Here is a 144,179-nt window from a genome sequence, read left to right as displayed (position 1 = left end):
ACCTATTTTCGTTTAAAATCATACTAAAAAATCATCAACCGTTTCAAAATGGTGGCCATTTAAAATATTTGTTGCCAAATTTTACGAAAACCGGTAACTTTAAAAACAATTGCAAGAGACAAAATTTAGTAAATTTTATTTAATTTTCAATGGTACCTTATCTGTTAAGAATGGATAAATAATAACAGAGAAATGTGTTCTTTTCGTAATGCATGACCACTTTTCACAATGCTAATGCTAATTACTTCTTTTACATTGTCTAAATATCTTAAAACCATCTGTTATACATCAATCAGGAGTTCTAAAACATAAAAGCACCAGCTGTTCTTGAAACGCTGCACCAGCTGATCGTAGATTTTTGTTTTGCCAACTTATTTTTAAAAAAGCCCGCTGTTTTGTGTTGTTTGGTTGGAATACTGATGTGTGGCAAACAAAAACTGTGCGACAAAAAAAGTAATTGCAGCAATTAGCCTATAATCAGCCTATTTATTTAGCCTATTGATTTAGCTTATTGATTTAGCTTATTGATTTAGCCTATTCTTCTGTGCTATAATCAGTGCAAGGAAGGCCACTTTGTCAGGTGACTGAGAGAAAATATTATTGTTTTATCTTTTTTGTAGACATGGTGGAAAGTATAGCTAATTTTTATGGTAGCTGATGTAAACAGAATTCTTCGTTCTTACTACACCATGTGGCCTTGAGATGGACAAGCCCCGTAATTTTGGGAAAATAATATACATACATACATTTTTGCATAACATACAAATACATTTTTAGCAGAATTAGGGTCTACTTTAATTATTGTTGTTCAATGGTTTATTGCAGACATTTGGGACATTTGGGGCTATTGAGGAGTACTTTAATTAGTTCGAGATTTTCTCGGGAAGGGGGTGTTTTCAACTTTCAACGCTTTGCCGCTATTACGAGTGAATGGATAATGCGTATTCATGATCGCGGGGGATTATTGATAATACTGTACAAGTGCGTTGATTCTTGTTTAGACCTAAGTAAATTCTGTTCTGTAAAAATTATGACCACTGGTTAGTTGTTTAAAGCTCGGGCCAGTCCCATCAGTTAACCCGGTCGGGAGCGGGAGACAGGTTTCATCATACAGACTACAATCCAATACGAGACAAAAGAAGCCTCAATCAACTATGGAAGAACCTTATTCATCCATTATTACACAGCACCAGACTTAAGTAGGTTCATTTACTACATATATTCTAGGATTCTAGGATTTATACATGTGTCCTATACATTACGTGCTATGACGGATTCAAAACATTAAATAAAATAACACTTTAAAAGATCACACGGAAAATCCTAGATTGGACGTAACACATCGTTTTACAATCAGGGAAGATCAGAATTTTTCTGATAATGCCGAAAACGATGCTGATGTCTCGGAGATTGCGTAAGCGCCCTCTTATAATTCTCGGCAATCGTGGGAGATGTTCACGATTTTGCCAATATGGTCATGATTTAGTGCCGATGATGTCAATGATAGTTCCGCGATCACGGATAGCAATCATGATGACATGAAGTGCAATAAAGACGTTTTTACTCAAGATTTTTTTTACACAAACAAGTTCTCCTTGTGCACGGGAAGAAAAGTCCCGTCCCGCTCCGAACTAAAAATACAATCACGTCTGACCCTAAAAAGACCAATAGTTTTATTGTTTGTTTACATTAGTGATATGTCTGTACCAAGACCGCTAAAATGTTGGAAAAGCGATAGCGGTAACCGTATCTTACACGATCGCCAACATCAATCTTTGTGATCTTTGAGAATCCTTGTGATCGCGGTAAAATCTGTGATTATCCCAACGATCACAGCAACATTGTGACTATTTCTCCCGATTGCGATTCACGTAATTCGGAAAATAGTATCCAAGCCTTAACGCCTAGTCCACACATGAAGATTTGTCTCCGGAAACATTGTCGACCGATTGTCTCCGTAGTGTTACCATTTGTATCCAGTGATGTCTACAGATGGTAGCATAGATAAAAGGAAGTAGGCAGACAAATTTCCGTGTTTCTGTCTGGAGACAATAGTTATTTGTGGGACCAGTGGAGTGCAGCAAAGGTAGTTTGCACTCGCGTTACACATTATATTTTTCCTAAAGTTACTATAAAGCATATAAATAATTAGTCTTTCAAACACTGTACAACATGTTTTAGGTTAGGTGAAATCCAAATATAGAACGAAATGGGAAAGGGAAACTCTGCACCAGCTGATCGTAGTCGTAGTATTTTAGTGATCAAGTGTTGCCAATTCCTATTTCCAAGCGTACGCGGATTACGTGCATAATAAAAGCAAGCTGTTTTGAGTTGTTTGGTTGGAATACTGGTGTGCGACAAAGTCAAAACTGTGTGGCAAAGTAAGTAAATGCAATTAGCAGCTGTATGTACTATAACCAGTGCAAGGAGGCCCACTGTGTCGAGTGTGTAAGGAAATATACATTGTTTTCTGTTTCCCTTAGGCCGGGGCCACACGTGGCGGATCGTCCGCGCGGCTTATGATCGTACGATCATAAGCCGCGCGACGATGTCCCGGCCACACGGAGCGGATGAACCGCTTCCGGTTGAGGTTTCCCAGCCTACGTACTGTACTGAGATTCTACATGGTTTAATTCACTCGTTCTCGTTGTAGTCATGGAAGAAACACGTATGTTAGTTTGTGCATTAGAAGCGTGTGGTGAGCTAGAGCCTAAGGAAAACCGAAATCATTGGGTCCATCATTTCATAACCGATAAACCATTTGTGTTCCAAACCTTTTACGAGCACATGCGAAACCATAGTTCAGAGTCTTTTTTTTGTTACTATCGCATGTAGATAGCATCGTTTGACGAGCTACTTCAATTGCTTTGACCGCATATAACTAAGGAAGATATACTCATGAGAAATTTACAACATGAGAAATCCCACATTGTCTTTAACGTTCTATTGATTTGTCTGTATCGAACATTTTTCACCTATAAACCGAAACCCACAAGCACAAACTAAAAAACAACAACTACAAATGCTTGAAAATGAGCTCCAACCGCGCGGACAATCCGTATCGTGTGGCCACTCTCATAAGACTACGTGTGTCATCCCCTCCAACGCGGCTTATGATCGCGCGGACAATCCGCGACATGGCGCGGACAATCCGCCCAGGCGGCTTAGGATCGCCCCGTGTGGCCACTCTCATTTGATTCAATGTGTTGTCGGACCACGCGGATCATCCGCGTGGTCCGACAATAATAAGCTATTACCGTAGTAGGTAATAGCTTATTCTCTATATTGGAAATTCGCTAAAAACCTTTGAATTGCCTCCTAGTCCAGTAAATAGAGACAAAAATATGGGGGTTTACTTACAAACGGTCCGGTAAGTCTAATTTTTTTATATGTTTTCTAGGATGGTAAGTAGGTTTTTAAAATGAAAAATGCACAATTCTCCCCCCTCCGCGCCCCCCACCATAGTGAAAAATCGAAAAAAATCTGTACTTCCTCGAGATTTTCGCCTATATCTCCGTTATGGTGCGTTTCAGCGAATGATATGTAATGTCAATGTTGTAGACAATTAAATTTCCTATAATATAAGTGTAACAATTTGGTTATAAGACTTATGGATACGAAAATATTTAAATTATTTTACAATAAAACGTCAAATTTTTGTTATTTTCCAAATCTCTATTAGTCCAAGCAAACTAAAAAAACTGACACAGAGAACGTTAAAAAATTTCAAGAAAACGTTTTATGGTTTTATTTTGTAGTGTTGGGTCAGTGTTGGGCAGAGTGACATACTAAAAGTTGCCAAAAATCGGTCTACAGGAAACCTCCTAAAATCACGATTAAAAAAGGCGGCTTTTCCCAACATTGGACAAATAAAAAAAAATACCACATGAATATTTTATTCAAATTTTTTTTAGATATTGACTTGGGACGACCACCTATGTTTATTCGGTGGGTAGTACTTCATTTTGATAGGGAACTTATTTTTTGGTCGCCATCTTGAATCCACCATATTAGATATAAATAAAAAAGATTTAATGCATTGATAATGTTGTGACACAACATTATAAACTAGATTTAAAAAGATTAAAAAAAAGTTAAATTTAATATTGTTTTGGGGATTGTAGCTCGTCACTAACTCGTTCGATTTGAATGATCAATAGGTCAAATGAAAGCACTTACATCGTAGAATATTTAAAGGCTATACTGAACTGCAAACGTTGATAAGAACTAGAGATATAAGAAAAAAGGTTTTTAAAAACCTTCATAATTCATAACTCATAACTTCAACTCGTTTTCAAAGTACGAAACGTCCATAAGAAATGTATATGGGAATGAAATGAAATGAAATGATTTATTTGCCGTTGATCATGTACATGAAATGGGCATTGTCATATAATTAATACAGTTCATTAAAACAGATTGTCATACATCTATATAACTAAAATCTAATTTCTATACATGTATAAAGATATTCATATGTTAAGGGAGAGTTGTCGTTTGAATATATCTTCAAAACGTAACCAGATATTTAAAAACGGATTTTGGCATTGAAATCAGCGTGAAAAACTAGTTTATAATGATGTGTCACAACATTATCATTACATAAAATTTATTTTATTTATATCCAATATGGCGGATCCAAGATGGCGGCCAAAAATGAGTTTCCTGTCGAAATGAAGTACTACCCACCCAATAAGCATCGGTGGCCGTCCCAAGTCAATATCTCAAATAATTTTGAATAAAATATTCATGTGATATATTTTTTTTCAAATTTGTCCAATGTTGGGAAAAGTCGCCAATTTTTTAGAAGGTTTCCTGTAGACCGATTTTCGGCAACTTTTAGTATGTCACTCTGCAGACCCAACACTAAAAAATAAAACCATAAAACGTTTACTTGCATTTTTTTAACGTTCCCTGTGTCAGTTTTTTTAGTTTGCTTGGACTAATAGAGATTTGGAAAAATAAAAATAAATCACGTTTTATTGTAAAAAAAATAAATATTTTCGTATCTATAAGTCGTATAACCAAATTGTTATACTTATATTATAGGAAATTTAATTGTCTACAACTGTACATTAAATATCTTTCGCTAAAACGCACCAAAACGGAGATGTAGGCGAAAATCTCGAGGAAGTACAGATTTTTTCGATTTTTCAATATGGCGGCGGGCGCGGAGGGGGGAGAATTGTGCATTTTTAATTTTAAACACCTACTTACCATCCTAGACAACATATACAAAATTTAGACTTACCGGACCGTTTGTAAGTTAACACACCTCTATCAAGGCCCCACTAGAAAAAGCATTCACTGGACTATCCAGCTGATCCATTAAGATGATAAATCCATAAGGAGTTACTTTCAATCGTATGTTAAAATCCATAAGTTATTAATTAAATTAGTTCCTTCAAATAAGCTGGGTATAACATGTTATCTAGTCCCTTCGGAAATTTATAGCAAGACTATTTATGTAAATTTCAAGCGAAAGAAAGTTCGGTTTAAAGGCCTTATCACCTGGCTAGCTGATTACCGTTGACCTTGGACATTGTACGTGACCCTAAGACATGCACTGATCTTCTTCTCTCCTGTCACTGTTGTTATCTACAACTATAACTAACTTGTATTAACAAGAAAGTCTCTAAAAATGAATCTAACTAATCAAATTAAGGGGTTTGTCTGCAAATTCGATAGCTTTTTGATTGTTTTATGAGTTAGAACGGCTAGGCTCCAAGGGTTAAGTTTACTTGACCATTGAGGTGTATTCTATTGAGTCAGTTGATAATGACGAAGACTAGCAGCAGCACTTTCTCTTTATCAAATAAGCCTTGTTTCTCATTTTCTTCCTCCTTTCTTGAGATAAACCTAAAGTGGGACACCCTGTAATAGCTTCCTAATTATCGTAAACTCACACTTAATATTACTAGGAAACCCGTGCGACACAGCGTTAATTGCAGTAAGATTTTTACTGCAATTTTTACTGCATCGTGAAGGTTCACGTACATTTCTGTTCTCAGTTTCGACTGATTACTTTACTTCTAATATGAACACGGCTGCAACAAAGCTTTTACAGCATGAAGAACTGAAAACAATAGTTGCCTTACCGAATCTGTGTGAGGCAAATGTAAGTTGAGTATTTCTTTGAGCTAGCAAACTCTTAATTCGATTTGAGGCTCACCCTAAACAAACTCTTTTCTCCGCACGGGAAAAGTAAATTTTAGAATCTGCCATATTGGTGAGGAATAATCCGGACATCTTTTTCACAAACAATCTGTTCCATCAGTACAACACGAGAAGAGCTAATCAAGTACATGTACCTCAAGTTAACTCAACTTTGGCCTGCAAGAGCCCATATTTTAGTAGTGTCAAGATCTACAACTCGCTACCAAGGAACATTATTCAAGATCAAAATATAAATAAATTCAAGAAGATGATAAAGGAATATTTATGTGAAGCGGCCTATTTTAAGGTAGAAGATCTGTTCAATTAGGCCTATTATTGTGTTCTCTACCCATTTTGACGACCACGTCGCAGGAGCGATGCTAGTGGGTCATAAAAAAATGATAGGCCATCGGATATCGATATAATGGTAAACAGCTGGGTTCCATCAACCATTTCAGGAGCTCCATTTTTAGGTATACCACAGACTTTGGGTTACCAACTAGGCAGCCATGACCCATCAACTGCTTTGTATATAGCAGCAACACCATTGGAAGCTGGTCAAAAGTAAACCACAGAGAATTCTCTGTGAGTAAACGTATTTTATCTTGTTGTCGGTCAGAGTATATGCCCAGCATCCGCACTTTCTCACGTGGTTCAAGTGGATTTTCTCCCAATGTTTTGAAAGCTTGAAAGTATGGATCTATTTGTTGAATAGGTTAGATAACTCTTGCATTAGATTTGGATAACAATTTTCGTTTTCTATTATTGAACAGCGTATATTACCTGTCTCTTCTGAATCATAATAATAAACTTGACGTAGCGACTGTTAGGTGTTATTCCAATTCTGTGATGAACTTGACCGTCCTTCTCTAGTGTTTGGTCAAATATTACCACTGACACTTACCATAGCAAATGAGTCTTTGCAGCTTCTTGTTTTTGATTTGAAATGTCTTTGACTGTTGGTGAGCCCCTGTCAATAAAATGTATATAGGCCTATATTCGATTGTTTGTGAATGTGGAACTGGAACTGGCAACGTAACCTTGCCGGAATGAGAGCAAGATATATACAATCCATTTGCTTTTTTCTCAATTGATGTAGAGTGGGAAACAAAAATTACATACAGTACATTGTTCAACTGGCCTAGTGCTATAATTATCTGGGTTTTTATTATTTTGACCTATTACATTATTTTCATTATTATTAGCTGGTCTTAATCTTACAAAACCCCTCACTAAAGCCCCTCCTCTTCTATTTTCAATGTTAACATTTATTTTGGCATTGTCCAAACAGGCTAAAATCTGTTTAATATTTTATAAAAAAATACCTAAAACAATTCAAGGTTTTCTTCATCTATATGAATATATCCCCAAAAAAGTTTAAATCGCAATAAATAAACACTAACAAAATAATAATGAAATTAAAATCAATAAACAAATTACAAAATAAACACGAAAACCCCTTTACGCCACACTACATTATTTTGATGAACTTTCCACGCAAGGATTTAGTCCAGAAAACAGCTGTTTGCCGCCAGCTTATTCAAATGGGGTTTCATTGCGTAATACTGTTCTGCAATGAGTTTTACCGGACACCAATCAGCTGATTATACTGTATTTTCGTGGCAATTAGTGGTTATGAACAAAAACATAACCTCTCTCAGAGGTTATGACTAGTGTTTATTAGTCCTTTAGTTGGTGGAAATATATAAGGATTTGTACGGATTTAGTAGTATGGCGTAAACTATCGTACGTAACTCGTCCAAAATGTGTGTACCGGACTCGTATGGTAATCCCGTACTCGACTTCGTCTCGCACGGGAACGACCACACTCGTCCGGTAAACACTTATTTTCAGGACTAGTAACGTAATATACTATTACATCACTCTGTATTCGAAAATGGCCCATTTCCATACAGCTGAGATCTTAAAAAATCTTCAATTTCCATACACCAAAAATAATAGTGATCAGCTGACTTTTCCTGACATAAATATTACTTTCGCTACAACATTAATTTCGCTACACAAACAATACTTTGCCTGACATCAACAAAGTTACACGTCATATTTTTTTTAAGTTTTTTTTTTTTTAACAGAGGGCCAGGCTTACAAGTTACCATGGGATAGCATCGCAGCTAGAACAGCTTATTGTGCACCCTCGTTCACAGGTCCTCATTCTCCGTCAAATCCCAGGTCCTTGGTGAACCGTGAGAGCGTCTTGACTATGGTGACCTGTTCTTCCCTTTGATCTCCCATCAATAGGCCAAGGGATCTCATACGCAGACCTTGTAGGGCTGGGCACCTAAATATACCTTCACAGCTTTCACAAGGTCTCTGGCTGGGGCAAGCCGTAGCGAGATTTCCCTGAAAGGACTCAGCTCCTGAACTTACTTGACCAGCCAATCCTTTGTGGCTGCGTCAGCACAGCCTCCACCTTTCTTCCTGGAGGCTTCATTAGAGTCAGCTTTGGGGGTACCACCCTTGCCCTGCTTTTTCCCAGCATCCTAGTTCCCGGAGGAACTGGCTTTGCAGGCAGCAGAGTTAGGGTGCTTAGCAGCCCACACCAGCCTCCTCTTACTTCTGGATAGCACCTTTTCGCCTTTGGCTAAAGCATCCACTATCCTCCGTCTTTGCAACTCACCCCTGGAAAGTCGTTTTTGTACGAGGGATCTCATACGCAGACCTTGTAGGGCTGGGCACATAAATATACCTTCACAGCTTTCACAAGGTCTCTGGCTGGAGCAAGCCGTAGCGAGATTTCCCTGAAAGGTCTCAGCTCCTGAACTTACTTGACCAGCCAATCCTTTGTGGCTGCGTCAGCACAGCCTCCACCTTTCTTCCTGGAGGCTTCATTAGAGTCAGCTTTGGGGGTACCACCCTTGCCCTGCTTTTTCCCAGCATCCTAGTTCCCGGAGGAACTGGCTTTGCAGGCAGCAGAGTTAGGGTGCTTGGCAGCCCACACCAGCCTCCTCTCACTTCTGGATAGCACCTTTTCGCCTTTGGCTAAAGCATCCGCTATCCTCCATCTTTGCAACTCGCCCCTGGAAAGTAGTTTTTCGTTCCTTTCCGGTTTCTGCGAGCTTGTCGTCATCGTCAGATTTCAGTAGACCTTCCTCCTCCATTTGGGTCAGACTGTCTACATTGTTCTCACGAATACCGGGTATTTAAGTCCACCTCCCCAGTGTACCGATTAGGGAGGTAAGGGGTGTGTACGACTGGGTTACCCCTGGTTCCCAGAAGGCTCCGTTAAGACACTGAATATTAGGCCCCCAGTGCCACAAGACTCTTGGCACGGATCGCATTACACTTTAGTCTAGGGCCCCCCTCACTTGGTTCTGTAGGTGGACCAACACCCAGTGGCAGAAGGTAGCTCTCCGCAGCTAACAAGTGAGAGTTGGGGTTTAGGTTGTGGCCAATCTGCCGAACCAACCCCGCAAGCGAGGTTTGGCCGGAACGGCGCGAAATTTTCTCCCACTCACTAAACCCACATACCTTCCTTTTTTGAGTTTGATGATGAAGTAGTGTTTTTCATCGTGATGAAAAGTATCGTTCAATGGTTCAATACTCATCACGAAAGTCCCATTTCGCGGCACTAATAGTGATTCCCACTCGCATGTAAAACACTATCTCGCCCTGAAATGGGCCACTTTCGTGACTAGTAGTGGAATGTACTATTACTCCATTTACTATAAAGTACCTACCTGGGGACCGAGCTTTGCTCGGGGAAAATCATTAGATCACTCTGAAAGCACCTTAGTATTGGAGATACATAAATCCATTCCCAAACTCCACACGGATCACCTTTACTACGCCCTACACCATTTCCTACATCATGGACCTGTTTCCCTCCATTCCCATTGCATTTCAAGATTGCAGATACCTTAATCTAATCGTCATAAACAGTTCCCACACTCCGGACTACTCGCCTTGACTACTTCCTTCACCACTTCATACGTCGCGGACCTGTTTCCCCCCCTTCCCAAAGCATTTTAGGATTGCAAATACCTTAATACCTCCTTGACTACAATGTATCGAGTAATCTTCAGTATAATCTTTGTTAAATATTAACAAGTGATGTTTTTCCTTTTGTACTGTATTTGTAATTTGCTAGTATACTGTGGGTAGTTGGCTTATTATGAACACATGCTACAATTTCAAGACTTTTGTTTACTTTATCCTTGTTATTTAATTCATCCAACATGGTTACCTAGCAACCCATAAGACTAATGTTAAAAAAATGTGATTTTCAGTTTCATTTTCCTACGTAATTAGATTTTTGTTGGCAGTTCTAACTGCATGAAACTCGTTTTTAGGCCAGAAATGAACTATTTACAACATTTGAAGAAAATCGTCGGAGCCGTTTTCGAGATCTTTGTGCAAGCAAGCAAACATTGATCATATTAGAGTATAGGAGTACCTGGGAACCGAGCTTTGCTCGGGGAAAATCATTAGTTTACTCTGAAAGAAGTCTTAGTATTGCAGATACATAAATCCATTTCCAAACTCCACACTGCTCGCCATTACTACTTCCTTCACCACTCCGCGTCGTGGACCTGTTTCCCTTCCTTCCCATAGGACTTTAGAATTGCAGACACCTTAATCTAATCGTCATAAACATTTCCCACACTCCAGACTACTCGCCTTTACTACTTCCTTCACCACTTACTACGTCACGGACCTGTTTCCCTTCCTTCCCATAGCATTTTAGGATTGCAAATACCTAAATCTAATTGTCATAAACAGTTCCCACACTCCAGACAGCTCGGCTTGACTACTTCCTTCACCACTTCCTACGTCGCAGACCTGTTTTCCTCTCTTCCCATAGCATTTAAGGATTGCAGACACCTTAATCTAATCGTCATAAACAGTTTCCGCACTCCGGACTACTCGCCTTAACTACTTCCTTCACCACTTCCTACGTCACGGACCGGTTTCCCTCCCTTCCCATTTTATGATTGCAGATACCTTAATCTAATGTTCCTAAACAGTTTCCTAACTCCGGACTACTCGCCTTTACTACTTCCTTCACCACTTCCTACGTCGCTGACCTGTTTTCCTCCCTTCCCATAGAATTTTAGGATTCCAGATACCTTAATCTAATCGTCATAAACAGTTCCCAAACTCCGGACGGCTCAGCTTGACTACTTCCTTCACCACTTCCTACGTCGCGGAACTGCTTTCCTCCCTTCCCATAGCATTTTAGGATTGCAAATGCCCTAATCTAATCGTCTTAACAGTTCCCACACTCCAGACAGCTCGCCTTGACTACTTCCTTCATCACTTCCTACGTCACGGACCTGTTTCCCTCCCTTCCCATAGCATTTTATAATTGCAAATACCTTAATCTAATCGTCATAAACAGATCCCACACTCCGGACAGCTTGCCTTGACTATTTCTATACCACTTCCTACGTCGCGGACCTGTTTCCCTCCCTTCCTATAGCATTAAAGGATTGCAGATGATACCGTAATCTAATCGTCATAAACAGATCCTACACTCCATACTGCTACCCTTGACTACAATGTATCGAGTAATCTGCAGTATAATCTTTGCTCAATAGTAACAACTCATGTTTTTCCTTTTGTACTCTATTTTCTTTTGCTAGTATACTGTGGATAGACAACTAACTTATAAGTCTTTTGTTTACTTTTTCCTTGTTATTTAATTCAGTCAAGATGGTTACTAAGCAACCCATAAGACTAATGTTAAAAAAATGTGACTTTCAGTTTAATTTTTCTACGTAATTAGATTTTTGTTGGCAGTTCTAACTCCATGAAACTCGTTTTTAGGCCAGAAATGAACTATTTACAACATTTGAAGAAAATCGTCGGAGCCGTTTTCGAGATCTTTGTGCAAGCAAGCAAGCAAACATTGCTCGTATTAGAGTATAGGATTTTTCCTTATTTTGTACTGTATTTTGTTTTGCTAGTACAGTATACTGCGGATAGACAACTAACTTATAAGTCTTTTGTTTACTTTTTCCTGGTTATTTAATTCAGCCAAGATGGTTACTTAGCAACCCATAAGACTAATGTTAAAAAAATGTGACTTTCAGTTTCATTTTTCTACGTAATTAGATTTTTGTTGGCAGTTCTAACTCCATGAAACTCGTTTTTAGGCCAGAAATGAACTATTAGCTCGTATTAGAGTATAGGATTAAAACATGATCGTTTTCATTTCACACAGTAAAATAATTCATCAGCTGTGATTTGAGCTAAAGTAAACAAATCATTTGATCATCTGCTTTATTTAAAGCTGTCAATCAAACATAAACAAAACAGATGCAATTATTTAAATCAACTTCTTCCCCATGTTAACCTTATGGCATAAAATCCAACTTTGATGGGAGCTCCTGCCAAAACTAAAATAAATATTTCAAAAAATGAAAACCACTTTGCAAAACTACAGATCAGGGCCATTTTTTAGACACTTCAATCATCGAAATAGGTTAAAAATGAGGGAGGACTACTTTTATTTTGAAAATTTGGCTTTTTAAGCTATATACATAAATCGGTGATTCAATTATATTTTCCCTTCAACTTATAAAAAGATCTATATTTTTAAGTAAGTTTTCAGTGGACATACACACACAGGAACAACAGACAAAAAGTGTCAAAATGTCTGATTTGAGGTTAAATTTAGAAACAATCCGGCCAACTTCCAACTGATTCAAGCTATGTACAGTTTATTTTTAGGTTGTGCTCTCCCACCAAGTTCTGCTATAGTCTGTAGGACGGAACCTATCTTCCGAACATCTGTAGGTTTCATCATGGATGTGAACTAGTGAATCGAACACCAGATCTGACCAAGACAGAATTTGACCCTCAATTTACCGTACTGACTCCTTACCAGAGAGAAAAGAACTTTGACTATGACATGTCTTTGGAGCTCAAAGGGTTGTGAGAACAATTCTGTAAATTAAATGAGACATTTAGACACAACTTTGGTATATTTTCAGTTCAAACATATGACAATTTACAAACAGTAGCCTATACAAAATAGTTGTTTACTTAAAATTACTTTGTCATATATATTGTTTGCATTATCTAATTATACAAAAAATAGTAAGGCACTATTTATAATAGATTGTGCAAGTTTAATTTTCTTGTTGAGGTTGTATTCTTAATTGATTTACCAAATCTAAAATTGTTTGGAGAGTAAATTTGAAAACAGATCAAGATGTCAACAAAAGATCTTCAAATTTCAGTTTGGTAGAAAAATAAAGAAGTATTAATAAAAGATGAAACCTCAGTCCTCAGTGAATTTAATTTTATAGTAGGCCTAATGATATTCATTAAACTTAAATTAAAAAAGTTCCTGTAAATCAGACAAACGTAGTGACTTGTCATATTTAAGAACACATTTGGACCCCTCTCCTAAACACTAGACAACAAAGAGAGCATTCTTAACCTAATGTGTGACTTGTCTTTGGAGCTCAAAGGGTTATGAGAACAATGCTGTAAATTAAATGAGAAATTTAGAAAAACATTTGGTACAGTATATTTCTAGTTCAAAACATATTACAAAGATTGTGCCAGTTTAATTTTCTTGTTGAGGTTGTATTTTTGAAATTGATTTACCAACTCTAAAATTGTCTGGAGAGTAAATTTGAAAACAGATCAACATGTCAACAACAGATCTTCAAATTTAAGTTTGGTAGAAAAAGAAAGAATGACTAATGAGAGATGAAACCTCAGTGAATACATTTATATAGTGATGATATTCATATTTAAGAGCACTTTTGGATTACTCTCCTGCTCCTCCACTCACCACTAGACAACAAATAAGAGAGCATTCTTAGCCTATGTTATTAGTAAAAAATTAATCACGCTAACATCTAAAATTATTTCCACTTGAAAATCTAATAACACATTTATTATTTACATAAGAACTTACTTAGAATTTATGTAGAGTACATTATTATTCAATTAAATTCGTCAAAGTACAAAAAAATTCTACTTAAATAGAATACATTGAAAGTGAGATTCATTTTTATGGCTTGTCTGTCATCACAGCACAGGAATTTTGTCAGCATTTATCTGAAATCAACAGCAATCTGTTACTCCAAGTTTTTTTGTATGAACTTGTATGAAATTAAATGTGAAAAAACGAATACGTACCGGTAACACAAATTAACTTTCTGTGTGTATTTTGATGTTAAAGCAACTTGGTAAATATTCTTACATATAAATATTTATAATCTCTTGTACAGAGTCCTATTCAAGTGAACCTTAGCCTATAATAAAAAATGGCGTGATAACAGTAATATCTGTCTATGGATAATCGTTAAGATTGCATATTTCCCTAGCTAGTTTCAACACGTGGGCCTAATTGGTGCCTTTTAATTGTAAGCGTACGACTTGTTTGCGAGCCGGGTGCACGGGGGGAGAGGGGTACCAATCTCCCACCACGCAGCCAAAGTTTCCGTAGCATTGGTCGGACTACGCTTTCTAAAAACATTCTACCAGCACTGTTCGCGTTGTTTTCCTTTTTTGGGTACCTACATTTTTTTAGAATTTAAATTTGAATTTAATTCAAGTACCATACAATGTAATTACTAAGGGTTCTATATTATTGTTATTTGGTATTGTAGTAGAGTATTTTATTTTGATATGACTATTTTTTTTACTTATTTAAATGTACAACAAACGGTTATCATATTAGGCCTATATTCCAATTTAATTGTAAAGTTTGAATTTTTAGACGGTGTAAATTATTAACCCATTGGCGCCGACTTACGAGCGTTACTCGTACGGCCGCTGCAGGCCCGGAGGCCGACTTACGAGAGCCGCTCGTGTCACCGCTAGGCAGCGCCATTTTTTATTTAGTTATTATTATTTTTCGCCCTTTTTGTTTCTTCTTACTATTATAATGTTTATAAATATCTTGCTTCTTGATTTGCGTATTTACTCATTTATTTTAGCGAATAACAAACAATTTTGTGTTGCCATGGAAACCACATATCACCAAAAATCAGCTGCGGTAAGGTAAACAAACAATTTAAAAAAAATGTTATTACTTATAAAAGTACACAACTTTTGATTTTTCTACGTAGGGAATCGATCGACCTTTATAATAGTAGTGTTATTTGGTGTCTGGATTAATCTTGGAATTTGTATATCAAGTTTACTTTCAAAATATTGTTTTTAAAATTTTTATTTTTATAATCTTTATATATATATATATTTTTTTAGTTTAGAACTTTGACTATCCAATTAACACTTTTCTGTAGACAATTTTACTGTGAAGAAAATGGTGAAAGAATTATTAATTTATTACCTAAGGTCTTCTTTCTATAGCAGTTAGAGTAAAAGTCTACAAATTCGGTAAAATTAATTGCCGCCAGAGGGTGCTGCAGGTAGCGGATTAATTCCTTCCCCAATGGGTTAACTGTTATAGTTAGAGTTTAGAGTTGTTTAATAGGGGATTAAGGGTAGAAAACAAGTTTTTTCTAAAAATGTTTTAGACAAAAGTTATGTATTTTTTAACGTAGAATCCGATTCTGTGATCAAAATTGGTAGTTTACATTTAAAAAAGTCAACTTCCGGTCTGAAAAAGCCACTTCCGGTGTGATTTTGGATTTGAAATTATCACCATTTGGTAGACCGTGACCAATTTATCTAGTTCTGTATTATTTTTTGTTTGTAAGAAAACGTTTCCCTCGTTTTTAAAGGGGTTTTGGACACCCGGTATACTGGAAAAAATAATTACTTTTTTACTACACTAAGATGTTTTAGCCGTTTTACAAACATTAGGAGGCTGAAATCTACGTAATTGCTGTTCAGGACCGAAATGGCAGCTGTCATCGTCATTGGGGGCCAATTAGGTTTTTACGGCCCTATTAAAATTTATTATTTATTTATTGAAATTAAATATTTATTATTTGAATTTGGGTTTTAGTGAGTAGGCCAACATATTACGATAGAAAAAAAATCAAGAAAGCCTGGACAATTTGATATAATTCACCAAACAAAAATGAATTGACACAGTAGGCCTACTGTATGTCTTGAGCAATCCTTGAAAGAACTGATTTGCAAACTATGGAAAACAGAAAAGTCATAGAACGTCACCAAGTAGAAGAAGTAGGGATGATGTTTTTAAGAATTTATCATCGTTATTAGCCTATTAATGAATGAAGAACGCCTACAAGATAAAGATTTCTATAACGAGGATGTTAGCCGAAGTGCTACCATTTTTAGTAGGAAACATGAATTAACTTTGTGATAATTGTAGAAAAATCCCCCTCTAAGGCCTAATAAAACTGGTAAGGCAAGGACATTAAATACATAATTCAAAGAAGTCAAATGGTTTTAGAAGAATATGATCCAAGAAACCTTTACTAAAACTTACATTGAAGGATTCAATTACTATTCACAGTTAAGGCAAACAAAAAAACTACCTGAACAACATCAGGCCTTTTAACTATGCATTTTCTCAGGTAAATATAATTGACGTTATTACAGCAATAAAAGAATGCCAATTGAAGCAAATAAAATTGTGACAGACAGGTTATGCAGGAAATCAGGTAGTTATTAAGTAGTAGTAAGAACAAAATGTATTATTGCTACCAATGCTACCTATTTGAAAAAAATCACTGACATTTTTAAACATACTGGCGACAATAATGGTGCCATGCGTGCTACATTATCAATGACGAAAATAATCATGGACAACCTATTTGTAGAAAACTCTAAAAAACAAGATCAGCTTTTGAAAAATGATCAAATTTGTACAAGAAATGTAGTTTCTATTGAACTGGTATGGACATTGTCAGTATTTTCATTAGTTACATAATCTTTGAGTTGATATGTGTCCGTTAGCGATGATGTAGATGATTTCCCCCCTTAATTAACCCTCCTTGACACAAGCTCATGTTTGACTGAAAATACATTTGGTATGTGTGATGAACTACATTTGCCGTGTACTACACCATTAATTTAGCTAGCCTAGTTATTCACAAAAATAAAATGTCAAACTCGGCTGTAACATTTTTTAAAAAGGGAAACCGGTTTTATCAGAGTACCAGTACATACACTTGCAGTATCAAGAGAAACACAATTTACCTAAGGAGTAGGAGCCATCATGGCCATAGCCTGGAGTGTTGCGAATATAGAGCCAGCAGCGACACTTCCTACCCAGCTCTGAGCGGCCGCAGCGATTCCCCCGGCGACTGGGCCTAGAACACCAAAGCCCAGACAGGGCAAACAGGCTCCTGCAAGGCAAGGCAGGGCAATCACAACGCCTCCAATGACTGTAACAGCAGCCCATGCGAGGAAACCCATGATGTATTAGTTATCTGGAAATCAAGAAAAACGGAGACATTAAGTTATTATATGGTTTGAGGCTATGGGGCAGTGCACCAGATGTAAAATGTGTATTGCTACTGCAAAAGAAAGCAGTACGTCTGCTGGCTGATGCAACGTCCACAGATCATTGTAAGCCCATTTTTGTATCTGAGGGCTTGATGACATGTTTTAGCTTATATGTAGGCTATTTGTGTGCCTATTAAATTTAAAAAGTAAGATAGACAATGTTAATTTGAGAGAGGATTTTCATGAGCATGACACTAGATCTAAGAACCTTTTTGATGTGCCATTTGTTAGATTAAGGAAAAGTCAAGTTCAACACAGCTTATCAAGTTTAAGATTTTTTAACAGACTCCCATGTGAAGCCCGAAACCAGAATTTTTCAATATTCAAAACCAACCTCAGAAACCTTTTATTGGCCAACCCACTGTATTCCTGGAATGATTTTTTTAATATACCAGCAGCATTCGTAAGTACCTATTTTAAAGTTTTTTTTACCTATTTTTAAGTTTTGACTCTTGATATGTGATATTTATTTGACTTGCATGTGTAATTAGACCTTGCATTTTTTAGTTTTTTAGTTGTGAACATAAAGTGATTATTTATTATTATATATTTATTTATTTATTGTAGACATTTTGAGAGTTTTGTAGAAGCATGTTGATTGATATTGAATTTGCCTTGTGAATGCCTTGTGATTATTATGCCTTGTTTAACTGACGATTCCAAATGCATGTAATTTGTCAAAAGGAAAATAAATATTCTTATTCTTATTAGACAGTGAAATGAACCCACCAATATCAAAAAGTGCAACCAACATGCACTCAAATAGTTCGAACCCTCATATTCGGGTTTGTAGCATCACAGAAAACATACTAGGCCCACTATAACCCAGAATGCCAACCGCATGGTAAAAAGCATTAAGTGTTTTGAGAGAGCTTTGCCTGTCAATTCGTAGGCAGTGCCACCAGCGTTGAATTGACAGGCAAAGCTCTCTCAAAACACTTAATGCTTTTTACCATGCGGTTGGCATTCTTGGTTATAGTAGACTAGTATGTTTTCTGTGGTAGCATGGACCCTAATGTTTTAATGAGGGTTAATAATGGCAGTAATGAACAACTGTTGAGGAAAGTGTGACATTGCCAATTTCACTAGGCCTACCAGTATTGTGAGTTGCTCATAACTTAGTTTATTTAATATCGGTATCGAATTTAACAATCGAATAATCAATATTACTCCTTCTCATTCGGTTGTTTTTGCCAACAGATATGGAAGTGTACCCTATTGCAATGTACAGGTACTTAGGCCCAGTGGCGGTTCTAGGACCTTGTTAAGGGGGGGGCTACCGGGGGGCTTGGGGGGTGTGGAGCACCCACCAATTAGGCAGGGGGGTCCGGGAAATTTGGAATTTTCAAAGCCGTTTGGTGACTTTCTAAAGCCATTTTTAACACCTTAAACCGTGCCCAACTGTCCAAAAACTCCCATTTCACCTGTTGTTTCTCATGAACAAATAGACATTAAAAAAATTAAACTATGACGATTGAATTCATGAACTTCAAAACGCACTGTAGACTACGGCCATATCACAGACAATGGAATAAACCTCCATACTTTAATGGAATAAATTAAAGTATTATATTGTCTGTGGCCATATACTCCTAAAAGCCGTTGGGTGACTTTCTACAGCCAGTTTTAACGTCTAGAACTGTGTGCAAAACCTCCCATTTCCCCATTTATTTGTCATGAATATGTAGACATTTTTAAAACTAACTGACGATTGCATTCATATATCTCAAAACATATTGTGGGCTACGGCCATATCCTCCTAAAAGCTGTTTACTGATTTTCCAAAGGCATTATTTATGTCTATAATATCTGTGTCCAACTGTCCATAAATCTCCCATTTCATCTGTCATTTGTCTTTGTCATAAGTAAGTGTAGACATTTTAAAAATCTAACTAGGCCTATGACGAACTTGCATTCATGAATTTCAAAACATATGCCTACTGTAGACAACGAAGCCAAATCTCCTAAAACAGTTTGGTGACTTTATTAAGCCATTTCTAACGGCTAAAACTGTACCCAATTGTCCTAAAACCCCCCATTTCACCTGTTATATGTCATGCAAGCAAGTAGACACGTTTTTTAACCTTATGTTTTTCTCCATTTCATAGATCTGTCACAATATTATCGAATTCAGTAATAGTATTGACTATTTCAACTTTAACACTAGTGTTTACATATAGGCTAGTCAATGTTAATTAATAGGCTACTGGTGCTACAGCCGATTGCTGATTGATGCCTGTGTAAAGTTAGTGGCTAGCAGACAATTTGACAACTGCTATGATGAAACATCAGGAAATCAGCCCTGTCCTCGCTTGTGCGCTCGGCGCTCGCTAGCCATTGCCCTAGCATGTCAACAGCTGACTGCTGTAACAATTGGATGATGCGTACAACTTTCCATAACTAGCGTTTATTCGATCGAGGTGCTATTGTCCACAAAGTTTATCTATGTGGAACTTAATACTACTCCTGCCATCGCTTATTAAGTTTAATAAAATTTACATTGATGTCTGTTTTATGACATAGCATGTTTTAAGGACGAAATGTACGTTTAAATTTATTTTTCCAGGGTCCAAGGGGGGGGCTTTCTTTACCCCCCCCCCCCTTGGAACCGCCACTGCTTAGGCCTACATAAAAGGGGAACAATGATTCATGTTCTTAAATAGGACGAGTACCTTTGCACGCCTTTTAAAATATAAAAAATGTTCAGGCCTTTCAGGACACTCCCATAGGCCTATTGCTTGCTAGGCCTAGCTATAAGTTAAGCTATACTTAAGTTTAACCAATCCACTTTGAGCCATTCTTGTAGTTGTGAGACTTGTTCCAACACAACTTGAACTTAAGTTACCGTAACTTAAGTAGGCTAGACCTATGTTATACAATCATAATTTGAACATGACAGCACATTGCCTAGCCCTGAAAGTTGTTAACAAAACAAGTAAGTTTTAAATCTACTAGGTTAAATTATAACTTAGCCTAAGTTAAGTATATGATATAAATACTTACTAAGAGTCTTGAAGATAACTTAATGCAGTAACTTATTGAAAATGCGAATTTCAGATGGATGCACTAAGTTTAGAAATAGGAAAAATTATCAATAAAATAGAAAATAATACTTTCAGCTGACTGGCTTAACAAAGAAATACAACAATAGAGTAGAGATTCTGAAACTAAAATATGAAAAACGAGTTAGACTAATGACAGCACAACAGGAATAAAACTGATGTTGACTGTCGATGCTTGAACGCGGATGAATAGGTAGATTAAGGAAGGCTTTTAAAATTAGAATTGACTGTGAGTATGTGAGCGAACTAGTGAACAGTGAACGGTTGAATTGCCTGAACCTGAAACTAAGTCAGCAGAAACAGAAATAGACTGCACGCCTGCACGCACACTGTGAGGTGACTGTACTGTACTGGTACTTGGTACTGCACTGCACAATGAACAGACAGAGAGAGAACACAGAACACTGAACTTGGGTGGGGGGATCATCATCCTCCTAATTTTGCAGGTTAGGAAACATAACCTACCATTTCGATATTTGAAAACACAAAAAACCATTGCTTATCACACATGCAATGTTTCGTTTTAATTACTTTAACGTAACTTAAACAAATTAGAGGAAATTGTCCCTCCTCCTGGTTGAAATGTGGACTAATAGAAGATCTAAAAAATATATTAAAAGCCTTGTAATAGTAATGAGGTTGGTAGTCTTGCTCGTGGTTGAAACCAGTATTGTTCTGGTTAAACCACGAAGACCAAGGTGTAATTCCTGTACTGTACGCTGAAATTTGATGTAATTCCCCAATCCCCGATCTCTCTTTTGCCATACACTACAGTGTCAGTAATTGAATTGCCGGTTGTCACTTGACACTCTTGACAGCAAAATTTTAATGCAATAAGTTACTGATCCGACGTCGGTTTTGGATACATTCGGACCGTTTTTTGGACAATTATTACTGTTCATTGTTCACTTTTAGCTTAGCTTAGGCAACTTGAACTTAGGCCTAAGTTAATTTAAACTAATATTAGAAATGTGAAATGTTGTGTGTTTTGTTTTGTTTGAAGTTCAATCAAGCATTAACTTACTGGTCGGATTGGGTCGAAATTTGGTATTATGATAGCTCACATTCCCGATTAACTTTTATAGACATATTCTTATCTGAAAAATCCTTTTGGGCTCTGTCCCAGTGGCCAGTGCCGGGTTTACCACTAGGCCGCAAGCAAAAGGGGGCCGCAGAGGATTGAAAACACATTTCAGATAAAAAAATCATTGTTTAAAACTATTAGTTTGCTGCGATTGCAGGTGACGATAATAATGTCTCCGTGATTGTGGACCAAGGGAGATGTTCACGATTTCGCCACGGCCGCAGGTGACGGTGATGATGTCCCCGTGATTGCGGTCCGTGGGAGACGTTTATTACGATTGTAACATTCAATCACCTCCCACACCTGACGTCTTGTCCCCTCGTCCCACGTCCGATCCCACGTCATCTACGTACTACGTCCGGGAACGATTCAATCCAGTGACAGTCACCGCTGAATTTGTTGTCTCCATTTCAATAACGATGACAATTACGAGGGCCGATCTGCATCTGGTAACAATGGAGATATTTGATCCAACGATACAACGCGGTATACTTGACGAGCAAGTGTAGCCATGTAATGTGGAGTCGTAAGTAACACGGGATTGTTGAATGAAGACGTTTAAAAGAAGCAAAGTACACGATTTTTGTTTGTTTGCACTTGAAGAGTAAGTTGTTGACTACCTCAGACAAGAAACATCCAGACAAGTGCTCACTACTCACACCCACACTAAAGTATTTTGATTGTATGTGGCCCCGGCAGCTCACTCCAGAGAGGCCCCTCTGATTCTTCGATGTCTGGAGCTGAAATGGGCTTGGTAATACAGGTGGTATTGCTTAAATGACTGGGACCGTGGTGTTGTCCTGTAATCCATCTACTTGGAGGTCACAAATTGTGGATATTAATAGGCATGATCTGTGAATGTGATACTCCCTGGTGTGTATTAACGCCCACAATATGACTATCCACAGTACTATCCTGATAATTAGATCAATTCGTAAATTACAAGGTAAAAATGTGGTTCGGATTCCACTATAAACTGTAGGTCCCTTAGTTGCCATTGGTTGTATGGGCTATTAATTTACAGCTGTGTCTAAGGAATATGTTGGCCTTAGTCAGTAACAAGACTACAATTAAGATAGTGCTACTCATATTCATTCATACTACCTTCGTTAATAGAAAGTATTAAACAAAAGTATTACCTCGAGCCTCAGGCCAAAATCAGATCGTGTCGAATTGGAGTTGCTTTGTAAAGTGTTAATATACAAAAAAATTAAATGTTATACTACAACACACACTCTCTCGGGTTGAAAAGAGTTCTGCAATCGCACTGAAATCGTTAACATTGTCCTCGGTTGAGACAAAATCATGAGTGTCTCCTGTGGGCCCTGGCGAACACCTGCGATCGTGGTGAAATCATGATTTTCGATCGCGCAATCTTGCAGGCATTTTTGGAGTTCGTGAGGATAAAAGCTCGGCTTGGAAATCTAACCCCCGAACAGATTTTATAGGAGAAAATTCATTTTTAAGCCAAACATAGCATCCCAGGCCGAGGCCCTCGGTATCCCCCGTATGGGAAATACTGCTCTGAGTAGAGTGTAACATCCTAGGAGACAGTTACCCAGACGCCAGACAGGGAGCACCCGGCTAGGCGCGACCTACATTGGAAGCGGAATTTGACGGTATGACCGGTTCTGCCGGAAACAAACACCGTCTCCCCTCCTACACTGGCACCGATTGTTGTGTTGGCAAGGAGGAACGGGTCTGAGCTTGTCGGAAACGAATCAAAATAGTTTGTTTTTTCACCAGGTCAGACCAGACCCAGAAACCCAGTCGCTTTGAATTTCAAATCTTTGACCGAGGTTGGTGTATAGTTGATGTTATTTATTTCGTCTGTTTGTTTTTTAGATTGTGCTAAAATGGTTGACAAAGTTGTCCGTGACTTAAGTAACTATAAAACATAATAAACAAGAGCTTAAAGCTATACAATTTTGGTTTATTTCTAAGGAAACTTAGAAGTTAGAACTTAAGTTGGGATTTCCAAATGGTAATTTAGACGTATGATAAAAATAATATACATAGATACATACTACCTAATACGTACATTGGTATACACACGTTGATGGAATTAGTGCGTAAGAAAGTGGCTTCGTGGAGCCAGAAAGACAAATACTACCAAAACCTCAATTGCTGCCCAATAAAATAAAATCAAAAAGTTGTTTATCCATTTTACAAACCAAAAACAATAACAAAAACAAACTAAACAACAAAAACTATGGTAAAGTTTCCTAAAAACACAAAATTATAAACAAATTTAACTAACAAAAAGATCAACAACAACAAGTTAAGTTTAAAAACTTTAGTAACTACACAAATGCTTTTTGCTGTGTGGACAGTGACTGTGGAGTGTTTGTGAGTTAAGATTGTGAGACTGGCTGCAGTGTAGGAGCGTCAACCCGCTTCCGGTCTGAAGAGTTTGGTCTGGTCTGGTCTGGCTGGCTGATCAGAAAAAAATCCGCTTCCAATGTGGGTCACACCTTAAACCTCAGCCACGGGTGACCGTGTTGTGTCCCCGTGATTGCGGCCTGCGGGAGGTGTTCATGATTTCACTGCTGTCGTGGGTGACGGTGATGATGTCCTCAAGGTTACAGCTCACGGGATATGATCACGATTTCGCTGCGGTTGGTAGTGTCAAGGATACTTACTTTCTTTCCGTGTCCGGAAATCAGACTTCGCTTTTCCAAAAATTAGCTACCGATATGGCTTTGTCATTCGCATGTAAAAGATCATCTAATGTGCAAGACTGGTCTAGGCGTGGGCAGATCAGCAGATGGCCAGGATCCTGAACAGCACCACACGCGCTGTTTTCTTCGTCTGGTAAGAGACCCCATTTCTGCATGTTTGTCTTGCATTTTGGTACCTCGACCCTAATTCGATTTAGGGTCTTCCACACCGTGTAATGAAGGCCTCCACCAGGAGCCAGTTCCCCCCTGGCTGGTATGGGAGGGTTAGTCAACGTGGTCTCACTTGCTTGAGAGTGATTCATCCAGGACTCGTGTCCGTGATAAAGAGCTCTTTCTGGACCAAAGCCGTCGCTCTGCAGGTTGGTGGCCGTGTAATGGGTGACGAGGGTCTGTCTCTTGCTTAGTCCTTTCTGCGTCGGCAGCGACATCATGTCGGATTGATGGAGGGGCGATCCCTATGATAGGATAGAGTTTGTGTACTGGGGTTGGTTTCAAACACCCAGTTACAATCCGAGCCATGTCATTGACTGCAATGTCAACCTTTTCGTTAGTGTAAATGTTATAAAGAGCTGGGGCTAAGACGCTACCCTGAGGCAAGTGTCAGTAAATCAAGTAATTTGGCCTAGGGCCGCAAGTATCCTACATCCGGCACTGCCAGTAGCTCTAGAATTTCCCATATTAACCTTATGAGTATATTCATATTTAAAAGGAATTAAAGAATTAAGTTACGTAAGCTGTTTCAACTACAAAAATTGGTTCTTATTCAATAGCAAAAGAGGTTATAAGGTTTACCAGTAGGGTTCAGCACTATTAATTTTTTTGCGTTTATATTTTATTTATTTTCATTTACAGATTATTTGAACCAAGCAGCAAGCAGCAACAAAGATCTGTGAGACATGGTCGTACTCAAAGAGGGGCGTGGGGGGGGGGGGCAGCTGCACTTGATCTTCTCTCTTGAGCTCCCAAATGATCATAAAATAGCCTAGTGATAGAAGAAGATAGATGCCAGATGCCAGATGCCATCCCTTAGAATATTAGGTGAAACTCGAGTGCAAATAATCGTTCCTTTGACATTGATATTCTGAACACATTAAATAATACTATAGGTCGTCCAGTGGTCGAAAACTCAACCAAAATTTCGTAATATCATAGACTAAGCAACACAAGACTAAGGGAGTATGTTTTCTCTATGGTAATATACAGACTTCTTTTCACCCTACGCTTTAAATAAAACATGTGATTGGAATTTCATCCAATTGTTTTGATTTTCTGTTTATAATGCGTTGTTATTTCATCACCAGCATAGCAACCCATAAGGTCCATGTTTATTTTTATTATGTTTTAAATTCATTTTTGTGCTTATTTTTTAGCCTATTTTAATTTATGAAGGGATTCTGCACATCTACAGGGAAATGTCTTTCTAACAAGCTATTTCTTGAAAACGCTTCTTATTGCATACCTAAAGCCTAATTAGAATCTCCATCCCAATTACTGAGTTCTTAAGGTTAGTAGATTTTGAGATATAGTGATCACTGAGTCAGTGAGTGGTGTTTGACTTTTATAAGTATAGATTGAAGCAAAATACTGTATGAAGTTGTGTTAATCACGCTTAACTTATGCAAACAATGAAATTATAGCTACAGTAGCATGCACCACAACTACATGACATATTGACAAACATGTTGGCGTGCCTATTTCAACCTCCATCGTTTTCATCTACTATGTTTACATCTACATTCACTCACTGAGCTATAAAGAATATCTGGGGGTAGCACTTCTCCAGGATATATTTGTTGTGTAACGAAATGTATTTCATCATAGTTTTGTCCCTTACATTTGTACGGTAATTCTATTGAAATCCACAGACAAAAATATAATACCCCCACCGCAGCAAACATGCAGACTTTGCAAATTTCCATTAGCCTAATTGGATTTGCACTAAAATTCCTCCTTTAAAAATATCACATTTTTATTCCCTATATAAATAGAATTATAGTTTAACGAGTTCTTAGGTTTGCTGCAACAGGGAGGGTAAAAAGTTTTTTTTGTAAAATGTAAATAGTGTAGTAAGAAATTAATGTATTTTCCAAATTCGATCAACATATGTTCATAAACAAGCAAACTACAACAGTTGACTTATTCTCCATAAGAATAACATGGGAATTTTAAATTTAAAATTTTTTGGAATTTTCTCCGTAACCATTAGGCACACAATAACGCTTCAATATACTAAATTATTTGTTTTTTTAAGCTCTACAAAATGGTTTGGAAATAAATTGTGAAATTTTGTGTTTTTAGGGTCTAAAATGGGAAAAATCTATATTTACACCATACAACCCTCCATAAATCCCGGTTCCCATTGTCTGATCATGCTGGTTCGCGAACTCGTTTGAATAGGTTTACACGTTTATACCAAATTGAATAAAAATCGGACCATTTTTGCTTGAGTTATCGTGCTAACGGACACATATATATGAATCTGAACGGATTGTAGTTTTGGCCTCTAGGGAGCTCAAAATAAAAAAGTAAATCGGTCCTGGGTCCAGGTCTTACCATGAGTACTACGGTAATAGTTTATTCCCTATACGGGAAATTCGCTAAAATTTGGTATGGCCTACAAATAAAATAATACTCCATTAAGACAGTACTACTTTTTATTTGATAGAAGTATAATTCACCCTATTACCTTTTTATTATATTTTGAAACATTATTATGTTTGACATGATTATGTTGATGTAATTATGCACAAAGTTTAAATTGTGAGCTTGTATTAAAAATATAATAAGTACATATCAAAGTAATTGAAACTTAATAAGTTAATAACTTAACTTAAAATAACTTGTTATAATAACTAACATTGTTCACATCTTACAATATACAATACGAATGTTTTCCCTAATTTATCTTTAAACTAACATTTGAATTATACAAATTTATATTTGAATAATATACAATGATAATTACAATAACAATAAATAAACAAAATAGTACAAAATATAGCTAATCTAACAATAATAAACTAGTAGACCTACGTATTTGCATTTTGATTCTTGTGCAGTATTTTTAAAGAGTCTATTTGTTGAAGTGAAGGTACAATGGTTTTAGCCAAGAGAGCAGATGAGTTGCCAAAATTTAATTAGGATGGAAAAAAATTGAATAAGCTGTCACGGACCAGATGTTCCAAAGAAAATAACCTCAAATCAGACAGTAAATTCTTGTATGTTTACATAAATACTAAAAATATTTTTTAACTAAGCCGCATTTACACGACAGTTGGCAGGTAACTTGAAATACATTAGAGGCAAGTAACCTGCCTGCTGTCCTCCTGTCCTAACTGTCCTTGTGTAAACGCGGCTTTATGTAAGACTGATATTTCAATTTAATTTAAATATTTTAAGTCTCCAAAAGTAAAACTTAAAATGTTAAGTCTGGCTATTATAAATACAACAATTATGTTTTAAAGTGTTTCATATCAATTTGTTTGTGGAGCAAGGCCTTTTCCTCCATTCACTAGTAGATATTGGTTTACCACCTGAAGAAAATTCCTGCAGGTGTCTATGATATTCTGTATTCCTGTAAATGTGGGGGGTGAGCTTCCCCCACCTGATCGCCACAACTGGTTCAAGTCCATTCAAATACGACACAAACTATCTTGTCTAGTTGTCTTTTGAGGTGATGCTGCTGTGTGCAATCACTGATCACTGGGTCAAATAGAAGTCTTCCTCTGTATAAGTCGTCCCTCTGAGTTTCTCCTTCGTCCAAGACTTGAACTTCTCCACAAAGTGATGTGGCAACTCCTTCTTCCAGCCTCCGACTTGTCCCTTCCTGATGAAGGTCAGCTCCGGGTCGTCCTCTGGCATGTCGTGTTTCTCCTTCACCTCCTTGATGAAGTCTTCTCCGTTGATGGCCGGGTTGTTCTTCATGTTGGAGAAGCTCAGATGTTCTGACAACTCTACAATCTGTTCTGCAGTCAATGTCTTCCCCAGGAAATCAGATGTTTGTTGGATAACTGATTTGAGATCCTGAAAGCAAATATATTACGTTGTAAATTCACTTTTACTTCCGAGATCATCATTGGAATGTTTAGTCTTTAGTCAATGGGATAACTCTTTATTATCTTCCCTGTACCAGCAAACCCAAGTACTGATTGAAACTATTATTAAAATCTATACTATAGGCTAATAAAATTGAGGTGGTGTCTGTCTGTCTGTCTGGGCAGCCGTCACAGCTAAAATACTAAACCGATACAGCCAAAATTGGCCAAAGATGGTCCACATATCTAGGAACGTCATAGGCCTATTAACTTCCTTGAGTTCCTCTCGGGATCGCCCCGTGGATGTTAGACAGTTTTGAGGTGAGGTTTTCAAAAGTAAATATTATTTGGTCTCACTCAAAGGAAGCTTTAGGAAATTCTTACCTGACAATGTTTATCTTTGCGTTGACATTTCAATGTTAACAATCCGAACTACTATTTTTTCACAATTTCAGACAGCTGGTGTAATTTTGTAACGATTAGAAGGTACTTAATGTATTTCCCAGTTCGGCTGGGAAAGAGTACCAAAAAGAGCTAGTGATGAAAACTACTATTTTGTGATTACTGTCAAATGTAATACAGTAGTAAGAAAATTAAAAGTTTTTTGTTTTATAAGGCTCAAAATTTAAAGGAAGAAAAAATTTGTAGCAATGTAAGTTTGTATTTGTTGTAATTTTGTTGGAAAGCCAGCTAAACTCTAATCAAATCAAAACATTATCATTGAGCTACAGTTTCTTTGGCCATTGTTAGAACACCAGTATCCAAAATTTAAAGGCTATTTCTACCTTATGTCTATCTCAATTTCAAAATTAACGTGATATAGCTCCAATACCCATGTATACAAGAACCATCCCTGGAAGAAGTTAAGGAAGCAATTCAAAACTTAAAAAATGGAAAAGCACCAGGTGAAGACGATATAGCAATAGAGGTTATGAAACAATGTGGTAAGAATGCTACTAGAGAAATTCATAAACTGATTCAGCGAATATGGAAGAAATGCCTATAGAATGGAGTGAATCTGTAATAATCCCGATCCACAAAAAAGGAGACAAAGAAACTTGTAGCAATTTTAGAGGAATATCCCTACTTAACTCAACTTACAAAATATTGTCTAAGATTTTATTAAACAGAACAAAACCGTATGCAGAAGAATTCATTGAAGACCATCAAACTGGTTTCATCAACGGACGCTCAACAACGGATCAAATTTTTGTGATTAGAGAGATAATATCAAAGTATTGGGAATATAATAAAGAGTGTTATATCCTGTTCATTGACTTTGTAAAAGCTTATGATACCATAAAAAGACCCAAACTCTGGGAAACAATGCAGAAAATTGGAATTCCCGACAAACTGATAAATTTGACAAAGATATGTGTTGAAGGTTCCAAAAGTAAAGTTAAGATAGAAAATGAATACTCAGAAACCTTTTAAACCCATTCAGGGGTTAGACAAGGGGATGGACTTTCACCAATTCTTTTCAATATTGCAATAGAAGAAACCTTAAAAAGCACCAAACATATCGAAGCTGGAATAAACCTCGGATCTATAGTAAACACACTTGCTTTTGCGGATGATGTTGCATTAGTTGCAGAATCAAAAGAGGACCTAGGTAAGCTTACTGAGATTATTATAAGGGAAGCAAATAAGTTTGGACTTAAAATAAGTGAAGAGAAGTCAAAATATCTGAAAGTCGGAAGAACCCAAATTGAAGGAGCTGAACCTTTTAGGGTCAATAACCATAATTTTGAAAGAGTAAACGAATTTAAATACCCCGGAGTCTCAGTTAACTGGAATAACGAAAGAGGGACAGAAATAGAAAAGAGACTGATTGCAGCAACCAAATGTTTCTGGGGCGTATCAAAAATACTTAGTTCAAAAATACTATCCCAAAACACAAAATTAAGAATCTATAAAACTTTAATTCAACCAGTCCTTTTATATGGTTCGGAAACCTGGACATTAACTAAAAATCATGAAAACAAACTTATCATTTTTGAGAACAAAATTTTGAGGAAGATTTTCGGACCTATAAATGAAGAAGGTATGTGGCGAATAAGAAAAAACCGAGAGCTCTGAGAACTGTACAAAGAACCAGACATTGTAGCCATAGTGAAGAGTAGACGACTGAGATGGGCAGGCCATGTAGAAAGAAGGGAAGAAGAAAGTATGCTTAAGAAGATCGCCAATGGACAACCACGAGGCACTCGCCCACTAGGAAGACCGAAGTTGAGATGGAGAGACCAAGTCCAGAAAGACCTACACAGAGTGGGGGCATCTCTTGACATGGCGGCAGACCGGCAGCAGTGGAGGCAACTTGTTGGCGAGGCCAAAAACCTTCTTAGGTTTGAGTGGCCAAGGAGGTAAGGTAAGGTAAGCTCCAATACCCACACTCTAGAATCTGTTACGGTTTTACAGTTTTTTTTTTTTGTTTGTTTCTACCTTCTTAGCAATTCTAGCAACTTATATACTCTCATACAACTGAATGGTATACTTACTCTTTTCATTTCTTCAAACGATATTATCAGGACATGTTCTTGATTTTCCAATTTCTTGTATTCCAATACATGGTTCCAGAAAGGGCTGTAGACCACTGTGCAACAAAACATTAATTTATATCTTGATTTCAGTTGTATAAATATGTTAAGTTTGTTTACTGATACAAATTAACAAAGTTAATATGTTTGTAATTTATAATTATACTCCAACAACAGAAAGAGGAGCACCATTTGCATAAGTTGTTTGAAAAATACACAGATGAGAAGCTGAACACAAAAAAACTTAGTCCACTTGAAAAACGTAAACATAATATGTTTAAGGTTTTCAAATGCACTGTTTCAACATATAATTTCTACATTGAAAAATAACTCAAAACCAATAATTTTGTATAGCATTGTGTGTTAGCTATACTCTGTATGATGGAACCTGTCTTCTGGGGAGCTTTGGTCCCTGAAGTCCTGGGTCCAAATCCCGCAAAATCGACTAATGGATTTTATCTAAGTGATAATGCAGTAACCCCTAGCTCTCTAGACTGGAGTAATGTGAAAAACAATCCCAGGCTTGTGCCTAGTTTCATAGGAAAAAAACCAGATCCTCTCTCTTGACCTGGGAAGTGGCAAACTGTTTAAGGCCTGAGCCAGTATCAGGTAAACAGGGTCAGGAGACAGGTGACATCATATAGACTATAGTTTTCCTCATTTTATACCATATTTTCTATGGGAGTTACTATGTATAATTTTCATAACAATACACTTACATTTATCATTGAGAAATCCCTCCATAAAGGTTTCATATGATCCAACATAACCATTCCAAAGTCGATGGTGGTGGTAATACGAAATGGCAGCATCCATAGGGTTCCTAGTCACATAAATTATCTGTAACAGACAATATCACAATCAGATTAATGTACTTGGTTTTCATAATAATAGAGTAGTTGCCCAGATGATTCACATCAAAATTCAATAGGAAATAACTGTTAACTGTTGTCTGTATTTTGCTGGGATGAGAGACCATTTATTTACCAAAGTAAACAGTATATTATAGTATGTCTAAAATAATTGTGCGGTTGGAATTCAACATATGATTTCCCTATCATGGTAAATCTCCCACTCATTTACCCTTTTCTACACTGAAATCCCCTGTAACAATCATCTGTTTTATATTGCAGACAGGTTTTTAGGAAGCATTTGTTTATTATGATTGAACTACACACATAATAAAACAATAAGATTTATTTTAACAATAAATAATCTACGTATCAATTTTAATTTCACTAAAAGTTTTGTTATAATGTAATATACATAATCCTGGACTAACATTTTTGCTTTTGATGGATTGTTTTAAATACAATTTCAGTTCTGGTAATGTAACTATACATTATTAAATTAGTTAATATCGTGGTAAACTTGTTTAAAAATTCTAAAAGTGATTCTTCACTTCTTTATTTAGTTGTTATTTTAATACCGTCGGTAATAGGAACTTTGTCAATGTCTCTAGCGGAGCCCTAAGGTCAGATCAGGATGAAAACCATTGGGTTATCCTGTTTATGCCTGAGTAATCAGTGTACAACATTAAACTCACTAGGTAAATGACAAGTAAGCATTCAATTTTCTTTTACTGAGGATAAACTAACATAACAAATTGATCATACCATTTTGAATGAACGAGTTATGTTTGGAGATACACAGAAATTAAACCATTTGTATGTAACAGCTATATTAAAGTGTTTGCATTTTTCATCGTTTACTAATTGTATAAATATTTCAAATCCTTAATAATAAAAGGCCAATACGCCTTAGTACACACCAAATAGAAAACAAATCTCGTAAAAACATATAAATTTAATTTGATTTTTAAAACATATATTAAACCACAAAATGAACACAATGGTGTAAATTTAACAAATATTAGTTGTAATGTGGACGTTAAAAAGTACTGGAAAGTAGATATTCACCATCATCTTCGCTTAAGCCATCAGAGTCAGTGTCATACTGCAGATTTATAATAAGTGCTTTTTTAAATAATTGTACACTCTAAAAATTGTATTTTTAGTTTGAATAGTAATGTCTTGGCACCTTTTGGCCATTTCTAATTAACACTAATCAATTAAACACAGACTGAATAATATTAAACTGCAAAAAAATACCATCAGAATAATCACAATGTTGTTTACTACTAAAATGTAAACAAAGTGACAACTGTTGTAAAATTATAAACAGTATGAATCAGCTGTAGGCTAATATGTTGTGGTGGCAGGGGCCAGGGAGAAAACAGGGGAAAACAAATTTGTCCTTCAACCGCACATTAAATTCAGACAGAGTATAGTATAAATATGTGTATATACACAAACATTAACACCTATTCATGCATTTTGTATCATATGTTTTCTCATGCTTGGTTCCGCAATCACGGCGCAAACTGTCAACAAACAACAAAACTGAAAATGAACGAAATTGTCCTCAAAATACAGTCGCGATTAAAAGAGGTCTTATGACCTTTTTGAAATTAAATTTCCATTTATATTTATTTGTATTTCTAAGATTATTCCCAAATTATGGTAAAGTGGTTTGGTTGCTGTGTTTGAAGTTTTTTACTTTGACATCTAGTAGAATTTAAACATCTGCGTCGCACATGTGTTAGTAATCATTTTAAACCATATGTTTAATGTCGAAAACAGTTTAACAGTTTCGTTAATATTAACATTAAAAGCCCAAAAGTGTGCTGCATGGTTTTTTTTATTTTTACTTTCTCCCTCTATACAGTATATGAACAAAGTATTTTTTTATATTTTAGAGTTTGAGATTTGGGGGGATATATCAATTTTGTTTGGGTCCCCCTGAACCCAAAAGGTGGTTTTCGAAGTAATATTTGAGTGTGTGTGTGTGTGTGTGTATGTGTGGATGGTGTACAGAGCTACAGAATACACCTGTTGTCTGATTTTGATGAAATTTAGTATGTGGGTATACCACGGTATCTTCAGGTGTGTTTTTCATATTTTTAATGGTTTCCAAAAAAAAAACACATAATAAGTTAGGTCTGACAAAAAAATTTGATAAAAAAACAGCTAAAAAGATATTGATCAAAACTTTAAAAAATTATTGAAACTTTAGTGATTTCCACAATGAGGACGGTTTTGTAAGTAAGGATAGTTTTTGAGCATACATCCATAGTTTGATTGTACACTGCAATGAGGCTCCTCGCCACTTACTGGTAGGTATCATCGCAAAGCGTACACATCAGCTACAGATCTAAGAATGGTGTTCCTTACAAGTGAACTTAGGACTTGTACGTCTAGTCTAGATTCCAGTCTGAACTGGAAGAATTAACTTAATATTTACCTTGGGTTTCTTAGTCCAGATTTGCTTGGGCAGGAGCTCGACGGGAAGATGGCTCTTGATGAACCTTGGAGACGGGAGTTCCTCCACAAACTGGATGGTGTCTGCAAACAAAACGTGTTCATCCAGGAACTGGGCTTGCTCATCGACTTCTGGCTGTGGGATGATACTGACAGCCCTGTAAAACACAGAAATGGTAAACATCAATTACTGTGGACTGTCATTTACTCAACCTGTAAGTTTGTGTTTATTTTATTCCAGCTAGTGGCGGTACTTGTTTTTGACAGTAGTGTTGGCTAATCAATCGGCACGTTTACTAGGAATGGTGAGGGATCAAAGGATGTTTTTATCTTGAACGTAAATTGGTAAAGGATAATCATCAACTAAAATTATGACTTTTTAAAATAATCATGAGCTTTTTCAAATATTGTGCACCCTACAGTTGGTGAATGTTGACGACATCAGAAGGTGATATAGAAACTACTATAGCGCTCCACACTCGGAGCAGGAATGTTAAGAAACACTGTTTGGTGGGATAGCTTATATCAGCCCATCATGGCCCACATTCCAATGCATTGCTCAACATTCCAGATACTCAGCAAAGTACAACCAGATGGAATTAATTTATCCATGAAGTTTTTATGGTAACTAAAAGAGCCTGGATTCTCTGGATTTTTAGTATAATTTCTTTGAAAGATTTCACTTCTTGACAGTGTACAACTAATTTTTACTAGCAACCTGCGTCACTTAGTGACTTCAAAATCCGTGATATATTTGATATATAGTTGATAAGGTTGAAAAACGATTATTTCTCATCATACCCCTACTATTTGCCTAGCGAGCCCTACTATTTTCATTGCCTGCGCAATCTCTTCGAGGTATCTTAGAAAAATTACAAATACTAATGAAACGTACCATGAAAACACAAAAAAATATAATGTAAGCCCTTTTCTTCTTTACTTTTCAAACAAATAACATTACAATATTTTACTTGAATACCCTAAAACAACAATAAAACATACTGTGAAAACACAAAATCTAACGTAGTCATTTTCTTCTTTACATTTTATACAAATAACATTACAACATTTTAATTTAATGCACTGAAACATCACCAACTACAAATAACCCCATTTTTGTATGGATGTGAACAAAGTTGTATCATGGCCATCTGTTTTGATGTAAACAAATGTAAACTTGAAAAACTTCTGATGGTTGACAACTGAATTCAGCACAAACCATGAAATTTTAAAAGCCTATAGGAAAAAGGGCTATTACAGGATATCACCCAAACCCACAAAAGGCACATCTAGAGGATAAGAGCTTTAAATCGATACGCAATATGCCTATAGAAATAAATATTTAGGGGTCAATTTGCTGCACACAAAAATCTAACAAATTGTTTTAATAATATACTCGTAGACAGAACTTAATTGAATAATATCTTAACCACATAAGCTGAATGAAGTGGTTAAATAATAGTTGGTTCTTGGTTGAGCATCATTCCACTTGGCCCATATGAAAGTGTCACCAGAAAATTACTACCAGTCACTAGTACTTACCTTTTGTACATTCATAATACTGTAAAAGTTAACCTTTTAAAACCGATTGAAGTCGATGAAAAATTTAGATATAACTTATCGATGAATTTACAAACTTTATGTCATTAATAAATGATAACTTCATAAAATAAAGTTCTTTACAGTGGTCACCGATTGTATTCAAATTAAGTATTTTTAGGATAACAGGCTTACCTAAATGGGAAAGAGTCCAATCTGACAAAAGATTCAGTGAGAAAAGTTACACTTTATAATTTTCTCTTCAACTCATAGCCTCCGTGGTTGAAAATGCTGTCAGTGACAGTATATTCTAATAATAATTATTTTGCAAGATTTTACCTCTTTGTATTCGAGTAAGCCTGATACCCTCACAAAAATCCAAATAACATAGTGCCTTGAGAGCTAGGTTTCATCCTTGTAGTAAAAGTAAGGTTAAACTTACTCAAGGAAGGGGAACCGTTGTAGAAGAAGCTTGTCAGACGCGGCATCAAAGTCGCAGTTGTTGCCAATGAGCCAAACCATTTCTTGCGTCCAGGTAGTTCCTGAACAAGACAGAAAAATATTGTACGGATTAATTATTAAAATGTCTAAATACACAAGAAATATATTAGTTTATAAAGGCCGCTTTAGTAAATGGTCCCAGGGACGCAAGTGGTTTTAGATTTGTGGGAAGAGAAAAATTCCCTGACAAGGAAAGGACGAAGGGGGATGAAATGTCTTTCGGCCCTATAGTGCATCAAATGCAAACCGCTGGCGTGTTAGTTTAGTTGTCATACTGCACTGCAAAGGACAGTTTTCAATGCATGTGTTGCTAGGTTAAAGTAATTAGTTTTATTCCTGAAAAGGGGTGGAAAAGGAAACAGCTTTGGCTTAGACTATTGAAAGAGTTAGAATTTCATCCCCATGTTTAAGTTTTAGCCAGTTTTGTTTTGTTTTGTTGTTAATCAAAATGGACAATGTTGAATTGAGACATTCATAAATTGCGCTGGTAGGACTCTTGTTGTGAGCAATAGCATTCATTAGGTCATATCAACTATCTCAGAAATGCAAAATAAGATAGACAATTAATAGAATGTTAACAACACATGTACACTATGCTACTGGCTAATTCAACTGTGTTCTTTTTTGATAACAAATTTTCAAAAGCTGGGTCATGGTTATGACAGTACTATTGAAATACACGCACATTGTAAATGATATCTCTTTATTTTAACACCATAGATGTTTTTAAAGTAATGTTTACAAAAGTAACAATAAGAAGTGTGTACTATTTAATATTTACTAACAGCTGACAATTTAGAATAGAGTAATAGAACAAGATTATGACACTCTCCCTCACTTATTGAGAAGAATATCAACCATTTTCGAACGATAAAGTCTTGTAAGCAACGTGGCTGTCCGTTGTCCTACTGGTCATGGAGAGCGAACTGGAATTTTAACTTCTGCATGCTGGTCTGGTTCAATATGGTCGGGTCTTTGATCAGGATAAGATGGAGTTTGGTTTGGGAGTTTTGGTACATCAAATGGTTTTTCAGGTGCAAATGTTACCATATTTTCTTTAATTACTAGAGTTGGTCTAAGCTGGTTAATGTGTCCCTTGATATTTCTTCCACTATCGAGTGTTACTATGTAATGTCTTTTCCCTAGCTTCTTCTTTATTACTCCAAACTGCCAAACTTGTCTGTTGTTACTGAATATTTGAACTTGCACTCTCTCCCCCTCTTGAATCGATCTGACAGGTTTTAAAACAGGCTGGATATTTGATTTAGGGTGTTGGTAAGGGAAGATGGCATCAAGTTGAATCCTTAGTTTTCTATTGAGGTAGAGTTCAGCAGGGGTTTGGTTCCTAGCTAACGGAGTAGCTCTATAACAGAATAAGATTTTTTTCACCTTGTCTGTCAGGGTTCCAGGTTCTTCAGAAGCTGACTTTAATTTGTTCTTCAGGGTATGTACGTTGCCTTATGCAAGGCCATTGGTCGCTGGGTGCTCAGGGGCGATGAACTTTTGGAATATGCCGTTGATCTTGCAGTAAGCTCTGAATTCTTCACTTGTAAATATTGTAGCATTATCAGAAACTCATTCTTTCGGATACCCATGTGTAGCAAATATCTTGTTTAACAGATTGATTGGGTTTGAAGATGTGGTTGCTTCCTTCAACACTTCGATTTCAGCTCATTTGGATCTTGCGTCAATACAAACAAGAAAATAGTGATTTTCATAAGGCTTGGCATAATCTATATGTATTCGGTCCCAGTTAGGTTAGTTTCAGGTAGGTTCCACGGATGTACTGAAACTTTAGGTGGACTTGCTTTCACTAGGGCGCAACTTTTACATCCTTTAACTAGTCTTTCGATTTCACCGTCAATTCCTGGCCAGTAAACATAGCGTCGAGCGAGTTGCTTCATTTTGGTTATTCCCAGATGAGTTTCATGAAGTTCACTGAGTATTTTGGAGCGTAAAGATGTTGTAATTACAATTCTGTCTTTTCGAAACAAAGATACCGTCAAGTAGGGTGTATTCTGAATCAGTAGATTTGTTTTTCAGGGTTTGAACTATTACATTAATTTAATGGTCTTTTGCGGTCTCTTCTTTGATTGTCATTGAAGTTATTTCACAGTTGAATACTTGAAAAAGTGATTGGGAATAAAGCTGGTTCACCTCTTCCCCGATTTGTTGATCTGTTGAACTAGTGCATGTTTTGACTGAAGATCTTGATGAACAATCTACATTTTGATTGCTAACTTACTTCCCTTCTTGAATCGATAGATGTAATCAAATGAGGAATGAAGCGTTTCGCAGTAGTCGAGCTAACGTCATCTAGGTAGAGCTTTATTTTTGTGAAAAATTCTTGTCAATGGTTCGTTGTCTGTAACTAAAATGAACTTCTTTCCAAGTAGATAGTTGTAGAAATGGTTCACACTAAAGATTATCGCCAATGCCTCTCGATCAAGTTGACTGTAGTTCATTTCACTCAGATTCAAAGAACGAGACGCGTATGCTATCGGATGTTCTACTCCTTCGATTTCATGACTTAGTACAGCTGTGACACCTGTAGGACTAGCATCAGTTCTCAGGATGAGGTTTAGGTTAGGGTCACTCTGTCACTGCAGAGTTCTGATTTGAGTTTTAGAAATGCAGATTCACAAGTAGCTGTCCACATCCATGGTTCTGATTTCTTCAATAGACATCTGAGTGGAAATGACAATGTAGAAAAATCTGGTACAAATCTTGAGTAGTATGTAACCATACCCAAAAATCTTTTGAGTTCTTCGACGTTGTGTGGACGCGGCATATCTTGAATAGCTTGAACTTTGGATGGAGACTTGCTGATTTTGTCATGTTGAACAGCATGACCAAAGTATTCCACTTTTTCAGTAATAAAAGTGCATTTATTTCTGTTTACATGCAAGTTGTAGTTAGATAGTATGTTGAAGACATGCTTGTAGGTTTAAAAGGCACTCATCAAATGTGTTTCCATGAACGATGATATCGTCAAAATAGGCTTCTGTTTTCTTTAGTCCCATGAGGATTTGAGATATGATCCAATTGAATTCGGCTGGAACAGTTTTAATTCCAAAACTGAGTCTGTTGATCCTGTATGTACCTCTGTGTGAAAAATAGTTTGAATTTTGCCACTGTCTTCATCAACTTGCAGGTGTAAATAAGCTTTAAATAAATCAAGCTTACAAAAGTACTTGGAGTTTCTCAGGCTGTTGAGCACATCATCGATGCGACGTATTGGATGATTTTCTTGTACTAATCTGTCATTAACCCCACACTTGTAGTCAACGTAAAGGCAAATTCCGCCGTTAGGTTTGGGTATTGCAGCAAGAGGTGATCCCCAATCCGAAGTTGTGACGTTGGAAATGATTCCTTCATTATTTAAAAATGTAAAATGTCATTATTTCAGTTTTTACTAGTCGCCAAAAAGTGTTGTTACCGTACTATTTAAATACACACACATTGTAAATAAGAGATATCATTTATCTTATACTAGCTGTACCCGCGGGCTTCGCCCCGTTTAACTTCATAAGTATTCGCATGGCTCATTCACGCCCTGGTTGAAGTTTGTTCGCTACGCTCACTCACCTTTAGGTTGGAGCTCGTTCGCTGCGCTCACTTGCCTTCAGGTTAGCTCGTTCGCTACGCTAACTCGCCTCCAGGTTGAAGTTCGTTCGCTACGCTCACTCACCTTTTGGTTGGAAATTAGCTGTTGTCATATATTAAAAAAAATTAATAGTGCTGCACCCTGTTGGTAATCCTTTTAACTTTTATGCTATTGAACATCATAGAACAGAACCAACTTGTTTAATTGAAACAGCTGTTAAGATTCATTAATTCCTTTTAAATATGAAAAATCATAAGATTAACATGGGGAACTACAGAGCCACTGGGGCGGAGCCCGAAAGGGTTTTTGAGATAAGAATATGCTTTAATGTTAATCGGGAATGTGAGCTATCATCATGCCAAATTTCAGCCCAATCCGTCCAGTAGTTTATGCGTGATTGAGCAACACACACACAAACACACACACAAACATACACACAAACATACACACAAACTCACAAACTTTCAGATTTATAATATTAGTAAGATATCTCTCTATATCATTAAATTTTAAACCATATATGTTTTTAATGTAATGTTTACAAAAGTAACAATAAGAAGTGCATACTACTGTATTTAATATTTACTAACAGCTGACTATTTAGGATAGAGTAATATAACAAGATTATGACAGTCATATAGATGGGTAAAAAAGTGGTGGAAGAACCCGGGAAAAGTATGACTTAAACCATTGACTCTTGGATAATAGTCAAAGCTTAAACTGCCTAAATTTTGTGAACAGACTATAGTCAGTACAAAGCAGTCACATTCAACACTCATCTTTGCTTTTTTATTTGATAAAACACACCTCAATGTGTCAGCGTCACATCAATCTTATTTTAATTTACTTCTCGACACTCACCACATTTGGGGTATGAGATGACCCAAGTGTCGTCAGGGCGCACCTCAAAGTCTCGTAGACGTTCAGCGTACAGTTTGAACTCCTCGGGCATGGCAGTGCCTGGGGGCGACACCATCACACCCGCCATGGGCATCAGCCCAGGGCGACACGATGCCCGCAACTCTTCACTCAGGTCATCATCCAGCGGCTTGAAATCTGTCGGCTTCATCTGAGACAAATATTAATTATTTTCTATGGCACTATCCTAACTAACACATAAAGCTAGAAGTTAAGCTGAGTCGCTGCAGAAACTAGCGACTTTTAAAAAATTATCGTATACACTTTTTTTAGGTTCATTTAGTCTTAGAAAAAGGTTTACCACTGTTAAAGTAAAACATATTTTTTTCATACTTTTTGGAGTTTTTTGAAATTTTTTTGTCGGGGAAAATTTGGGTTTTTAAATCTCTTATAACCTGTTAACTACTGAACCAATTTTATTGTTTGATATCTCATTTTGAAGAGCAAAAGAAGTACTAACTTTTTGTTCATAAGATTTATTCTCAATTAGTTTATAAGTTATAGCTTCATATATAATTTTAAAAAATCCTATGTAGCCTAATTAATTTTTTAAATTATTGTTACCTTTTGGTGAGACCAAACACCATACATTATTTGTTTTACCAACAATATAAATATGAAACAATATTAACAGTTGTTTCCAATATATTACAATTTCATCACAAATACACCCATATATCACACACTATGGTCACGAAACGCCTGGTACTGAGTTGCTAATTTCAAACCTCGTTCCAGGAGAGCAGCTGGATCGACGATCCAATCCAGACCCAAAACCTCGCTTGCATGAAAGAGATTGTAGGGTGAGTACTACAACCACTCCGGTACCTACCCAGAAACCATGTGGATGGTAAGAGGTCCTCCAAAATAAATGCTTTACCTATGTTTTGTTATAGTTTGTATGATGGACCTGTCTCCAGTCTCCTGGCCCATCTATCTACTTGGGGACTGGCCAGACCCAGGCAGACGAAGGGCTAAGAGAACGGTTGACAGGTTCTATCATACAGACTATAGAGTTGTTCTTTTTAGGTGTTGGTAGAGTTGCACACGTAATCTCCCCTCCCGACCCTGGCTTTTAAGAAATGGTCCTACAGCGAAATAACCAGCGAATCTTAAACTTAGTCTCCTTTATTTATGCCTATCCTAAATTCATCTGCACCCTGGTTTGTCAAGCTCGCTTAAATCTAATCTCAATTTCCTAATAAGAATGAAGAAACAGTTTGTTTTGATGTTTGAAATGACAAAATTACCCGCCGTTTGAGTCACGTGACCCTGGAGGATATCGGGAAATGACATTGGCCCTGAGTTTCAATTCCGGAATTCCCTAACCTTGAAGCGGTCGTTGCTGTGGTTACTGGTTAGTCCACCTGACTCTACCACTAATAATACATGCTGCTGGATATCATATAAATAGTGTAAACATACTCCATTGTATTCATCCAAGGATTAGCTGAAGACAATTTTTAGGTTAGCTCCGTCCAGTATAAAGAGGCTGTTTTGTTTTAACTTTTTGTTATGTAATCCACATCTTCTTAGCAAAGTCCAATATGGCGAAAAATAAAACAATTATCACGGGTTCATAACAAAATGTGGAACTCTTTGTTTCCATTGTACCATCGTCCACATGGACTTTTAATTGATAAGTTTCAGCATAAAAAGTGCATAATCGTTTGGCGTTTTATAGTGCTGATACCGTACCATTGACTTTTGGATAACGAAGTCTAATCCAAGTTGAAGTTCTATCAATTGACAAAGGTATGTTAATGCATACACAGTACGGTAATGTTACAAAAACATACTGCTACTGCTATATTTATCCATAGACAAAAAGAATTTATGATTTATCGTCCTTATGGATCAGCTGAACATAAGTTTTAGAAGAATCTCTGGCCGGTATTATGTTACAGTGCGTGTATATGTTTACTGTTTATTTCTTGTTATGCTACCAACCTCAAACAGTTGTGCGAAAATAATACAATCTTTCAAATAGTAATGCATACATTGTAACGTTTATTATGAAATGGAAACATTTAGTAGACTAAATGGTTAGCTCGCATAGCCTCCTCTACAAAGCCGTGGGGACAAAAGTGGCAACACCGCAATGCCGGCCTACTGATACAGCTGTTTGAAGTGTCTGTGCAATGTTTATGTTTACACTTGTTTCTGCTATTACCATGGCAATATACCGGCCGGTGCAACGTTGCCATACAGCAACACCGCGGCCTTGTATTAGAGAAGGTTGTGATTAAAAGGAATGTTTCTGCTGGTCGAAGCAAAAGCTTATTTACCAACTGATCACGACAAAAGTTTTCAAACTTTTGTGTGTCCTCTAACTTTACCACGAAACCGTAGACCTACACCTTATAGGATAAATATGTAGTCAACACCAAACTCTCTAAACGCAACCGGACATAATACAAAATAAGCTTCCGATTTTACAATAGGATAAGAAGATTAATAAGTATCCAAGTTCAAGTGTGCTAAGTCAATATTTCCACCTGAGACAGCTAAATGCTTTTGTACAACTTGAATCGTATTACTGCTGGGAAAGTTTATGCGAACAGTAGCTGAATGACGCAATATTTGTTGAGTTTGCAGGAAGAAGATGTCCTTGACTTTTAATTGAACAGTATGTTGCCCTTGAGACATACCTGTGGTCTGATAAACTTATTGTACAAGCACAGACCTCCAGACGCTGGTATGTCGGGCGCAAGGATCAATGTTTATAAAGGATTCTGGGGTTGACGTTGTCACCGGGTATACAAGTGAAAATATGCAGGTCCGTGAGGACCGGTGAACATTAAGATATACAGCTGATCCATATGGATGATTAATCTCATGTTTAATCAATTCTTTTGTTTTCAACGAAATGGTTTTAATACCTTTGATTGTTTTTTTCTGTCTGTCACAAGTGACGCGTTTTGGGTGGGTTGTCAAACAAAAATAATCTATGGTATTTAAAAACTAATAAATTCAACATATATAAACATGATCACCACTTTTAGATGTTTCATCCTAAGGATTTGAAAAAAAACTCAAGCCAGTTTAAAAGTATGTTGCAGCCGGTTAGGAAGTTTAGTCGTTAACTATTTTTTTCTTATTATTAAACTACTTATGTTGAAGCTATTTTAACTGTAAAAATATGTTTGTAAACTATTGCATGTACTCACTACTCAAGTAACATAACTGTAGAGTAATGCACACCCAAATATACCTAACCTTTTAGTCGACATTTAGTGCATTCAATCTTAACTAATATGAACAAATCAAAACCTATTCGTACTTCTTTTGCTAGGTTCTAGCTTGGAACTGTTCCTATCAGGGTGGTTCGCTAAACCTAAGAGGGCTGCAGCGTTATCACATATATAAAATCCATTAGTGATTGGTGTGATTTGAACCCGTAAAATAGGGCCAGCTCGATCCATATCGTACTTCTTATTTTAGAATAGGATGGGGAATCTACTTGTGAAATGATAAATCAAAGAAAACTATATAGTTACAACCAGGGTTTGGACCGTTCACAATCAATACAGCTGTGTTGTGAATTAGTTTGTTTAAAGTAGATTCATTTTCTTTGTTTTTGTGTTTTAAAGCTGTATTGTGTTTGAATGGGCAGCCTGTCCCTGATAAATTGGGCTTTAAATACCGTGAATGATCCTGACTGATGAATCAGCTGATCTTAGTCAGTGCTATAAATCTCACTCCATTCTACCCTGATCTTTCACTCATATTTGGGTTAAAATACGTACCTAAGTGGTGTCTCCATCTCAATTGATTGGCTAGTGACACTTTATTCACAACAGCTAAATAAAAACGGAAGATTTGAATTTAGAGTAAACCTATTGTTTCTGTATTGGAGTTAAGTCCGTTCTCTTGAAATTGAAGTAAAATCGACAACGGCTTTTAAACACTCACGAAATGAATAATGAATCTTCATTGGCAAAAACACTCACCATACAAACAAGCATACACATAATAAACAGTATACATAAAACAAACAAGCAGCATACACAGAACAATGTAAAGCACGATCAATAACAATATTTCGTTTTCAGCATAACAAAGTTCATTTAGATTGTGGTTTGTGGTACATTTGTCTACATTTTATTATTAGAGGTTTACTCATTCTTGGAAGTTTCTCAACAGTTACAATTGGCAGTCATGTATAATTTCAGTTGATGTATTGTTTACAAAGATTTCTCACTACCATTATTAAAGACGTTATGAACATTCATTGTATCCGTTATAGTTATCCCACACGACAAAATAGTTTTTGACATAATATAATTGATTTTAATCCAAATTTGTGAGATGTTAAACGTTTGAATCTAGTTCTAAGTATTCTGCCGTACCCTAGTTTTAGTACCCACTATATTTTTATCTGCATTAAAATTATTCATAATTTACATAATTAGTTTTTACGTGAACTTAATGCAATTTTGAACAAATTGCAAAACACCAATATAAATCAACACAACAAAAAATTAACGAACGATTGTGTGTGATCTGAGTTTGTGAGTGTCTGAATACGAAGAGTCCTGGATATCACCAGACAATAAATAAATATGAGTAAAGCCCAAAACATTTTCACAAAATGATACCTCACCTAAAAGCATGGCATTTAAAAAATAAACAAAACAGACGATTGAAACCCACAGTAATCTTAGTGATTGTATGCATTGTACTCACTGTAGTGTTTGAGGTGGACAGTCCGAGTATCACTCACAGACTGGCTATCTGTGGTCTCCTCCGGTGCATTTCCTCTGCAAGGTTGTCCGGCTCAGGCTATAGTGGCTGTGAAGGGCTAGGTCGCGGCCTGCAACAGTTGCCGTTATGTCATAGGTGTCGTAAATATTAAGGGCGTAACTAAACAAATGGACGTTGTATGTATGTTAACGATATTAATCCGATTGTTCTCCCCTTTTTTCTGTATCTGTAATGTGCCTTTATACCTTTTTAATAATCTTTCAAATAATGCCTTGGCGTGGCCATGGCGACCAATAAACCCATAGGGCCCATTTTAAATCTCTAAAAATTAATTTAACGTAGAGAAAAGCCTTTTAGTCCGATTTTTACAATTTCAGTTCTCCACCTTACCATAGTGGGTTACTATGACTGTCCTAAATTTCATGCGGTTCGCTTCCGTTCATAAGGAGTATGTGGAAAACAAAAGCAGGAGTTTATTATTAGAGCTTCTCTCAGTAAGTGGATATTGTGAGTGTGCTATACAAAATTGGAATTAGATGTTCTAGGTGGCGTTCGCAGAGGCATCCACAAAATTGAGTGGAGTCAGCTGGTTTCATTTTATATTTTTGTCGACCTTCTCCATCGAACTTCACAATTCTTTTTACCTACAGTTTTAAGTGAAGGCAACATTTGTGTAGAGATAAATATTGGGGTAGTTAGATTGGCTAAACATAGTTTTGTAATGAAGGGGAGTAAAAACACAGAGATGTCATTTTAGTCCTTCTCGAAGACGTGCATTTACATTTTAAGTTTAAAACTTCTGGGTTAGTCATACACTTTTTCACAAACAGTGTCCAGCTAGTGATAGCCTAGAAATCAACCCTTACAGTTTCGGATTCTACCATTTTGGCTACTGATAACTGCATAAGAGGACTTCAAGAGGACTGTAATGGTGATTATTTAAGCGAAAACACGAAATATATATCACTCTCTTAAATCTGAGACCTTCTTAACTACTAAAACTAGATGAACTAGATGAATACTCGGTAAAACAATTTAACAAGTTTTTTTTACAATACCAAATGTATTGATTGACTTAAATGAATTATTGTGAATTGACTTTATTTTGATTTTAATGAATGTGAACATTTTAAAATCAAAAATGTTACAGAAGTTACATTTACATTCGCGTTGATTCCAGCGTAACCGATGTGTTACACGTTAATAATTTTTATAATCAATCGGGAAGTAATAAAAAAAACGAAGATTAATCCGTCGAGTTTTTGCCATCTATGTATAAAACTAACATCGTGTTAAAGTAACATCATGTTAGTTTTATACATCGTTGGTTTTGGCTAACATTTTTGTGCGTCCTAGTGGCCCTTGTTGATCTTGATAAGACCGAACTATTTGCTAAAGCGGCATTTCAAACATATCATAAAATCCACAATTGTTCAATGAAACGTGTGTATGGATTATATGTAGTATGGTTTTCATTCAAACTAATTCATAACTTTTTTCATGAAAACTAATATTAAAAATTAAATTGTTCTCAATTATCCTATCGCATAAAAGACACAATATCAACTAAGACGCTAGTATTAAAAAAGCTGTATGTACTACCATGTAAACACGTCAACTTTGTTCGCATTGAAACACGTGGTTCTGTTCTTGTAAAACCCCACAAGATTCACATACTAATTATTCACAAACCAATAATTCATCTCTAATATACTGGCTCCTAAAAAGATTACATAAGCTTTTCCCAAGTAAGCTTTGAACATTTCAAACACAACTTCAACTGTTCATTTTGTTGGATGGATCGTAAGCAAACATGTTTGTTTATTATTCAAAATGGAACTGTCAATAACGTCCAAACTAGATGTTAAGGCTCTATGTATGAGAATAAGATTCAAGCTAGTGTCTTCATTTGATTATATTTATGATCCATAACAATTTCTGTTCTAACATCTGTGGAATAATGCTATAAAAATATCTTATATCTTGATCTACTGAATTTAAAAGTCAACCACTGATCTTATGCCTTTGTTTATATGTCAAATACGATTTCCATGAGGATTATATTGAATCTTTGAGACCCCGTGGGGCGGATTCCTGAGAGATATTGTGCCATATATGTGTTGGCACTCACCGATATGGTCTTTATCACCATGCAAAATTTGAAAACGATCGCTTCAGACATCTAGGAGGAGTTAGCGTATTACGAAATGCATAAGAGTCGACGTATAAGAGCTTCGCTCGCTCCGTTTAATAATCCCCATTTTCTACCTAGGTGTCATAAGGTAGCGTATAAACAAATGGATATTGTAAGTTTGCAATACAAATTCGAAATAAGATGTACCATCCCCCATTTTGTACCTAAATGCCATGAATTTTATAAACCGCTCAAATTTTAATTAAATATTTCACCCTTATTTAAGGGTGGATTTTGCATCGTGTGGTTTCCTCGTTAATTTCAATACCAGAAGAGGACACCAATAGTTTGAATGGTTCTTTGTTTTGTTGAAATCTTACTAATATTATAAACTAGCTGTGTGCCCGTTCTACGCACGGGGATCTTATCGTAGTCAGTTAATACCTTGTTATATTAAGCACAGCAGTTGGTTTACATACTTTCAGATATGCTGACAAAACTATTATATAAACCTTCGCAGCTACAGTATCTGACAGTTTCAAGCCAAAACTAATGTTTCGCAATTAAATGTCACCCGGATCTTGTTGGTCCATATGTTAAATCCAATGATTAAACTAAAAAATGCTTTATAGATCTATGAGGCATAGCTCTGAGGTAGGCCTATAATTGAAATTTACTTTCCACAATGGTTAAAAGTATTTAAGGTACTACCTCAACCTCACAATTTAACACTTTATTTGTGTTGACATTTTCATTATCAAGGTGGTCTTGTCCTTTCCGTGAAACACTGAGAAATTAGATCATTAATGCGTTACCAACCGACATACACAAACAAATACACAGAACTTAATTAGGGAATTTGCTATGCTTTAAGCATAACAAAGTGCATATAAAATTATTATTTGAAATCTTTGTTAATGTTATAAAACGTTATCATATCAATTTATATTTGCTTGGACCGAAGATGACCCGAAATGCTGTCGAAATGCTACATGAATCGGCTTGCTATATGAAATGAAGTACTATAGACGATTTAGATTGGTAATTTATAGTAAAAATTACCAAAATAGGCCACGAACTATTGATACATAAACAACGTTTAAAGCGTATTAACATTTCATGATGGTTTGCTGAATAAATGTTTTACTAAAATGCGTTATCGTTTTCTTAGCATAAACTAACATTTTGGAATCCAGACAGAAAAAGCAAAACTTATACAGTTAAGACATCTATTAAATTGAATACGCCTGTAATAAATAAGATGCAACACCAACGATAACTAATTTGTAAATTACAGTAATGTGTGTTGGCACGTAAAAATGATTCTTGCTGCTACTACCGGTTCAAAGGAAAAGAACCAGTACTAAAAACCAACGTTTACGGTTAAGAACTATAGTACATCCGACCAATTATATGCGTTAATAAAGGTTACTGATCTCTTGGTTTTGGATTTTCTCGTAAAAGGTTATCGGCAATCAAAGTTATTTTCCATTAATTCCTTCATTTGTAAACAACTTTTAAAACTTATCTGTGTCAGTTTGAAAACAAAACAATCTTATACAACAACTTTTTGTTATTTAATAGATTACGTATTCCCTAAACAATGATTGGTATATCTCTTAACATTAGAAGGAAATGTGATTAAAATCACACAACGTTGGGGTTTTGGAAGTTTTTAATTTTATTTCTTAAGTAGGTAGGCCGTGTATTCTAGGGAAAAGTACCGGTATCAAAAATCGTCGACGAAAAAGGTTGTTTTAATTGGGTAGGCGTACGTACCCAAGAGATGGGCTACGGGCCTATTATTGTATGGTATTAGTATGGTCCAGCGATTGCATCACACGGTGAGTAGGAACTATTGACTATATATATAGTCAATGGTAGGAACAGAAAGTGACACATTGGAAAATCGAGTTTAGCATCATCCGTAAACCTCTGTTACAATCACCCACTGCAGTTGTGATTTTTTACTTTACACTTTACACAACCGCCATTGAAGCACCGTCAATGAGTGGAAACATTGTTTCTAAGCTATTGTCGACGATCATTACTAAATTTCCCAGCCGTATACAACACTGATTCAAGTTCTTCTTTCTGGTTATCAAAACTCAAGAACAATTATATACACAAAGAATCTCTGGTTCCTGACCTGGATGATGCCTAGTTATTTAATTTAATTTACGGTTAAACTATATTATTCCACTTGCGGTTAATTAAATCCATTATGTAAGAAACACGTTTTTAATCTCGCTTGGATGGGACTTGCCTTCAAAACGTGATCGGAAATGGTTGCGGTATTTGTAAACAACATTTGTCAACATATCAGTGACAGTTAGAAGAAATAATCTTGATCCGAACAGCTGTTCGTTATTTTATAGATGATTATGTGATAAAAAAAAATAGGATGAAAACTTGACAAAAATCGCACAAAACTGCATTTTTGAACGTCCGGAATTTTATTTACAAATTAGTGAGGCCATATTTTAATGGCTAAAGACACTCTCGCCAATCCAGTGAATACATTAAAATGACTTGGATCTTGATAGGTATTCTCGTTTTCCTGGAGAAGATTGCGTAAAATGCCATCTTGAGTGTTACAGAAAGACAGACAGACAGACAGAAATTTAGATGAGACTTTTTTCGGCTTCTTTAATGTATAAAACGTAAAAATAACTAAAAATTTATGATTCTGAGCAATGTACAGACAAAACTCTAATTTTATTTATATAGATGTGAAAGTTTGTGTGTTTGTTTGTTTGTGTGTTTGAAGTTCAATCACGCATAAACCACTGGACGGATTGGCCTTAAATTTGGCATGATGATAGCTTACATTCCCGATTAACATATAAGCATATTCTTATCTCAAAAATCCTTTCGGGCTCCGCCCCAGTGGCTCTGTAATTCCCCATGTTAACCTTATGAGTATTCACTTTTAAAGGGAATTAAAGAATTTAGTCAGCTGTTTCAACTAAAAAAGTTGGTTCTATGATATGGAAAAGCATTAAAAAATTTTAAGATTTACCAACAGGGTACAGCACTATCTTTTTGCATTTATGAAAACAGCTAATTTTTAACTAAGCAGCAACAAAAAACTGTGATTCGCAATGAGAACTGCCAAAGTAGGATAGCACCACACAGTTATGTTTACAGTTATGTTTATGTTTTTCATTTCATGAATAATTTGTTATATTTTGCGAATTGTTAATAATAGATTTTTCTCTATTGTTTAGGTGAAGTGGTAGAACATTATGGCTATGGTAGATGTGTAATACTATAGAATACTGTAAATTTAAAAAAGCAAATTTTATCAAACTTTGTCCTTCCTTATTGCAAACGCAAAAAGCTTGAGTATAACTGCAATAAACATTTTATACTTATATTCCAACCCCGTACGAAGGACGGGTACTCTGCTAGTAGTTTATATTTGAGTGATATATCAAGAAAAGAGAAAATATCAAACCAAAATCCACATCTACGAGACATGGAACTGTCTTCAGCTGATACTTAAGATCACAAATTGATAAGGGAATTGTTTGATCATTGATGTAATACAATAGTATTATGATATGGTATGAAGTCAGTGGTTCAATCAATCTATATAAATATAATTAGAATTTTGTCTGTAGGGTACATTGCTCAGAACTATATATTTTTTGGTTATTTTTACGTTTTATACATTAAAGAAATCGAAACAAGTCTTATCTCAATTTCTGTCCGTCTGTCTGTCACGGCCTTCTCCTAAAAAACAAGAGCATCGATCGGGAGTCAAATAGTCTTTTTGTATTCACTGTACTGGGAGAGTGTCTTTAGCCATTAAAATATGACCTCACTACTTTTGAAATAAAATAACGGACATTCAAAAACCAAATTTTGTGCAATTTTTGGCAAGTTGTTAATCGCAAGTGCAATGTGTAACTGTAAATGAAATAACATTTCTAGACATCAGGTAGCTAACCGGAGATTCTGTTTGTGTGTGTCAAATTTTACTTGAGTTTTGATAACCGGGAAACAGACCCTGAAACAGTGCTGTACGCGGAGTTTTGCCTGCATATCTAGAAAATTGCATACTAAATATGAAAAACAACTGCTGTAAGAAAACCAACAGAATATAAGAAGGTTTCGACTGATCGCAATTTCTTCGATCCCGTTCGTAGAACAGGTACACAGCTAGTACTATATGGAAGATAACAAGTTTATAAATTTGGGTCTAAAGTAAGTTTATTGTTGTATAAAAATAAAAATATTTGTTAACTTATAACTTATCATACCTACAGATTGTGAAACAATAGTGTATGGCCTTTTTTCACAAAAAAACCGTTCTTTTCTAATTCATCGAAACGTGGTTCTCCAGTACAACCAAAACACCCAATCCTACAGCACTACCCACAAACAAATATGAAACCATTTGTTCTAAACACATCATAACCTTAAACACACCAAACTGTCCAAAGACAGACACTAACCCTACCAGGAAACGAACTGACTTGATGCCGTTATTAATCTATTAATACGCTCAGTCGTTATAAAGCTTTCCGTCACAGCTTGTCCTAATATGTGACGTTGAAATGTTAGAGCTGTCCAGTTCTAACAATCCGTCTTTCCCTGTTGTAAATTAATAAGGAATGAATAATTAATTTCGATGCAAAAGTTTTTGCAGGAGTGAAATTTTACGAGATAATTGTAGTTTATTAACTATCGTTTTAGTTTTATTCGTGGAAAAAGATCTCCAATTTACATTGGAAGTCGTATCGCCAAAATAAATGACATAATCCTTCTTTTCTTATTAACAGCTGGTCTATTTAACCGATGATTTCAAACATCTGTTAATCAGCTGTTGTTATGCGTAAAATTTTGATTGTCGCAATAAACAATACATTTTGTGCACCTTTTGCATTGAAGATTAATAAAAATAACAAGCTTGTGACTTACCCAGCGGCCAGCACTTGTTTCGAGACGTAATGGTGAGGTTCCCGCTAGTATAGCGACACTTCAAGATACTTTTGACTTCCATATGTTTTTTGGGGTTCTACAAAATGGTTTCGATAAAAAATATTCTTATATTTCAAGGTTCGAAAAAGGGAAATCCCCTTTCTACTGCTTTGAATCATGCTGGTTCACGAACTCGTTCGAATGCGTGTAGGTTTACACATGTGTACCGAATTTCATCAAAAGCAGATGGTTTTTACTCGAATTATCGTACTAACTATAGAATTAACGGACATACTCAAATATAATTATATGAATCTGAACGGATCGTGTTTTGGGTATATGGGGACTTCAAAACGAAAAAGTAAATTGGTAGGTCTTACCATGAGACCTACGACAATAGCTTATTCCCTATTTGTTAAATTCGCTAAAATGTATAAACGGTAAAGCAAAAACAGTAAAATTTTTAGTCAACCCCTGTAGTGAAGGGCATTTCCATAATCTTATGTTTCCCGTTCACAAGGATATGTCGTTTACATTAGTCTATCACCATTGAGCATTTTCCTGTCACTATAATATATTGTGTTAGCCGATGCAAATTAATACGTTACATAATACAGAAAGGAAATACATTCCCGGTGGCCTTGATCGTGTTTTTATTACTTTATTCGCGCCATAACTCTTTTCTTATTATTTGCACGTTCGTGATTATTCACTGAGCTACAACTGAAGGTGGCACTGAATGAGATACGTTGGCCACCTATGTACTAGGGGTAGAGCAAGATGCATGGAGTAAAAGCACTTTTACTCGATACATCTTGGGGGTAGAGTACATCGTACATCGTCCTTGGAATATTGGAACTAGGAGCAGATTGTGGGATTGTAATAAAGCCAATGAGCCAATGAGATGGTTAATTCCTCTAGTTAACCAACAACAAATATAACTTCATATTTCGAGTTGTTTTTGTCTCCGGATCACAGAACAAACTATAAAAGGTATAAAATTACCTGAGTACTGCCAGAATGATCCTGTTGGTCCTTACGGATTACGCGTTTCGAGGAGCTTAAGTCCTCATCATCAGATCTTGTACAAGAAACACATCTATCACTTCGAAAAGGTCGTCAAATGTCAAGTTGTATATTTAAACTTTTGACGACCTTTTCGAAGTGATAGATGTGTTTCTTGTACTGTACAAGATCTGATGATGAGGACTTAAGCTCCTCGAAACGCGTAATCCGTAAGGACCAACAGGATCATTCTGGCAGGACTCAGGTAATTTTATACCTTTTATAACAAATATAACCTAATTTTACAACGTGTCAAATAGCAGAGTTCTTCAAAGATAAGAGGGAATGATTTAGTCAACATCAGCGCTCTTAAAACGCCCCCAATACGAAACACATATAAAAGCAGGATTCAGATTTCACCGTACAGGATGAGAAGTTTACACGCACAATCCAATGTCAATTTAATGGATTGTGATGATTTTTTAAACTAAACGTTTAAATTTAAAATACACGCGTACGGTATCATAAAGTCTGTGATTATTCAGATCTATAATACTACAATTGACTCCCTCCTATCCGGACACATTTTAACCGAACAAAGTGTCTAAATATTTCTCTCAAATTTAAATAACATATTTAGGTTAGTTTTCGAGTGATTCCCGTCGATTAACTGGAAACCTGTTATCCGGACTCAAGATATACCGGCCTCGATTCCGAGGAGTCCGGATAAGAGGGAGTATTCAGAAAGCTATTCCCAATCCCGAGTCTTCTTGGAAAGCAAATAATTTTGTTGTTTGTTTCAGTAGTTTTTTTATTGTTTGTCGCAAACTGATAACAATGTTGCAGAAGTTCGTCGGTAATTGCTGTCTAATTGTACCTTAATTGTAGGACCTTGACGTACCGGTAGGCTACCCAAGACAAGATCGACTTTGACACTAGTTTGTTGTAGCATAGAAGATTTGTATTATGACAAATTATTTGTTGTTTCGCGAAGAAAGAATTTGGACAACCCATCATGAGCGCTGTCAGCCGTTCTAGCTATAGTCTGTATTATGCAATCTGTCGCCTGAGTACTAACTCTTCGTCTACCTGGCCAATGGTTTATGCCAGGATCAGTCCCAGGTCGACGGAGGGCCAGGAGACTGTGCTACTGCAGCACATTTTTGTTTTGTTACGACGGAACGGTGTTTCAATAGAAGGTTCAAGATTCAATTTAAAATAATTGAGGCAGATCGCCACAGATATTCTACGTTATATTTGATTCGTACTGTCTAATATATATCGTCGTATATTTGATTCGCAACTGGTGCCATACGTTAAATATAATGATTATTTATTGTAGAACTTTCAAAGTTGAAGAACCTAAGAGAAGGTTCTCCATTCCTAAAACTTCTTCTTTTCCACCAGTTATTCATGATCGTTGACAATTCTTAATTCCTTTGATTAATCTGCTTTCCTTTTTTATCTTTCCTTTTGCAGTGCCATTCGTAAATTCCTCTATGTTCATTTTTTGACTTGTAGTTTTATCCAGTTCTAAATTTCCAATTAACATCAGAACTAATTTCTATGCAAATTATATTTTCCCAAAACATTTACAACCAACAAAAAACCTCAAACATCTCAAGCCCAGTAACTAAGAGTGCAAATCACCCATTAATCTTGACATTGACAGCTTCAAGGATCGCCATTAATTTTATCACATCCACATCCTTTGTCATATAACCTAATCGATAGCCATTAACTAAATTAAAAAGATCAATTATAATTAATTCCCCTCGATTCCGCCCTCAAAGCTTTCAACTTTGTTACTTTTTGACTCAAGGTAAAATCATCAACGGTTATATAACATAACATAAGTAACACTTCGGCCTCAAATTGCGCCCTTGTAACCGACCTAGACTGCGCCATGCAGCCTTTACTTAGACTACTTAGTTGCAACTGTCATAGCGGATACATGTAGGTCTAATGCCACGGTCCTTGGACCTTGAACAAATCACTCGAGTACAGGGTGTTAGAATGGTCAACATTGGTGATTATTAGAAAGTGAGGACTTTCGAGTAGGCCTACGTTTGCACAATTGACACTACAAGATCGTTGGTGACAACGGAAGATGTAATCAGTGAAGGGGGTTTGAAGAAAGTGAACTCTAATAGAGCACACTTTGAGAACAACTCTTTCAAATACGATCTATTTCAATAAAAAAGTTAGCTAATGCTAGCGTATAGGATATCTTGCCTAGAGATAAAATAATAATGGTGATATGTAAATAACTATTCTCTTCGGGGTTAGCTTAAGCCATCCAATGAGATCCACGTGAAGCAGAACAAAGAAAAATCATCGCCTGACTTACTCGTCCTGCAGAACTTCCCATCTCAAATGAGCTGTAAACGAACAACATAAAATAAATGTTTTCTTGGCTCAAATGGTTCCGCTTACTCTCTAAACATACCTCAAGGATGATAATGGACTAACGGATATAACGCAACGCTTGATGAAATTCAACATCGGTTTTCCTTATTGGAGAATGTCACAACCGAGCAAGGCTGTCACGCACTTTACACTTCAGTAGCTACAGAGAAAAGTGTACCATGTGCATTGTCTGTATGATGGAACATAACTAGTGAACCTCCGTCTACCTGGGACTGGTTCGGGCCTTAAAGTATTGGCAGTCGTCAGATAGACAGAGAGACAGGTTATATCATACAGACTACAGGATCTCAAGAAGTGGATACTAGAGGCTGGGGAGAACAACTTTTTCTGATTGCCAATTGGTAGTTTGGGTCGTCAGTAACCCAATGAAGCTTCAACCTCATCAACCATTTTCCTAATTGATCTCCCAGTAGCGTAATGAGCCAATTTCGACTTGGGACTTTCGACAAAACATGTGGATATCTCGTCGGGTAAAATTTGAGTAATGTTTTTAGTGAATATTCCCAACATGGAAGAAGCTATTGCGTAGGTGGCGCGGAAATACCTAGACCCGGGAATGTTTTACTTTTTCATTTTGATATCACCAGATGCCAAAAACACTCTAATGGTCCAGAAACGTTTTTCATTTAGAGTGTTTTGTAAAAACACCAAATAAACATCAGAACCCATACAATCAAAACTTTTATGTCCTTTGTGCATTGCCAAATCGTCCATTCAATCGCAGTGAAACCTAACTTAAGAAAAAAATTGTCTAACCTCGCCAAACAAACAAGGTTTTGAAGTAATTCCGATACTAGGTGAATCCCGTCGAAATCGACGGTTACTCTGGACGTTTTACGTAAATTCAGCTAACTGCGATGGATAGAGTGAAGTTATTAAAATCTTAGGGAGGATAAACATAATTATGAGTAAGACGATAGTGCACCTTAAAAAATGTGGTTGATGAATTCGTTGAATTCAATATTTTCTGTCCTTTCATTGGCTTTAGGTTGCCCAAACGGCTTTTCAGTAGTCTTACAATTGTTTCTTGTTCATGACTTTTGTTCATGTTAAAGCCTCTTTCACTATATGGGGAAAGGAGTTCATATAATTGGCCTGTCGTCTACATAATATTGGAAAGAGTCAATATTACTAAAATAACTGGTTCTATCTGCTTTGGGAAAATCATTCAGATCGTATTGGGATCGTATAAGTGAATCACCATCTTTGGTAGTAAAAATACAGAATTTTATCAGCGGGAGGCATATTAATTCTTTTTCTTTTTTGTATTTGATACAAATATCTGATTCTTCAGAAAGAAGTAAAATTCTTACTTCGATCCGAGCAATTTAATTCCTTCACTTGACACATCGACCCATGTATTTAATCATCCTGTACTTACTTGCTAATTCATTAACTTATGGGGTAGTTTTGCAATGGCCATTTCGATCACACAAAGCTGTGCATGTATTTCGTGGATGGAATGATCCATAATTGTAAGAAATTTGACCACAAAATTTCATAATTTCAAATTTTTTAAGAGCAATAAAGGATAGATTTTTGAACAAAACATTTAAAACGTATCATAAATTCTTCATTTTATTGAAACTATAAAAACTTGCCATGCAGTGGAGAATCAATTTAAAATCATAAATTATAATGTGTAAACATTTAATTTTGACAGTTTCAGTAGACTTTTGAATACAATCTATATATATAATTCTGTAAGACCAAATTTTTACCAGAAAATTGTGGACGTCTGGTAAGTCGCAGAAAAGTGGGAGAGGTCTTAAATTAAAGGTGTTGACCCCAGGGACTCGGGAAAAATAGCAGAATTCCCGTAATAGTCCAGGACCTGACTAGGGTTCTGTGTGCATGTCGTGTATAGAGAATTTTGCTTTTGCATTTCAATATAGGTGTCTTAGGAAGTGTTTTCCACTCGGGTGTCAAGTTCGCACCTGGTACGTTTTCGAGCTATGACGTCATCAAAATGGCGGCCATTGATTTTTTAAAATCGTATATTTCGCAAACAATTTGTCGGATCGGAATGATTTTTTTTTTCGTTTGAAAGATAATTTTAAATGCTACCTGTTTTACATTTACACATTTGTTGTATGTTTAGTACATTCTTCGTAATTTTGCAAAAACCTGTATTTTTAAATATTTTTGAGTTATTTTTGTTTAACGTTTTATTGATACAATTTATCAAAAACCACCAATGAAAAAAGTTGTAAAACGTTTAAAAATCTTTACAAAAATACCAAATTCGATATGTTTTACTCAAAAAATTACGTCAAGAAACTAGATAAATCTCATAAAAACACCAATTTTGGCGCAAAAACGCCTATTAGTCCGGCATCTAGGGCAGTTCGCAAGTCTTATAAAGACAGTTTCGCCATTCAATGTTGATGTATGTGTCTAAATTAGTGTTTTCAACTCGGGTGTCACGTCTGCACCCACTGCAGTTTCCGGTTATGACGTCATTAAAATGGCGGAAAGGGCTATATTAAAAATAACGATATTTTACATACCATGTATTGGATCGGAATAAACCTTTTTTTGTTTGAAAGATAAGTTTACATGCTATCTTTCTTACATTTGCAATTTTGTTTTATGTTTAGTAGCCTATATTTTTCGTAATTTTGCAAAAACTTATATTTTTAAACATTTTTGTGTTATTTTTGTCGATAACGTTTTATTGATACAATATATCAGAAATAACTTAAAGACAAAGTTGTAGCACGTTAAAAGAGCTTTACAAAAATACCAAATTCGATATGCTTTATTCAAAAGATCACATCAAGAAACTAGAAAATCGTACAAAACAACCTAATTTTGCGCAAAAACGCATATAAATCCGACATCGATGGCTGTGTACGAGTCATATATAGACAGTTTTACCATTCAATGTTGATGTATGTGTCTATAGAAGTGTTTTTAACTCGGGTGTCACGTCTGGACCCACTGCAGTTTCCGGTTATGATGTCTTTAAAATTGCTACATGTTACGATTTCACCAACTATTTTACTTAAAATAAGACCATTACCCCCTTTTATGCAAATAAAAGCACAACAAATCAATGTAATTAGACCATAGGAATGTTTCCACTATATAAATACCCCCGTTGCAGCAATCCTTTCGACTAAGCGAATTTCCATTTGCCTGGATTGATTTTCAATTAATCTATTAAATTAACATTGTTTGAGTTGTTAATTTAATGTTAATTTAATAGATTAATTGAAAATCAACCCAGGCAAATGGAAATTCGCTTAATCGACAGGATTGCTGCACCGGGGGTATTTATAAAGTGGGAACATTTCTATGGACTAATTACATTGATTTGTTGTGCTTTTATTTGCATAAAAGGGGGTAATGGTCTTATTTTAAGTAAAATAGTTGGTGAAATCGTAACATGTAGCAATTTTAAAGACATCATAACCGGAAACTGCAGTGGGTCCAGACGTGACACCCGAGTTAAAAAAAAACTTCTATAGACACATACATCAACATTGAATGGTAAAACTGTCTATATATGACTCGTACACAGCCATCGATGTCGGATTTATATGCGTTTTTGCGCAAAATTAGGTTGTTTTGTACGATTTTCTAGTTTCTTGATGTGATCTTTTGAATAAAGCATATCGAATTTGGTATTTTTGTAAAGCTCTTTTAACGTGCTACAACTTTGTCTTTAAGTTATTTCTGATATATTGTATCAATAAAACGTTATCGACAAAAATAACACAAAAATGTTTAAAAATATAAGTTTTTGCAAAATTACGAAAAATATACTAAACATAAAACAAAATTGCAAATGTAAGAAAGATAGCATGTAAACTTATCTTTCAAACAAAAAAAAGTTTATTCCGATCCGATACATGGTATGTAAAATATCGTTATTTTTAATATAGCCCTTTCCGCCATTTTAATGACGTCATAACCGGAAACTGCAGTGGGTGCAGACGTGACACCCGAGTTGAAAACACTAATTTAGACACATACATCAACATTGAATGGCGAAACTGTCTTTATAAGACTTGCGAACTGCCCTAGATGCCGGACTAATAGGCGTTTTTGCGCCAAAATTGGTGTTTTTATGAGATTTATCTAGTTTCTTGACGTAATCTTTTGAGTAAAACATATCGAATTTGGTATTTTTGTAAAGATTTTTAAACGTTCTACAACTTTTTTCATTGGTGGTTTTTGATAAATTGTATCAATAAAACGTTACAAACAAAAATAACTCAAAAATATTTAAAAATACAGGTTTTTGCAAAATTACGAAGAATGTACTAATCATACAACAAATGTGTAAAGGTAAAACAGGTAGCATTTAAAATTATCTTTCAAACAAAAAAAAAATCATTCCGATCCGACAAATAGTTTGCGAAATATACGATTTAAAAAAATCAATGGCCGCCATTTTGATGACGTCATAGCTCGAAAACGTACCAGGTGCGAACTTGACACCCGAGTGGAAAACACTTCCTAAGACACCTATATTGAAATGCAAAAGCAAAATTCTCTATGCACGACATGCACACAGAACCCAAGTCAGGTCCTGGACTATAAAGTTACCAGAAAACGAGATATAACGTAAAATATCCACCATAAGAAATGCATGGGGACTGAAAAACGTCTGCATTCTATCAGCTGTTACTTATTTATTTGCAATTTTTACATTTATTCCGAAAGTCAATGTTGGTAAATAATGTTTCTAAATGAATTGTGTTTAATTCTTTTGTTTTACGTTTTTCTATTGGGTGAAGTAACTAGACAGGGTAGGGGAAGACCTGTAAGACGTGGATGCAAGACGTGGAAGAATGTCCAGGAATTCAACAGACTTAAGAAATGCAAAAGAGAACGTCACGTAGGGCCTAACTGTGAAAGAAATCCAGAAGCTGTTTTACAACCTGTCTTTAGAAGAACGCTGGAAAATGAGTTGAGTGTTGTTTCTCACAATCTAGGTCCTCTGCACATGCATGCATTTCACTTCGCAGAGGAGGCCACAAATGGATATTTCAACGCATGTTGCCACAATGGACATGCCACAACCACAAGTAAATGACGAACTAAAAGAACTGTTTTTACATGATTCGAACTTCATAAAAACCATAAGGCAATACAACAGTGCAATGGCTTTTGCGTCGCTTTCCGCTACACAAAAAAGAGATTCCGGGAAATGGGCCTTACTGTCTTAAAATTCAGGGACAAATTCATAGATATATTTCTGACTTACTACCACGAAATGGGGAGTTGCCTTTATAATAATTAATAATAATTTTGACCTTTACATGTGGTTCTCAAAATGGAAACTATAACAGAATTCGTAAGATTACAAAACAAATCTTCAATTTTAAACTAGAAAAGATGTGCAATGTTTGGCAGTATGATTTCAGTTCTGATTCGTCGTTCTCAGGCCAAACCGTGTGCACGTTTCCATTTCTTAATATGTTGTTTTATTGATTTAATCATTATTTTACAATTGTATTTCATTGGCACATCAGAAGCAACGAATATACGACTCCAACGGAAGGGAGACCAAGATATAAAACGAAAAACACTGTTAATTTTAAGTAACATAAATTTTGACCTTTACATGTGGTTCTCAAAATGGAAACTATAACATAATTCGTATGATTACAATACAAAACAAATCTTCAATTTTAAACTAGAAAAGATGTGCAATGTTTGGCTGTATGATTTCAGCTCTGATTCGTCGTTCTCCAGGCTCAGGCCAAACCGTGTGCACGTTTCCATTTCTTAATATGTTGTGTAATTGATTTAATCATTATTTTACAATTGTATTTCATTGACACATCAGAAGCAACTAATATACGACTCCAACGGAAGGGAAACCAAGATATAAAACGAAAAACCCCCCAAGGAAATTTACCTCGTTTCTCTTTTGAGGGCTCACCTACAGACTAATACATTTCTTTAGACACCCCTACCGAGTTTCTACACTCAGCCGTTCTCTCAAATTAGCCGTAACAAAAACCCCTTTTTTCCTCCATAAGAATAACATGGGATGGGAATTAAAAGGCCACTGGGGCAGAGCCCCGAGGAAATTTACCACGTTTCTCTTTTGATGGCTCATCTACAGACCAAGACCTTTCTTTAGACACCCTTACCGAGTTTCTATGCCCAGCCGTTCTCTCAAATTAGCTGTCACAAAGAAAAACAGTTTCAAATTAATATATAGATTAATATAAATGGAGGGATCATTCGCCCAAGATAGAGCAATGCAGCAGGCCCAAGTGTCTGAATGACGTAGGATGAGTAAGAAGGCGTCTCTAATAACTTATAACTGACAAGCTTACAATTTAGGGATGGAGATTGAACCCTAAATACCATGGAAAAAATCAGCGGATGAAGGAAAAAGATTGAAACAATTACCAGTTTTGAGAAACCATTTTTACTCTAGATCCACATCAGCTTACGATGTTCTGGTGACTATAACGACCCCTTCACTAGGCCAGCGTACAAAAAGCAAAACCTATCAAGAAAAACCATTTGCCATTATTCACTTCCTGAACTATTCTCGCGTAGAAGGCTGGGGAAGATTACCAGGAAGGTGATGACTTCGCGGACCCATTGTAGGGATACAGCACCACGATTACCCATGGTCAAGACCGGGGAACGGAAGTGGAACCTTGGACTCCCGGAAGCTGTGGCGTTAAGGTAGACCGGTCCAACTGGTTCAAGGTCAGCGAAAGTAACAGCTCAAGGTCAATCGGAGACGCTCTTTGTATCTGCACGTGCTGAGTGCTGACACGCCCAACGGTTATCAGCCTGTGTTGCGGGTGATAAGGACTCAGAGGAGCTTGCAGAAAATCATGGGAGATTACCAATTATCAATCGTCAATCATTGAGATGGGGACGCCACCTAGGTGCGTAATTTAGCCCAAATATGAGTGTGAATGATGAGTGCAGAATGGTGTAGAATGACCATCGATCTCTATTATTACTACAGTGAGAATGACCTGTGTAGCTTTGTTACTGACTAAGTTCATTAGTCAGGATCATCTATTTAAAGCCCAATGATCAGGAACAGCTGGGTCTAGTTTCGAACCATCAAAAAGCTACTGACTTTTATCAGGATCGAACCGGTGACCTGTTGATTAACAGGCGAGCACTATAACCACTCAGCTACCCAGCCAGTTAAAACCTTTTGAAACAAGGTGGCTGGTCTAGTTGGCTGGCTAAGAACTGAACAACTTAAATAGTCAGAAAAGTACAAAAAAATGAAATAGGCCTAATTCTAATCCTCTCCACAGGGTTATCTTTTTACCGGATGGTATTCAGAAAGGAGAAATTCGGACAAGTGAGGTAATCTTGTATTCAACGCCAAGAAGTACTGAAGTGCTCAAAAGTAGTGAAAGGTTGTCCAGTGCGTTTTCGGGGGTTGAAAAGGGTAGTGAAATTTTGGGATATCGTGCTGGGGATTAGTGCGTAATTTTTTTATCCACTTTTAGCTTACATGTGGTTGTTATTTGATTTTCTAGCATTTTAGAGCGCTGAAGTCGTTTTACAGAAAGCACTCTTATTCAATCGTAACATTTACAAATTGCTTTTTACTCAATTATAAATTAAGTACAATGGTGTTGATGACGAGAAACGACCAATGTTTCTCTAGTTTTAGGAAAATATGTGAAATTTTACATCGTGTGTTTACTTTTTAACTATGACAGTAGTACAAGAGGTCAAGCGATAATTTACGAATATATCGTTCGTTGTTACGTTGTTCTTCGATATATTGGTTTCTCGTTAGTAACATAATTATTAGAAACAAATTAAACATTACGAACTCGCTCCACATGCACCGGAAACATACATGTAATCTTCACCAGCAGATCTATATGAATGAGAAATATAGGGTGTTCCACGAAGGGGTCTTGGATTCCTGCCGAGTCTTTGAAATATACTCAGTATTTGATGTGCTGAGTCTTTGATTTATGCTGAGTCTTCAATTTCAGCTGACTCCTTGAGTCACCAATCTTTGTTGAGTCTTCAGACTTCAATCTACGGTAAATCCTCGATCTAGGTTAGGCCTTCAATACTTTTTTCCCCGTGTTGAGTCGTCTATCCATACAGAGCCTTCAATATAGGTAAATCCTTGATCTATACTTGGTCTTCAATTCGTGCTGAGTAGCCTACTCAAGAGAGTTGTCTCACTACGCGTACTTCACGCAGAAATCATCATTTCCTCTGATTATAGAAACAGCTAAACGCATTACACAAAGTTATTTACCTTGAACAGGTGTTTTGTTGGTTTGCAGATTGTTACAGATTATTTCAATTCAAAATCAACGTAACAAAGATACGATATCTCGACAACAACTGTCATCAGCAAGGACAGTGAGTGGCTGGAATCCAGCCAGCGCAGGCTAACTGGCTCAAAGAAACACACTGATTAAGTCAGGTAAATCCAAAAAGCAATCGATACAATCTTCGATCCTTCAGATTCTAAAGAAGGAATGCTCCAGACCAGCCTACACTCTCCAAGGTCGAAAAGATTCTTGTTAACGTCAACCTGGCATTGATTGATAGGGCTGAAGCGAGGAAACTAAACACGCAAATTGGGTTATCTTGAAGAAATTAGTGCTCGTGCGTTGACAGCTGATAATTTTCAATGGAAAGTTTACGTAGTTTCAAAGTTATTTGCAAAAACGTTAAGCAACCTTCCAATTTATACTGGTGAAAATTCTGAATTAAAGATGTTGTTGTTAAACTTTGTACAATTAAATCTACAGTTCTACTGAACCGATTTTATTAATTAATAGGTCATTGGAAATCCTAATTTGTGTAGATTTGCAAATAATTATAAAAGTTTGATTTTTTTAAAGATATACTAGGTGAAACCCGTCAAAGTCGACAGTTACTGTTGAGGTTGTAAGCAAGATCGTTTGACGAATCGATGATAAACTAGGTGTACAATGCAGTTGTCTGCTTGCAATATTGAGCGGAGCTAGCATATTAATCCAATACTTTTCTAAAGCCAACGCTACATCTGTTCCTCGTAAATGAGATGAAATACTTGCAGTATCCAATGTCAATGGTATATAATATATAATTTAGTATATTGAAGTGTTATTATGCGCCTAATGGTTACGGAGAAAATTCCAAAAAATTTAAATTTAAAATGTTTCATGTTATTCTTATGGAGAACAAATAAACTGTTGTAGTTTACTTGTTTATGAATATATTTTGATCAAATTTGGAAAATGTTTTTATTTCTTACTAACTATTAACATAAAAAAAACAGTTTTGCCCTCCCTGATGTAGCAAACCTAAGTACTTGTTAAACTAATTCCATTTAAATAGGAAATAAATTTTATATTTTTAAGTAGACATTTTAGTGTAAATCCAATCAGGCAAATGGAAATTCGCCTAGTCTGTAGGTTTGCTGTGGCGGGGGTATTATTTGTATATAATGTAAAGAAGAAAATGACTTACGTTGGATTTTGTGTTGTGATAGGATTTTGTGTTTTTATAGTATGTTTTATTGATGTTTTAGGGAATTTGAGTAAAATGTTGTACCGTTATTATTTGTTTAAAATGTAAAGAAGAGATTTTGTGTTTTCATAGTATGTTTCTCTAGCATTCATTTGTAATTTTGATGCCTCGAAGAATCGCGCGCGCAATTAAAATAATAGGGATATGATTAGAAATAATCGTTTTCATCCTTATCAACTATATATTAAAAAGTATAACGGTTTTTGAAGTCACTAGGTGACGCAGGCTGCTAGTTTAAATTATAATCAATTTGGTGTTTGAAAAAAATATTTTCATTACACTGTCTCAAAAACAGCTGTCTTACGGATCGTTTTGAGTCCCTAAAAATAGCTTTTTGTGGACTAGTCCGTAAAATTTTAAGGGATAACTCTTCAGCAGCTGTTTGAAATCATCCTAGATAACCGCTACCCTCCAAGTACTCCTAAAGTGGTTTTATGAATGTTAACGGATGTTCTATTAATATTTCCCTTAAACTTTTAAACACCATCTAGTTAATATTAACTACACTATAAGTTCTATAGTCATAGATGAGTAGCGCCAACACAATCCTCAACAACTCTGTAGCTAGATGTTTAGAAACTATCGCAATTTCTCGCCAAAGATTAATGATTGTGATTGATGATGGTCTAACTACATGTAATGAAGTCATAACTCCACCAGACCGTGGGCAAGCGGCCGCCAATTAACACGTTGTATAAACTAACGGTTCCGCAGACATATCAAGGAATCGCTGAGCATAATCTTACTTAGAAATTCTCTTTCAAACTATACAAAAACACATTTTTGTTGTTCCTTGATTAACATGATAAGCAAAAGAACATAGTAATTTTAAAATTTGATATGAATAGTTTTAATGTGCATTAGTTTAAAAAGCGTCACATATGCGTGGAAGTGGACTTCTCGTAGTAACATTTCGGCCAAACTCAAATTTCTTCTTAGATCAAACCTTTCTAGTTAAGTGGAAATTGGATAAAGTTAAGTTGAAAATTATCTTCGTCAAAGCCTTGCGGAACGCAGTTTGTGTCGAGTCTGTAAATGTAATACCATTTGTTAGTTTTTTAGTGTTGTTAGTTTTTACTATCCTCCCAAATAGTTAGAGAAGACCTGTAAATTATTTTTTGGGACGAAGTGGCCTAGTGAGCAGGTAGAGAGTTACTAGACCGCAGGACACGTCTGAGGATTTCGGGCCGAAATGTTACTGGGCCGAAGTTTTACGACCATCGAAGTATATTACACAACATGTTGTGTTATATACTTCGATGGTTACGACACGCAAAGGATTCGTAGAAGAGAATCACCCTCCTTAGAAGTTTATTTTAAATTTGCAAATAATTACATGTTTAAATTCCATTGATTCTCTTGCCTATATAAATGATTTACTCATAGGTGTCAGGAGACAGGTTCAATCATACAGACTATAGTGATTGAAGTATGGCTTCTATCACGAGGTCAAAAATTCCGAGGTTCAATCGAGCCCTCTAGGTTTTATTCCCTCCAACCGTTGGGATATTTATCCTGTAATATAAAATTTATGTTGCGATTATGTTCATCAAATGTTCTATGTGTGCAGGTGTACCATTAGTAATTATTTTATTAATTTCCACTTTTAGATGAATTTTTAATAACCCATGCCCTAACTGACAGCTGATTTCAAGTAACATGGACTCGTGAGGTTGGTAGCATTGACTGATTGTTGATACCACTCTCAAATGCACAGACATGCGCCGGTTAATCCGTGAAATCCGGCATGTCTGGTCAGTTTTCCTACAACATTCCTTCACATCCACTTTCTGTTTGATATTGATTTAGTGGCTTACATTGACTTTTGTAAAAACAATTTTTTGACACGCCATTTCGTGATTTTAAAAATAATGCCTTAAATATGCACGTTGTGGATCAGCTGATTATAAAATATCTTAGGGACCGGTAACGCGCTGCATTGATGTTTCTTTTCATTGGAGGTTGTTTTAACTTGTAAAAAAAAAAATAAACAAAAATAAAAGTAGTCTACTAAGTACAAAGTCAGTACATCCATCGTTTAACTATACTAGAAGTAATATAGGCTACGCCATTTGTTTTACTTGTCTTTTTAAATACTTTTTAATTAAAATTGCGACTGTACGAAGGTATGAATGGAGATGAGCGTAGGATGAGTGGCGCAATCTTGCAGACTCTTTACTGACTAAAGCCGAAATGTTCCTAGACAGGACTGTTACCTAATAGCCCATGTCAATTTGTTGTATGTTGTAGGCTTAGTCTTAAAAACATGGGCTATAAATGGTGATTTGACTATTATCACTGTTTAAGCACGTTTAAGTTAAACCATTGTTAAACATACTGTTGGATTTATCATTTATATATTATTAAAGACAATTTTAAGAACGTATCTGTTCAGTATTTGTAGATAATGATTTTACGTTGTTTGTTAATGTTGTTTGTCTATTTTAAACCAATAAAACCAAATTTTTAGCCATCTAATATCTTTTCTTTGTTTGAAATTGATACTTTTACCATCGTGATGGAAAATTTCCTCAATAAACCTTTGAACAGCATCTAATATCTGTTCCCTTTGTTTAAAATCAAACAGTAAGACAAACACTATATTTCTTTGTCCAATACAGGGACATGTAGTAGAAATCAGCTATCAAACATTTTGACATAAAACACGCAACAAAAACATGCTTCAGAATAAAAAGTCCGACTGCACTTTTAAAAATCTATGAATAGCATATATGTTGATTTCTATTAAAGATTTAGTGTTTAAATACACACAAAGTAACATTTTAAACTTACAGTGTTTTTATTTCTTCCAAATAATCCAATCATGCTTAACTGCGTAAGTTTATTATCGTAAAAGTAATGGCACCTGGTAATTTGAACTGGGATGTAACTTATAATATTGTGTGATTTCAGATCTAATAGCCAATAAACAACTAGGCCTGCAGAAAAAAACTAAAACATCTTGGTTTGGATTAAAACTTGGCTAAGTCCAAAACTTGACTATTATAAAACTTGCTGGAACCTGGCTCATTTACGTTCGTATCTCGAATACCCTGGACACGCCGTAAATCAAACACCCGCAACAAACCGCTGCAATCCGCTTTACATAACAGCACTGTCATTGCGTCATGAAATAGCAGGCTTTTTACAAATCTAAAAGATGTTCATAATAGGTCTATCCTTATAATTATCAAATAAAGAAAAACGTCGATAATAGTCGTGTAGGATATAATTCACTCCCTATAATTAAATAATGACTAAACCTTGTATTATATCTAGTACTGTAGGGGTTCAAAATATTTGAAATATTAAATTTGAAAAATCTTATTTCGTGGAGAAAGTGTTTTTAAATATGCAGCCGCAGCCGTATACGCACAATAGTGTGATATAATGAAGTCCTACATATTATCACAGACAAATTATTATGGATTAAAAAGTGATATTATATAGCCTAGTATAGGCGTAGGTGTTATAGAAATATAGAATAGAACTGCGTTATTTAAATTCACGCACGTCAGTGTACCAAGATTCTTTTGTAAATTCTATCACTTATCTGCTGTTCAATATGTGCAGCATTACGACGGTATATGTTTTAGATTTCGATACGTGTTCGGCATTTCGGTGTTTGACCAGCTTTTCGATGTGTTCAGAACTTTGGTATATCCACAGTTTCCATATTCGGTCGGCATTTTGATACATTATTTCGTTATGTGTTCGTCATTTCAATATTAGATAAGTCATTGTGTTAGCGTTTTGTTGTGTGTCCGAAACCAATAATGTTACATTATATTTCGGTATGTCGTATTTCAATGCGTTCAGCGGTTCACGAATGAATTCCCAAGAATTTCAATACATAACGTGTTGTATGAGTTTCTACCGAAGTTATAACGAGAAAGTCCAATACATAGCGATATCGTGCATATTTATCGTGAAGCATACATCGCATGTAGAACGTCTGACAGGGATCACGCAATGCTAATGCAATATTGACTGACAACGTTCTTCTATAGGTTTACGTACATAATCTAGCTGTTTAGATACATTTTTTTCTTTAACTAACCATAAGAGGTTTCATAATCACGGGCTTAACAATTTATTTGTTTTACTCACAAGACCCATTATAAAAATAAATAAGAAATGTTGGGGGAGTAACATGTTATACAGGTGGGAACTGTATGAGTGTGTGTGAGTATACATCCTTAATTGAAGAACTGGACCCAGTTTTCCTCACAATTGGGATACAACGAATGCTGTCTGGCTAAAGATATTGCTGATTAAGTTTATTAGTTAGACTACACAATAAATCTCACTTTATTCTACTATCACCCTTAACAGTATGGTGAAAATATGCCGCATTGAGTCCCTGCCTCTATATTTATGTGTATTATTATTTGATACATGAGTGAAAATAATATAGGCCTATGAACGTTAAAGGGGTTAAGGGTAAAATAGCCCTTAACAACTTAAGGGGGTGGGTTAGGGACGCAGCTTAGCGATCAGGTGATTCATATTATCATTGACTATATTATTAAACCATTGATTATATACCATTATGATAGTCAATGTTCAAATATGCAAAAACGAGCGAAGCGAGCCACATAATGTCCCACTTCTATACAGTGATATACGTACATAACTACGATTACGTAAACGTAAACTTCCTTGTTTCTGTGTGAGTATTTTGTACTTTGAATTTATTTCGTACTAAAACCTTGGATTTTCTGTACTAAAGTAGACATCCCGACTATATGGACCAGATATACCAATACGTACACAGATACACACAGTTTTTTTTTTTACTCAACGTCTTTAAACAATCGTGTTGCCATTAAATTTTGTCTTCTAGTTTTCCATTTTGTGAAATTTATGGAGTTATGACAGACGTTTACAATAAGTTTCCCTTGTAGTTTGACATTGTTGGAAAGTTTGAGTAATAACAAAAACTGTTGGATTTTACAACAACGCACAAGTGGCTCAATTAAACTAAATAATTTCATTCTCGAACTGAATGGGGACAGTATATCTCCTTCGCTACTTCAGGATAGTGTATTTGTATAATCTATGGTGAAATCGAAATGTTTCAGCCAATCTAAATAATTAACCGACACAATATGACTTCCCTATAGCTAACAAATCAAACATTTAAATCAGCTAGCTATTATAAGCTTTCCCTAATCGTTAAAAATGCTAATAATTCTAATATCGTGGTGTATTCATAATATTTACTTGTAGCACTAAACAGTTGTTCTCATTCATTGTACAAATATATTTAACATCTAACAAAGCCCTCCTTCTAAGTATCCTTACGCCTAGACAAATTTAGCTCCCTGCTCAAATGTCAATTTAAATATTTATGACCGAACCCTATTTCGGCCCTTTAAATTAATACACGAACTTCATCTGAAACTGGATACGTAGCTCTTTAAAATATGTAAACAAAAGCGTGCCACCACATAGGGGAGGCTCCACTTCTACCAGACGTGCTGTAGTGAGTCACCGTCACCCTAGTGATGAGGGGTGGACCTGTAGGGGAAGTGGGGTGGGGGAGAAGGGTTCGCTTCGCTCAACGACGCACAACGCTCCCTTCGGCTCACGGCTCAGTCGTGTGTTGTTTCGGTGCGTGGTTCTAAATCGTCCCAATGTGTTTTTGTGTGTGGATTACTTCTTTCATGGAGTCCACTCCTTCATAGTCAGCTGGTGAGTACAACAATGCGTTGATCAGCTGTTTAATCCATTGTTGAAACTAATGAATATTCAACCCTGTAGCGTCACTGTAAACAAAGATTTGTTTATATCTAGTGCGCATGTCTTGGCGACTTGTTGATGGAAATTAAATGTACGGAATTGTTGTATTGTTTTAAATTAATACTGTAAGTTCAACTGAGAATTTAACTGTTGTTACTGTTACATAGTTTTATTAGTTGGTAATGTTTTATTACTTACTGGAATCGAATGAACGCAATATACTCGATTGGCTATTGATTTTTACGCATTAAAAATTTTTCGATGAATTAAGTTCTTAAGCGTCAGTCAATAAACAAATCGAACATTTACAGCAAAATTACGTTTTGCAAGTACGTAGCAATTTCACCTAATGTAGTTTACAATTTTGCTATGTTGTTATTTAGTCATTTTTAGTCTTGTTCTACATTTCTAAAGCAACCAATGATATTGCATCTTGCTATGAATAACGTACAAGTATAAATGCATCCGAATATTAATTATCTACGGAAGAAGTTTGTGCTGCACGATGGTTCTAATGAAAATTCAGGATTTTTTATATTTTGAGAGTAAAAATTTGTAAGATGCTATTTTTGAAAGAAAAAAAAACCCATAACACCCAGTTCCTATGGCCCGATCTTCCTTGTTCACAAAATCATAGAGTCTAAGTGTATCCACCCCTAAACGTTAATACCAAATTTGGTCAAAATTGGACCAAAATTACTCGAACTACCGAGTTCACGGACACATATGTGTAAATACAGTACATCCAAGCCAATCGAGTTTTTGACCTCTGAGGACTTCAAAATGAAAAGGAACTTGGTCCCAGGTCTAGGTCTTGCCGTGCCACCTACGCCTACGGTAATAGCGTATTCCCTCCAAGGAAATTTGGTAAAATGTATTTTACATAAGCACACACAAATTTAATTTTCCATAACTGATATAAAACTAACACAAAACCAAATATTGAAAATTAAATTTAAATTATATTTATATATTTAAAATTTATAATAATAAAAAAACAGTATAGTAAATCTAACACGACATTGGGATGTCTACTTATAGTATATTTATAGACAAAGATTATTTAATCAACCCACCACTGACTTAATCACCTGTAAATAAAGCTGACTTTTGTTGTAATTGAAGACCTTTGTTTGTAAACATGTACATTGAAATGTAAACATTCAACAGATCAAAATGAGTCAGGCATTCCAATTCTAAACCCTATTCAGTAATTTGTACATTGAGAGCTTCGTCTTCATTAAAACTACCATCAATTTGTGTTTTAGCATAGATGAAGTGGTTTTAGCTTTGATGGAACAATTCGAAATATGTTACGTGGGTGATTTTTTTTTATAGAATTCAGTGTTAGAACATAGTGTTGGCAGAGTTGTCATGAAGGTAAGACTATTTTGTCTGTATGTATAATGATTTTTGATATTTTTTTGTAGCCTAATCTTAACTTATGTATATCTGTTATAGTTATTTGAAAAAATCTATGTAATCATGTTACACAGTGTATTATTGTAAGCTACAATCTAGAGTAATACAATAACAAACTGACATAAAACACCAAATCAACCTGTAGATTGTGCTTTAGGATATCAATGAAGTCTGAGTATCTTCAGTCAATCAATGCCTTGACCTTCATTATTTGAAATTAGCCTATATAAGGATACTAATTACCGTTGAAGAGTACCTACAAGTATAATTTTATCCGCTAACCTACTGTAAAATTTGAAGACCTTAGGTGTGTGTTTCATGTTAGAAACGTTTATAATGCGATTTCAATTGATTTAGAGTTTGATTTATGATTCATTTTTTATTTATACAACATATCAGTGGACGAGCAGTTGTAGACACGATTTTATCGTTTTATTTGGGAAACAACGTTAAACAGCGTAAATAAAAAATTGAAAACAACAAAATGCTTTCTACCTAAACCGTATTTCGTTAAACTCTTAATTGATGTCTTCAATGGTTTCATAAGGTGGATAACTCAACCAGGGAGTTACGATACCGTACTATATTTATTATTTACGTAGATTCCAATTATATATCGCGCCAAACTGTTTAGTCTGGCTCTAAAATCACTGATGTTCGAATCAGATGTCGAAGCATCTGATTACAGATACAGATAGCAGTGACATCCGGCGAGTCACAGCTGTTTAACACACGTAGCCACAGCCTCCTATGTGTTGTTGAGTGTTTGACTTCCGTGTCCGGCGCGGCGACTATAAATGGCAGTGGTTTGGCTTCCTCCCTTCTATCCAGTCATTGACACTGTCCACTCAACTTCACCCCCCCCCCCCCTTCACCTTATTTCCACCCAATGGTCCCCACTTTTTTGTCAGATGGTTTCAACCATCGGATCGCTGACACTAATATTTACCAGAAGCGTAAACAAAGTCCTTCAGAGTGAAGAAAAAGTCAAGCGAAGAAAGTGTTTGGTCCTATGAACATAAACTCCTGTCTGCGCAATGGTTATAATAAGAATCTAAGTTCTTTATTACAAAATATATAAAAAAAAACAGTGTATTGGAAAAGTCACGTTACAATAGTAAAATGAATATCTCTTGATTAGGATAATATCAACTTAAAGGTGGCATCGCAAATTATGAAAACTTGTAGATCATTGAATTAGCGTTGCATTTGTGATAACAATTAAGATGGAGGTGCTTATGAGCGTATTTGAACCCAAATTAGAATGAAGAATGAGTATTTATGTAACGAAATAAGACGTTATGTGTAACCTTGTCACAGACCAACTGTTTATTTAGACTGGACCTCATATTGTTGAGCGCTCGCCCACTGTACGACACTCTCACTGTGGTGCAGTCGTCCACTGCCCGCCGTATATAGAAAAGGCGCTAAAAGCCACAGCATTTTCTCAGGATTTGGCTAGTTTATAACCAGGCGAGCACTATCATACCACTATTGACTATTAGAGTAAAAGATAACACACACCTTGGTTTATTATTGACGCCACCCAATGTCACATGATAATATTTGCATCTGAAATATATTCTAATACTTCGATACGATGACATGTAGATTGTAGCGTAAACTTGCTCCTTATCAAAGTTCTCACCTATTTACTGTGCTTCCATGCATTACAGCCTGGATCATGTGCCTACACCCACTTCCATACAGCTTGGCTTAAATCTATGTACCAAGGCTGTACATAATTCTTTTCAACATACATCCTTTCCTTGTCTTTTTTCAACGCCAGTGGCATTTTACAAGAAGTTGCTAGAGAAATAAAGTTTTTTATGGGTCGGTGGGGAATCGAACCCGTCACTCCAGCACCGTAGTCCGAGACGCTTACCACTATCATTGACTTTATATCTACATCTGGTGTAGATATAAAGTCAATGCCACTATATAGGCTAGCGCTAGCAACACACCCAATCTTCGCCCTCGGTACGCACAATGATGACGTCGTAAAAATCTAATCACTCCCAGAGACGTACTATATACAGTGATACTGGGGTGTCTACCGCATGCAGTGCTGGACTGTGATTCCTCTGTTCTGTTGTCTGTATGTCTGTTTGTCCTGCATCTGAGGCTCATTATGCGTCTGTCTGTCTGTCTGTTGTATACATGACACATGTGACGTGTTTACCATAACACGGACCATCCATATTCCATACAATGGTCCCTCGGCCACGTGTCCTGCGTGGTGGCGACGGATCAAATCTGCTCTAGCTGATGAATGGAATGATGCACACAAGTGCTCATCCGTGCTACGACGTGTTTGGTAATATCTACTCATTTTACAAATCGACGACGTTTGATTTAGGAGTTAATCTAGTAAGTAACTGACTTTGGGTAGTGCAGGTATATTGTATCGTCAAATAATCTTTTCGTGCGCGTTTTATAATATTATGATGTATCATCATCAACGGCAATATTATTGTCACGTGTTCTTAATCGAAATCGTCTTCTTGTTCTTCTTCAATATCCACCACTATTCACTACAATTGTCATGTTATTTGTTACCATCGTCATCGCCATCATATTCCTCATCAATTTTCTCTGCCTTCCTTTTCTCCTAATCAACGAAAATCATTTTAATAATCATCATCCCCCTCCTCTCCCCCTCCACTTCCTCCTCCTCCTCATCATTATAATGATCACTATAGTCATAATCACAAACATCATTATCATTATAATTATCACACCACCTTTATCATCGTCATCATCCGTTTACCTACAGTATCGTATCATATTTCGCATGCCAGAATGCGTGCTACTAATCTCTACACTGTACAGGGGGTTCGATAATTCTTTGCTCTTCGCCTAATTGAATTGACAGATACGACGCTCTGGAGAAATCATCACCGTATCCCCTGTGTAAACACTGGACGCCCATCACGAAAATGGTGTGTCGACCATAAAAAGTTATGGCGTTAATTGTTATAAGTGGTATTACTGACCCTCTTACGCTTATAAAACACGTCAATATTAACATGTCAATTCTTAAGTATATTATCATTGCCAGTTTTATAAATTTGAATAGGTCAATATAATGTTTGGCAGTGTATTACTTTTTGTTAGTTGTCAATAATATTACAAGTTCCCACCCATATCTTTTTAAATAAAGTATCTAGCTGATCCTTTTAGCTATCTGCTGACGTCATTGTTTGTAAGAATAAATACGATTTTCATGCGAAAAACGTTGAAACCATTGCGTCATTTTACTTGATAAATTACGATACGACCAAAGGTATGGCATCTTGACACTTCTAACATGCCATCAATGAGTATTTGTAAATATTATTGAATTAATATTTTAAATCGATTTAACCATTCATGTACTACCCACTGAACGCTTGATTAGCCACTAGTTTAAGAGCAGTTGGAAGTCATAAGCACAGGGTTGAACAATAAAGGATCCTAGTAAAATCTATTCGGTGAAAGCGGTGTATTTTTCTCGCCCTGAGTACGATTACTTTGGCGACGCGGCTGGCTGGAAAGCCGCTATTATCATGATTGTTGTATTGTGCCATGTTCTGCCACCTCGCGTCTCAAAAACCCTTAAACCCGCGAGTTCAAACTACCGGGTGTTTCTAAATGAATAGCTGGGTTTTAACGCTTTATAACTTTTATACTATTAAACTTACCACCATAAAATACGCATCAAATAAAAAAGCAACTCAAAGAGTTTATGCCTTCCAAGGACACATTATTTAACAAAATCGATCCAACAGAACTGTATATTTAATTGTACAAAGTTAAAAAGTAATCTCCAACTTTTTTTCACCACTAGAAATTCGGAGGTTGCTTGACGTTTTTGCAAATAACTTTTAAATGGTGAGGAAATCGACCAATGTGGAAGGTAATATTCCGAAAGAAAATAAAATTTCCTACAATCTACTACTATGCATTTCAGGAAAATACTCAATAAATGTAGCCTAAATTTGGCTTAAAATAAAAAAGTGTGAAATTTAATGTTTGCTATGTTTATTGTCTACATTGAAGACAGGGATTTTCAATTTTTTCATTTTGAGGCAATTTTTGGTACCTTTCTTGAGTATTTTCAAAAAATGCATAATAGTAGATTGTAGGAAATTTTATTCTCTTTCGGAATATTACCTTCCACATTGGTCGATTTCCTCACCATTTAAAAGTTATTTGCAAAAACGTCAAGCAACCTCCGAATTTCTAGTGGTGAAAAAAAGTTGGAGATTACTTTTTAACTTTGTACAATTAAATCTACAGTTCTGTTGGATCGATTTTGTTAAATAATGTTTCTTTGGAAGGCATAAACTCTTTGAGTTGGTTTTTCATTTGATGCGTATTTTGTGGTGGTAAGTTTAATAGTATAAAAGTTATAAAGCGTTAAAACCCAGCTATTCATTTATGGACACCCGGTATTTCCCCACAAAACGAGTTCTTTCTTATAACAGTTTAGTGTGTCATCTGTTATAATTCGATATGAAATGTCTCAGTAATTTCATTGTTTCGTGAGTGGAAAGTCAAAGACTCCTCTAATTATGAGGTAAGTAAATAAAATGTATTGTTAAAAGCTCATATCTGGCGTCCCCATCACAATTGATAAGATTTAAATGTCTTCTAAAATTAAGAGAATCATAATTAATTACTTTATTATTACAATTAAAATATAATTTATTATTACAGATCCTATTTCTCAAACAAGTATAAACTTATTTTTTTTACTGAACTGTAAAATAACATTTCTATTGTCGTTTGAACTAACGCATACGGATCTCATTTTGACCACATACATGTACATATTTTTACTCTTTTAAACACGCAAGTCAACTTTACCAAATCACTCAGAAAAAAAAATTACATACAAATTGCGGACGTAACATCAAAAGCTGTCAAAACTCAAATTCGGTCAGTGCCCCCTTGACTGCGCTTGTGTTTAAGCAGTTTGGTACACGTTTGTCACCGTCACAGTATGTGTAGGTGTGGGTGTGTGAGTGAGTGTAGTAAGTGGTGCAAGTGTGTTTGCGTGATGAGCGCCCTACTCTAATGAATGGGAATGCGATAGTTATATCATTAGAGGAATCTCCCGCTCTCCCATGCATCTTAATACCAGTAGCCCAGTAGTCTGTCTACAGTCTACATTGTAGTGAACTACCAGTAGCTCTCCGCTCTTGTATACAGTGCTACTAGTAGACAGGATGAGAGGTAATACGTTTTTCACTCTTTGAGCTTTATTTTGTGTTAAAGTAGTAGAGTATTTAATGGAAAACGTTTTTATACTTTTGCATTTTCTTCGTGGTTCAAAGGTCCGTACAAATTCTATAGATCAGTTCCATTCATTAAAAGAACTTTTTCTATTAAGAATCTCTTGATGAACTCCAACAAATTTTAAGAACGTATTTTGTATCTTTTGAAGACCCTCTCTCGGTGTGTCCTGGCTCCAAAACAGCATCTGAAAATTCAAATATAGGCTAGATTATACATGATTGCTTGGTAAAATGTTGTTGTCAACATCTCCTAGACATGAAAATCTCAAATGATTTTTCTATTATGATATAATTACTCTATAAAATATGAGTATAGTATGCGGACTAATTAGGAATTTTTATGCGATTTATCGTGTAAGATCAAAATATAGGCTTTGACTCAATAGTCAGTGATATAGGCTACATTCTTACAGTTAAACCGAAAGAAATTGAGTTGAATTTAACACATGTAGTGTATGCATAATTTGGCGAGTATCAAAGTACAACAGATTAACCCATAGATAAAACCATATAAAACCCATATCCCCTTATGAAACAGCTGAGACAATTTTATTGTTAGTTCTGTCCGGTGCATTCGGTGCACTGTAGGGGTCGTGTTTTGATTACAATTCATTTCTTGTTATTTCAGTGATTCAAAACCTTGTTTAACCAAATATAACGGTCTAATAATAAACAATAACTCTTACCTTAATTTAGGGTAAGAGTTATTGTTTTCCTAATTATATACACCCAAACAGTAAAGTAAAAATCATGAAATTAGCCCTAAAGTAATAGAAACAAAATATCTTCGACACTAGCGATCAGTATTACCATTGACTATATATACCTGTAGGTATATATAGTCAATGGTAATACCAACATGAACTACTTGATACGGAAAACTAGCATCAAAATGTACAATAGGATGAGAAGTATACTTGTGTTGGTTAGTCTATGATAAAACGTATTCCTTTAAAGATTTATGACACAAATTGAAAACAAAAACTTAACAAAATTTTGACATACTGCATCTTCATGTTTGATAGCTTGGATTTAATATACTTGACTTCTTGAAAATACTGCTTTTGTCCGTTATGAGATCAAAACAATCTCGTCACACTATAAACATATATTTTTGACATTAGGTTATATGTTATTTTGTCCTTCTAATGACTCTCTAATTAGCAAGCACAACACAACAGTTCTAAACTGTCCGTAAACATCCCACATACTCAACTTGTAAAACCGCGCGCTTACTTTAGAACCAAATCTCTGCGAAAACAGCAAACGAGGTTCGGCAATGACAGAAATACTCTAAACATAAACAAACCATCCACCCATCTCTGTTTATTTATTTTGATTGAGTTTCTTTTGTCTGGGAAGCTGCCAATTTCGGATTTCGTCAAAATAAATTACGAGTGGACAGGTAGCGCTGCGTTCGGTATCTACCGGAACTATTCGCCAACAATCGGAAGTGTTCGGAAACGTTCGGAAGTAACTTCGCCAGGGTTCGCACCTCCACCGCTCCACCCAATCAGTCTGTTTTGCTAGTCTGGACTTTGCTGGACCACAATTGACCATTTTACACTGTTATCACTAATTTGTTATCACTGTCATTTTTACAATTTTTTACCCGGTGCTGTTCTTCCAATATTAACTTATTGTGATATCTCCGTACTATTTTCTAATAGTTTAGTTACCAAAATAAGTGTCTTATAGAATTTGTGTGATTTTCTTTCACTGCCGATTGTTTTTAAAAAAGGTAAGATTGTTATGTTATAGTGGTAATTTAATGCGTTTCACCGTTATGTATTTAGACATTTTCTTCTTTTTGTAACTTGACTGTTTAAACGAATAGTTTGCTTGATTAATGTTTTATAGCATTTAAAAGTAGGCATGTGTGGTTGTGGTGTTATCATAATATCTGGGTTAGGAGGGTAGTTGACGTTGTCTCTAGGGTGTGGGGGTGGTAGCGGACCAGCTGGTACAACTATTGACTCGCCCAGATGTTGATAAACCACGTTACCCTGGTTAGTTCAACAGCCTATTTAATAACTACGTATTGGCCAAATGAACGAAAAGATGTTGTATGCGTTGAAAAAGGGGTAAAATAGGTACACCAGCAAATCTAAACATTAAGCAAATTCCATTCACCTTGTCTGATTTTCACTGAAATATTTCCTTAAATTTGCCAAATTAATTCCCTACTTAAATAACAGGGTAAATGAGTACTTAGGTTTGCTGCTACAGAGGAGTAGTAAAGTGTTTAGTAAAATACGCTTAGAAGTCCTATAAAATAAATAAAATTTCCAAGTTTGATAAAAATATATCCAAAACAAGCAAACTACAACGATTTACATATTCCTCATAAGAATAACATGGGAATTTTAAATTTAAATTTTTTTTTAAATTTTATCTTTTGACAACGCTTCAATATACTAAACTATTTGCCTGTCTTAAGCTCTAACAAAATGAGTTAGAAAGCTACTGAAACATTTTATTTTTTGCTGTAAAGAATGAGTTTTACCCCATAAATCCCCTAAAACCTCGTTCTTATGGTCCTATCATTATGGTTCGCAAACTCGTATGAATAAATACAATTTTATACGTACAGTATGGGGAATTCGTTAAAAAGGCGACTTACATTATTTTATTCAGTAACTGAACAGTGATAGTTACAACCATCGAAGTATTGTGTTATATACTTCGATGGTTACAACATGCTGATTTGCTCAATAATCTTGTATTGTATACTATTATGTTGAATTTATTCGAAGTGCTTCAGCTTTGTTAAGACACCGTTTTGACAAATCAAGTACTGTGTTTAAGCACTTATATTGGAGTTATCTTGGAAAACAACAATAGGTGGAGAATAATATTGTTATAAACTCAATTCTCATGTAATAAAGTTTAAATGGATGTTAGTGATATTATTGTGAAATAGTTGTATTAATACCTTTTGGTGAGACAAAAAGCCCACTTCCCAAGGAAGAATCGGGTTGGTGAAATGATAAAAATTATAAAACGGGGATGAAATAAAATAAAAAAATATATAAGGTGAAGATTGCCGAACCCTATTTTCTCATTGTTAAGTAAAATAGGTGGGATAACTGTGGGAGGCACATTTTTCATAGGACTTATTAAGGGTTTCACATTAAGGGCCTTCTAAGGGTTGGCAATATATATATCTTGAATCCATATAACTAAAAGAAATCGTTCATTGCTTAAACCCCAGAACCAATATTTTTTTCTGATTTGGACTTTTTAGTATTGATGTACAAATTGAAATACATAGTTTGGTGCAAAAATCACACAACTGTGAAAACATGTTGGTTAACAAGGGGTTTCTGCAATAAACAATCCTTAATAGAAATTTGAATATATCAATTAAGTCTTAAATACCACAGATTAATATACCATGGCACAGAACATTTCTTGAACTTAAACGAGCGAATCTAATAGCCCTTCTATATAACAGGGATCAGTTCTCCAGTAGCATTATGAAAATTTAATTGGGATTGGTTATACAAGGGGGAAAGTGTACACGTAACTTTTCTGTTAATGTTAATTAGGATATTCAGCGAATTCTAATGTCCACAAAGGCATGATAACACAACGCCATTATTTGGTCTATTGATTTTATCCGTCGTGGTATTTAATTGAAATCCTTCTTAATTAGATTATTTTGTGCGTAAGCTGTTAGTAGTAAACACTGAAATGGTAGTAAACTGGTTTAGGTATTGTAGAAAATATTTTATTATTTTTTTTTTACATATCAACGGATATCCTCATTTTACAAACTGTACATACTTACACAATTTCTCTCGAATGACTTTAGTACAATGGAGTACAATATAAATTAAGACACGCTAAACACCTAAAATTGATGTTCATTGCTTATAATTTAACATCAAAGAAGGATAAGTTGTGAAAACCAATGAATATATTTGGATACAATAAATATAAATAATACCCAGATAAAATCATTCCATATAACTACAAAAACAAAAACAATAATACAAGAAATAACAAATTGACAATTTGAAACATTATATAATGGATGACTGCAACAATTGGAATTAAGTTTTCCCAAGACAAACACATTCAGTACTAAAACAACAACAACAATTACAAGAAAAAATACTAATGACATTTGAGTTTTCGTGTGTTGGAGTAAGGATTGTAGCTTTTTGTTTGCTATTATCACAGATTATACAGTAGACTTGTCAATTGTTTTCCTGTAGCAGCCATCCTAAATATTCGTTAAGCCTATAATGTTATTTAAATAAGGAGTAAATCTGACATGTACTCTGTAATCTATGGCGTTATGTAGGCTAGTGTTGTGTCTACTCCATATTTTTGGTAATATTGAGCTTCGTGTTTTGGTGTAGGGATCTTAATCCATGTTTGGAATTATGGTTTGTTTCTTCATTTTTTTATTTTTTATGTATGGGAGTTTGACCTTCATGCTTAAGATTAGGGACCGTTAGTTCATGTTTGGTGCGTAGAAGACTTAAGTACTTTTATGTGTGTGAATTTGACCATTATGTTAGAGACAATTAAGTTATACTGTACAGTCATACTGTCGACAATTAATCGATGAATTTGTTGATTTCATTATTTTACTATCCGAAATACCCAAATGACACCATTTAACTCGTGACGTCTTCTAGGATTACGAAAATGCACTTGTACAATAAAAACCTGAATTCTAAATAGAAGGTTTGCTTTTTGGGTTCGTCTGGTATGCGGACAGCGATCATCAGATATGGATTGTTTGAGATCTCGGAAATAGATTTTCGTATTTTACACAAGCCTAAAACGAAAGTTTCATATTTTCGGCTCTTACGCCTGGCATGCAGATACCATGTTTTGTTTAAGAATTTACAAATAAATTTTCGTATTTGAAACATGCTTGAAAATAAAAGGCTTGTGTTTGGATTAGAAAGTACTGGTATGCAGACAGTAACCATGGTCTGTTTCAGAACTCAGAAATAGATCTTCGTATTTGACACAATACCACTGAAGCCGCTCCAACTACTTTGTAAACAAACAGAGGACGCGTGTAGTGGCACGCGCGGGTAGTTACAGAGTTATAGCTGTAACTACCGCAGCTGGGTGTAACTACCAGCTGTAACTACTCGTCTGTAGCTTGCGGACGCTTTGTGCGGAATAGAGTAAACAAAAGTGCTAAACTGAGACAGGAAACACATAAATCCACATTGGTGGTTTCTGGACGTTGGGAATTTCGTAATAGTGTGAGCGCTAAGTTGTTCTTGCTCTAGTGATCAAAAATGTTTTAATTTATTTAAGTCGCGCGAAAATATTTCATTTTAACAGACAGCTGAGTCCGAGCTTTGATAATGTATACGCTACTGTGAAAAACTTCTCATTCCCATTGTTGTTACTAGTTTTACAATAAAATAACATATTCTATTTACTTTTGCACCCCTTTGTATAACGAAATTATCATGCAACAACTTTAATTGATGACCATACTAAGTTTTTGTAACACCTTTGGCGGGATTTTGCTTAACTTTAGGATCGAGTTTACGCTGATTTTACTAACAAATTTTAAACTTTTTACTAGTAAGAGATGTCAATGATAACATTTAAAATGCTAGTTACATTCCAATTTGAGACCAAATTTGTGTTACCAAGATGTCTCTTATTACTTCCCCGACCACGCTCCAATCGTTGCCTCTAGGATAGCGAGTGTATAAGAATCGGAAATTCATTACTTATGACATTTATAAATAGAGAATTGCTTCAATATAGAAATAGTTTTAAACATTATTCATTGAAAGTGTATTATGAGTTTTTCGATTATATACCGTTAACCTTACATTATATACATACACCTTATTATACACCTTACATTTCTTTTTGAAGGTCTTGACATTATTTATCGCCCCAAGCGTTTATTGGCGTACTTATTGGCAGCGAGTAAAATAACCACATGTCGGGAATGTGGTTCTCGTTTCATATTACTTGTGTAATTTTGGTGAAACTTAAGACCTCAGTGTTTTTGAATGAAACCTTTTTTAAAGACAAGGTAAAGGAATAGTGACAGTAGTGTTATGCAACGAGTCCGAGAAGAAGATCGCTTCAATCCTTGGAGTAGATAATGTGATGTTATTCAAAATATCTTATTACAAATTTAAAGCAGTGATTTCGAATTCCTAATAGCTTACTAATGTCAGGAGTAAGAACTCTAATAGCTCGATCGACTGAAGTGATTGACCTGCCAAATGGCCTGGAAGGAGGAGAATGTTACTAACATCCAAAACGCTCGGTCAATTTTGTTGCCGACAAATATAATCAATTGTGAAAATGTCAAAGAATTTTACCAGAATTTACCAACTCTCGGTAGATGGCGAAATTCATGTTGCTAATTCTCTATTTTATTTTAACATCGATTATTACAAAAAAACCAAAAGTGGCTTAACTTTGTTATCGATGTTGCTATCATCATGTTGCTACGGCTAAGCTTCATACCCTGTTGCAAAGCATCGAAAATATACTAGTTAAGATACAAATTTACGTTTTAAGATGAAATACGACAGTATCTATGCAGCTGCACAGGATCGTTCCCATGACGTAAGGCCGCGGGCCGCCACTCGGTCTGGCGTCACGTTACATCCTTGAGGGGGGGGGGGGGCTAGGGGGTTATATGATCCCCTACACTTGTCACTCACAGTGTTTGTGTATGTGGTCCAATTATACTGTGGCTACACTCGCGGGCAATCGTGGTGGAGTTTTGGCGGGAGTATCGACCGATTCGGCGGGAATCGCTGAAAAATTAGCAATGTGAACACTTTTAGTACGGCTGTATAGTAGGGGGTTATCCGATTCGGAGATATGATTTATCGGGTGGAAGAACTGTTGGGGTTTGACATTGTTGGATCTACAGCTGTGTGGGTTCCGAACCCCTAGGACACATATTATGTAATTAAACGAATTTAGTGTTTGGTGGGATTTTAACCTGGGACCTCATGTACAGAAGCCCTGCACTCCATTACGTGTACAACTACACCACTGTTCTAATCGACTATACGGATGTCAATATCTTGCAATCTCTGATAAGAAATTGAGCAATTCTTGGTTGTTTGTTTGAAGTCGAGTTATTTTTGTTTATGTAGATTTCGTGATAAAGCTAGTAGTGATTTCTAATTTCTATTTATAATCTAGATTCCATTCCATTCGATTTAAGGAAAAAAAAACTTTCTTAACATCTGGGATTTGAATTTATTGTATTTTGATCAATGTGTAGTTACCAAAATGTCAAACTAATCTTTTAAATTCTCCCCAAAACAAGAGAATACCATATAAATCAGCTTACTTCAATTAATTACAATCAAAATACAACAACACACGCTTGAGATCTTACTACAGGATGAGAAGTCTACTGGCTGTGTCCACAGTCATTTGTTTGTGTTTATCCTAGTGCGATGATTGTTGATGTGATAAATTTCTCTTCTGCTAGGATTGATGACAAACATGATACTGAGACATGATGATCTTGATGTGTGAAACTAGCTGGACAAGTCTATCGCCACGGCGAGTGTTTATTTGTCTGTTTCATAGACCGTGACAGGACAATTAATAAACAATGGATGTCACTGGATGGCCTTGGATTCCTCTGCTTCTTGTGCGACAGTCCTGCTCTTGGTCTATTTCATAATGTTTTATCACAAGAGACTAAAGTGACTGTTCATCATAATGCAGCGAAAACTGCTGTTTTATCGAATTTCCGTAGTAGCTGTTACCGTAGGAGGCACGGAAAAGACCTAGACCCATGACCGATTTACTTTTTCATTTTATTTTTATTTTCAAATTTTTATGTATGATTTAAAGTACCTTTTATTCTTACATCGTAAAAAACTTAAAAGAATCAACTGGTTCAAGAAGATCAATTGACAATTTTTCTGATTTTAAAATTCGTCTGCGAAGTGTGTCGTAGAAATAGCCCTTATAGTAAAAATAGCATGATATTGTTTTTTTATTACATTTTCAGAATTTGATATTTTTTATCTAATGAATTCATTACCTAGGGACACCCCCCTGGATTATACAACCATTCGGTATATTTCTACAACCCTACATGGCAAACTGAATCGTAATTCGAGCCCACGAAATTAATGGGGGTTTTAATTTTTAATCTCCTGACTCATTCGACACCTGTCCCTAATATAGGGGTGGTTTATTATTTACACCCCAACACTACAGTAGTTTGTACCCTGTGTGTACTATGGTGTTTGACGCGGGGATGGGGTTGGGAAGAGGGATGGGATGGGGATATTGATCCCATACCAGCGCGTGCCACGACCCCAACAGCTGTTTGGCCCAAACAATGTCTTCCATTAATAGTCTTGAGGGTAATTACCCAAAATATATTTGAGACGTGCATGCTTAGTGAAAAAACCCAGTCATATCACAAATTAAGACTAAGCATTTGTTTAAGTTACTTTGGAATAGTTTGTATTATTTTTAACTGAACGGGCAAAACCATGGTCTTATCGTCAACCTTTGTAAGATAGCATAAATACTCGTAATACGTAGTCCAAGGAGAAGTGACAAGACAAGATGGATCATCAATTCAATTTAAGACCAGAGTATTTTTTACTTAATTGGTCAACTAAAGAAAGTTGGAGATTTTAAGCTTTGATATTAAGAATAAAATAGACATTCCATCTATGGCCATGGCCTCCTCTACATGACCGCGGGGAGATAAAAGTGGCAACACCGCAGTCCCGGCCTACCGAAACAGCTGTTGCACTAATTCATAATGGAGCTTCTGCGCAATGTTTATGTTTACATGTCTGTTATAACTATGGCAATGGTGAGACGTTACCACACACCGCGCTTTGTACTTGAGGAGGCTATGATATGGACCATCCATAGCCAATTGTCTTATTCAAAATACTAACTTCCTAATGATCATTGCACAACGTGTTGTTGCTAAGAACTCACCAAACACGTTTTTACGCAGTGCTTATACAAATGTCAAGAATTTAAATGAGCAGACCGTACTACTGCCAAAATTGTGTTTTCTTTCTTAGCTAATGTCATATAATGTGCATATGGTTAAGGTTACAATAGTTTTTTTCCAGTTTTGTTTTATAAAAAAATCGTAATACAAAGAAAATAAGTGATTGATAAAAGCGCACTCTTCTAAAACTGGCGAGAACCTACACGCATGTGAATAGAATGTCTAGTTTGATCCATAGTCAAAGATAAGTTTAATTTGATTTGTTTTTATCCTTTATTATAAATACAAAAGTATTATAAATCACTTCGCTAAGCAACTATATACTGTCAGGGTTAGAACTTCTGATTTAATAAAATACAGGACCTCTGTCGGAGATTGGAGATTGCCGCAGTGTGTGACCTCTCCAGCTGATCCTCCCTCCCGCCAAAACTACCAACCCTTCCCGCGCTATGCTGCTCACCGACCTTAACTAATGATGTTATTGTTGTCTCCTGACTGACCTTTATAGGATGCTTTACATGAGAAGGCCATTTAAATCGCTTACACTCTTAACTTTTACTTATTTGTCCTGCGTTTGTGCTAGGTGTTAATTTAATCCATATTCTCTACTAAGGATCATTATTTGATGAACAATTAATTGTGAATAGTAAATTATTCTCCCTTAATTCTATGGGTGCAGTGAATTTAAGGGTATTTCTACCAGTTAAAAATATATATATTTTTTAACTTATCTCAGTCCTTATAAATTAAGTAGATGGGTGGTAATTGATGGTAAACTCACGGACGAACAATCGTTTTGACAAACAAAACAGACGTACAAACGAAAAAAATAGTTAAAGAATAATAATCGGCGATGGAGAGAAATGTCCCATCTTTGAAAAAGTACGAAAATTTAATTTCAATACATTAAGATTGGACGAGTATAAAACTGTAACAAATTAACTGTTTTCGGAGATGGTGATGAAAGTAAGGACTTTCAGGTACAGATCGTGCGTGGGTCATATCGGGTGAATACTTATGCTGTTAGGGAACCTAACCTATCAAATACAGAAACAGGGAAGGAGGTCCTCTCCTTCGCCCTCCTCAATCAGCTTCTCTCGTTTGCAGGCTTACCTCTTTCGAAAGGATTTAGCAAGATGTATGACCCTTCGAAGGGGGATGCACGGTCGACCGTGGAGCTAACCAGCGATCTTTACTGCGTTGTTAGCTACCGTAGGTGTATGGATATGAATAATTAATTCTATAAACTCATTAACACGTTCGCTACTGAGCGTCGCATATATGCGACGCCACGGTCATTGCCATAGACCGAGGTATACATTTGAATCTTACACATAGACCGGCTGTTACTTGGATAACAGTACACACAGACCACGGGTGAAAACCTGTAAACCACTTATCATTTACATTGTAATACGCTACAGTCTTGTTTGTAAATAAATAATTCTAGTTTTTTTGTATTTTTTTATAACCTTTTGTAATGTCGCATATTTGCGACGCCCGGTCTACAGCGAAGACAATAGTGAAAATTATCATAGTTTTCTTGAAATAGACTAACCCAAGTAGCAACACAATATTGTTAAAATGTTGAAATAATGTTGCTTAACATTGTCAACAATATTGTTCTGAGAATATTGTTTTAATGTTGAAGCAACATTTTCCCAACATTGATCAACGTTTTATGAAAATATTGTTTGATAATATTGATTAATGTTGAAAAAACATTATTTCAACATTAACACATTATTTTCCCAACATTGATCAACATTTATTGAAAACATTGTTGTCAATATTGAATAATGTTGAAATAATTTTTATTTCAACATTGAAACAACATTAATAAGATTGAAAACTGTTTATGGACTCAGCTCATCCAGAAAATCAAAATAAATATAAACTAGGCTTTTATTAAGTAATAAAGGGAATAAGGTTGATGCTAAAAACAAAATACTAAAATAAAAGTTCTACCCAAACGGGTAGAAACAAAAATATCTTCAATTTAAATTAGAACTATTTTCTTGTGCGCGCCATTAAAACGCGCGCGGATGGATCTATTAGCTACTGTAGCTAGCTAGCATCTAGCATGGTAGCATCCATCTTCTTCATATCATCTTCCATCATCGGCACTCGGCACGGCAGCTCCAGAGCATCTTTCATTTCAATCAATCATCTCTAGTCCTAGTCTCAATCTCGTAATTTTTATTTCACTTCACACCATGTTGCAATGATTGTATTTTTCCCTTTGCTTTGAGATTCTGATGTATAATAATACAATTATTTACGGCTGAATACAGTTTTTTAATGGTGGTCAACTTGAGATACCAGCTTCAAGGTAAGTGCATCTTGTTATCAAGTTAAGTTTTGCATTCATAGTTACATATTATCAAAGTAGGCTAGGCTTGCACTCTAGTCGTAACTTAATAGAGCCAAGCCTAATTTATTAAAATCTTTTAACCTACAAATGCAGTACCGACTGCTAAGATTGATTGTTAACACACAAATAAAATATGTAAGTGTGATAGTATGCAAGGCTATGTAGGCTAAATAAGTTAGGCCTATAAGGCTAATATTTATAAGCAAACAAAAAAATCTCATTTGAATGCTGAAAGAAAAAGTAAAACCTAGCCTAATCATTGAGATCATTGTGAATGCATTTGCCCAGAAAATTGAAGTTATAAGTTAATCATCTCCAAGGCTTGAATCATCTCTTATCTTTTTTACCTAACCTTAATTTAGACGAAAATGCGTTTTCCTGTTTTGCCATTGCAGTTTAACCTTTGACATATTTTAGCCTAGGATGTCAATATTATTTTACCTAAACTTATGTTACATAGGCTACCAAAGCCAATTTACAACTTCAAAGTAGGCTACAATTTAATTATCCTATGAATTGGTCAATAATTTGTAAATTTAAAATAGGCCTAGGCCTAACCTACATTAAGTTACCGTTGGCCTTTTTATAAGCGGAACAACTTCATAAGTTATTTAATCCCAAGAATAATTTTAATGCTAGGGCCTGCATTGATCGATTTTACTACACTAATTTCGACCTCTAAAGTAAAGTAGCTTAACCTACCATTAAAACTTACAACTACTTACAGTAGCCTTAACAGTTAAAAGTTAAGCTTATACTAAAATTATTTTAAAACTGAAAGATCAGTTGTTAACATTACCGTATCACTTTAGTTGGGTATCTGTGTTATTTTAGTTCATAGGTACCTAACTAACTTAGCCTTAACTTATTTAATTCGTTGGTAGCAGGCCTAACTTGTTCTGTACCGGTCAAGGTTGCTTTACTTTAACTTATAGGCTATTCTTGTGTTTGTTATGACTTAACTTAGTCACACTGCTTATGATTACGTTATGGCAGTAATTTGAACTTAACTCAAACAGTAACCAACCTGTACATTTTTGCTTGTCTCTTGCATACAAAAAGCACTTAAACACACATTCTTCACAGGCACGAGGCAGAATAACAATACCGGTACATATGTTATTTAAAACCTAAAAGAACTTTTATGCTAGGGCCTAAATTGATTTTACGATAGGCTCTACCTTAACCCTCCGAGTGTTATGTGTCGTAAAAGCGACTCATAACACACCCGCTGTGGTGTTATGTGTCGCTTTTGCGACTCACAAACACTGTTTACGGCGACGGCTCTGGGACTGGCTGAATCGGATTGAACTGGATCGAGTTAGGTATCATTTTTTTCAGCAGATTCAGAGCTTTCTCCTGATGTCTGTTTCTTCATTTTAGTTCCGAAAATATTGTAGCAGACAGCTGACGTGCGTATTTGTAAACAGCTTGGTTAACCTCGCACCGATGACTGATGTGTTTTATTACGTTTATCATTGTTTTAGTGTTAAAATCAAAAGTAGTGATATACGTGGCGCATTATAAGAAGATTTAAGTGATTTTGAAGGGCTGGTTGATGATCCTGAAGAAGTAGGTAGTGATATTGATGTAAATTATCAGCCAGATTCCTAGCTATGGTTAGGCTATGCATTCTTAGCTAAACGCTATGTACCGAAATCGGTTTTTTGCCCATAACTTAACTTATTTATTTTCAAATCTACTTCCTTATATTATTATATTTTTGGAATCCTCATAAAATTCTGAACAAAGTGGCTATTTTAAGATATTTGTAGACCGATAAATTATAACAACTTATTGAGCGCAAACATAATTTTTTTTTCATTTAGCCTATTTTATAATTTTTGAGAAATGTTAACTTAACCCTCCCAGTGTTACTTGACGAAAATTCGACAAGCAGCACACTTTGTGTAGTGTTACTTGTCGATTTTTCGACACGCAGACATCGTTTACGGCGAAGGCTCTATGACTGACTGAATCGGATTGAACTGGATCGAGTTAGGTATCGTTCTTTCCGTAATATTCTAAGCTTTCTCCAGAGGTCTGTCTCTAAGCGCTATTCATTTTAGTTCCGAAGATATTGTAGCAGACAGCTGACGTGCGTGTATTTGTAAACAGCTAGGTTCCCCCGGACCGATGACTGATGTGTTTTATTACGTTTATCATTGTTTTAGTGTTAAAAATCAAAAGTAGTGATATACGTGGTGCATTATAAGAAGATTTAAGTGGTTTTGAAGTGCTGGTTGATGATCCTGAAGAAGTAGGTAGTGATATTGATGTAAATTATCAGCCAGATTCCTAGCTATGGTTAGGCTATGCATTCTTAGCTAAACACTATGTACTGAAATCAGTTTTTTGCCCATAACTTATTTATTTGCAAATCTACTTCCTTATATTATTATATATTTGTAATCCTCATAAAATTTAGAAAGTGGCTATTTTCAAATATTTATAGGCCTATAATTTATACAATTTCATTGAGCGCGAACTTATTTTTTTTTTGAAAATTTTCAAAATTATATTTTTTTTACCTAAAAATTTTTTTTTTTTAAATGTTCCTTATGTTTTATATATAATATTGAAGCCCATGATTTTCCAAACAAAATGGTATATAGAACATTAGATTTAACATTGTTTTAAGCTTCTCAGATCCGTTTTAATAAAACCTTGCAAATGCGCCAAAAATAGGTGGACATTAAGGCCTAAACTATGGACACTTGGAGGGTTAACCCCACAAAAATTGTTGAAATTTTTTTTGTAATGTTTTATATGTTAGGGCCTACCTTGAAGCCCATAATTTTCCAAACAAAATGATATATAAAACAGTATAACTTACTTTACATTGTTTTTAAGTTTCTAAGATACATTTTAATAAAACCCTGCGATTGCGCAATAAATGGGCGAACATTAAGACCAAAAGTAGAGACACTTGGAGGGTTAAGTTACTAAGTTAATTTCAACCACTAACTTACCATTACAACTACAGTAGCCTAATATCAGTTTTATGTTAGACTAAAAAGATATTTTAAACTAAAATATCAGTCGTTAACATCATCACTTTACATTTCACTTTACATTAGTGTAGTTGGGTTTTGTTATTTTAGTTAATAGGTACAGTACCATTAAATTACTCTTTAATATTATAATAGCCTACCGCATTGTTTATGTTGAGTTTTTGTTTTCGTTAACCAAAACTAAGATCGTAAAATCATCAATAATAATGAATGTCTCTCTAGCAGGAAAGTACCCCTAACTAACTTACATTAATTTGTTGGTAGGCCTAACTTGTTCTGTTCCGATCAAGGTTTGCTGTACTTTATATAGGCTATTCTTATTTGTTTGTTTTAACTTAGTCACACTGCTTATGAATATGGCGCAGTAATTAAAGCCTAATTCAAACAGTAATCAACCTGTACATTTTTGCAGGTGTCTTAAGTTACATAAATACAAAAATCCCTTAACTTAAACTCTCTCATTCTTCACAGGCACGCAGGCATGTATAAAACCATGGGGCACGAGGTCAAAATAAAATCAGTAGACTCTACACAAGACTGACCAAGTTTCTAACATCCTTTGAAGCTACAGGTAATTGACCTTTTCAATTGATTTCCTCTGTCAGCTCAGCATGTTAGCCTAGATAGTTTTAAGAATGTGATGTATGCATGGTTGATTGTATTGTAAGGCCCTTTTACAGACTTAAAGATTTTTCAAAGCGGACTTTAGCTCTATTAATCTTGCATGATGTTTTTCTAAAATATAGCTATCAGTACTCTTATTTGGTTTTTAGTACAATGAACTTATTAACTTATTTTGCTTTAATGTATCATATTTTACTGTTGTATGACTGACTTGTGCTTTTCAAGCTTTCATGACAGTATCAATTGCATGTAATTGTCTAAATATTAATAATTGCTTTATATCATATTGTATGGCTAGGCCTATCGTTTGACTAGATTAATCAAATCACGAAACATGTATTAATAATCATAGGGAGTGTTGTGTCTGATGAGGCTACGTTGTAGGTAATCTCAGCCAAGATCGATTAGTAAAGTAGGCTAACCAGATGGTAAAAACTAGGTAGGCTATCAAGGTGAGCACTTTTTTGTCTAAAAACGCCATGTGATTTCGCAAACTGTCATAACCTAACCTAACTAACCAAACATGCTGTTAATGAAAAAATCAAATGAAGGTTTACTATCGAAAAAATTGTTCTGTTCATAAAATAAAATTATAACTTAAATGCCTCAAATTCTAAAAAAAGATGTACAGTTAAGAAGTAATCACATTCTAAGCAAAATCTTTGACAAAATGTTAGTGTCACCGGTGGGATTCGGTCTGATAAGTATTTGATTATGAGCCGAACACTATCCACTTCACCTCGAACACCGATGGCAGCACTTCGTACTGTCGCGGTACGGTAACAGTGTTCATTATATGTATTCATTCAACCATTAATCGATTGAATCGAGCCTATTTGGTCCGAAATAATATAAATACTTAGTATTTCGTTATTGAACCGATAGTACGTGGCGTTTTTGTACGCAAATTTGCTCACCCTCTTAAAAAGATTAAACAAATTTGATCATTTCACTAAAAAAAAAAAAAAAATAAAGTTAGATTCTCTCTGACACCTAATGTTTGAAGTACGGTAGCCAAGAAATATATTGACTACCGGTTTGAAAAATATATTGGTAGGCCTATATACGGTTTGATAAAATGGCAAAATACCCCCGCCGCAGCAAACCTGCCGTCTAAGCGAATTTCCATTTGTCCGAATTGATTTTCAATTGATCTATTTAAATAACATTGGGTTAAACGAGTACCTAGGTTTGCTGCTACAAGGAAACTAATAAAGTAGTGTGTTTTTAGTAAAATATTGATAGCTTACTATAAAATAAATAAATTTGCCAAGTTTGAACAAAATACAGGGTGATTGATATAAGTGTGCCAGCCGTTTTATTCGAAAACCATAAGAGATATCAAAATACCCCCGCCGCAGCAAACCTGCCGACTAAGCGAATTTCCATTTGAATTGATTTTCAGTTAAATATATTTTAATAACATTAAGTTTAACGAGTACCTAGGTTTGCTGCTACAAGGAAACTAATAAAGTGTGTTTTTGAGTAAAATATTGATAGCTTAGTACAAAATAAATAAATTTGCCAAGTTTGATCAAAATATATTCATAAACAAGCAAACTACAACATTTGACAATATTCTTCATAAGAATAACATGGGAATTTTAAATTTACAATTTTTTTAATTTTCTCCGATACTAATAATCGAACAAGAATACTTTTATATACTAAATTATTTGTTTTTTTCAGCTCTTTAAAAAGGTCTGAAGAGAAATCGGGAAATTTTGTGTTTTGAGGGTCAAAAGTGAGAAAAACCAATTTTTACCCCATAAAACCCCCCGTAAAGCCCCGTTCCCATGGTCCGATCGTGCTGGTTCGCGAACTCATTCAAGTTTATCCCACTTTACACCTTTAAACCAAATTTCATCAAAATCGGACAAAAATTACTCAAGTTATCGCGTTCACGGACGTATATATATATATATATAGGGTCAATCCATTTCAAATCATCCAGCAAAAAAAGAAAATGACACCCATGTTCTCAGATTCTAATGATTATTTTGTCATGTGTTCCTTTTGCTATTCTAATTATGAATACCAAATTTTATTTTGATATCTTGAATACTTTTTTAGTTATGAATTTTCAAAAATTGCTAAAAATAAGCGTTTTCCCGTTTCCGCTGATTATTGGGATTACGAAATTGTTTTGGTAAAAAAATCATTACTCAGTCAGTATTTATCATATCACAATGGGACTTTCACTAAAATGTTCAGAAAATCTTGTAGAATTAAGGAAAAATATGTTTATGGGGGTGGTCATTTTATGTTCCAGTCAGTAATCCATCCAACTTTAATTTTGGTCTAATCTTTAGCAAAAAACACGAAATTTTGAAAAATTGATGAAATTTATAGGCACTATGTAAACCAAAGGTATTTTATCATATTTATATTCCTAAGGACATATACTAACAGGTTCTTAAAGAAAAACACTGGGATTTTCACTGCCTTTTAGTTTGTACCTCAATAAACAGAAAAATATAATTTTCATAAAAAAGGCAGAGTGCGGACAGTTAAACCTGTACTAAGAATCAATAGCTACTTCAGAAAGTGTTATTAAAAAAATTATCAAGACCCATTTATAATAAAGTAGAATTATAATTTTGAAAGGCAATAAAACTGAAGTTTAAAAGCACTGGCCCAAATTGGTAGGCCTACAATGTCAAGCTTAGTACAAAAAAGACGCTTGAAAAAATATGTACAGTATTAAGAAAATATGAAAACTTCTTACCACTAATCCTTAATGAATAAAATTTTTGGAGATACTCAATCTGCTTTTTACATGAAGCACTTAATTTTGTACTTGGTTTTTTGTCAACATGTTTTGGCACTGTTGTTCAATTAAATCCATTTCTTTTTTCGGGAAATAATACATTTAGTCAGGTTGGGTAGCAGGAAAATATTTCAGTTCTGGCAGAGAGGCTGCAATTTTAGTTGGTTATAGTATACAAGTTTCTGAATCTAAAACCGCCCAGACCTTTTTATTATTTTAAATTAATTATTTTTGGCCTGGGTTGAAAATGGTCAAGTCATTTCAAAATGGCGGCTGTTCAAAACTAAAAAAATTATTAGGAAAATAATTGTGAATTGTTTTATACAGGGTGAGTTTTAAATGAGTCCCCCCCCCTACTTTTTTATACATTTCTTAAGATATCAACTCCGAACCACGTCAGATCATTGTAGAGTAGCAAGTGCTTCATTTTGACTGGGTTTAAATTTTTGGCCGCTATCTTGGATCCGCCATATTGGATACGAAGTTATTTTTTAAAATGTAAAGGTAGGGTTGTGACCCACCGTTTCAAACAAGACTTTTACGCTGAATACGATGCTGCAATTCGTTTAAAAAAATGGTGATCCATTCTAAAGTAATGAGAACTTTTTATAAATTTATTTTTAGTCCATTATAACATTGTGCATTTACAAACTAAGGTCATAATCTCAAAATAGTGCTAGATAAAGATAAGTGGACACCACCATTCATTGTTGACCTATTTTCACTTGGTTATGACGGATGTATTTTTTTCAGCCGCCATCTTGGATCCGCCATATTGAAATGAGATCAATTATTTTATAAGTTTTTTGTTATCAAGCTTTCTTGATAAAATATTACAATTATTTTGATTTAAAATGTCAATATTTCAAAAACCAAATATGACAATGAAAAACGGATTGCGGCATTGAATTCAGCATAAAAAAAGTAGTTTAAAATGATGGGTCACAACACCACCTTCATATTTAAAATAATTAATTTAAAATAATAAAAAGGTCTGGGCGGTTTTAGATTCAGAAACTTGTATACTATAACCACCTAAAATTGCAGCCTCTCTGCCAGAACTGAAATATTTTCCTGCTACCCAACCTGACTAAATGTATTATTTCCCGAAAAAAGAAATGGATTTAATTGAAAAACAGTGCCAAAACATGTTGACAAAAAACCAAGTACCAAATTTAGTGCTTCATGTAAAAAGCAGATTGAGTATCTCCAAAAATTGTATTCATTAAGGATTAGTGTTAAGAAGTTTTCATATTTTCTTAATACTGTACATATTTTTTCAAGCGTCTTTTTTGTACTAAGCTTGACATTGTAGGCCTACCAATTTGGGTCAGTGCTTTTAAACTTCAGTTTTATTGCCTTTCAAAATTATAATTCTACTTTATTATAAATGGGTCTTGATAATTTTTTTAATAACACTTTCTGAAGTAGCTATTGATTCTTAGTACAGGTTTAACTGTCCGCACTCTGCCTTTTTTATGAAAATTATATTTTTCTGTTTATTGAGGTACAAACTAAAAGGCAGTGAAAATCCCAGTGTTTTTCTTTAAGAACCTGTTAGTATATGTCCTTAGGAATATAAATATGATAAAATACCTTTGGTTTACATAGTGCCTATAATTTTCATCAATTTTTCAAAATTTCGTGTTTTTTGCTAAAGATTAGACCAAAATTAAAGTTGGATGGATTACTGACTGGAACATAAAATGACCACCCCCATAAACATATTTTTCCTTAATTCTACAAGATTTTCTGAACATTTTAATGAAAGTCCCATTGTGATATGATAAATAGTGACTGAGTAATGATTTTTTTACCAAAACAATTTCGTACTCCCAATAATCAGCGGAAACGGGAAAACGCTTATTTTTAGCAATTTTTGAAAATTCATAACTAAAAAAGTATTCAAGATATCAAAATGAAATTTGGTATTCATAATTAGAATAGCAAAAGGAACACATGAAAAAAAAAATCATTAGAATCTGAGATCATGGGTGTCATGCCCTGGATGACTTGATATGGATTGACCCTAATATATATATATATAAGTCTATATATATATACATATATAAAAATTTGAACGAATGGTGTTTTTGGCCTCTGGGGACATCAAAATGAAAAAGTAAATCGGTCCCGGGTCTAGGTCTTACCATGCCACCTACGGTAATAGCTACTTCCCTATAGGGAAATTCGCTAAAAAGTTAAATGGTAAGTGCCTTGGATTTTTTATTAAAAAAATTGTAGTCGAGTCAAAAAAATTATTTTAGCCGCCATTTTTCCAATATGGCCGCCAACTTTGATTTTTCTTATGGAACACCCTGTATTTTATTATGTATTCCGGTAGAAAATGTGATTTTAAGACGATTTCATTCTTGTAATTTTTTTCATAAACCTAACCGCTTCAAAGATAATAATGGTTTAAAGTTGTGAAATTTTCAATAATTTTCGAATAAAACAGCTGGCATGCTTGCTTAGGCCTTTATTGAAACTTTCTCATGCCAAAATTTCAAAACTTAAACCATCATTATCTTTGAAACGGATAGGTTTATGAAAAAAATAACAAGAATAAAATTGTCTTAAAATTACATTTTCTACCGGAAAACATCATAAAATACAGGGTGTTCCGTAAGAAAAATCAAAGCTGGCGGCCGTATTGGAAAAATGGCGGCTAAAATAATTTTTTCGACTTGACTACAATTTTTTAAATAAAAAATCCAAGGCACTTACCATTTAACTTTTTTTGATATCTCTTATAGTTTTCGAATAAAACGGCTGGCACACTTATATCAATCACCCTGTATATCCATAAAGAAGCAAACTACAACATTTTACAATATTCTCCATAAGAATAACGTGGGAATTTTAAATTTACCATTTTTTTAGTTTTCTCCGTAACCAATAACCGTACAAAAACACTTTGATATACTGAATTGTTTGTTTTTTTAAGCTCTTTAAGAAGGTTTAGAGAAAAATTGCGAAATTTCGTGTTTTGAGGGTAAGAAGTGAGAAAACCCAATTTTTACCCCATAAAACCCCCCATAAAACCCTGTTCCCATGGTCCGATCATGCTGGATCGCGAACTCATTCAAGTTTATCCCGCCTTACACCTTCAAACCAAATTTCATCAAAATCGGATAAAAACTACTCAAGTTATCGTGTTCACGGACACATATATATATATATAAAAATCTATATATATATATATATATAGGCTATACCTATATATATATACATATATAAAAATTTGAACGAATGGTGTTTTTGGCCTCTGGGGACATTAAAATGAAAAAGTAAATCGGTCCCGGGCCTAAGTCTTACCATGAGACCTACGGTAATAGCTACTTCCCTATAGGGAAATTCGCTAAAATAGCTTTTGGTTTTGTTGTATGTTTAGGAAATCGTTCCTCGAATGACTAATTTTACAACAGCCTACCGCATTGTTTATGTTGAGTTTTTGTTTTCATTAACTAAAAATAAGGCAATAAATAGCAATATTTAAATATTTCTAGATAATTTGAAGCTTGTATAAGAGTAAATAAATAAGCCTTTATACTCTCTTCTGACTCTATCTCTGCCTAACTAAATTTTTTAATACATGCCTTTCATACATAATATAGGTTAATATAGGTCTTGTATTATATTTGGCTATTAATACAAGTAGGCCCTCCTATTCAACAATTTAGTCAATGGTAATATGCAAAAATTTTTTGACAGTGGAGAAAATAGTGGAAAAGGGAGTATTTAAATTACAGACCTTGCAAACCATTAACAATCTCCGAGGCTACGTTTAACCTTAAAATAGTTATTTTAAAGTGGGCCAGGGCCATGAGGCACAATTTTTATTTCAGCTGCGGTTTTCAATACGGACGAAATGAGAACATTCTATTGGCTGTCACGGTCTGACGTCACTCTCTTCTCTTGAGAGAACACCATTAGCGCAACGATACGAAGTTCAACTATCGATGTTGTGTAGTGGATAGAGTACTCAAACGATGTCTAAGAGTTATCCAGTTTGAATCCCTCCAGTGACACTAACTTTTTGTTAAAGATTTTGCTTAGAATGTGATTACTTCATTTTTTGTTAGAAATTGAGGCATTTATAATTTTATTTTATGAACAGAACAATTTTTTCGAATAGGTAGTAAACCTTCATTAGATTTTTATCTTATATCTCTTTTTATATTATTAGCAAGTTTGGTTAGTTATGTTAGTTTATGACGGTTAGGTTTTATATTTTTTTTTTCATTTTTTTACTCTCATTTCGTCCACAATGAAACCGCAGTATTAGCTGAAATAAAAATTGTGAGAGCGTGGAACATAGATCAAACATGCCTGATGTACTTCATAAGCTCTATCCAACCCTCAACAACATGAAATAGCAGCTGTTCTTGTTCTATACTTTCAGATACTCCCAATTCCCATGCAAAATAAACTTGACACAAAGACTTTTTTTTAGGAAAGGGAAGGATGCCGCTACAGTCGAAGAGAATCGGGCCTATGGAGATGTCAGCGAAGATATAAACACTTTTCAACAATCACTAGGCCTATACATTGAGCCTGCAGTTATTAATTTTTAAATCTTGAAAGTGATTTACTTTTGTTTACAGATTTGATATATTATAAGAATATTTTGTTCGCTTGGTTTTTTGGTCTCTTTTACTTTTGTGATTTGACCTTCTATAAAAAATGTATATTTTGGGCTTTGTGAAAGAATAAACAAAATATTTTTAAATTGTGACGTTATATTTTACCTTTTTCTTGAAATAAATATACATAACTTATGTCAACAATATTCCACAGAAATACTTTTTGCAGATTTTATGAAATAGCATAGCCTACTGTTATTCAAGAATAAAATAATATATTAATAATAGTTTTGTCAGTCAATAGAGTATTACCTAAAATGAGTTTTTTTTTGTTTTGACATTTTTATTATGCATTTATGCAGGCCGAAGTATTTTGAATACTTAGATTGTTTAACAATTATTTTGTGAATTTTTTAAAATATTAGCTTAATATTGACAGGATAATACAGCCGATACAAAAATACTTAAACAATGTTGTAAAAACAATAATCAAAATACTGTTAATGTTAACAAAATATTGTTAATTGATAATTTCTAAATTTTTTTCAAAATTGTCTTAATATTGGCTTAATATTTCCATATAACATTGAAACAACGTTGAAAAATATTAAGACAACATTGTCAAGACAATGTATTTTGTTTCACGAAAACGTTGTAACAATATTGTTACCACATTGATCAATATTTGGGCAATATTGAATGAATGTTGTTTAAATGTTGAAAACAACATTGAAACAACGTTGAAAAATATTAAGACAACATTGTCAAGACAATGTATTTTGTTTCACGAAAACGTTGTAACAATATTGTTACCACATTGATCAATATTTGGGCAATATTGAATGAATGTTGTTTAAATGTTGAAAACAACATTGAAACAACGTTGAAAAATATTAAGACAACATTGTCAAGACAATGTATTTTGTTTCACGAAAACGTTGTAACAATATTGTTACCACGTTGATCAATATTGGGGCAATATTAAATTAATGTTGATTAAATGTTGACAACAACATTGAAACAACATTGTTATGCTACTTGGGAAACGTCGCATATATGCGACAGTTCATTTTTTGTGTTTTAAGGTGAAAGTAAGTAAAAAAATAAACAGATTATTCAAGAACAGTTTATAACTGAACAAATATAAAAGCTACATAGGATGTTGCAGCATACATACTGCATACGTACATACAGTGATGCAGAAAAGTAAAGACCAGTTTTTCCAACTATTATATGACGTCACCAATCATCATATCCACAGACCAAGCGACGCAGTTGTGCGTCAGACATCTCTGTAGACCACTGCAGGGAATTCAGTGCCTTCAAATAGACCACTACAAAGATATAAGCATTTTAATAACATTAGAACCCCGACGCAAATATGCGTCGGCAGTCTATTTTATTGTGACTAGCCGTCGCATATATGCGACGGCAGTCTATGGGTGGAAACCGGCCGTCGCATATGTGCGTCGCTGGTCCATGTGAATGGAAAATTTCGTACTATTGCAGTAGCGAACGTGTTAAATCGGTTTCTACAACACCATCACAGCATAGTGTGTATTTTTACGAAGATGAGTGATGAATAAAACAAACTGTAGCTTGTTACTAAGATCAGATGTTTCTTTAGTAAGGTCAATGTAACAGCCCAAATATCAAGAACAGTTGGGTCTGGTTTGGACATGATAAATCTTCTGAGACTCCAGAAGAAGACACTTGGAATTGTAACATCTAGCAAAGTTGACGCCCTGTAGATCTCTTTTCGTGCGTCTGGGAGCTATGAAATTTTAGCCAGTACGTCTTCAACAGTGTTGTACACGTCATGAAAAACTTAGATGATTTCAGCTTCAGAGGTGGCCTTCACTAGAAGCATAGATTAAACATACTCCATGTTTAATCTATGCTAGAAGCCTGCCAGTTGAGGCGTTCGTAGCGCACATTTCTCAGGGAATCTTTTGAAACCCCCGACTCAGTTTGTACATCATGATCCACCGCCTTGTATATCGTGTAAATAGTCTTAATGTTTTAAATTTTTTTTTATAACGCAATCTATCCAGCCAGCTATGGCTGGGCAACGACGAAGAGCCGGTAAAGGTAAAGGTGTAGATCTCTTTCAGGGCCGTTTTATACCAACTACTTTCTGGATACTAGGCGAGCACTAGTGCAATTTTCAGCCATACAGCTATTGTAAAATAATGTAATAAAAATATGCAAAATTTGAGGGTTTTATTCGTTTTTCAATAACATCCACCCTTCTAAACTTGGCAAAGTAATTAAATTTACAAAACTAATTTATTCACTAAATACGATATATTGGGGAAGTGCGCACTGTATATCATAATGATTCTTCAGAAGACCACCCTTTACCACCTTATGTTTGGCATAGGTAGGCTTGACAAGTGTTTGTTGGCGTTTGACGGTGAACAAACAACAAACACGCGGCCAACAACTCCGGCGCCAAACAAACAGAACCTCCAGCCTACAGCCACCACTCACTTTGAAGTCTCGGCCTTTGTTGCCCCTCCCCTACCCATGGCACCCCCGTCAGTGACGTCATATCTAAATTGGAATAATCTCTCCCCTCAGATGACGGGACAAAGAACAGAATGGCTGATCGATGCGGTCTTGCTTCGCTATTTTTCGGTTTGCAGTTCGAAAGAAAAAGTGTAATTTACTGACTAGTCAAAAATTTAGGTTTCCAAATAAAATTTGTTAAAATTTTAAACGTCTGCTTAAAAAAGTGTTGTACAGTACTTTTTTCTGTAAGTGCAATTGGATGAGGATGAAGAGAATAATGTGGTTGTTACTTGTTTAAATATATTGAAGAAAAAGTGAAACCCCCTTATTACATTATGGAACCAAAGATCGTAAATCGTTTATTTTACTAATTGGTTAACTCTATTGATAGATGTAGAAATCGGATTCTATTGCCTTGTTAAGGCTGTAGTGATTGAAAAAAAAAATCAAACGATTATCTCCTCTTGCAGTCATACAGTGTTGACATGACATGTTTTTATGTTACAGGGTAGAACATGCAGAGGTGTCCCTACCTGCACGAGATGAAGGAACGTTTGTTGAACCAAGGAAACGCAGACTCCCTACTGCTGGAGGCCATGGACAAGGAGATACTGGAGGTGCATACGGAGGCTGCCGTCGGGACCATCGTCAAGGTACGGGTCATCAAACATCTGGGTCGAATAGTCTTAGTAACCAAGTGGTTAAGTGCTAGATTTCAAATCTGAAGGCTGTTGGTTCATTCGAATCTGTACCCATATGCATAGTCTCCTGTACAAGGCCGCGGCGTGAGTGTGGCAACGTCGCACCGGCTGGCTTACTGTAATGGTTATAATATCGATAACAAACAAGTTAGCATAAACTGAGTAGATGCTCCATGATGAATTAATGCAACAGCTATTTCAGTAGGCCGGGGTTGCGGCGTTGCCATTTTTATTTCGCCGCGGCCTTGAATTAGAGGAGTCTATGCTGTTTATTCTGGTTAGGCTATCAATTAAATAAATGGAGCTATCTAACAAAAGTCAAACTTATATAGTATCAAGGACGTATTGCCCAGTAACTTACGAAAATCCTTAAATGTAATACAGTATTTTCTTTATTTCTACACCATTCACATTTTTTACACTTTTTCGTAAGGGAATTCTTTAAATTCCCTGTCTATCGTTGACCTTTGACATCATGAAGCGATATTCATATTACAAATGACATCTAGGTCCAGGATTGACTACCGTACAGTTTAAAATGTCAGTAGGCCACGTTATAATTAAGTTTTATAGATATGTATACCTATAGGCGTTTAGTTGACACCACCTCCTTTTCGGCTCCTTCGCCCTAAGACAAATGAGGGCAAGAGTCGGTGATGGTTGCAAGTCTTCCGGGGTTTTGTAATATAAATTAAACTGTGCTAATATAATAATTTAAGTATAAAAAATTCTATTTATTAGCTGCTGAATTTCAATCCTCCAACTCAAAGCTAATAGTCGGGTCACACGCCAGTGGGGTTCTATTACAATGGTTTCAATGGTTCCTTTTTTTCTATTGTATACACAAGCTGTAGTATGATTTGGTTTATGCGCCAAGTACTTTTTGGCTGCCTAATTTGTAAGCCTCCCTGCAGTTCACATTTGTTGGCTCTAGTACCAGGCAACCCTGCTGAGCTTGGCTATTCAGTCGAGATGTTGGGATGGAAGGCTATTTGGTTTAACCGTGGGAGGGTAAGCTAAAGAGTTTTCAAAGAACACAGTTTAGTTTTAGCACATGTAAACAGGGGCACTTGCTTCTTTATTTTGCATATTGCCTTGGCAATATCCACTTCATCCACAAACGTATAAGTAACAAGTAACAAACGTGTAAGCATTTCGCAAAAGCTCCACTATTTAGTATTTGTGCAACACCTGTTTCCGTAGGCCGGGACTGCGGCGTTGCCACACCACACGCCGCCGCGGCCTTAGAGGCCATGATGTCTCAAACAGTTCAGAAGGGCAGCTGTATACTTTTTGTACTTATTTTAGGGCTAGATGTGATGCACAATTACTGAATTAGTGAAGAATGAAGTGGATGACATGTGTACTGTCCAGCTCTGTTACTGGCTAAGATAAGCAGTTTCTTTACCTAGGGCCATTAATTAAAGGTTAGCTCAAGGTTATAAATAAGGCCAGCTGAAGTTTCCTCAGTTTAATATTTTTGACATAATACCCAAACATAAACTAATGACGTTTTTGGTAAATATAGCTTTAAGATAGGGGATTCAAAGATTTTGTTGGCTTGCACAAAAAATAATAAAATGTTTACTTTTATAAGCCTTTGTCGATAATCTACCAACAATTTATTTTCAGTTTTTGATATCATGGATCTTAGTCGTTTAAATTACTGTATTAAAAATATGACTGACTTTAAACAACAAAGATAAAATGAAAAATGCTGTATATTGAGTTCAAGTCATCTAGCTAATGCTAATATCTTTGTCCATTGTCTGTTACAACAATGCTGAATTCAAAAGTTTCTTATTACAATCTCTATTCATACTCATATACAGTAAGTAAGACTGCGACTATATATATTTTTCAAAGTTATCGACTTTTTTTGCTCTTCATTAAGAATGCAGTGGGCTATTAAAGCTTTACTACAGTTTAAAAAATAGTTTTGTACTGATTTAAAATGGAAGCAATAGAGTTTTGTTTTAATTAAAAATCATCTAGGACAGTCCTAGATGGTTTTTAATTAAAACTCTATTGTTTCCGTTTTAAATCAGTACAGAAACTCTTTTTTTCAATTGTGTAAAACTTTAATAGCCTCACTACATTTTCAATAAAGAGAAAAAATATTACAAATTGGTTGTACATTACATCACAGAATAAAAAATGTATAACTACTCTTCTTTCTGTAGTTACAAATACAGGGACTTGACTATTGATACTATGTTAAAAGCAAATAGTTCTATTCACTGGTCAAGAACAGAACCCGAAAACTAGTGGTGTGAACAATGTGTACCATAAGTAAAATTTGTATTTTTATTATTCCCAGTATTTTTTTATGTTTGTTGATCGAAGTAAAATTTATGTTTGTTGTTCCAGCTAAACTCCGACGGTTATGGCTCCCACACTTCGCCTGCTCATCACTTTCGTCCAATAGTCGAGGACACGAGACCAAAAAATGCCAAGTGAGTAAACTTAAGAGATCTTTACAATATGCATGGATAGGATATAGTAAAATCTCGGGGACTTACACATCCAGAAGAATCTTTCACCAAAAATAAATTGGCTGCAATCCACTATTGTAAACTACTGACGGTTCCTGCAATCTCAGAATCTCTCCTTGCTTTAGAAAACTTTGGAAATGTCTAGAGATATGTTCATCAGCAGAAACACAGAAACAATACCAGCAGTAAGTGGGACCCACCAATCTAGATAAGCAACCATAGAATAAATAAACTCACATGGGGTTTATTTATTCTATGGTGCAAGTACTACAATTCCAATTGGTGATAGAGTGCAGTTTTACCTCGAGGTTCTAGCCCGGAAATATTTTCCACACTACTTCAGACCAGGTCAAGAGGGGTCGCGACATTATCACTAGGTAAAAATCCATTGGTGATTGGTGGGATTTGAACCCGGGACATCGGAGGCCAAAGTCCACTAGACTGGAGCTTATAAATTCGATGTAACTGTGGGGATGAATTGCTGAAACGATGGCATCAAGTCATACAGTGAATCATTGACATTTCCGTTCTTTACCAAGTAGTTAGTAAGCTAAACTTCACAACCAGATAAAGCAGCGTTGAGATCGATTAGGGGGGTAAAATTAGCCTGTTAACAAGAGAATACAGCAAACTGTTAAAACAGTTGAATTGGATTCCAAAGAATGGACTTGGTTACATTTACTTATAATACGTTATGTTTGGTACCATAAAATGTCCATAATGAATAGCCAGCACGTGACTCGACTGAAGAATGAATGCATTCGAACAGCGTTTTAACCTCCGCTTTCTTAAACTAATAGAGAAACAAAAATCTTTTTCTAACTTTGTTCTATCTCATTTTTAATGTCTAGACTGTCTACGAAGGCTTAGGGAAGAGGATAGGATGGTGTTGATGAAAGATTAAGATATGATGGGGTAGAAAAACAGAATGATCCCAAATTTACCCAAGTTACAACCAGCCTTAAGTATTCAAAAGTATGTATAACAATATTATTGGCATGCACTACTGCACAGTTTCAAAATGCCATCAACCTTTGATTATGAAAGGATAGATTATCGTCTTTGATTGAGGATTGGAAAAAGACTGAAAATCCCTACGAAAATGAAAATGAGAAATAATTTTAACAAACTCGTGAGATTTAATGGTAATTTAACATTTTCAACCCTTTTAGTCCTTGAAATGAGCAATAAATATTGCACTTCTATTTTTCAACACAGTTTTGGCAAAAACACTATTGCTTGTACCGTTTGAGATAGTAGTGGATGATTTTATGCTAGCAGTGATTATTACAACAATGGAACTGACATGTGCTGCACTCACGTGGCAAAGAGATGAACTGAAAGAACAGCTGTCCCTTAGAACTAGTGTGGTGATATCTGGAACTACAGCAACCCCCAGCCGCACCCAACTCCCACATGTTGAATGGATTTTCGGTGTGAATTATGTTTTTTTCGAGAGTGTAAGCCATCGAATTGTGTTATATACTTCGATGGTGTAAACCCACACAGGGTGTCCCAGGAAACACCCAAGCTCCAGGAAAAATTTCTATGGATCAAATTAAAAAAAGGAAATCAAGAATTATTTTGATCCAAAACTGCATCGCCAGATATCCGCCTTTTTGTATTTTAATATAAACATTTTTATTTTTACATTGTTCCAACTGATGTAAAACCGGACAATTTGTATGCGCATTAATATGAGAAACTTTAAGTTTCTCAATAAAACCTATGTATGTACGAATGGAAACTACCTATGTTATTAATTTAATTTGGCCAAGCTCAAAACTTCAAAAAGGCGGACATTTTAATTTTTGTAATTTAAATTCCAAAAACATGGATGATTTTATGACAAAAATGCCTTGAAAACTTTTATTTTGCATTTAAAGTTATCAAACGACACAAAGTTTAAAAATATCGAATGACAGTATATTTGTTCATAATTAACATAAATTAAAGCACAATTTAACACTCAATGTTAACAACAAATGCTGTTGAATAAACCTTTTGCTGAAAATAGCACTTATACTTAATTCTAATAACTTTGGCCCTTAAATTTAGCCTATTACCTTGGCAATTAGTGTATCAGATTTAGACGGGTTCAATAAACAGATTATCCGAAATAGCAGCAGGGATTTGAACAGCATTTCTCCAATAGTGTTTAGGGTTTGTCCTCTTACAAAATGCCACTCAAGAATAATTATGAAATTAAATGTAAGTTAATTGCAAATAAACTGTATGATCTGTAAGAATTGTATTGTGATAAACGTACAGTAGTGTAAATCCAGTGAGTCTAGCTCAAGTGACAGTCATTCATGTAGCGCGTTAAACGTTGCTAACATCAACACTTTAGCACATTAGTGTCAGCGGCACACCAACGGTCAACAATCCGACAGAGGACCAACTTTGGGAGGAAACATTTAGATGAAAAGTTTCAGCTACCTAACAATATTTCTTGCATCAATTAGGGATTTCCATTCATAGCCTAGTTATGGCTTGCAACTGAGTGGATGGGCTCGCCTAGTATGAAGATTGCTAATTTAATTGATCCTGAGACAAGTCCTTTTGAGAATTTAAAAGAAGACCCAGCTGTTATTGGGCTAGATATTGGGCTGTTGTTTGGGCTAGATGTTATTAGGCTGTTATTGGGGTAGATTATTGGGCTTAAATTAGTTCCTGGCTGAAAATCAGCTGATCTTAGTCAGTAATGAGGCTATCATCTCACCCATTCAACATTGGTTCTTCACTATTCTTTATCTTAAAATACACATCATAATCGTAAAAAATCTAATCTTAATTTTCCGGACCTAGGCCTACCTATTCTGAAGGAGCTTTTACCTAAATTGGCTTCAATCCCAGAATCCATCGTTTTAAATCGTCCGTCAACTGATGGATCAAATCTTACCCATTTCGAATTTTAAAACAACATTTTGGGATATGTTTATCTACTAAAAAAAGTACATCATTTTATTGTTATTGAAATGCATTTGTGTTTGCTATCGTGTTATAATGTACCTGTATTATCCTATAATAAATAATATAACAAGACTGGTTGTAATGTAAAAATATTGCAGTAATTTCATGGAATCCCTATTATTGCGTTGGCAGTTATAATGTCTATAATTTACTTCAAACAATCAAAACAGGCATAATAGCTTGATATCGGCAACAGATGTTGTTTATATAATGGCGGTATACAAATCAGCTAGAGACGTTTGTTTATATCACAGCAAAACAGAAGGGGGAAGTTTTGAGATGTAAATTAAATATACAACATATTTGTTTTGAGATGTTGTTAATGACATTTAACGTGTTTTTCTACCCTAGCTCTCTTGCTCATTTCCTTCCTACTGCTTGTTCCAGTCATTTTGAGCTCTTGTCAAAAGAATCAGTCAATTTAGGCCCTATTAGTGAAATATATCATCGTGTTATAATGAACATTACTAATTTCACTTCAGTGCTGTAATAAAATATAAGTCATTTATCTCACACACATAAAGTACGTAATACAATTAATCGTTAGAAAGGAATATTATAAATTGGTAAAAAGCCACGTTTCCTTTTCTATGTCGCAATTCTTTTGTATGTTTAGTTATGAAATTGAAAATTGGCCTGTCATGTCAATGTGTAGACAAAGATACATAAATCAATCAACCTAAAATTCTTTCAAATTAATCATCCAAATGTAAACATTTGAGTAATAATATCTGATCTTATATCAGGTATCTTATTACCTTCAATCAATTATCTTTTCTTTTAGAACATGTATCTTGTCAGCTTAGATTATATATCTTGGTACATTGTTATCTAAGAACAGGTTTAGTGTTATCTCAGAACATGTACATTGTTATTTTTAGACCAAGTGCATCGTTATCTTAGAACAGGTACACCATTTTTTTGGAAGTTTAAGTACAGTAATTGTCAAACAATTGAACAAAGATATTCTGTTAATAAGGTGTAGGCCTATGACCTTTGAATGTTTTTTTAAATATATTACTCTTTATCTATTATTCAACGTGAAAATTCAAACAATAATGATGGCACAGAATAATATTTGCGTAACATACAGGCAATAGGCATCTCCCAACTATAATAGGATTCCCTAGTAATCCTGTAGGTTAGGTAACTAATTCGTTACATATTAAAAATAAATTCACCCCCTCGTCCTCTGGCAAAATTGAGTTAGGAATGGTATCTGTTATGTCACTTATTAAATTTGTTAGTCTATACTATGTTGGTCCTATATATGATATTTAAATTCAAATATATTACAAAATCCATATATGAATGAAATATTAATTTTGTACTTAAGTTGTTCAGTTTCCAAATAATGTAAAATATCCTTTAATATTAAACAGTTTTTATGAGGAAACCCACAGTAATTCGAATTTAGTTGACGAGTTTATATTTGCATTATTAGAAACACATTTTTCCTAAATTTGAAATGCCATGTTACTACAATCTGTCAATTAAGTGCTTAAGCAGTCAATTAAGCGATTAGATAGATCACCATATAGACATTTGCAAAGGCACAACATTTAGTCTAGCCATTTTTTTCTACTAAATCTATATATTTAATACGCGACATGAAACTTTGTGAACAATAAGGCTTTTTTGTTTTAAGATTTAACCCCACATATTATATTCCAAAATGTTCGTCTAGGTGTGTAGATGTGCAAACTGGCTTTAGATTTTCGAAATTTGTCTTTTTAAGGGCGTGGGCTGCCCTCAAAGTTCCTTCCATAAGGATAACATTTTATATATTAAAAAAATTTGGTTTTTCTTTTCCGAGTTCGTTTGGCTCTTCTACCCGACCGATTTTCATGATTGAGGTCTCAAATTGAAGGTATGCACGCACAGATTTGCCATCAAGCATCGACATATAAATTATCTATAGTATTACTCGGTTTATACGTAAACGAAATTTGCTCCCCATGTATTTATTATGGGAGTAAAATTGTGTTTTTCTTTGCCGAGTTCGTTTGGCTCTTCTACCCGACCGATTTTTATGATTGAGGTCTGAAATTGAAGGTATGCACGCACAGATTTGCCATCAAGCATCGGCATATATTTATCTATAATCCTACTCAGTTTATACGTAAACGAAATTTGCTCCCCATGTATTTCTTATGGGAGTTAAATTTGGCTTTTCTTTGCCGTGTTCGATGGGCTCTTCTACCCGACTGATTTTCATGATTGAGGTCTCAAATTGAAGGTATGCACGCACGAATTTGCCATCAAGTATCGGCATATAATTATCTATAGTATTACTCGGTTTATACGTAAACGAAATTTGCTCCCCATGTATTTCTTATGGGAGTTAAATTTGGTTTTTCTTTGCCGAGTTCGTTTGGCTCTTCTACCCGACCGATTTTCATGATTGAGGTCTCAAATCGAAGGTATGCACGCACAGATTTGCCATCAAGCATCGGCATATATTTATCTATAATCCCACTAGGCTTATACGTAAACGAAATTTGCTCCACATGTATTTCTTATGGGAGTTAAATTTGGCTTTTCTTTGCCGAGTTCGTTGGGCTCTTCTACCCGACCGATTTTCATGATTTAGGTCTCAAATTGAAGGTATGCACGCACAGATTTACCATCAAGCATCGACATATATTTATCTATAATCCCACTCGGTGTATACGCAAATGAAAATTTGCTCCCCATGTATTTCTTATGGAAGTTAAATTTGGTTTTTCTTTGCCGAGTTCGTTTGGCTCTTCTACCTGACCGATTATCATGATTGAGGTCTCGAATGCACGCACAAATTTGCCATCAATCATCTACAAATATTTACCTACAGTATTACACGACCAGAACACATAATTTGATTTATTTTATATTTCTTACTTCAAATTAAGATGTACCTTTACCAGCTATAGATTTATAATCCCATATATTTTAGTCTAAGAACCTTCAGTTAAATACTGGCTTTCATTTAAGTTATTCAAATCCGACGAGTTTCAAGCAAATGCAAGGTGAATAACCAATATAAAAATTATTTTTCTTAATGTTTTAATATGGTTAAAAATCAATAGCTCCAGTATTGTTCCTGTTTTTCTATATGTTTTAGACACAAAATAATCAGTAAATTATAGGATTTAAATTGAGCTATTGATTGTTTGAATCAGTTAAGCTTAAGATACCGTATTACTCAATAAAAAATTATAAATTTGATTATTTCTCGGATATAATAATTATTTTAACGCTGCGGAGCAGCATGGGTCCTCTAGTTGTGATTGATTTGAATGTTATTATATTCTGAAACAGATGTCAATACATTAGTTTAAACAAAAAATAAATCCCAGCTGTTTTGTTTGGTTTTGAAATGTAAACAGTTTGCATGTTTTTAAAAATAATTAGAAACCTGGCAAAAAATGTTACCCATAGGACACGACGGGAGAAAAGTTTTACATTATATTTTCGTTGAAACATGTCAAGGACCCGACGACAAAGAAATAATGCCGGTCGGACACGGTGAGTCAACATAGTGCAAGCAATGCAAAACGTAAGGAGCATAGATGAGGAGGAGCTGGAACAGTTAGTGTCAACGTGTACTTACAAAATTACACTGAAAATATACACCGACAAATACAAGAATTCAGCAGCATTCATTTGGCGAGATGGCATTAAAATGTCAGAAATGTGGTGTGCTACATTTTAAAGAAGAACAAAGAGGACGAAGCGAAGGATTTTCATCCTGCTGCCATAAAGGAAAAGTGAATCCACCTACCACCATACCAAGAAATCTCCAGAGCCTACTGGAGCAAATCATTTGAGCAGAAACTACAAAAGAGAACATTAGATCGTACAACTCTGCGCTCGCAATGGTCAGCACTCGAGCTAAAATTGAAGAACATAACGGTGGAGGGCCTTTCATGTATAAGGTGCACAATTTATCACTCAATTGGCAACTTTTAACCGTCAGAAGGGGAGCATCCCACATATGCTCAAATTTATATCTACAGACGTCAAAACCGCTGTTCAAGGAAGAATGCTAAACAAAGCTAATGGTTCTTGCAGCACTGAACTCATGCACATTTTGACTCAACATTTGATTGATTTTAATCCATACGCGCAAGTTTTCAGCATGATTAGTTTCGTCCTGCAAAATACTCCTAATGAACAGCAAAAGAAATTGAGGCTCAAGACCAACGTCAATACAACGACGTAGCTTCAATCGGCGTTGCTATAATATCCTAACTTATTATCCGTGCGAATTCGCGCGGGTTCACCTAGTAATACTTAATTCAATCCTTAACGATCTAATCATTTGCTTCTTCCCTTATGCTAAAATATAACTCATTTAATACAATTCAAACGTGAAGATTTGTAAAAATATAAGTAGGGTATTTGATCAGTTTTTCCTTCCAAGTAACATAAAATCAAAAAAATTATAAATAAATACCCCCGCCGCAGCAAACCTGCAGACTAAGCGAATTACCATTTGTCTGAATTGATTTTCATTTAAATATATTTTAATAACATTAGGTTTAACGAGTACCTACCTAGGTTTGCTGTTACAAGGAAACTAATAAAGTGTGTTTTTGAGTAAAACATTGATAGCTTAGTACTAAATAAATAAATTTGCCAAGTTTTATCAAAATATATCCATAAACAAGCGAACTACAACATTTGACAATATTCTCCATAAGAATAACATGGGAATTTTAAATTTAAAATTTTTTTAATTTTCTCCGTTACTAATAATAGAACAAAAATACTTTTATATACTAAATTATTTGTTTTTTTTAAGCTCTTTAAAAAGGTCTAAAGAGAAATCGGGAAATTTTGTGTTTTGAGGGTCAAAAGTGAGAAAAACCAATTTTTACCCCATAAAACCCCCCGTAAAGCCCCGTTCCCATGGTCCGATCGTGCTGGTTCGCAAACTCATTCAAGTTTATCAAGTTTATTACACCTTTAAACCAAATTTCATCAAAATCGGACAAAAGTTACTCAAGTTATCGCGTTCACGGACGTATATATATATATATATATATAAGCGATATATATATAAGCGATATATATATAAGCGATATATATATAAGCGATATATATATATATCTATTATATATAAGTCTATATATATATACATATATAAAAATTTGAACGAATGGTGTTTTTGGCCTCTGGGGACATCAAAATGAAAAAGTAAATCGGTCCCGGGTCTAGGTCTTACCGTGCCACCTACGGTAATAGCTACTTCCCTATAGGGAAATTCGCTAAAATCAAATAAAAAATTATAAGTTGTGTAATATAATAGATTAGTTGTTTACTATGATTTGTAATATTTAGATTTGATCCTAGAAAGTAACAAAATAAAATAATGTAGCTTGCTGTGAGTTTAAATACAAAAATTATTACTAGTTGTACCTGAGATCTCACCATAAGTCAACTTAACATTAGACTGTCATGTCAAAAAACTTTATAAATTTCTTACATTGCAATCACTCAAACGTGCTCAAATTTATTAAGGAAACGACAGACGGCTCTGCTTTAAGGTCAAAGTTCAAAAAGATGTAAAAGACTGTATCCTACCTTCTGGATTCCATTCCTTTCTAACCTTACTAGATATATATTGCATTCACTCAAACTTATCAAGTAAACGAAATACCTCTCCATCTTGAAGGTCAAAGTTCACAAACTGAGAAGAAAACTCTTCGGTATTTTCCTGTCCCTCCCTAGCCTATGAATTCATCCTCTTTTGACTCTTACTAAAATGTTAGTTGTACAGTATATGAAATTTAATGAAACTTACTAAGCAAATTAAAGACTCTTTAAAGTAAAAGTTCAGAATTTATGAAGAGATCTTGTCAATTCTTCAACATTTTTTATAATTTCCTTCCACCTACGAACTCTACCTCCTTCGACTGTTACCAAGTCCTTTGCTTAAAGTCAATTTTTGTCGATGGTAATGGTAAGTTAATTTAATTTAAAAGCTATTGCAGTCATTTTCTTCCACGATCAAAAGCCAAGGCTTTTACAACGTTTCGGTCCTCATTTGAGGATGTGTGTGATATTAGTTACAGCTCATGAGAAGAACCCTTAATTATTTTTCAAGACCGACCCCCACCATTCTAACTATATATTTTGAACTCACAAAACCTAATTAGGAAAATAAAATACGTCTCTCTCAAGATCGTAACGACGTTCCAAAGGGCGAAAAACATATTGTCTGTTGTAGTTCGGTTGTCTTTAGCCTTAATTGCATTAACTCACGTTAGCTTATTAGGAAAACAAATGAAGATTACTCCTCGTCGATATTTTTTTAAGACGATACCACACCTTCTGATTTTACCTCTTGACCGTAATTGGTATTATATTGCATTCGCGCGAACTTATCAATAAAACGAAATACGTCTCTCTTGAATGTCAAAGTTTATAAACCCACGAAGAAAACTCGTCAGTATTTCTGATCCCACTTTTGAAGTCTACCACGTGCTCCCCTTAATTCGTTTATATTGCATTCACACAAACTCATCCACAAGACGATATACGTAACTCTCGGTGAAATATCACCCTGGGAGAAACGCTCTTCCCCAGTAGGCCTATGTTCCAAAAACTGACCCCCTGAATTTCCCCTTCGACCCTTCCTGGTTCCTAGGTAATACCTTTCATCCCAAACATCCAGCACCATAACGGAATTAAAGTTTATCGCGATGTACGTTGGTGGGGAGGGGGGTGTAAGGTGGAGGGTGGTTGTGGGTTGGTTCCAGTCAATATCTGGTCGCAACTCCACACAGCATCCCTGGACCGAGCCGTGGACCAATCAGGAGCGTTGTAGACATCACGTGATCCACCCTGCATCTCCGCGGTACGCTGTACCTTCGACGTCCGTGAACCCGTTGTGTTATGTGTGTGGAAACGTAGGTGAATCGTCCCGGTGTATTGGTGCGAGGAGTTGTTGTAAGTTGTCAACGTTTAGTATCGAACCGCCGACGTGTGGAGTTGACGCTATCGGAGCGACAGCCAAGCTTGGGTGGTGGTACTGGTGTTCCACCTTGAGGTTCTCTAGTTGATTTTGGGGGTTGAAATACGTGATGGATAACGTAATTATGATTTTTCGTGAATACACTTAAGTTTTGCATCCACCTAATATTTCAATATTGTGTTTATAAAAAAAATACAATAAGTCAAAACGTATACCTAAAACATATTACACATATAAGCTCTTGATAATCCAACACTTCCTTACTCAGATTATAATCATAGCAAGACGAAGACAAATCTAGATGGAAACGCATTTGAAAACATTGCACAAACGTACCGTATTCATAGAAGTGTAAAATATGTAAGGAACTCATTGTCTCCGCGCCACTATCGCCTAAGTGGTGCTTCATACGCCCCTTTCTTTGTATTTCGCCCCCAGTTTGGTCGCATTTGGCTGTGAAGAACGTGTGTGGAGTTTTTTGGCCAGAAAATTAGTTTTATAACGTGTTAGTGAAATGTTTACAGCTGGTGCAAGTAGGTGTATTTCACTGGTCCTTTGTATAGGTCGGAGTGATATGTTTGTGAGGGGGGTGTTGAGATTATTGGGAGGTAGGAGTATTTTTTGATGGTTCTCTCTTTAAAAAAAATAACTCCAAAAGTTTGATGGATAGTGCAATATTTTTATGGATACGCTAATGACGATGTGATACTTTGTGTTAGTGGAATGAAATACTTTATGGGGAAATAATTAACGTCAAGAGTAACGACTTGCATTTTAACTCATTTATTTAAGTAATTTTGTTGCATAGAATTTGTTTGAATTGTTACGTATTTTAAAGAATTCTATTTTAAAGGTCCAAATGTTTGGCCGGAATCATGATCGACCTTGTGTACAATTAAAAGTAGTTTTTACGCCCGGAACAAACACACAGACAGACATGCAGAAACCACACTAAATATAGTGGTATATATAAACAGTACAGTAGAACCTTGATAAGAAGTGTCTTTTGGAGATAATCAAATAAGACTTGTTATGAAGCTTGACTTCTTATTGAGGCTTGCAAAACAGCTTATTAATTTCAATATAAAATAAATGCAGTTTACAAATGGGAACTGTTATCAAGGACTTGTCATCATATGCTTTCAGTTCATTTTGCACTCGTGGAACTAAAAAAAGTTTATCGTATAACCTAAATTAGTCTATTCACCATTCGATTTTAATAATTCTATATTATTATCGGCAAAAACTCCAGCCCATTGGTGATATCGATTCCTACATACATATACCTCATGTATATGTCACTCTTATTCGTCAACTTCTTATAGCTTCTGTCTATTCAAATTTATGTTTGGTATATGACGTATAGTGCGTTGTAATATGTATTTTTCTATGTATATATAGCCCATATTTTTACAAAACTTTAAACTATTGTAACAAAACGTCATAATTACAAACTAGTTGGTAGGCCAAGGTCAAATTAGACTCGAATTTTGGTCTTCGGGGGACAATCGTGTCGATTATCTGGTGTATATCCTGACAGACGTTTCAGATTATTTAAAACCATCCATATTGGAGGCAAGCTACAATTTAATTATTCTAAAACTATTTACAACTCTTTGCCCCTCCTGTGATTCTACCCAAAATAAGAGGAAACTATTCAAAATACACCGAAACGTAACCACGAATGAAGTTGCCATAAATTCACTGAATGAAACTGAGACAACTCTTTCGAAGAGAGGGGGAGAATGCAAATGGAATCGGGTCCCTGGGGAACTAATTATAAATTAAGAAGGAATATACATAGGCATATAATGCAACATTTGCAAAAGAGACTCTTCATTATTAAATACTGGACTAATTAATAAAATTGTCTGAAATGACTGTAACATCAAATATCAAATACATTTTCATACAATAAATAGATCTAAATGACAAGACAAAAATTGTGTTGTAATAACATAAACAGCAAATAAAACTATAAAAATAAGGTAATAAAGACCGTCTAAATATTTCCACAAATGTCATTGCTACATTATATAGTACATAATACCCATTTCTGTAGACGTTTAGGTGTTTTCCATCCGGGTAGCTGAGTGAGTAGTCACATAGGAATCACAAAATAGTTTGTTCGATCCTGAAAGGCAGACAGTAGCTATTTAATAATTCAAAACTGGTCCCAGTTGTCCTTAATCCAAGGTTTTAACATCGGTCCTGCCTTAAGAATAAGCCGATCTTAGAATGAAAGCTATAATTTCATCTTATCCTTCCCTCATCTTCGCCTGTTAGCAATCTGGTATGTCCTAACTCCTAAAACTAATCCAAACTACAAATCAAAACATGCTCCACATCCTATAATAGGACGAAAAGTCGTCTTGCAGTTTCCAAATTCAATGTTACCGTTGATTATAAATCGCGGTCGGATCCATGGGACAATGACTGCAGCGAACCGCGATTGTAATGAGAGACGATGAACGGATATCGGATTGAAACGTGTTGATTATACATGGTCCAGTGATCCAGCTGGCTGTGTTGGCTATCTGGTTATGTTGGCTGTCTGGCTGTCTGGCTATGTAACTGAGGCTCTTGTAGCGTCAATTCCAGACAACCGCGAACATTCCCGAGTGTTGCTGAAAGATTTATTTTTGAACAATCTTGTGGGTTGAAACTATTGACGTTGGAAACCGAAAACTTCTTTTGTGTGGCTTAGTAGGGCTCAGATTTGATGAGCTTTTGTAAATATGAGTGCAAAATTACCGGTAACTAAAATCGTAATTAATAATTTTATCAACAGTTTTACAATAATTAATTTTAAACAAAGGTTAAATAGTCATGAAAACCACGTTCAATAATACCGTTGACTTAAATACCAGGGTAGTCAACCCATATATGGAACAGTCGCGGCTGATCTTTTACTCCAATAGAGAATGGTTGAATGTGCAACTTACTGAACGGTCGACATTACATTAACACTAAGTGTGTTTTTTGTTGAATATTTCATACGGTATAAAATATTCTATAATTAGCTTACAACAACAAAAAAAACATGTGTCTTATATATTTAAAAAAATTGGTTTTCTTTTCCGAGTTCGTTTGGCTCTTCTACCAGCCCGTAAAAACATAAAAGATTTTCAAGAAACATGCTTGCCTATTATATATATATATATTATATATAGGTACTTGGCACTTGAAATCACTTGAATTTCAAAGTGCTGAACTTTGAGAAATGTAAATGTAAGAAAAAGTTCAAGATGCCTTTAAATAAACGAACATAATATATCGATTATGCTGGTTCTAAATCTCAATTCTGGACACGGATTACAAAGTCTCAACCCAACAACTAATCATAAACTTGTCATAGGCAATCCGTAAAGTTCTTGTTTTTTCCATATAAACGATAGTTTTACTACTTCCATACCATAAAGTCAACTTTTAATGTAGTTGCCAAGTCGTTCAAATCTCTGCCTCTTTCGGTGTAATTGAATTGGCGGAGTTCCAGAAGGAATGAGAACAATGTAAACTTATAACTTCTCCGTTTATCTGTCAGATTTTGACAAAAATGACTCTTTCACTTTAGTTCTAGCAAATGTCATATAGGGAATAAACTATTACCGTAGGTCTCATGGTAAGACCTAGACCATTCCACTTATTCGACTGATTTACTTTTTCGTTTTGATGTCCGCAGCACAATAGCTCGAGCTAAAGACATCCTATTTTATAATGACACTTGGTAAGCGGATAAACCTTGAACCTACGTTTATTCTAACGAGTTCGTGAACAAGCATGATCGGACTATACAAACGGGACTGTATGGGGAAAAATTGGGTTTTCTTATTTTTCAACCTCAAAACACAATTTCCCAATTTCTAACTAAACAATTTTGTAGAGGTTAAAACAAAAACAAAAATCTTTGTGTACGGTTATTGGTTACCCTATGGAGAAAATTATATTAATTGCAATTTAAATTGGGATGGACAATTAATAAGTATACTGTTGTAGTTTTGCTTGGTTATAATTAATCAAACTTAACTTATTATTTATTTTATACAAAAGCTATTGCTATTTTACCAAAAATACACTTTAATAACTTCCCTGTAGCAGAAAACCCAAGTACTCATTAAACTTAATCTTATTTAAATGTGGAATAAATCTGTCATGTCTAAATGAAATGTTTAAGTACAAATCCAATCAGGAAAATGGAAATTCCCTTAGTCTGTAGGTTGTCTGTTGTCTGCGGCAGTTTTGTTTACTGATTTCTAAAGCTTAACATCAATTCAGATTTTAAACGATAAATTGTTAGATGGGTGTACAATTAACCACTTAGAAGGGCTTAAGAGTCCAAATAGTGTTAATTTACAAGGTCATTAATGTGAGAGCACTGCTTGACTCAGACACGGGTCTGTGTTGGTGCATATATTAGCCATGAAGATCTCCTGATCTGTGTTCCAAGTCCTTCAGCGACCCTTCAACCTTATCGCCCTCATCTGCATTTACAAGAGGCGCCAAAAATAACTCTTTAGGGGCTAAACGTATCAGCTTCCTGTAGCTACTGAGTTCACACTAATTCCCCTGCCCTCCAAACAAAACTGGTATAGTTTGTCTTGTCGCAAATACGTTTTCGTTATACTAGCAAATTGTGGTTTTCAAGAGATACGTCACTGGAAGATGTTTTTTTACGGTTTTATAGACGTTAGGAATAATTTCAAAGTTTTTTTTAGTTTTTTTGTTGGATTTTAATTTTTTGTTTCCGGAGTACTCAATTCCCGTTACCCATTACTATTATATTAGTCAATGCTATAACTTTCTTGAAACGGTAATAACAAACCAAATACTGCAGTCGAATACATCCATAACAGCGAAAACAAATGTTTTAGTTGCATGTTGAGGACTTCAAGTATGGTAAAAATAATCAGCTGAAATTTATGACATCAGCTGTTCATTGTTGCTGTCACTAAAACTTCGATAGGATTAAATCTTTCACAGTAGGTTTAATCTGTTACCATTGACTATATACCTAGTCAATGCTGTTACATACCAGGCCCCAATAAACAGCATATTTGTTGCAATGTTTGTCAGGGGGGTTACACTAATAAACAGACGAAATTCACAAAAATCTCAATAAGAGCTATTTGTTTATAATATCTAAATCATTCACTGCCCAAACTTGACTTTATGGGTTAGCTAAGATAATGGAAATTAAGTTTTTACATACCAGAATTTTTACTAGAAAACTTAGTGTTTACAGTACTAAATTGTTTAACTTACAAAATTATAAATTTCAGTGAGAAATAATATTCTGGTTTCATGTATTCTTAATAATACAAATATGTTTAAATATATTCATGGATAAAGTAAAGAATAATAATATATGATTACTAACTAAGCTACATATAGGCCTACATCAAATTTGAAAACTGCTTATACCCATGTGTATGATATAATTCTTATCAGAGAAAATTTTTGAAAAACATAAAAAAATACAAATTTTATATATTCTCAGTTAAAATATACAAACTCATTACCAAGCCAATCTGAAAAGTCAACTTATAATCAATTATAACATTGTTTATGTCACATAAACTATTATTACCAAAGCTAAGAGAGAAAATAAAATAGCATTTCATAATACCATACTGAGAGAAGCTCGTTAAAAATATTCTATTTGAATAAAAAAATTCTACAACAAATCCAAATGGATTAAACTTTTTATACAGTAGGCTACCTGTATCCAAAGGCCAATGATTTAAGACATGGGTGTTACTGTAGCCCAAAATAGTGTGTAGAAAAGTTTACAAATAAAACGTGACTTATTTCATGGTTTAAAAGTAGCTTAGTCTCATTATAAGTCTATGGGTTTACTAATTAAGACCTCTTTGCATGGATTTGCATTTTAATTAAACCAGACAGCTCAAAACCAGCACATTTAATTAGTTAGTAGACCAATATAATAATTACGTTTCCTGAATAGAACTCTTTAGGATAATACAGGGTGTCTCCTCTTTTGAGATTTTAAAACACTTAGATTTTGTTGTTATCAGATGAGGGGCTTAATAGTCAGAAAGAAATCCTTTAACAAACCATGGAGTTTAAAGGGTAGGTAGATATTTTGAGAGATATATGTATCAAATTGAATTATTATTGATTCTATAAATAAACTAAAGCTTGTAAATCAATGTTTATCAACAAATTAAAATTGAAACAACATTTTAAAATTAATTCTTTATTACAAGTAATTGACATTAAACATTGCTGCGATGTAAGGCAGCCTATTTCTCTATTGGTAGTAAGAGATGTGGCCATTAATATTAGACACTGATATAAGTGTCAAGTCTACACTCCTTTACCCAACACCCAAGTGTAAAGTATACAAGCTTCACTTTATTGTCTTTGGTAAGGTTAAATGGGGCCCAATGTTGGGAAATATAAAACGGATATATTTTTTTCTTTATTGGAAATTTAAAGAAATGTTTATGGTAGCTTATGAAATAAATATGTTTGATCAAAATATATACGGTACCTAAACAAGCAAACTACAACAGATTATTATTGTTTCCCACCCTTATTGACATGTATCTCTACAAAAAAGTTGGCCTACAATGAAATTGCAAAATTTTATGTTTTGGGATTTGGGAATCAAAAATAGGAAAAACCAATATTAACCCCATTCCCATAGTCTGAAAATGCTGGTTCGCCAACTCCGTTGAATAAATGTAGGTTTATGGCGGGGACACACCTGTCATACACCCTTCCGACCCTACAACGATCTGATTTGCGGGATTCCAGAAGGGTCGGTGCGGGATCGGAGGGAGTGAGCACACATGTAATACACGATTCCGACCCATCTACCATTTCCTCCACTGGGTCGATCAACACTCGCCAGTCTGATTTGTAAACTACGTACAGAAAAACTTTGGACTTCGGGATTTAGCCATGATGGCGGTTTGTCGAGATAAAGAGGAAGAAAGTCAGCTCTGGAGTGCAGTGTAAAACGGAGAATTTGGTTCCATTCTGCATGGAACGAAAGTTAGATGGTTTACTTAAGTGCCCATCTATATATTAAACACTTTGGTTTTTCTCTCTCGAGTTCATTTGGCTCTTCTACCAGTCCGATTTTCATGATTGAGGTCTCGAATTGAAGGTATGCACGCACAGAGGGGTAGCGGATTTTTATCCCCCTGGAATTTTACCCCCTGGGCAAACGTGACGTCACAAACCAGGGGGTAAAATTCCGGCCGCGAACTTTTGAGTTTCGCGACATCAGCTTGATGTATTAAACGCGGAATTAAACATATATTTTCACGGTTGTGAGTTTAATCAGAAATGGTAAACATTTTATTATTAAGTAGCCTATCTTAATTTATATGTAACATTAACTAATCGAACAGGGTTTTAATATTAATTTTGAGATTCGAGTGTCAGGATTCGATCTTTGAAGCCAACTGTTGGTTAATATGATCAAAATAAAACAGCGAATTCTGTTTACTTAGTTGAGATTACAAAATAAATAAATAAAGATAGGCTACTAAATAATGAAATGTTTACAATTAATTAAAAACAGAAATAAGAAAATCAATCATTCAATTTCTAAAATCAGCCAGGGGGTAAAATTCCGGGGGGTAAAATTCCGGGGGTAAAAATCCGGCCCGTACATCTTCAGTTGCCTAAACGCTAGTTATATGGACAGGGGGTAAAATTCTGGTTTTTATCGCTAATCTAATTAATCACGCTCTGACTATTTTCATTAGACTTCCAAATCCGCGGGGGTAAAATTCCGGCCGCGAACAAACTTTTGGCCACTCAGGTTACTACGTCATAGTGACGTCAGCTTTGCCCAGGGGGTAAAATTCCAGGGAGATAAAATTCCGGCGACCCCGCACAGATTCCACATCAAGCATCGGCATATATTTATCTTAAACCATTATTCTTAAACCTTAAGTATAAAGGTGATTTTTAAGAAACAACCCGTCCTGCATCCTGCATCCGACAAACGAATAGACTGCAGTGCCGTTGCGTGATCGGAATCAAAATCGGAGTGGGATCGGAGTATGACGTGACGCGTGTTGGAGAGGTGTAAACACCTGCGTTCAAAGTTAAGTACCATTCCCCTCTCCGACAGTCGTACCACAGTATGATCGTAGTCGGATCGGAAGGGTGTATGACAAGTGTGTCCCCGCCTTTACGCTGAATCAGATGATTTTTACTCAAGTTATAAACTATAGTGCTAACTGTAACATAAATAATGTATAGCTGTGAATCAGGGCCAGACTTACCTATGGGCGAAGGGGGCGAACGCCCGGGGCCCCCGGGCCAAGGGGGGCCCCGACAGGGGCCCCCTTTGTACATTAGTTTTTATCATTAACTTCGAAAATTGATCAGACACTTAACAAATGGCCTTCTTTTGTAACAGCTTTATTTTTATTTTCGCTATCCTATGTTTAAGGTTATTGTTAGGTGCATTTTAAGGCATTACTAGGAATGAGATTCTTGACCCTAAGGGACTTTTTCTCAGAGTTGCTCTGGGCCCCACGCTTAGGCCTGGTTTACATGAGCTTAGCATAGTGCTAGGATGTGACGGACAAGTTTCAGTTTCAATGAAGCCGCTCGCCCGAACGTACGGCCGCGGCGAATGGGTTGAAGGGGGTCCCGCGCTTGGGGCAAAAATACAATAAATATGAAAACTCTAGTCCCAACGTAGAACGTAACTTGTAAAATTGTATTGTGTTAAATGGAGATTCACTGGAGTTCAAATACTTTTAAAAATAAAAACATTGCTCCGTTTATGTTTTATTAAATGTTATTCTTTTCTTTTACCTCTAAGTATATACCAATCAGGATTTTAAGGGGTAGAAGTATATTATCCGTTCAATTGAAAGGTTTTGTAAAATAGTAATTAATTAAGTTATGCGTCCAAATTTTGATCTCCAATTACGTCTTTGGAGTCAAAATCATATACTGTAGCAACAGTAAGATTTTTAAAATCTATATAGACACTTTAAAACAACTAGAGTCGTCTGATGTTAACAAAAAATTACATTTATTGGGATTGGGCGAGCGTTGTCGTATGAAATCGTAAATAAGCGAATAAGCAGAAGCAGCTGCAACAATAAATGATGATGAGCTGATAAGTGATCCTGTCTAGTCCTGACTCTCACGCACGCGCATACACACACATAAAATGCCTTATCGCCTGTGTTATACTCTCGCTTGTGTTATCCAAAACAATTTAAATCACTTTACTCCCATAGTTTGTCCTTTGAGACTAGTGGTCACGTCAAGTTGGTTGAAATTGTCTTACTTTTGTGTTATTTTATTGTAATTCTGCAAACTAACAGTACAAAAACAAAGCTGAAGTGAGTAATGTTTTATTCAATGCTATGTTTGTGTTGTATTAATCGATATTGGATCCATTTAAACATCTTTCAGTTACTCATATAAATACTTAGCTTGTGAGTGTTTATTAGACATTGCAAGATTTTGCTCCTCAATAAAAAAACTCAAACTTGAAAGTCCCCAATGGTACTTTTCATGCTAGGACTTTAACATATTATAAAAACGAGAATGCCATAGGTACCAAAACCATTATGAAAATAAAATAATCACATCTATATTGTAGTAATATTGAAAAACCATACAAATCGACGGCAATAATCGATAATTTAAATACGTAATAAACAAAAATATATCAATACTTCTTATCCAAATATATTATGGTAGCCTACCATGATACCATACCAAATATGCCGTCAATACATTTTTATTTTTGTGTATAAAATTAAAATATGCTGTATATAAAAATATGTTAAAATAGTTATATTTTAAGAATTTTTTTTTATATAGAACTTATTGCTTATTTGGCCTTAAATTGCTCTATTTGAAGCCTAAATTTAGAAAATTTTCCCGGGGGAGGACCCCCTAATCCCACTGGAGGACCCCCCCCTGAACTGAAATCCTAGGGCCCCATTGGAAAATTTGCCCGGGGCCCCTGAAGTCGTAAGTCTGGCCCTGCTGTGAATTTGAATAGATAGTGTTTTGGCTTCAAAATGAAAAAGTAAAATAGTCCTTGTGCCTCCAATACTCTATTGGCATGCTGTCAATCACTATTTCCCTTGAATCCGCCAACCTTTTAAAATTAATACAACTTTTTTTAAACTGTACCAACTTCTTTGTCATATCAACTATCATGGTTGATAGAATTTTGATATCTGGGCTAATAAGTTGTCCTGATTAAAAAAACCAGCTGTTCTTAGCACAGAGAAGTAAAGTTCAGATGACGACCATGCGCTTTTAACTCTATTATATTGTGCCAGAAATATTCTTGTGACAAGCAAGGAAGAGCCTAAGCAGTGAGCACTGTGCAGGAATTCCTATCGCACAGGGCACAGGGTCTTCCTCCAACGTGAACGTTGTAGTACATGAGAGCGAGGAGGTGTTGGACTTTGCCCTAGACACCACTTAAGTGTACCATTGAATGTTTCCTCTGTATCTTACTTTTCTGTGTTCTTAGCTAGTAATTACAATCTCTTTAGTTCAAAATTTCTCTTTGCTAATCTTTGTTTTAACATACATCGACGTTTGTAGAACTTAATTTTATTCCCATCAGTAAGCATATCTGGCCTCACCATCATGTTAAAGGTGATCAAATCAATTCGTTCAACAGCTTTAAAGCATCGTAATCAACCTTACAAATCTGATGACTTAAACTATTAACTCAGAGTTTATAAACACCTATAAGCTCGGCTGTCGTCTATAGAGAATCGCTTTTCAGTGACATCTCACCAATGGCAACGTCAGTCTAGTGACAGTGTAAAGTAGTCAGTGACCATGATGGGAGGGGGAGAAGTAAAGGTGGCGACTGTAGAGTCGGTGGAGTCGGTGGACAATATGGCGACTCTCCCAGTGTCTAGGGCTCACGCGCCGAGCGACGTCACTCCGGAGAAGAATAACTTTACCAACAAGGAGATGGAGGCTAAGAAACGACCTGTAGCAGCCTCCCAGGCTAAGGATCCAAAGAGGTGAGTTCTGGAGGGAGTCAAAGACAAAGAAAAAGTTTCAAAATTAGCAAATACCAGTTTTAACAACAAAGCCCCCAAGAACCAAGAGGTGAGTCAGGGAAAGAGTCAATGAGTTGTTCAATCGGAGAAGGATAGCGTTCTGTGGTTTAAGAATACCCTATGGAAAACGAGAGGTAGGTAGGGAAAGCAAGACAAACCCCAAAAATATAAATACTTTTATTTTTATTTTAAGAAAATCATCTGACAGAAAAAAGATTTTTTTAGAACTTAGAAAATTAGAATCCAGGAACTCATTTAGATTTACAAATAATGTAACGTGGTATAACACTGATATTTTATCTGAGAGTTGTTTGACAGCAAATTAGATTTTCATAAATCTGTTCTCTAAAGAGGTCCTGATGACGGAGTTTTCCAGAAAAGGGAAATAAAATCAAATAATTGAAACAGTTTTAATTTACAAGGTAACTTTTGTCTGTTCCAGGACATCCCTGTTCATAATCTTGAGCTTCATCTATGCCAAGCTGTTGGTTGTCATATGTATAGCGTTTGTCGTCTCTGAGGTTGTGACCCATAGTCTACCCATACCCTACTATGAGGTAAGTACCCTCAAAATAGTTATTTAAGTATTCTTTTTTTATCCAACCAAATATATTTATTTATGTTTCATTTTAGCGGATTTCTACATCTCATGTTTTCTGTCCCCTCCAGTTTCCGTGCCTTTCTGTGGGACAAAGGCTTTCCTTTATCTTTCCCAACTATGTCTTGTTGTCCCCTTACCCTGTTGGAGACCATCCCAAAATTTTTATGGGAATTGGCGTCTTATACTTTCTGTTTACTTTTTCAAACCAAATTCAATATACCTCATCAGGGTAAAATTCAACAATGAAATTACATAAATTGTTTACAAACACTTAAAAGAAACTTCAAAAAAGAGTTATTAAAATTTTGGACATTGTCCTTTTATAACAAGATCTTCTTTTCCCAATTGGTTTTTTAAAATGCCTTTGGGAATGCTTTTGGAATTTTAATTTTACTCATGCCGAAAAGATCTTAAAAATAAAGTTGATATCTTGATATTTTCAAAATCTTTATCTTTACCTTATCTTGGATCACTACAACTACAAATGTGATATAAAAATCTGTTCATTTTGAGTGGTAGTGTTATGAAATATGAATGGCAGAAAGTGGTCGACAAAGGAACTTAACAGTTTAATTAACAGCTTTATAGAGCAACAAAAGGCGTGTTTAAGCTGGTTAGAAGTCCTCTGTTGAACTAGAGATAAGAGGTTGTAGAAGCTGTTAGAAGGGAATTTTGACCATTAGTATGAATCGTGAACTTCTTTGTGAACCTTCAGCAAGAAATTCAGTAGTAAAATACTGTTCATTGTTGTAGAAATTAAATGTAACATATTACTATTCTCTCTTGTTTGGATTTAAGTTCATATTTTCAACAAAATTCAGAATAAGTCATCTCAAAAATATTGGGATTGGTTTACTATGCTACTTTGTACTTATTAGTTGATATTTGAACGGAAGACATTAAAGATGGAGTTAAATTAAATTTCAAACTTTGGATACCTAGTTATTTATGACATGAAATTTTAAATTTTTCACTCTTTCTACCTACATTGTTAAAACCTCGTAAAAGTATAGATAACTTTTTCAATATTTCAACTTTTATTTGTTACATTTTTATCATGTAGCTTCAAGCTACTATTTGAATCTAGTTTACTAGATCTGATTTTCTACTCCAGTCCGTAACTTAAACTTTTGGTATGTACAATTGATTTTTTTATAATTATAAATAAACACACCTAAAAAAACTAACAACCATCCTTTATCCTAGGGTTTCTTCACATACCTTTACGGAGTCAGCATTGTCTTCTTGCTGTACGTCTTCTGCTTCCTTCTGCAAGAGAGTACCTGCTGCCAGGCCGCTGAGCCCAAGCCCAAGAAGCCAAAGAAGGAGAAGGAAAAAGAAAAAGAAAAGGAAAAGGAAAAGGAGAAGGAAAACAAGAAAAATAAGAAGAAGGAGGCTGCTGACAAGAAGAAGGAGAAAGAAGATAGCTCCAAGGGAGGTGGTGGAGGGGGAGAGCCACAACCTCCGCCTGCTCAAGGAAAGCGTAATAGCAGATCCAATATATTCCAGGTGAGATTTTTAATAAAAGAATTACAAACCAATGCCAAATTATGTTTTCATAGGTTGTATCATAGTAACTATTAATGTTTTCCCTTCTGGCATTCATATTTGCTGCTAGATGACAGTGTTTTGACTAAAGGTCTCTCAACTAGCAGTGAATGGTAATGCTAGAAGGTAAATTATATTAATAGTAATGTTTTACATCCCAGTAGCAGGATCTCTTAGTATCATTATTACTTCCATATCTGCTCAACTACCATCCACAGCTCCCGTCAAACCTGAAGCCTAAAATGACTGTGTCTGCCATCGTAAAAGCAGTCGGTAATGAGGTATTTTACTTGTGAAAATCATTTATGTAGTTGATTGGAAAGTTACTTCTGAAGTTAAACTCTACCTACTCTATTTTTTTGTTTAAACTAACAATTTATCTTTTCAACTCATTTCTTGACAGCTATCATCATTAAATATAATGGCGTACTACTGCTAGTTGCACATTTTTGTGCTCTTATTAAATTTAATTTTACCACGCTTTATTTGTTTAGTCACATACTGCCTATTTAAGTTAAATTTATTTTTTTTCATTTAACGTTTTTTCTTAAATAAAACTCAATCAGTACGACATAAGTTATCTTCGCAAACTGTTAAGTTTCTGTTTGAAATAAACATATAAAATAAAAATAATTTACCAAAATTATTTTGCAATATTTAATTGTGTAAATAAAGAAAATTAATCATGATAACACCATGAAATTAAATGGAGTAGAAGTTCGAGTACTCATATTTTTATTTCTATTAGAATTTGTTTTAAAGTAGTCACTTACTAATTTCCCAATATTGACATGAAATATTTTTTTTAACATAAACAATTTTAGAATTCTTTGTGTAATTTTTATGTTCTAACCAAAGCTTACTAAAATTGACAGTAGCATTTAACATAGTTAGAAAAGGAGTAAAGTTATTTTATTTTTATTTTTAACTCTGTCAGGATATTTATGTTTTTATTTTCACTGGATCAGAACGAAGGTTATCCACGTAAAATGAAGGATCTGATGCGTAGCAAAAGCGTTCTGAGTGATGAACCTGACTCAAATCCAAATTCAAATTCCGGCAGCAAGTCCGAACTTGTGGTGAGTTTTGAGTGAGTTACGAGTTTGTGAGTTGCGATTTCCGAGTTACGTCACTAACATCAATTGTCAATGGCGAGTCTGCATGGAGTGCGTATTTTAATTTTAAATTCTTCCAATTCTTTCAGGCTTTCAAAGTGTAATAAATACATATTCGTATTACTAACCACAAGACATAACTTTACGACTAATTAAGAAACAAGTAATTTTAACAATATTCTGAAACTCTCTTAAGGGAAAAATACAACTAAAAAATATCAAATTGCTATTATATTAACTAATGGACAATTTTGATATAAATTTCTTATCTACAATAATGAATGGCTTTTAAATATTCACTATGCATACCGGTATTAGCTCAGTTTCGTCTCTATACAAGCAAAAGCGAACAAAATGTTGCTTGTTATTTACAGTTGTTGGCTTATGACACCAAATAATACACACTAGTTTCCTAACTATACTATTTTAGATCTTTAGGCTCACACTAAGTACTTTATCTTCTTTATCAGTTCTGTCTCTATTTAGTGCTTGTTTTCACATGGATTTTGTGAATGGACTACGCAGATTTTGTCACGTCTTTATACAGTTTTTTGTTATTTTTTTTGTTGAATACCGTTATGCTTCTGGGTAGCTGAGTGGTTATAGTGTTCGCCTAAAAGTAAACAAGTTGTCAATTATGTCCTGAAGAACATCAGTAGATTTTTGATTCAAAATTCTACTGATGTTCTTCAGGACATAATATTTTGATGGTTTAAAACTAAACCCAAAGTTGTCCTTGATATGGGCCTTTTTTGTTTGATTGTTGTAGTCAGCTGACTTACTACTGTTTTTATTGGTTTCTAATCTCAATAAAGTATATAAACTGAATGTAAACAAAATCATAAAGCTATAGTACCAATAATAGGGTTAAAAACTATATAGGTCAAGTAAGTAAGAAAGTAATCATAACTGGCAGGACCAGGATTCTATATGACTTTATGGCTCAAGCATTACAAATACATAGCTGAATTAAATACACAACAGTATCAAATTGCTTGCAAAGTTTTCTACAAAGATGGTCTTAATAGTTCTTTTTGAAGAATAAAAAGTATTACTTTGAGAGAAAAAAAACAAAATTTTCTGATTCCAGAAATATAGCTAATATTTCATCTTCCTCTATTCTTAATTGACAGACAACCTGTTTCCAAGGATTATGGTAATCAAACGTTTCTGTTTTGAAGGCGGGAGGAATGGGAACGCTGAAGAAAGGCAAAACCGGAGAGAGTCCTTCCCAGGAGAAGCTGGACGTCGGAGATGTTGAGAGTTGTCCCTTGCCGCAACATCCCGGACGCAAGCGCAAGACATCCCAAAACACCAGCAGTCACGGCAGTTTCTTTCTGCGTGTGGGGGCCATTGGTGAGTCAATCTCAGAATTTTCTTGTGGATGTGTTGTATGAGTTGGTGGTGCAACAGCAATGAATCAAGACAGTAATGTCGAGGGAATCACGGTGCCACCACTAATACTCATCAATGCAGTTTGTTCGTTTTCTCTATTGGATCACCTCTTAATTTGCTTGACACATTTCATACTGGCTAAAAGCCTATAATGACTTGCAAATACGACACTAAAAGGTAAAAGAGGCCTTTTACCTATAAAAGACAAAAACAAAGAAATCTCTTTCAAGAAGCTCAACCCCTCAAGTGTACAAAGCCTTGATTATATGTTCACTATTTCGAACTTTGCAAATTGTATGGTTTAGTTTTGAAAGCAGCTAAAAACAGCTGAAAATTGTGTATAATATTTGCTGCTATCTAGGAGAAAAGGTTACAACAAATACTGTTGACTAAGCCCAACAGTTTTAATTTAACCTATCTGAATGGGCATTTAGCTAAGTTTGTGAAATCTTAAGCAAAGTAATGGCAAACAAATGCAGCATAATAACCTCTGCACTGATACAAAATTAATGGCCGCTTTGGACACAATATTAGCTACTGAAGACATGTTGGTATTGTGGTGGATGGGCCCATGGTTAACATGTGACACACTATGTGCCTGAGAAATAATTGCGCCCCTCCCCCGTCTCCGTTGCAAGGGAATTTTTCACTTCCTTGTGCCCCAAATAAACCTAAAACCTCTTGCGCCCCTGGGCCCAGGCCCACCTGGCCCTAATGCAAAGGCGGTCCTGGTGGTGGACAGAGGGCTGATCAATAGACAAGAGGTCTACAGCTGTACTAAATTCTTCAAAATTTAGATAAGAGTAGTCTTATTGTCTTTACATATTTATTGGACTATTGTTATAATGTTCTTTTTTCAGCGTTTGGGCTCGCAACTATGATTTACAATGGGCTGGAGTTTGGGGAATTTTTTGAAATCCCATTTTCGTCCCCGTGCTACCAAGTGCTTCGGGGTGTCAACCCATTGTTGCAAATGATGTTCACGTTCATGCAGATGTACTTCATATTCATGAACTCAAGGGTAAGTTCAACAATGTTGCATTAAATGTTTGTTCCGGACGTACGTACGAGTTATTTCTAGTTTATAAAACCAAATTAAAATAGCCTTGTACTTCAAACTTGTTTAATGAATGAGGCTGGTAGCCTTATGGACTTTTCCTACGCCAAGTGTTTGAGTGTTTTGGTACCGGTACACTAAGTTTCAGGAGGTAAGGAATCTCCTCCCGTTTTCTAGTGACTAACTAATCTACATTTACCTAACTAACGTATAGTGTAGTTAAAACACTTAGTAAAGGAAAATTCCATAAACTAAAATTAAAATAGTTATCCTTCCCAATTGTGAACTTTAAACACTCATTACCCTCTATCTTCATCATGTCTAGAAGTTATGTTAAGCAACGTGAATAACATCAAATTTTGTTGGACGATCAATTATATCGAGCCTAAATGTTCATTTCAAAGTTGAATACTATTATATTAAATCCTCTTTTTTTTTGCATTGTAATAAGTTGTCAGAACAGATACTCACACAGTAAGTTGTGGGCCCAAACATTAATTTGTTTTTAAATCTCCAGGTTTGTTAAGATATATCCCAAAAAAATAGTACAAGTACAATAGTGCCTTAAAGTGGCAAAAAAAGTAATGAAAGATGGATCAGATTAGATGTTTTGATGTTCTTTTTCCCAAAGATTGAATAGTTGGAGTTTCATACACAAATGATGTAAAAAATAAAACATTCATTCATTTCATTTCATTTCAAAACCTATTTTTATATGTTAGCTAATTGTGTTCTTTCCCAACGGCAGTTGAACATCCACCGGTTCAAAGTGATCGCTCGGTTCGGCCTGATGCACATCGTAGCCACAAACCTGTGCGTCTGGATACGTACTTTGGTGTTGGAGAGTTTAAAGGAGATCACCGGATATCTCAACAAACACAATACCACCTCTGTGCTGGGCCCGTCCCCTTCCGTCGTCCGCAACCTCAAGAATGACTTTGACATTTTGAGTAAGTATTGACGACAGTTTAAAACTATTAGATTATAGCTACAGTACAGTTTTGAACAAGTTAAATTATATTTTGAATAATATAATTGAAATACAGTATGTGCAAAGTGATTTATGTATCTTTGTGACTGATTAAGATCAATTACGGTTTCTTAAGCCAGGATCATTAAGCCCAATGATCAATGTCAACCCTTGGAAGCATGAGCTCTGAATAACCATTAATAGTACAGAGGTAAAACCCACCCAGAAAACATGAGGTACATGATAATAAAAAATTAATAAATGATCTATCAATATATCCCCTTAAAGTAGTGGAGGAGTATCCATTCCCCCTTGTTCCCCCTAATGGCTGCCATGGCTAACAAGTATCCAATAAATGTATTTAACTTATACAGTATTCCAATGTTTTGGTTTGTTTATACTGTTTCAAAACTATAATTTTTTGTATTATACTCAAAAGTATTTAAGAGCAGAGATAATCAAACAACTTGGTGGAATTTATCTGGGCTTATAAACTGGACATTGCTGGTTTGTTGAAACAGCTCCCTCCTCTCTCATATCACTGCAGTCAAAACTGGCTTGCTTAAGGTCCATGATGGTGATTTTCATTTAAAAACACAACTAAATAACAAAGCATCTCTATAAAACTTATCTTTTGCGATTTTACAGGTAAACTACGAGAAGCGACTGAAAGCCCGACAACTACTACTACAACCATGAAATCAATTTTCAAATCTACCTCTCGTGCATTTGCCGATACTGCTAGGCAACTGGTTCAGCACTCGACGGAAGCAGCAACCACACTGCTGCCAACCACGCAGTCTAGCACAATGTTGCCAACATTGCCTACCACCACTACCACAACGACCACCACGACACTCCCTCCGTTTATTTTCACTGACCCCACGACTACCACCACGTCAACCACCACAGAAGCTGCTTCACTAATTAACTTCATTAAGAAGAATCTCACCGCTGCTGGTGAGTAGGTTTTGTATTCTACAATGAACTGAATGGCTTAATTACTTTATGACTAGATCACTAACCTAAGATAAGGAACTTGTGTACATATATTATTTCAATAAGAAAGCAGGGTGAGTGTAAAATGGAGTGAAATCTCTGCAGCTTTCTGACTAAGATCAGCTGGTTTTGTGGCCATTTATTGAAGCCCAATAATCAAGGACAGCTGGGTCCAAATTTAAAACCTAAAAAAGCTAACAATGTACGTGGTCCAACTAGAGACAAGATTCAGGGACCGTTTTCATGGGATATCTTTTTATTTTTAACAACTGATAGCAAAGCAATGTGTTCTTGCAATGCCATGTGCAAGCAAGATCTATAAATCCTTGATTTTGAGAGGATAAGAATTTAAAGTTGTAGATATATAGCAATAATACTGAATTTTGATGAGTAAACACTAAGACGAGCCCTGTTAGACACCATAGTTTGTACCATTGTACATCAACATTTTACCATTGCAAGATAGCATCCTATGACTACTCATTCTCTGTGCTATCTAAAGTATTACTTGATAAATAGTGATTTGTATCCTGTTTCATTCTGGTTATTCCCGGGTCTGATCATCAACTAGGTTCCATGTTTTCCTATTCCACCAGTGTTCCCCTTTCTCCACCATCCTACTACTCTTCTCTACACATTACTCTTTTCAAAAATAGTGTCATACAATTCTTACGTATTGCCCACTTTAGTGACTGATTCGTCCATATTCTGGGATGACTTTGGAGAGTCGCCGCTCGCCCCAGCTGCCCTGGTCAGTGCCAACCGCACTCCCATCGACCCGGAGAGCTGTGGCCGGGTCAACATCATGGGCAGTATTGTGCATGATTCTGCCCCTTATCTGTTCCCTTTCATCATCGAGTACAGCCTGATTGGTGCTGCCGTGATCTATGTGATGTGGCGCCATATTGGACGTCACGCTAGGTAACGTTGTGCAACAAAGCTAGTTTACCTGAGGAAAAAAGAGATACACATCATTATAAGCTTCATGCAGATTACTGATTCATATACTAAAGAAGAAAGAAATCAAAATAATGTTGTAATTCCTTAATTAAAGATTTGTTCAATGAATTTAGGTATAAATTTGTACTATGCTTAAGGCGTTTTATAACATAAAACATTTGTATACTCGGCAATAATTTTAGTTTCTCTAATGACAGATACCATGGGGAGGAGGACTTGGAGCAGAGACTGGAGGTGATACTATCCCGACGTGCCGTGGCCATGGCACACGCCAGTGCGGGCCGCGTAGACTGTGTCGGGGCCAGCAAGGGACTGTTCTTTGGCCTGCTGCTGCTCGTCGGCTCACTCATCTGTCTGATCCTGTTCTTTGTCTTGGTGCACCACCCTCAGCTTGGCCTACTGGCCATCTACCTGGCCGACGTCTCCCACTGCACTCTCATGGGCCTCAGCATCATCGCCATCATCATCGGTTTCATCAGGTTTGTGTTATGTCAGTTTTCTCATTTTAATAGTTTGGGTAGATACCTGAAAAGAGTCAGTAACTTTTTGGTGCTTCAAAACTGGGCCCAGCTGTCCTTGATCATTGGGCTTTTAATGTATAGTTCTTACTAAAGAAACAGTAGATCATAGTCAGTAAAAATGCTGCACAAATCTTCTAGCCTCATTCTACATTCATCCTGCATTCTAATTTAGCTTAAGATCCACACCTAGCTGCTGTCACTGCCAAAAAGGATTGCAAACAACTTATTTTGTGGAATAGAGATTTTTTAGAACAATGATTCAATTTACATTCTCTACTGCAAGGGATATTTTGATAAAAAAAAAAAACTTGTTGGCAGCTTTTACAAGTGATTGTATGCACGGGGAACTAGCTGTGATGGCATCAGCGCGGTTAGAACGTTTTTGTGTTCTCTGAAAATACTCATTTTTTTCACTTGCAGCATTGTTTGACGGAGCTATTCAATTAATGACATCAGTAATGATTTGCTACCCATATTACTCCAAGTATTGCAGTAGACTTCAATTATGATTACAATTTTACGTATTCCCTGTTATTTAACTTGTGTTTCTCAAAAGTATGTTTAGTTTATCAAGTTATTTTTTAATACAGGGTCAATTTAGGAAATAAACAGATATTTGGAAACAAAAAAATAGCCCCCAAAGCTACATGAACCAGCTGTGAGCCCTGCATGGAGTGACCCCTAATGACTGTTACAGAGTCCAGGGCCTCAAGTTCCAAGGCGAGGAGTCTAGCGATCTCAACGACATTCTGCAGCGAGTGTCTGCATTCGGACTGTTTGTCTACGCAGTGTTCAGCATCATCGCTGGATCCCTTACAGCTCTTACTAGTGAACCGAACTTGTTGGTCATGATCACTGGGAACCTAGCTGTTGTGCAGGTCTGTCTTATAGTTCTTCAATTGTTTTAATTTTGTTATTGTTAGTATTAACTAAGGGGAGCGAGCTGGACTAGGGTTAGAGCGGGGGGGCTTCAGAGCCCAAGGTCCCTGATTCAAATCCCGCCAATCACCAATGGATTTTATCCATGTGATAATGCTGCAACCCTCTAGGCCTAGCCTGAATGTGTAATGTGTAAAACAGTTCCGTTCTAGATAGCGTCCTAGAATGTAAAGGAGGGATATAAAAAAGTATTGAGTTTTATGACAAAAGTTTTAACTGAAAACCAGTTTGTAAAATGGGTCTAACGCTTATACTATATGGAGGTATAACCATACCATGGAGGGCATTTTCCTATTTTGCCCCCTTTAAATCCCATAAATTTGGCATGTAGGGAAGCACAAATATTATAACATTATCAAATGGTCAACCTCTAATTTTCAAGCACCATTTTAATACTAAAATTTAATTTTTCACTCTCATTGTTCATGTTTGTTCAGTTGTATGGAATGTTGCATGTGAACAGTGATATTTATAATTAAATTTGTTGAGAAGTTATCAATGAAATTAAATAGGTTAAAATGTCAATCAGATAACACTTTCTGAAGTATAAGTGTAATCAACCCAATACTCATAATTTTAAAAGCTCTAAATGATATTGTAGCTACAATTTTTGCAAACAATTAGGCTACATTACTGTAATGACATTTAATCGATTTCTCAATTGTTTACATTCAGGTTGTTCTCCAACTACTATTCATCGCAGACATTGCCCGACGACGTGTGCATCTCCCCGAACACGACCGCAGCAAACCTGGCCGACAGATCGTTACGTTCTTGCTCATATGCAATGTCACCATGTGGATTATATACACTTTCGAAACTCAAAAAGTCATTGCCAACCCTGTGCAGGTATGCTTTGATTTGGTTATTTATTAACCTTTCAAATAATCCAAGTTAAATATTTTGATTTTTCTTGCATTTACGCTTCAAATTTATGAGACATAAACTGCAATTTATACCAAGATTTTATATGTCTATCAACACTTATTTTTTATATGTTAATGAAGAATGAATGCCACACTAGTAACCAAACTGAGACAAAAATTTTAGCGAGTTATAATAGCATACAAAATGTTCACAATATAATTTATTTGAAATTTTTCCCCTCAAAGGGGTTTTTCATGTGACAAGGGAAAAGTAGCTAATATTTTTCATTCAAAAATTCCAAAGCCAAATGTTATTTTTAAATAACCATGTATTCTCTTATGAAATTTTAGCAAACAAAATTATCATAATGTCTAATCCTAGGTTTTAAATCTAGTTTCCTCAACTCTGAATAATTTAAAACTGATCCTTGAATTTCAAATCAAAGAAAATTTTACACTTATTAATAAATATAACAAACAATCAATAATATAACAAATATCCCAAATTGGGATGTTAGATATTAATTCCACTTCAAAATAAAATTCTAACACCATATCCTTTGACTGTAACCTGTAACTTATTTTCAATGTTAAAATCAGTAATCTTTTAACGTACATTCTGTCTTCAAATTTTAAATGTTTCTTGCCAAAAAATTGCCAAAAAATACAAATGTGAAATCTAATTTCAACACTGGTTGTTCAGTTGGATTTCTACGGGTTCCTGGCTTGGTCCATGGTGCAGCGAGTCACTCTTCCTCTATGCATCTTTTATCGATTCCATTCCGCCGTGACACTTGCAGAGATATGGAAGACCAGCTACAAACCCCGTCTCGACTAAAAAGGTATTTTTCATCCATCGTTTCAAATTTTATTTCTAAAAAAAATATATATATATATATATACACAAGTTTTATTGCTTAGCAATTAATTGCCTACAAGAACGAGTGGAAGTCTCAAACATATGTTTTTGTTGGGAACAAAATAATAATTATTTGTATTTTTTATTCTCCTTATAGATTCAACCATTCCTATAATATTTATGTCTCCATTTTTTTATTAGTTCAAAAACTGGCAGAAGAATTTTGCACTAACAACTGTTTATGATAACATTTTCAACTGAGTGACATTTGGATTAGAAAGATATCTTAAAGTCCAATAATGAACAAGTTTTGTTGTTGACAGACCGATTTGACTGTTAGCAAGAACACCTGTCATCCTTGGTTAGAAATGCTGCCAGTGACAGTCAAATATTCTATTATTTTATATTAGACATCTTTCTTCCTAATTGAAACATTCCTTTCTTGAAAATGCTTAGAGAGACAGTAAAATATTCTAATAATCTATTTTAGTGTGGATATTTAATGTATCTTGTGCTTTAATAGACTCTTTCCAACCCAGAAAGAAACCCAGGAGGTTGGTGCTATATTCCCAACGGAAATTCTTAAGACCCTTGTATTCTATGTTACGTCTTTTGTTTTGATTAACTCCGCTAATCTGACTTTGGCTTTGTCCGACTTGTTGCTTAATCCGACCGTACCATTACCTATCAGTGACTGCGATAATATTGTGACTGTTGCCATGACCTCGCATTCACAGCAAAAATCTTGTTTATCCCCCACAATCACAGAAATATTATCATCGTCTCATGACCTTGGCATAATATTTAACGTATCTCACGCAGTGGCATAAATAACACCCCCGCAACACCCTGCATTGCGGGGGGGGGGGGGGGGGGCACCGAGGTCCAGGGGGCGCCAAGATCCAGGGGACATTGAGGTCCAATTGTCACCACCCCGCAAAGATGATGTCTTCAAGACTGAAAAATATAATCATGATTTTGCCACAATAGCGGAAAAAGATTGTGTTTTTTCATGACCACGGGAGACGAAGATGATGTCTACAAGACCGCGGATGATGTACAAGATGTTGCCACAATCATTTAAATCGATGACGAGTTTCAATGACTGCAGGAGACAATGTCCATATGAACTCAGGAGATATTCAAGATTTTGCCGCGATAACGGAAAACGATGACTAAGTTTCCATGGCCAATGGAGGTGATGAAAAAATGTCCATTTTGCCACGATCACGGCTTTTGCTGGGATAAACAAATAAAAAATAAGGGGTGATGTTTTGGTGGGGGAAGGGGGGGCGCCATCTACATGTAATGAGGGGGGCGCCGCTCATTCTACATACCCCACTGCTCTCACGGTCATGGAAACTATATCATCCCCTTTTGCGATCACACACGACTAATAAATGTCAGTAAAGCAATTAATTTGGTAATTTAATATACTCCTTGAATAATCCAACTTTTTCACTGTTCCTACTCGGTCTTGGTCCCGTTGGTGAAGGATTAGCGGGGTTGTACTGCATCTCAAACATATTATATTTCTAGCAGAAATAAATTCAAATTTTTCTTTCAGTAATGTTTTTTTCTCAATCTAAAAATAATGTTGTAAATTTGTTACAGCGACGCAGTGAACGCAAAGGTATCCATCAAAGTTACCGTATGAATTCTTCACTCAATTATATAATTTGAGTTGTTATAATATGAGAATCTCCTTCGGAGGTATTTATACTCTGTACTGAATGAGTTTTATCATATCTTTTGTATAACTGTTTTAAACCCCACTACAAAATTACTATTGTATGTTATCACCGTTGTGATCGGGGGCCATTTGTTTCATGTCGTGAAGCGATTTTACTAAATACGAACACTGTTCTATGTACTTAAAAGTATTAACTACGTGTCTACATTCTCGGTTGTATTTATATGCCATAATTTGATAGGGTGTTTATGTAAAGTGGTGTGGTATCTGTAAATAAATCTGTATTAATGTATTTTACTATTGGTTTTACTTTGTGTAGTTTAAGCAAAGAAAAGTTTTATACGTAAGAAGTTAAAGAAAGAACGCATTTTGAATTTTGTTAGTCAAATTAACAGTTTAAAAATCTCTAAACCATATTGGTACTTACAAATTTTATTCTTTTAGTGGAAGGGGAGTTCTCAACCTCCAAGAAAACTATTTTTTTTATAGATAAGTGGAACTACATACAGCCAAAGTTTTTCTCCAAACCATCAAGTCATTGTGTTATGACATAGTCAAAAACGAATGGTGATTCACAGGACTTGAACCAGGCATCCTGAACCAGGTTATCTTACCACCAGACCAGCCACGTCTCTTCTTATATTCGTAGTTTATTGATATATACAGTACCATTGGAGGGTTGTTATGAAGATCGGGTTTAATTTATTTTACTGTAAGACTGAAGTTCTTTCTTTATCTTCAGCTCAAACTTCATAAGATTTTACATACTATGTGTTCATGTATGTAAAGTGTGTAAATTATATTATTTTACCTTTCAGAGTATTATTGAAATATTATACTGTATAGACTGTTAATTTATGTGCAAATATCACAAACGCTGACTGCTATATAAGTGAGATCGATGTTACGAATGTGTGTGTGTGTGTGTGTGTGTGTTTGAATGAGTGTCTTTAATTTTTACTTCAAATCCCAAAGCTAGAATGATTTTAATATAAGAAATAAACCAAGAAACTGCAATAATTATCGTTACTTTTTGGTGCCAAATAATTTTTCTGTTTTAGTTGAGTATTGTTGTTGAATTTATTTGTCGTTATGATTTTCTCATTATTTAGTTTTCTGTGACTGATCGCAAAATCAAAACGTTGAAATGTTATTGATTGATTTACCTGAGTTGTATTAAAATATTTTAAAATAGCAGGCTTTTAACCAAAGATAAAATGTATAATGATGTACGTCTAGGGTTGTCTACTTTTAGTTTAAATCAATACATTTTAAATCTTTCTGTTTTAATGCCTGAGACATTTGACAGAATCTTTTTTAGAATATTTCAAAGTTTTATATGGGTCATTGCATTACTGACAATGTATATTAGTGTAAAATTGTATTAGTTAACTTGTTTTTATTTTTAACTAAACAATACTAGATTCAGTTAATTGTTTTTTGTACTTAGGTGTTATTTGAGGTCATTTAGCATGATCTCTTTTATACAATTTCTTAAAATCATTTGATAGGTTTTATATCTTGGCTATCAAATAACTTTGGGGTCCAAAACAATGCAATTATTTTTAATGAAGCAAATTTCGACTGAAATTAGACACTATGTCGTCATCTTTGGAATTTTTACATTCAGCAGTAATCAATAAATTTCAAAATGTAGACTAGTATTGCTTCACTATTTGTATGCAACCGGTTAATGAGCATATTAGAATAATTCTGTACTACATTTAAAACTAATAAAATAAATATTACACTTGTTTTGATGAGACCTCCAAATAAAAAAAAAAACAAAAAATATAGCTACAGTTAGATTAAAATAACATCGAGAACAATCCTTGTATGATGGAAAACGGGTAATGTACATGAAATACCAAAGTTAATAGTTAACACAAAAGACCCTTCCTTTGTTATGCTATAAAGTTTACACCTTGGGTATTGAATAAAAAATACTTTATCTGTGCCATCCAAAATGATTACAATAAAAAAAATTACATTCTTTAGGCGTTAAAATTACATTGTTTTCCGTCATTTGCAAATACAGTATACTTATTTTTGCTATATACATGTTAGAGTGAACATTTTAAAATCATCCAACATAATAGATAAAAGCCGTCTTACCTAACACCTTTCACAGCAACAGGCATTTATATGACACAGCCACTGCCATAATCTGTTCTTTACCGTCAACTGTACAAATCTTAACAGTTACGAGATATTTTACGATTGTCAGCGACAACAAATTTATATGTACATAAACTGTGTAGATATTATATTATACATTGAATTAGCTTTAATATATCTTTGATACTTTTATTAATTTGAATACACTTTAAAATATATATAGGATTGTTATTAATGATAGTAAATGTTTTAACATCTTATCGTTCCTGTGTGGGTAGAGATAGAGTAATGACCCGAACGTGTTGCGGTCACTCCTTCCAACCGAAGCTTGCGTGTGCGTAGAGGCGTACATTCCATAACGATCCAGTCAACTTTTTATCATAAATCCACTCTGTGAACCTAACCCTTGACTGTGCTTTGCGATATCAATGTAAATATGTTTGCGGTGAAAATTGAATTTTTTTGTTTAAGTGTGTTCGAAATTATACTCAAACAGTATTTTTAAATACCTATTATTTTTGTATAACTTTGTTAAAAGTTGCAAGTAGGCAAAGTATGTTTTCTAACACAGAACACAATGGTTTTGTACATAATATTTTACTGAGTAATTTAAGTTGTTGCAAACTGTAAAATATTATTTTATAAAATCGGTATACCGTTACAGATTACAATTTTTTTGTGATGAGAATATGTGATCATTCTTTGAAAAGCTGTATGCTTCGAGATTTTCTATGTGTATATTAATATAGCAAAGTAACTGTTTCAAAAGTATTTGTGGGTAAAATAAGTTAGGATAATGTGTAAGTAAGCAGTGAATAAAATTTGGGTAATTAAAAAAATCTACTTTTTTGCCGTTAAGTAATTATTTTTCAGTATTTGAGGAGTGTTAACTTTTTAAATGGATGATTTATTTGGCTTTGAGGAATAAATGAAATGAATAAAGTAAACACCACCCTTTGCATATTTTATTAGATAAACTAATAACTAGATAAACCTTCATTCCTAAAACCAAAACTCTAGGTTAAAATCCACACCAGGTGTCAAACAGTCAAAACCGATGTCAATTTTAACGATTGTTAACAACTGCCAAGTTGTAGAGTCAGAAAATGTAAAATCTTGTCCTTCCTCACACAAAGATTTTGCTCATGGATCGTAGTTAGTAGATGAAACTGTGTTACTGTGTATTTTGTTCTTTGTATCTCGTAGTCTGTTTTGATTACATACATATAAACCTAAGAAGCATTTTTTCTAGCAGTTTAATTAAAATTTATTTGTTGTTTGATGTAGATGAGGTCATAATAAATCTATTCTTATGTAACCAAAGTTTTGTTTTGTTTCAACCACCTTTTCCTAATTTGCCGTAAAGTAGGTTATTTATACATTTTGTTGTAGTGTAGACCTGTTTGAGTTTCTTGTAATAACAAGTGACTCACCCATGCTGGGGTACCTTGGGACGATGGTACAGAGGTTCCTTGGTCAAACAAAAAATAATTACAACTACCAGAAGGAATAATTATATTTACTACAATTATATACCAATAATTAT

The 144,179-nt window shown here is 35.2% G+C and overlaps 2 protein-coding genes across 8 annotated transcripts; one reads left to right on the top strand and one right to left on the bottom strand.

Annotated features, from left to right (window-relative positions):
* Window positions 1–26,989: 26,989 nt before the first annotated feature.
* Window positions 26,990–45,624, bottom strand: LOC128990510 (luciferin sulfotransferase-like). The gene is made up of 7 exons (XM_054412886.1): window positions 45,499–45,624; window positions 40,753–40,960; window positions 36,226–36,325; window positions 34,228–34,402; window positions 31,644–31,764; window positions 30,886–30,980; window positions 26,990–28,376 (listed from the first exon to the last, which is right to left on the bottom strand). Exons 2-7 carry the CDS (start codon window positions 40,958–40,960, stop codon window positions 28,053–28,055), a joined length of 1,023 nt encoding a protein of 340 aa, XP_054268861.1. The 5' UTR covers window positions 45,499–45,624; the 3' UTR covers window positions 26,990–28,052.
* A 25,479-nt stretch (window positions 45,625–71,103) lies between these two features.
* LOC128988519 (proton channel OtopLc-like) lies at window positions 71,104–143,956 on the top strand. 7 transcript variants are annotated; one of them, XM_054409888.1, is made up of 16 exons: window positions 71,104–71,209; window positions 103,322–103,467; window positions 105,886–105,971; window positions 127,435–127,549; window positions 128,800–129,102; window positions 130,110–130,220; window positions 131,438–131,612; window positions 132,512–132,672; window positions 133,457–133,658; window positions 134,327–134,638; window positions 135,367–135,598; window positions 135,835–136,116; window positions 136,856–137,036; window positions 137,773–137,946; window positions 138,667–138,805; window positions 140,437–143,956. In XM_054409888.1, the coding sequence occupies exons 2-15, from the start codon at window positions 103,330–103,332 to the stop codon at window positions 138,799–138,801; spliced, it is 2,607 nt and encodes an 868-aa protein (XP_054265863.1). In that variant the 5' UTR covers window positions 71,104–71,209; window positions 103,322–103,329; the 3' UTR covers window positions 138,802–138,805; window positions 140,437–143,956. The 7 variants fall into 7 exon arrangements, with proteins under 7 accessions (XP_054265863.1, XP_054265862.1, XP_054265868.1 ...); XM_054409887.1 differs by lacking the exon at window positions 71,104–71,209 and adding an exon at window positions 72,461–72,637; XM_054409889.1 differs by lacking the exon at window positions 71,104–71,209 and adding an exon at window positions 79,488–79,702.
* The last annotated feature ends 223 nt before the right edge of the window (window positions 143,957–144,179 follow it).

Source organism: Macrosteles quadrilineatus, unplaced genomic scaffold (assembly GCF_028750875.1).
Source record: "Macrosteles quadrilineatus isolate MER2022 unplaced genomic scaffold, UCM_ALF_1.0 Scaffold_3__2_contigs__length_128488019, whole genome shotgun sequence".
NCBI lineage: Eukaryota > Metazoa > Arthropoda > Insecta > Hemiptera > Cicadellidae > Macrosteles > Macrosteles quadrilineatus.
Note: the sequence above shows the minus strand (reverse complement) of the source record. Positions and strands in the feature narration are given on the sequence as shown.

Bases quoted from the DNA above. Each gene is read 5' to 3' on its own strand.
- LOC128990510 (XM_054412886.1), bottom strand. From the start codon at position 40,960: ATGAAGCCGACAGATTTCAAGCCGCTGGATGATGACCTGAGTGAAGAG. The intron at 34,403-36,225 runs GTAAGTTTAACC...TGTGTTTTACAG, and splicing joins CAACGGTTCCCCTTCCTTGA to GGCTGTCAGTATCATCCCAC. The intron at 30,981-31,643 runs GTAAGTGTATTG...TTTGTTGCACAG, and splicing joins GGGATTTCTCAATGATAAAT to TGGTCTACAGCCCTTTCTGG.
- LOC128988519 (XM_054409888.1), top strand. From the start codon at position 103,330: ATGCAGAGGTGTCCCTACCTGCACGAGATGAAGGAACGTTTGTTGAAC. The intron at 103,468-105,885 runs GTACGGGTCATC...TTGTTGTTCCAG, and splicing joins CCGTCGGGACCATCGTCAAG to CTAAACTCCGACGGTTATGG. The intron at 129,103-130,109 runs GTGAGATTTTTA...TCACTGGATCAG, and splicing joins GCAGATCCAATATATTCCAG to AACGAAGGTTATCCACGTAA.